The sequence below is a fragment of the Colossoma macropomum genome, unplaced genomic scaffold, assembly GCF_904425465.1.
Source record: "Colossoma macropomum unplaced genomic scaffold, Colossoma_macropomum, whole genome shotgun sequence".
NCBI lineage: Eukaryota > Metazoa > Chordata > Actinopteri > Characiformes > Serrasalmidae > Colossoma > Colossoma macropomum.
Genome location: NW_023494799.1, coordinates 1572945 through 1717123, shown reverse-complemented (window position 1 = coordinate 1717123; position 144179 = coordinate 1572945). Strand labels below are relative to the sequence as shown.

Below are 144179 nucleotides of genomic sequence, written 5' to 3'. Positions count from 1 at the left end.
TGTAATCTTTAATAGACCTTCTTATGTGGTTTATGACACGGTATGAAATGTTATTGTCATAAACATGGACCAACGTATGTGGCATAGATAAAAAACAGTAGCAGCAGAGATTGTGAAGCTTGAATTTTGTCTGTAGCCTGTCTGTTTTTGTCCGTAACCGTCAGGGCCTGTTAGACCTTCGGAGACAGTCTAATGATTTCCAAGAACTAAAACACATGTCTGTCATTTTTAGGTCATTTTTATTTAAAAGATCATATCCTACATTTTTATTGCACTTTATTTTTCTCCCTGGTGTCCATTTATGTAATTTCTGCCTCTGTATGATCCACAAACAGTCACAATTTATTTCTACATGACCATTTTCCAGCCTTTCTATGTTAATTTCCTAATGTTGGATATGGGCCTTTTAAGGGTGGTTTGTAAAGAGGAAAAATCAAAGATATGGGCCCTTTAAGGTGATTTACATAAAAGTAAGACAATGTAGGATATGGGCCTTTTAAGAGGGTTTTTTAATAGGAGAGAAATGGTTATAATAGGATATTGTTAGTGTAAATGGCTGTTAGCTTAGTGCTAACACATAACTAGAACCCGATAGTGTTGCTAGCAGAGATTAGCTTTACAGTGCTTTGATGTTATATATATATACATTTTTGGCCACCTGCTGGCCTTCATGTTGTGTGAAAAGTTTATGATGAATGCACCAATAGAAATGCTCTAATATCACTTGAAATAAAATCTCGTTACATATCCTACATTTTTATTTTACTTTATTTTTCTCCCTGATGTCAATTTATGTCATTTCTGTCTGTATGTACCACAAACAGTCACAATTAATTTATACATGACCATTTTCGACCCTTTCTTTATTCCTCAGAATTAAACAGGCTGTTTGTGTTACTGTGCCTTTAAGACTGATATATGTAAATAAGCTCTGATTGGCTGCCCTGCATTGTGCTTCCTTCAAAAAGTAGTCTAGGCTGAACCACTTATGACTTCAACATGAGTCAGTAGGGCTAAACTACTGTAGGCTGAGTAGTTATGTATATGTGTTGGTGTTTGTGACGTCACAGAAACATTTAATTCAAATCAGGCTTATTTTCCATACATGGACTGTATGGACTGGAGAGTGAACAGTACATTTTGAAACGTTAGCATATGATACATCAACCTGTTTTATTTCTGAAATGTTTTCCACAGTATGAGCCCTTTAACATACTTATCGCGCTTATTGTATTTAAACTCTATTTTGAATATTTTAGTAATATTCTTAATTTATTGTTAAGTTTTAGTTGGCAACAAAAGAGTTAAAATCTTGAAACACCCAACAGAACATTATCCAATCAAGATCGTTTGAGTTTTGTCTGTGTTTAATCTAGAACAGCCAAAATATGTTCATGCAAAGAGCTGTTAATTTAGTGCTTATCTGGATCCAGATTAGCTTTGAGTGAGATAATCTCATATCATAGCCCATATCACAGAAAACTGGATTTTCTTTGCTTTTTTTTTTAAATAAGTCTTTCTTTCAAAACATACACTTTACTCGTCAGTCTATATATGATAATGAAGCAGCGAAACCCAATACATCTCTCTGTTTTTGTGCTGCCACAACATTGAACACATTTATTCAGTCTCTCTCATTCACACAGAATTTATAAGGAGTGTTTCACAAATGTTATAAGTAGACTTGAGGGAAAATAAAGGGTAAAAAATGCAGGATACGGGCCCTTTAAGAAGGTTTGTAAAGGGAGAGAAATGTAGGATATGGTCCTTTAAGGGTTTTTAAGGGTAAAAATGTAGGATATGGGCCCTTTGAGACGGTTTGTAAAGGGAGAGAAATGTAGGATATGGGCCCTTTGAGACGGTTCGTAAAGGGAGAGAAATATAGGATATGGGCCCTTTAAGACGGTTTGTAAAGGGAGAGAAATATAGGATATGGGCCCTTTAAGGGTTTTTAAGGGTAAATAAATGTAGGATATTGTTAATGTATATGGCTGTTAGCTTAGTGCTAACATATTACTAAAACGCCATTGGGTTTCTAGCAGAAAGTAGCATTACAGTGTTTTGATGTTTATGGCCTGAACTGAAGGCTTAGCTTTAGTCATGGTTCACATCATGGGCAGTAGCATAGCGCTAAATACAGGTGTGGACAGGGTCTGATTTATACTTGTTTTCCTTTGGACATTTGTATTATTAATATCATAATATTAATAATATAATATAATATTTGCCTCCTTGGGTGGAAGCCAGCCAGCCTCAATCATTAGCCACAGGCTATAAAACGTAATAGATCACTAATGAATAAAAGGAAACAAATACGGCGTGAAAGAGTGGACAGCGACTGGGCTGGCCTACAGGATGAAAGTCCAGAGCGTGGCACTCATGTAGTGACAGATTTATGAAAATTAAACAGAATAAAATGAGGTCACTTACCAATTAACCTCATAATGTTTTCACTCTAGAACAGGCCACGACGTTCTACAACGTTCTATGAAAAATAGTTTTTCATGATTCTAATTTAACCCCAAATAAGATGCTTCTTCAACCATGGTTCTGCATGGTGAAATGTTCTTCAGATTGATGGAGAATGTGCTGTATATGGTTCTATATACAACCTTTTTGAAAATGGTTCTGTGTAGCACCAAAAAGGGTTCTTCAGTTGTCACAAGCAATGGTACACTCTTAAAAACGTGCTGCTTCAAGGGGTTCTTTAGTAAAGGGAATGATTCTATTTAGAACCATGAACACTCAAAGAACCCTTTGCACGATTAAAGGGTTCTGGTTCTTTGCTCAGCGTTTTCCAGGCGGTTAAACAGAATATTACACTCTCATTTTCCGCTCACAGTCCAGTTTACTTCTTTCGTTATCCTCTGTAAATTAGTTTAGTGAATAGTTTTAACGGCAGTAGAATAATAAAGCTGGTTGTAGAGGTGCAACCAATTCATTTTACATCAGGCCTGTTCTCTCTTTAGTGTTTTTTTTATTTATTTATTTATTTTTTTGATTTTCCAAATTAAAAGTCTGTGTGCATGTAAAATCTGTTTGAGCAGGACAATAATCTGGGTGGTCCGGGGATGGACCAGCACAATCAGAATCAGAATCAAGCTTTATTGGCCAGGTTTGCTTACGCATACAAGGAATTTGGTTTTGGTGACAGGAGCTCACAGTGCGCAGTACCAGACGGACATTTACATGTAGTGAATAAAATAAAATAAATATAAAATATTACAAAATAAAATAAAACATGCATTCCTACCATCACTCACACACACACACACACACACACACACACACACACACACACACAGTCATACCTGTAAACCTTACATTGTGCAAAGTATGAGTCTAAAGTTAAAGTGCTGAGTGCAGCAGCAGTTAAAGGGTGTATAGCGGCAGAGAAAGGGATCAGTGAGGTAACAGTGGGGTGATAAGGCAGGTAAGTGGGGTAACAGTCAGATAAGTGAGGTAATAAGGCAGGTAAGTAAGATGCTAGAATAAACATTGGTTTGAGGCGGCAGTTCCAGAAGATGGAGTTGAATTAGATACTCTATACCAGTATTTATGAAGAGCAGTTTGAATATTGTTTTTGTGTAATAATTAACTGTTTAAGAGAGTGACGGCTTGTGGGAAGAAGCTCTTTTGTAGCCTGGATGTCCTGATCCTCATCTGGCTGAAGCCCCGGCCTGAGGGGAGGAGCTGGAGCAGGTGGTGTCCGGGGTGAGAGGGGTCTGTGGAGATCTTCTCTGCACACTTCCTGGTTCTGGAGGCATGCGGTTCCAGCAGTATGGGCAGCTTAACTCCAATAGTCCTCTCTGCAGACCTGATGATGCGCTGCAGATGATGCAGTGCCATACAGTCAGCGGGGGGCCACCTCATCAAGCAATCTGGGTAGCCAAAATAGACGCTTAAATAAAAATGTCTCTCAGGCAGATCGAAGACACATTCTGTTGGCATTTTCAGTCAGAGTGGACGGTCAGATAACAGGCAGGAAGGGAAATAGAGGGCATATTCATAGTTCAGGACAGGGAAACAGGTTAATACAGAGAAAAAATAGACACCAGAAAAGCACAGGAGGCTAAATTAAAGTAAACAAGGAATCAAGGTGAGCAGATTGGCTATTTTATACACAATAAAAGTCACATTAAGTGAATTACTTATGTATATTGCATTCTACGTAGGCAGATTTGAGCCTGCACGCACCTTTTTCCAGGTAAATTCAAATCATAATAAAATCCTTTCAGTGAACTACGAATCAGAAATAGCTCATATGACATCACAGCATGATTTGTTGTGATGACTGTGATATTTAATGTTACAGTGAAGGGCAGAGATAAGACTACCAATAAGATGTAACAGTTACTGTAACGGTAATTAGGAAAGAATTTATGATAGATAAGCAGTTTGACTTATTACAAATCTGTTCAGTGCAGGCCTTTACAACCTTTTCCGCCTGGTTCCTCTGACTCATCCGCTCGGTCCTGACACAGCGAGCCTGTCTTTGCCCTCAAACAGCGACACCGAGGGTCTGAATGAAGAGGAAACAGCTGGTGTGATTTCAGCGCTACGGTTGTTCAGCTCAGCGTAACGCTAATCAACTGCCAACCTCTTTTTATTCCTTAGAAGGAAGCATTCTGTACCTTTAGGACTGATATATGTAAATGAGCTGTGTTCTGATTGGTTGCCTTGGTTTGTGGTAAGATGGAATGGAAAGGGTGACTCTACAGATTCAGGAAGTGTTTGAACTGGATTTCTGTGCTGGATCATCACAAAGACACAGACACAGATACAGACACAGAGAATTTGATGCACAGGCGAGTTTGTGGAGCCCAGACGGTTAAAATGTTCTCGAGAGAATATTTGAGAACTTCTTAAGTTTTTTTTTTTTTTTGGTGTTGCATTTAAGAACATTTGGCCTCACTCTCCAAAATCTTCCTAAGTCTGTTCTTAAGTGTGTTCCTGAGGAAGGTCCTAAGAAAAAGTCTCCGTCAGATTCATGACGTGTTCTTAAAGCGCAGAACTGTTCTCACCTGTGTGCTCTTGAGTGTGTGTAGATTCTGTTCTTACCTAAGAACAAATCCCACATAAGAGAACGTTGGAGAATCAGGATCTTCGCCAAAACTGCATAAGTGGGTTTAAAAAGAAATTTCGGTAACACTTTCTATGAATGCCACCTTTGTAAGCATCTATAAACACATTCATAACATGTTATAATGCATTCATAAGACATAAACATAGCTATAAAAATTTATAAAAATGCATTATACGTTATAGCCATGCTTATTATGCATTATGAATTGCTAACATAATACATTATAAGTACTGTTCATAACAAATTATAAGAGCTCATAAGTCGTATCTGTCCGCTCTAAGTAAAGTGAAGCGTACTGTACTAAAGCCTCCTCCAGTGTTCAGAGTGAGGCTTCAAGTTGAAGTATTTACTGAAGGATTTACTGAAACACTAAAACATTCACAGTAAAGCACATTACAGGCTTCAAATGTCAGAGTTTAAACTAGAGCTGCCATCAGTGTTTTACCCAATGTGGGAAAGGTAATGTTCACCACCGTTAGCTTGGTATTTGTCTTTACTTTACGCTCTCCAAGCTGGGACTGACTTCTCTGGCACTGACATTATAACATGTTATTAACACTATTTATAATGCATTATATTAACAATTCATAATGTATAATAAACCTGGCTATAAAGTGTAATTCAGTGTAATTTTTTTTTTAATATTTACAACCACGTTTATAATGCCTTATGAATACATTATAACATGTTATAAATGTGTTTATAGATGCTTACAAATGCGACATTCATAGAAAGTGTTACCGAAATTTCTTCTTAGGAATGGATGGTGAATGAGGACCGATGGTTCTGTGTTGATACATGAACACTCAAAGAACCATTTGCATGCTTAAAGGGTTCGTTGCATTCCGAAAGGGTTCTTTAGTTTTGATACATAATGTGTTGTACATGGTCATATGTAGAACCTAATTGAAAAAGGTTCTAGATAGCAGCAAAAAGGGTTTTTCTATTGTTACAAGCTTGACTTTGTATCAGTAGCAAAATCTTTTTTGGTGTTGAACCATTTATATACACAACACATTCTCCATCTGAAGAACCATTTCACCACGCAAAGAACGGATCGACAGTTTAGAATCTGCGCTTTCCACAGTTTCTCCGCTCCTTTCAGTGAACGACGAATCAGAAATAACCATTATGACATCACAGCATGATTTGTTGTGATGACTGTGATATTTAATGTTACAGTGAAGGGCAGAGATAAGACTACCAATAAGATGTAACAGTTACTGTAACAGTAATTAGGAAAGAATTTATGATAGATAAGCAGTTTGATTTATTACAAATCTGTTCAGTGCAGGCCTTTACAACCTTTTCCGCCTGGTTCCTCTGACTCATCCGCTCGGTCCTGACACAGCGAGCCTGTCGTTGCCCTCAAACAGCGACACCGAGGGTCTGAATGAAGAGGAAACAGCTGGTGTGATATCAGTGCTACGGTTGTTCAGCTCAGCATAACATTAACACTTTTCCACTGTTTAGCGTCGAGGTTTTAGTGAGCTGCGTGTGGTTATCACTATTTTAACCCATTTCCGTGTCAGGCCACATACAAACAGCATCTGAACAGCGTTAAAGGGCCCATATCCTGCTTTTTACCTTATTATCTTATTTCTCACACAATGTTTCTGAGCTTTTATTTCACAAAACAATCATAGATCATTTTACATGACCTTGTTCCAACCTCTTTTTATCCCTTAGAAAGAAACATTCTGTACCTTTAGGACTGATATATGTAAATGAGCTGTGTTCTGATTGGTTGCCTTGGTTTGTGGTAAGATGGAATAGAAAGGGCGACTCTACAGATTCAGGAAGTGTTTGAACTGGTTTTCTGAGCTGGATCATCACAAAGATACAGACACAGATATAGAGACAGAGAATCTGATGCACAGGTGAGTTTGTGGAGCCCAGATGGTTAAAATGTTCTCGAGAGAATATTTGAGAACTTCTAAAGTTTTGTTTTGTTTTTTTTTTTTTTAAGAACATTTGGCCTCACTCTCCAGTATCTTTCTAAGTCTGTTAGCACCAAAAAGGGGTTTTTTATTGTTACAAGCTTGACTTCATTTCAGTAGCAAAATCTTTTTTGGTGTTGAACCATTTACATACACAGCACATTCTCCATCTGAAGAACCATTTCACTGTGCAACGAACCATTGAAGCATGCAAATAGTTCTTTGAGTGTTCATGGTTCTGCCTAAAAGAAAACATCCTAAGTTCGTTCTTAAGTGTGTTCCTGAGAAAGGTCCTAAGAAAAAGTCTCCGTCAGATTCATGACGTGTTCTTAAAGCGCAGAACTGTTCTCACCTTTGTGCTCTTGAGTGTGTGTAGATTCTGTTCTTACCTAAGAACAAATCTCAAATAGGAGAACGTTGAAGAATCAGGATCTCTAAGAGAACATTGGTGAATGAGGCTTCGTCAAAACCGTGTAAACAGATTTTAAGAAGGTATTTCTTCATAAGAAGCCAAAACTTCTTAAATGCAATTCTTGAAAAAACTTAAGAAGTTCTCAGACACTGTCTTAGATCATCTTAAATATTCCCTTAATATTCTCTATATGTTTATTGTTTTCTTATGTTGTCTGTGTTGCGTTTTACAGCTTAACATTAACATCGAGATACATTTTGAATTTGGTTATTTAGTTTAATCCACTCAAGGAGCAAAATGGAGGAAAAACATCAAACCAAACATTTAAAATATTTTAGCAAACAAGATCCAGAAGTGATGGAGGAAGAAACAGTCGACAGGAAAAGCGTCGGAGTTTGATCATCGATTTAGATCAAATCTAGTCAACTCTTACAGTCTGAGACACGTGAGGCTGTCGTTTTCAAGAATAAAACCCGTTCTTACAATTATTCGTAAGAAAAAAGTTAAGAAAAAAAGTTCTTAAGAACTTAGGTTATTTGAAGAATAACAATTTTCCATAACTTTTTGTTCCCAGCTGATTGATAAGTGGCTGCTATGGTATCCCAGGTGGTTGCTAAGGTGTTGCTATGTGGTTGCTATGGTATCCCAGGTGGTTGCTAAGGTGTTGCTATGTGGTTGCTGCAGTGTCACTAGCTGGTTGCTGTGGTATCTCAGGTGGTTGCTAGGGTGTTAATAAGGGGCTACTATGGTATGCCAGGTGGTGGCTAAGATGTTGCTAGGTGGTTGCTAGGGTGTTAATAAGTGGCTGCTATGGTATCCCAGGTGGTTGCTAAGATGTTGCTATGTGGTTGCTATGGTATCCCAGGTGGTTGCTAAGGTGTTGCTATGTGGTTGCTAAGGTGTCACTAGCTGGTTGCTGTGGTATCTCAAGTGGTTGCTAGGGTGTTAATAAGGGGCTACTATGGTATGCCAGGTGGTTGCTAAGATGTTGCTAGGTGGTTGCTAAGGTGTTAATAAGTGGCTGCTATGGTATCCCAGGTGGTTGCTAAGGTGTTGCTATGTGGTTGCTGTGGTATCCCAGGTGGTTGCTAAGGTGTTGCTATGTGGTTGCTATGGTATCCCAGGTGGTTGCTAAGGTGTTGCTATGTGGTTGCTGCGGTGTCACTAGCTGGTTGCTGTGGTATCCCAGGTGGTTGCTAGGGTGTTAATAAGTGGCTGCTATGGTATGCCAGGTGGTTGCTAAGATGTTGCTAGGTGGTTGCTAGGGTGTTAATAAGTGGCTGCTATGGTATGCCAGGTGGTTGCTAAGATGTTGCTAGGTGGTTGCTAGGGTGTTGCTAGTTTGTTGCTAGACAGTTGCATCAGAGTTTGATCATAGATTTAGAAATCTTGTCAACTCTTCCAGCCTCAGACACGTGTGAGTCTGTCGTAAGGTTAAGAAAACATTTAAGAAAGCTTTCAAGAAAACCACCTGTTCTTAAAATTATTCTTAAGAAAAAAAGTTAAGAAAAAAAAGTTCTTAAGAAGTTATTAAAAGAATAACAACTTTACGTAACTTTTTTCTTAAGAATGAAATTAAAAAACGCACATTTAAGATTTTCTTTCTTAAGACACTTTTGTGAATTCAGCCCCAGATACTGTGTATAAGTTGAATCAAATCAAATATCGACTGGAATAAATATTAATATCAGAAAGTCTAAATGCACACTGGCCTCCTCCTCTCAGTGAGGGTTACAGTTCAGTTTGTTTCAAAGTGACACCAAAGTGGAAAAATCTGACCCAAGGAGAGGAAAAAAACACACTGGAGTGATTTTTAAACCTTTATTTACAAATTTCACTTTCCACATTCTTGTCGATTTATGTATTGTCAGTAATTTCAAGTCATTGTCACCCTAAACAATCTGGATTAAGAAGGTGCGAATTTTAAAGGAACATTAAATATCATACACCCGACACACCCTTTTACCCCTGACGCAGAGTCTTCATTTAAATGTACCAGCAGTCCTTAGTTTCACAGTTTTAAAGTACAGCCTTTACCAGATTCAGCTCAAGTGTCATCACATTTAAATCACTGTGTACAGTTCATATCATATCATAGTTTATCTTCATTCGTTTTTCATATTTACAGTTAAACATGCTGTCAGAAGTCCGTGTCCGGGCTCAGACCAGGCTGAACTGGGCGCAGTAAACCTTTCAGGACTTACACTGCATTAATATAAACCAACAGACAGTAACAGGCAGTGGATATCACAGAACGCACTCCAGTAAACAAGGTTGGGAATGTTCACCGACTCAGGATCCCAGACTAACTTAGTGAGGTAGAGACGCTTTGTTTTCTCCTGTTTTGAGATGTTTTATGAACATGTTCTCTTTTTTATGTACATTCTAGGGCTGACCTGAACAGCAGTTTACAGGCTTTCAATATTTGTTGGTTCCTGAAATCACCCCTAAAAACAAAAATATTTTCATAACTAGAAAAGTGCACTTCCTGAAGAAAATGCAGAGTGACTGTGCAGCTTAAGCAGTTCCCAGGTGGCTGCTAGGGTGTTAATAAGTGGTTGCTATTGTATCCCAGGTGGTTGCTACAGTGTTGTAAGGTTGTTGCTAGGGTGTTGCTGGGTTGTTGCTATGGTATCTCAGGTGGTTGCTAAGGTGTTCCTAGGTGGTTGCTAAGGTGTTGCTATGGTATCCCAGGTGGTTGCTAAGGTGTTGCTAGGTGGTTACTATGGTATTCCAGGTGGTTGCTAGGGTGTTGCTAGGGTGCTGCTAGACAATTGCTATAATATTCCAGGTGGTTGCTAGGGTGTTGCTAGGTTGTTGCTATGGTATCCCAGGTGGTTGCTAGTGTGCTGCTAGGTTGTTGCTAGGGTGTTGTTAGGTTGTTGCTATGGTATCCCAGGTGGCTGCTAAGGTGTTGCCAGGTGGTTGCTAGGGTGTTGCTAGGTTTTTACTATGGTATCCCAGATGGTTGCTAAGGTGGTTGCTATGGTATTCCAGGTGGTTGCTAAGGCGTTGCTAGGTGGTTGCTAAGGTGTTGCTAGACAGCTGCTATAATATCCCAGGTGGTTGCTAGGGTGCTGCTAGGTTCTTGCTAGGGTGTTGTTAGGGTGTTGCTAGGATATTGTTAGCCGTTGCTATGGTGGTATCCCAGGTGATTGCTAAGGTGTTGCTAGGGTTTTTTCATGAAAAGCAGCACTGAGAACAAAAAGTAGATCTGTAGCCCAGCTATACAGTGAATACCTCATAATTTGTCATAAACTCTGTACTGAATAGTGTTTCCATGCAATATTGCGAGAATTCGCTTATCTTAAATATTTTCTGTACATCATTTCTTTTTTTAAGGCTGGATAAGACAAGTTGTAGTTTAGGCTACAGTTTTTGTAATTAAGCTTTGAATTCTAAGAAACAAATACTTAAGTATTTAAATGATCAGGTCAGCCCTAGTACATTCAAAAATCAGTACTCAGTGATACCACTATTAGCAGCATAATGTCCTTCTCTACGTCCTTCCCATAAATAGCTTTCGCAATTCCACACGTTTGGCCCCCAACACACAGCATTCGTCTCCATTTGCTACAGTACATAATTTAAAATCTCCTCAAAACAGGAGTACGTTCATTTGAGCATGACTCAAAGTTCAGAAGTTCTCCGAAGTCCTTCTTTACCCATCCAGTCTGTCGCTATAAAGATTCCACTTTCTGGGCACAAACCAGGTCACTGTTGACCAGTCTCCACATGGCCAGGAGGTCCCGAGGGAGAAGTTTATGTACCACTATCATGCTCTTAAAGAAGCAGGGCTCCTTGTTCAACTTGCTGCTTTTATTCTTCACCAGCCCGAAAGTCTTAAACGCGTTATGTTTTATGGGCGTCACCTGAAGAACCTCCAAGCACATTCCGAGGAAAACGTCATCGATGGGATACAACTCCAGAGTCTCGGAGACTAAGTAGAGCTTCCGGGCTATTGGTCCGTCCATCAAAAATCCGCCCCCTCCTGCATAGGGAGGGTAGTAGGTCTTATTATACAGGGCTTGCGGAATGTAGTACTTGTTCTCCTTCTTCCGGATGGGCCTGGCCTTAAAGAGAACGTCTCCAGCAAACAGGTTTTTCACATCTGCGCTGCTGTCCAGGTATTCTAGGATGTTCTGCACACTAACAAACACGTCGTCGTCCCCTTTGAAGATGTAACGGACGTTCCCGCAGTACGTGGAGAACCATTTCAGAAAGTGGGTCTCCTTCAGGGTTAGGTTGAAGAAGCTATCCATGAAGTCCCACTGCAGGATGTCTCCGTAGATGTAATCCTCAAACTCCAGAAGCTTCTGGTGGTTGGCCCTCTCCACTTCTATGGATGAGGTGCCCAGAAGGAAGAGGGTCTTGATCTTCTTGCCATTTATCACCTGCTCCTTGCCCCACGTTTGCCTGATGACCTCCCGGCGGTCGTGCTGAGAAATGACCGATTTGATGACCATCAGCAGGTGGACGTCGCCCGAGCACTTCTCTGGGTGGTTGAGTAGCATTGGGAAGTATCGGCAGTGCCTGTAGAGCAGGAACTGCCGGAAATTGGCCTCCAAACCGGCAAACCAGTCAGTAGAAGTGAAGTTCAGGTTGGCGCTGCAGTTGGAGCTGGTGATGTCCCAGGTTTTAGCTCCTCTGTTCAGCGTGACGTGTGGTTCCTCGGTGCTGGCCTCCACTCTTCGTTGATGTTTCTTCCAGAAACTGTTTGGACGTCGGTATAATCCCATCCTTTGCACGGCTTCCTCCACCGGAGTCTCCATCCGCAGCTGCCGCTCGATCTGGAACTGATCTTCGGAGCTGAGCGTGCCTCTCTGGAATACAGTCAGCATCACCACGGCCAAGAAGAACATCAGGCCCGCCGTCTTGTACACTCGCCAGCGGTCCCTGGTGGTCATCCTTGTGGGAACGAGCAAAGGAACCGTTAAGAGGACAGGATTTGCAACAAATACTTTGTGAATAAATTACATCCATTCATAAATGATACTCAGAGCAAAAAGGGTTCTACATAGGACCATAAAAAGGCTCTGTGACTAAAAATCAGAACCCTTTTTATTGCTATATAGAACCCTGTCATATAACCTTTTAACCATGAAAAAAAACATTTATGCATTCAGGTATTTCACTGAGGGGTCACGGTTCTATATATATAACCACTGCCTTTACTGTATATACGTACACTACACACACATATATATATATATATATATATATATATATACATATATATATATATATATATATATATATATATATATATATACATATATATATACAAAACCGATAACCAAATCTCACTAAATAAACAGCTGTTTTTGTGACAAATACCAATAAACAGAATTTTTAATTATTTATATAACTTTGTTTAAAGTTAGTTATTATTATTATTATTATTATTATTATTATTATTATTATTAATTTGCTTTATTATTTATTAACAATTTCCTTTTTTATCATGTTGTAACTTTATGTTGTCCCCAAAATATTGTAAATTGTAAATAAAGTGTTTTTTAAAGTTTAGGTTTTGCTGTCTAATGTATAGCATTTCAAACTACACTGTATGAGTTATTACTGAATAAAAATATATATATTATATATATAAATATATATAATTATGAAAGGTTACCCCCATATAGGTGGGGGGGGGGCAGGTGTGTGAGCACTATGGGTTTACAAATGTGTGCTCGAAAGACACTCTTGTGCAAAAGTTTGGGCACCCTGATCATGTTGATTTTCTAGGAGTAAACAATTAACGTTATTTACTTATTTTCACCTAGAAAATCAACAAAACATGGAATTTGACCAGGGGTGTTCAAACTTTAATGTGCAACTATAATATGTTATAATATGTTCCATATGAGTTACTGAATTCATTTGAGCTCATGCTACACAGTTCAGAGATCCAACTTAGAGGCATTTCCTTCAGGTAATGTAGGATAATCATTAAAAAAAGCCTGAAAAGTCCATATAATGACAAACACAGACTCACATGCTTTAACAGAACACTTGCATTCACTACGATGAAGGACGATCCATAAATGAAATCTACAAAATATCTATGATTCCTGCTTTTTAGACGTCTTCAGAGCGTCTGGTAACAGCTGGCACGTTTAGTTTCCTGGTCAATATTAACAAAGAGCTCTTTTGAAAACAGTATATTTACTCATAAATGTGTGTAGTATTACCAGTCGGTAAGATAAGATGATATAAGATAACTTTATTGATCTCCATAGAGAAAATCAATAGTTATAGAAGCACTCAAAACCAACTCTGGTCCAGATAAGTGTATAAAGTGGCTCTAATATGATGCGAATACTCCACATGTTTAAAATAATTCATAGGAAGCTGTAAATAATTAAGGCGTTTAAGACATTTTAGACATGCAGAATGAGGAACAGAGCTGGACATGATACTAAAATGACTACGAAATGAGAAAACTATAAATTTGGGACTCTGTCATTATGTAAATACAGTATTACAGTATATAAAATAATATTGAATAGAACAATTTTGAAGTTATTATTTTATATAAAAGCACAAAAAGGATTAACATGACAAAAATCTTTAACTTTTGAATGGCAGTGCATAATTATACATAAATACGAGCACACGTTTTATTTTAGTGACAATTTGCTTAGTAAATGTGTAATAATCAAAAATAACAAGTAGTTCATTAGAACCATAAAGTTTATTCTAAACTAAACTATTCTTAACTGAGTTAATCATCATCACTCCACCACTACAACAAAGTAAATTTCATAAATGCAACTGAAAACAAACACATCATGCCTTTCGGAGCCACAGTAAAACAGGCGTATTGAGTTTTTGAATGTATTTGGACTGTAATTGGTAATAAAACGGAGGTGAACAAGCTGGTGGGGAAGTGAGGGGGTGTGTAGGGTCCCGCGAGGCTTTAGCAGCGTTAACCACCAGCTTTGCCTTCACATAGAAACCAGCCTTATCAACTGTTCATTACTGATTAATCTGTTTTAATATCCAAATTATGCAAAACTTTTATTGCCTCTCTGTTAGTTTGGCTGCAGCCTGAGCACTGAGAGAAACAGTGTTTTGAACTGAAGACATCATTTGAATCTAAATAAAATACATTACAGCAGCGCAACGTCTGAGAACTGTGACACATATCAACACACTTTTTACGTAGACTCAGTTGTATTCCACTAAAATTGGTTCTTCAAGGGTTCTTTAGCAAATGCAGTGGTTATATTTAGGACCGTGATCACTCAAAGAACCATTTAAATGCATGAATGCTTCTTTTCATGGTTTAAAAGGTAATTCTCCATGACAGAACCTGTTGAATACTGTAAAGAACCTTTTCCAAAAAGGTTCTGTATAGCTTTAAAAAGAGTTCAAATCATAGAACTTGTTTTGGAGCTATATAGAACCCTTTTTGCCAAGAGTGTCTATTAGTAATCGTACATCTGCTGTTCATAAATGGATGTCATTTATAAACCTGCTCTATATGTGGTTCTTTAAAGAACCTTTGTAAAAATTATTATTATATATTATTATATATAGCACATAAAAAGGGAAAAAAGAACATACAGAACCTTTTTTGCTAAAATATATGGTATATATTACTATAGCGTAGATAGTATACTATAGTACATCTATATGAAACCAGTGTTACTCTTAAAAATAAAAGTTCCTAGATGGTTCCTGGCCTGGCTACAGGGTTCTAGGGAGATCCTTTAATGGGTACAGAACTGTTACATGATGTAGAGGTTCTGTAAGCTTTAGAAAGGTTCTGCGCACTCACACAGGTCATGTACAAACATCATTTGTTTAAAGAGCCATCAACTGAAAGGTTCTTTAGGGAACCAAAACTGGTTCTACTATCATGCTGTCACCCTTTTTAGAACTTTCCTGCTAAAATGAAATAATGAAGGAGGTCAAATGGAGCTGGAAGAGCTGCTGTACTCACATTTTGAGCTGTGCTGTTGGATCCAAACTGTTCTATTCCACTGTGTCTCTCTCTCCCTCTCTCCCTCTCTGTGGGCAATGGGCTCAGAGTGTCTCTGTCTGACTTTTTAAGCCTCTCAAGCCCCTCCCACAGGAGAACGGGTATGTACTTAGGCCACGCCCCCAAGCCTCTTAAAGGAGCGCAGCGTCTGCTGACACATCTGAGGTGCAGTAAACTCAGCTTGCATGTAAATGACTTGCTTGTTTGTTCACGTATGTATATTTTAACTTGTGAACTTCTTCCTCTCTGCTCTAAAAGAGACTTAATCCAGAATCAGAATCACTTTATTTCACCAAGTATGTTACATATACAAGGAATCAGTCTCGGTCAGTCACACACGTAACACACTGAACAGATCAGACAAACACAGACTGTTCACGAGGATTAAACTGAGAGACAAACACAATAAAAACACAATAAATAGAATAAGGAATAATGAAGAGTCAGTGTACAAGGAGCTAAAGAGATATGCATATGCAAGTCTTACATACAATTCATATGCAGTCTTATTCAGTGTCTGTATTTCCAGCAGTTGAGTTTTGAAGAGTTTAAGCTTATATGTTTAGTGCTGAGAAAAATATTGTTAAAAAAAGTAGAAAGTAAAATATATATATATATATATATATATATATATATATATATATATATATATATATATAAGGGTTCTCGAGGATAGTCTGTATATATATATATATATATAATCTGTATATAACATATATATATATATATATATATCTAATATATATAAGGGTTCTTGAGGATAGTGTGTATATATATATATATATATATATATATATATATATATATATATATATATATATATATATACATATATAAAGCTTTCTCTTCAGTGCGTCTCTCCACAGAATATATACAAATGTATAGATATGTATATAGACCTTTAACAATATATATGTAATACTTATCCACTAATTTGCATATAATATCATACTTCTTGTATATATTATTACATATATTCCAAATCTATATTGTGTATGTAAATATACTTGTAATATTAGTGGAACCCTTGCGTCAGTGCGTCCTGTTTATCACATTCCTTGGAAACCACAATCAGTGATCAGATTAAAGTGGGTTGGGAGGGGGTGGGATTTCTGCTACAGACACACCCACGCTCAAATGACTGGCCTATTTTCTGAAGAACCTATAAGAAGTGACTGTGATGTTTTTAGGCTTTATTTTGTTGGTGCTTTGGCCTCGAATTAGGTCTCTCAGAGAACACTGATTTTACCAATCTGTAGAACGTCAATAGAGCCCTGCAGAACCAGGAACATGTAAAACGTGTAAAATATCAGTAATTGAATTTAGCGGTCTCCAAAACTGGACACAGAAATATTTCAACACACTTTGTGTTAACAGTAACACAAAACGTGTCCAGTTAGACACAGAATGTGTTGTTTATGAACAGATATGTGTTCAAGTGAGTAAAATAAACATACAGAAAAGCTGGTTAAGTTATATTGCTGATCTTTGGCTTTGACACATCAGCTGAGTTCTGTTCAGCCAGATGAACCTCCTGATCTGGAAAGGTTTGGTCTCTTTCTGTCTGAATGCGTCTTGTGTAAATAAAACCAGGCTTCGTCTCAGTCATGTGGTCTGATGACACGAACTCTGAGTCAGTGTGAGTATAATGTAGAGAACATGATCGGGGACCTGATAAGGAGTCCTGTTTTAGAATAGAAAGAAACGCTGACGAGAAACTAGATCTGTTGTTTTAGTCATTAATATTGGTTCCTTTTTCCTTCTCTGGGGTTTTATTTCATTCTTTGTTGGTTGACTGTCGGTTCAGCTGCTGAACTGTTGATCACTCCTCTCACAGAAAGTGAAGAGCTTAACAAGCTTCAGTTCCTGAGAGGTTTAGGCACCTGAGGTTTTGCTGAGAGGTACTGGATGTCTTTGGAACTGTTAGGGCCTTTGAGATCTTCAGATGGTCTGATGATTTTGTAGGCCTTAAAAAATACATGTCTGAGGTTTTTAGTTGATTATTGTTTAATAGAATCATTATGCTTGTTGTATTTAAACTCTGCAATTATTGTAGAAATTTCAGTGCTACATTTTGGAACTGAAGAGTTTAAATCCTGAAATGGCGAACAGAAAATTGTTCAATCAGGATTTCTTTCTCTGCAGTGTCTAGGCAGATACAAGCAGGGGTGTTAATGGCTGGGGGGTTTTGGGGGAACTATTTATTTATTTTTTTTTTTTTTTGAGAATGCACCAGAAACACATTGAAATTAGCTAGCATGCTCTTCTATCATGGGCATTTTAAACTGAGCTCACAGAGTTGGCCAGTCCTATATGTTGCGTGGGATCTTCCATTCTGCAAAAACCCCTGGACACAGACAAGCTAGCTTTCCCATTGGTCAGGACTTCAGGAGCTGGACTGAAGGCCTTACACTACCAACATAATAATGAAGTGACAGAGGAATCAACCAATCATGCTTTGGTTTACAATGGGACCAGTTTTGTACATAAAAAAGTCTCTCTTGTCCTTCTCAAAGTTCTAGATAAGTCACTGACTGTGAATATGAGTCTAAGCAGATTCTGTTTAGTTGTTAGGAATGGAAAACAGCGGCAGCAGCTCTATATCAGAACTCTTTACTGAAAGAGTCACTGTAACACTGATACACACAAACTCAGATATCTGATAATGTCTGTTACAAGATTCAAATAATCTAGAAAAAAGCCAATAGGGAGGTTCAGAGAAATTAGCATTGTTGTAAATGTGTTTTTTCTTGTTTTTTGACATTTAAGTCCCTAAAAGCTCAGCACTAATAACAACAGTTCACCACTGTTGGATTTACTACGAAGTTCTACTGCAGTTCTTCATGTTTCTCAGTGCTTAAGTGGTTTTTAGAGCTGTTTTGTTCTTGTACTTTTACTGTAGTCATTATTTCACAGCAGTAGCAATGCTTTTAGTGGAGGATGGGTTAGACATACATCTCATGTTCGTTCATAAATGAATTTAAGAGGCAGTTCTCTCAGATACAATAGGATAATTATTAATAAAAGTAAAAAAATATATATAAACAGAAAGCTAAAGCTAACAGACCATAAAAGAACTCATTAAAAGGCAGAAAAATGAAGAAATAAAACCTCTGAATTGTTTCTGACTCAATTAATTGGGTTTCTTTGCATTAAAAAAGGCAGGTGTATATTTCCTGACCTCTAAGTGTTTGTGGTGTTCGTGGTTTGTAAAAAATAAACACAGTGTCACTCTTTTTCTTTCTTTGACAGCTAAGTAACTTTTGGCTGCTTGAAGAAAGTGCTGAAAAGTTTGAATAAGGTGTGACTGAGCATAAAAGCATTTTGTCTCTTGACAGGAACAAAAGGCTGAACTGGACCTGTGAGTAATGCACTTATTACGATTCAGGATTCCTAAATTGTAAATGCTTTTCATTCTTTAACGCCAACTGCAATTATCAGTTATCAGAACCAGTTTAACTGCTGCTTGAGTTTTAACCAGGACCAGGAGAGCAGAGCTCATTACCACAGCTCTAAAATATCTACACTGGCTTCAGTTTAGTTACAGAACAGATTTTAAAGAGCTTTGAATCGCCTTTTTGGATGAAATGTGCTTTATGTGCATAAAAAAAAAAACAAAACCAAAAAAATCAAAAGAAAAAACAAACAGAAGTGCTTAAGAGTGAAAAACAACAAAAAATATAAAATAAAAGCAGACAGAGAAAAAGAAATGGAATAGAATAATGAAAAGTTAAAAATGATATTTGTGTATTTTAAAGCATACAAAACCATCGGTATCAATCGATACAATCACGATACGATTATGTTATCATACAGGTCTAATTAACAGAATTGTAAGCCTGTAATTTAAAGGGTTCAGGATGAAAATACTATGAAAACGCAAAACGCAAACAGGAAAAAAAGAAAACAAAAACATACAGAACACTTTGAAGGAATAATCCCATCAGTAAAGCACTTTATGAACTTTTAAAAGTCATTTGAAACCTTATTCTATTTAATTAATGGGTCTGTGGTCATTTACTGGTGGTAAATCTATATAGAGCCACATCACACTCCTGACATTTCCTAAGTGTGTCCGGCATACAAATGAATGCACTTGTGGGTGGAGCCTGAGAGGGAACATTGTAAAGGAAAATAATAACAAAGAAGAAAATGTGCATGAACCACCCTCGTCTTTACACTCGAAGCTTTATTCCATGACAGCCTCTTTCACTTAAACTACAAGGACTGTTCACTTGGTTCATGGTGTAATATAATATGCTGATGTCAACTGAAGTGCACTAAGCTACTGTTACAGTTTACATATAATTTGCAAAGTTCATCTCCCACTCAGGACCGAACTTGAATATTCTGACACATATACTGTCTAGATCTGTCTCATTCTAATACACCAAACTATCTCATACTGTCTCATTCTAATACACCAAACTATCTCACACTGTCTCATTCTAACACACTAAACTATCTCATACTGTCTCATTCTAATACACCAAACTATCTCATACTGTCTCATTCTAATACACCAAACTATCTCACACTGTCTCATTCTAACACACCAAACTATCTCATACTGTCTCATTCTAATACACCAAACTATCTCACACTGTCTTATTCTAACACACTAAACTATCTCACACTGTCTCATTCTAACACACTAAACTATCTCATACTGTCTTATTCTAATACACCAAACTATCTCACACTGTCTTATTCTAACACACTAAACTATTTCACACTGTCTCATTCTAACACACCAAACTATCTCATACTGTCTCATTCTAACACACTAAACTATCTCATACTGTCTTATTCTAATACACCAAACTATCTCACACTGTCTTATTCTAACACACTAAACTATTTCACACTGTCTCATTCTAACACACCAAACTATCTCATACTGTCTCATTCTAACACACTAAACTATCTCATACTGTCTCATTCTAATACACCAAACTATCTCACACTGTCATTCTAATACACTAAACTATTTCATACTGTCTCATTCTAACACACTAAACTCTCATACTGTCTCATTCTAACACACTAAACTATCTCATACTGTCTCATTCTAATACACTAAACTATCTCATACTGCCTTGTTCTAACATGTTATACTGTTTCATACCATCTTGTTCTAATATACTATCTCATACTGTCTCATTCTAATACACCAAACTATCTCACACTGTCTCATTCTAACACACTAAACTATCTCATACTGTCTCATTCTAATACACCAAACTATCTCACACTGTCTTATTCTAACACACTAAACTATCTCATACTGTCTTATTCTAACACACTAAACTATCTCATACTGTCTCATTCTAACACACCAAACTATCTCACACTGTCTTATTCTAACACACTAAACTATCTCATACTGTCTCATTCTAACACACTAAACTATCTCACACTGTCTTATTCTAACACACTAAACTATTTCACACTGTCTCATTCTAACACACCAAACTATCTCATACTGTCTCATTCTAACACACCAAACTATCTCACACTGTCTCATTCTAACACACTAAACTATCTCATACTGTCTCATTCTAACACACCAAACTATCTCACACTGTCTTATTCTAACACACTAAACTATCTCATACTGTCTTATTCTAACACACTAAACTATCTCATACTGTCTCATTCTAACACACTAAACTATCTCATACTGTCTTATTCTAATACACCAAACTATCTCACACTGTCTTATTCTAACACACTAAACTATTTCACACTGTCTCATTCTAACACACCAAACTATCTCATACTGTCTCATTCTAATACACCAAACTATCTCACACTGTCATATTCTAATACTCTAAACTATTTCATACTGTCTCATTCTAACACACTAAACTCTCATACTGTCTTATTCTAACACACTAAACTATCTCATACTGTCTCATTCTAATACACTAAACTATCTCATACTGCCTTGTTCTAACATATTATACTGTTTCATACCATCTTGTTCTAATATACTATCTCATACTGTCTTATTCTAATACACTAAACTATCTCACACTGTCTTATTCTAATACACTAAACTATCTCATACTGTCTCACTCTAACACACTAAACTGGCTCATACTGTCCCATTCTAACACACTAAACTATCTCATACTGTCTCATTCTAATACACTAAACTGTCTCATACGGCCTTGTTCTAACATATTATACTGTTTCATACCATCTTGTTCTAATATACTGGCTCATACTCTCATTCTAACACACTAAAATATCTCATACTGTCTCATTCTAACACACTAAACTATCTCATACTGTCTCATTCTAATACACTTAACTATCTCACACTGTCTTATTCTAATACACTAAACTATCTCATATTGCCTTGCTCTAACATACTGTTTCATACTCTCTTGTTCTAATATACCATCTCATACTGTCTCATTCTAATACACTAAACTATCTCATACTGTCTCATCCTAATACAATAAACTATCTTATATTGCCTTGTTCTAACATATTATTCTGCCTGATACTGTCTCATTCTAATACACTAAATTATCTCATACTGTCTCATTCTAATACACTAAACTGTCTCATACTGTCTCATTCTAATACACTAAATGGTCACATACTGCCTTGTTCTGACATATTCTGTCTGATACTGTCTTGTTCTAATATACTAAACTATCTTATACTGTCTCATTGTAATACACCAAACTATCTCATACTCTCATACTGTCTAATTGTAATACTGAACTATATCATACCGTCTCATTGTAATCATTGTAATACACTGAAGTATCTCATATTGTTTTATTCTAATAAACCAACCTGTCGCATACTGTCTCATTCTAACATATTATGCTGTTTCATACTGTCTCGTTCTAATACATTAAATGATCTCATACTACCACATACTATCTCATACTGTCTCATATACATTGTGTGACATCATATTTATTTTGTCCTGTATATTTATTATATTGTAATTCACACATTGTTTCAGTTAAAGGTGTGTCTGTCTTGGTCACTTACTATGTACTCTATGTTGGATATGTTGTACTTACTTTTAGATAATTTGTCAAATAGTTGTAGCAATAATAAAAAAATGAAAACCTAAGTAAAAACAGAGACATAATTAAAACAAAATCAATACAAGTCCAACTAATTTTAAAAAACAAATTGAAAAATATGCTTCGTTAAAGGTATGATGTTTTCGCAAAAGAGTGTCCAGTGTAAACAATGATGTCCTGTGTTTTGCTGCTGGGGGAACATTGCTTTGTTGCACCGTATACAGTGTATAGATGGGATGATGATCTCTATTGTAAACATTCTGGTAGTAACGTGTGAACTGATGAAGACTGATGTGCGTATGAAGATGTGTTCCGGTACCAGAGTGGGGATTAAGAGAGGAGCAAAGAGCTTTTTAATGTTAAATCTACTGAAACACGTCTCTGAGCGTAGCTTATGTAATAAGTGAAGTATGCAGGGTGTTTAATGGTGTGTAGCGGCCGTGGAGAGGTCATTATCCAGGGTTTAGTGAGATGGTCATTTCCGTGCTGCGTCATGGCTTAACCGCACCGTTTTTAATGCAGTACACTTTTGCCACATAATGGCCCACTGGCACTCATGTACTTAACCAACGAACCTACTGTTATATTTCCTGTACAGAGACTTTAAAGGGCCCATATCAAAGAAAACTGAGTTTCTCTTCCTCTTTGTGTGTGGAAACTACTATGCAAAAGTGGCCCATTTTGTATTCACTATTTTTTTGTGAGTTCAGACTTTGTCTTCAACGTGGCGGTGGTAGTTTGAGGGAAGACCGATTAAGGGATGGGGAGAACTCTGAGAACTTGGGTCCTTCTGGGCAGCTTCTGCCTTTAGCTAGAAGGCCGGACCCCCTCATAGCTGTAGCAGGACTGATGGAGGACTGAGGAACAGGGAGGAGATGGGGGGCAGTGGGGATTGTGAACCGTTCGTCACGAGAACGGAAGGTGAGGATGTGAATGTATAGGGCGTTAGATTGGAAGAGGGAGGGGTTTCAGCCAAGCTCCTCCCCCTAAACTTCAGTTATAACATAAATACATTTAATGGTGTCACAAAAACCAACATGTTTACATCTGCCTACTCAGCCTAGAGCTTTTTAGCCTGGCCCACTCATACTGAAGTTATAAGGAGCGTTTTAACCTGGACTGCTTTTTGAATGAGGTGCAGCCAATCAGAACAGAGCTAATTTACATATATCAGCCTTAAAGGCATAGTCTGTTCAGTTCTGATGGATTAAGAGAGGAAAAAAAGTGAATTAGAGCTGTTTTTGGTACATAGAACTACACATTATGAATACACTCTCAAAAAAGATGATTCCCCAAGGGTTCTTTAGCAAAAACAAATAGAATGATAATAGAACCATGAACACTAAAAGAAAAAACATCTGCATGCTTTAATGGTTCTTCGCATCATGAAATATTTCTTCAGATTGATGTAGAATGTGCTGTATAGTTTTGAAAATGGTTCTGTGTAGCACCAGAAAGGGCTGCTATTGATGTTGCATGGAACCATATACAACACATCAATCTGAAGAACCATTTCACCATGTAAAGAACCTTGTAAGCATGAAAATGGTTCTTTGCGTGTTCATGGTTCCATACAGAACCATTGGTTCACTAAAAAGCACTTGAAGAACCGTCTTTTTTAAGAGTGCACACCTCAGAAAATGTAGGATATGGGCCTTAACCATTACATTTTAATAGATAGATAGACATTTAACATTAAATTTATTTAGGCTTATTAAAATTTTTCTTCAATGATAAAATTTAATTGATTAGGCACAAAAAAAGTGTCCTATAAACCTAATCTAGATCTAGAGTGCAGTATAACCACTACAGAGACACTTTACGCCAACAAACAGAGCTCGTCCAAATTATTTCATCTTCAAAAACAACAACTTGTATACTAGATCCAATTCCTACAGGTCTACTTAGAGACGTTTTGCCAGAAATAACCAAGCCTTTTCTATCTATAATAAACTCTTCTCTCAGCCTCGGCTATGTTCCAAAATCTCTTAAATTAGGTGTAATTAAACCCTTAGTAAAGAAACCTAGTCTTGACCCCTCTGAGCTATCAAACTATAGACCTATTTCAATTTTAGAGAAAGCCGTGGTAAAACAATTATGTTCCCATCTGCATAGGAGTGATATACATGAAAAAGTTCAGTCTGGCTTCAGGCCTCACCACAGTACCGAAACAGCGTTAGTAAAAAAAGTAAATGACCTTTTATTGTCCGCTGACAAAGGAAACACATCCTTACTGGTTTTACTTGATCTTAGTGCCGCTTTTGACACAATAGACCATTCCATTCTATTAGACAGGCTTGAGAAACTAGTAGGAGTGACAGGTAAAGCTCTTTCGTGGTTCAAATCTTACCTTAGTGATCGCTTTGAGTTTGTTAATGTAAATGGTGAACCATCAGCTCTCACAAGAGTAAAGTGTGGTGTTCCACAGGGCTCTGTCTTAGGACCCATATTATTTACCTTATATATGCTACCACTAGGTACCATCATTAGAAAACATGGCATCAGTTTCCACTGCTATGCCGATGATACACAATTATATATTTCAGCTAAACCAGAGGACAAAATTGAGCTTAATAAGATAGAGGACTGTGTGAAACACATTAAAGACTGGATGTCAAGTAACTTCCTCTTACTAAACTCGGACAAAACCGAAGTCCTTCTTCTTGGCCCAAAAGCTGTTAGGGATAATCTGCCTACGTTTACTCTTAATCTCGATAGTTTCTCAGTTGCACCAGGCACATCTGTAAAAAGCCTTGGTGGGACGATTGATCCCAGTCTGGCCTTCGATGAGCATATTACCAATATTACCAGAGTAGCTTTCCTCCACCTGCGTAACATCGCTAAATTAAGAAATGCACTGTCGCTACTGGACGCAGAAACGTTAGTTCACGCCTTCATCACGTCCAGGTTAGATTACTGTAACACTCTGCTTTCTGGTTGTTCCAGCCAAAACCTTAACAAGCTTCAGTTAGTCCAGAACGCTGCAGCCAGAGTTCTCAGCAAAACCAGGAAATTCGACCACATTAGCCCAATTTTGTGTACCTTACATTGGTTGCCAGTTAAATTCCGCATTGAGTACAGAATTCTTCTACTGACGTATAAAGCTTTGAATGGCCTTGATCCTCAGTACCTCAGTGACCTTATTTCCTATTATCAACCGACACGCCCACTTAGATCACAAGGTGCTGCTCATTATTAGTACCCAGAATAAATAACGTTACGTCAGGGGGAGGAGCCTTTTCATACAAAGCCCCCCAGCTTTGGAATAGCCCACCAGTCTGTGTTCGGGACTCAGACACAGCCTCCATCTTTAAGTCTAGACTAAAAACTTACCTGTTTAGTCGAGCCTTTGGTTAACTTGTTTTCCTAACTATGTCCCTCTTACTTCCCCCCCCTTTCCCTGAGCCGAGCGGCTGCCTGTCGTAAGAGGGTCTGACCTGAGATGCGGCCGGCGCACTGCACAGTGGTGTTAAACTGTATCCACTTATACTGTTTTGTGTCTGTCCTCTTATCCGGTGTCGACCAGAGGAGGATGGGTTCCCCTTTTGAGTCTGGTTCCTCTCGAGGTTCCTCCCTCCTGTTGAGGGAGTTTTTCCATGCCACTGTCGCCAAGGCTTGCTCACTGGGGGACCCGGATTCTCTGTAAAGCTGCTTTGTGACAACATCTGCTGTAAAAGGTGCCATATAAATACATTTGACTTGACTTGACTTATTAAAATTGAAGAAAGCTTTCAAGTGGTTTGTTGCTGCTATTTGGCTTTTGTTAGAATGAGCCAGTGTGAGTGGCCAGCAAAGTTTGGGCCAGGTAATGAGTCATGCAACGATTCTTTGACCTCTAAAGGTTTTCATTCATGCATCATTAACTCCTCATGGCTTAGAGCGACTTTTAGATTTGGTTTAATATTTTCTGACTCGTAACTCATTGAAATGAAAGGAGAAACTGTGGAAAATGCAGATTCAGGACTTTCAGTCTGCACCACATCAGTGCTGGTGGGGGAGGAAATATTGTGTTGTAATTTGAATCTGATGAAGAGTCATTGTTCTGTGTTCAGTCTTGTTCTGTGGAAAGAAAAAAAATATCCCGAGCCACAAATAACAACAGTCCATTCCGCATCACACCTGCGTTCCACAGAAAAGGAGAAATTTTATTATGATTTGAATGCAGATCCGTACACAACAACAGTACAGGTTCACAGTGGGAGCAGAAGAGGATGTGAATTAATTGTTGTGTTTTACAGTCTTGTTGTGCGTAATGTTAAAACATTTTTTTTTTAATATTTTTTACTATTTTTGACATAAAAATGAACAGAAAACAGTCAGAAGTTCAGACTCTTATTAAGGCTTATTAAAATTTTTCTTCAATAATAAAATTGAATTGATTAGGCACAAAATTCAAAATGCGCAGCATTGCAGTGCAGCGTCCTATAAACCTAATCTAGATCTAGAGTGCAGTATAACCACTACAGAGACGCTGGAGTCTTTTACTTTACTCCAACAAACAGAGCTCGTCCAAATTATTTCATCTACAAAAACAACAACTTGTATACTAGATCCTATTCCTACAGGTTTACTTAAAGATGTTTTGCCAGAAATAACTAAGCCCTTTCTAATTATAATAAACTCTTCTCTCAGCCTCGGCTATGTTCCAAAATCTCTTAAATTAGGTGTAATTAAACCCCTAATTAAGAAACCTAGTCTTGACCCCTCTGAGCTATCAAACTATAGACCTATTTCAAATCTTCCCTTTTTATCAGAAATTTAGAGAAAGCCGTGGCAAAACAATTATGTTCCCATCTGCATAGGAGTGATATACATGAAAAATTTCAGTCTGGCTTCAGGCCTCACCATAGTACCGAAACAGCGTTAGTAAAAAAAGTAAATGACCTTTTATTGTCCACTGACGAAGGAAACACATCCTTACTGGTTTTACTTGATCTTAGTGCCGCTTTTGACACAGTAGACCATTCCATTCTATTAGACAGGCAGAACAGTCAGAGGTTCAGACCCGAACCCATCGAATGTAAATGTAATCCAATGTTGTTGGATCGTTGACATGACGTGCATTTTTTTGTGTCCAGGTTCATTATCGTCCCAAAAATAATTTAATAAATACACGACGTTTATCAAATTATTCAACAATAACTCTTTATGTCATTTTTGCCTCCAAAAGTCTAAAAATGTCAGGTGACGCAACCGTCCAACCACATATGTTCACAATCAAAAAAAGGTAATTTAGTTACAAAATTCTAAATAAAACAGTTCGGCACGATTTTATGTTTTATCTTTTCACGTCTGCAAATGTCAAGCGGCACAACCAAAACAAATCTCACTCTTTCTCTCTTTTGCACTCTCTTTCCTTCTCTCACACTCTCCGTCTCTCTCATGCTTTCTCTCTTTCTCTTTTACTCTTTCTCTCCTAACGCTTTCCATTAACACTCTGTCCTTTATTCTTTCTCTTTCTTTCATTCTTTCTTTTTTTGTCTCTCTCTCTCTTTCACGCTCTCACTTCATTTGTCTCTTACTTCCTTTTTCAGTCTCTCTTCCTCTTTCTCTCTATCTCTCACTCGCTTTCTCAGTCTCTCGTTCAATCTCTCAACACTTTCTATTAACGCTATCTTGTATTTTTTCTTTCCTTCTTTCTTCTTTTCCTTTCTCTCTCTCTCTCTTTCACGCCCTCACTTCATTTGTCTCTTACTCCCTTTTTCAGCCTCTCTCTCTTTCTGTCTCTCTCAGTCGATCTCTTTCGCTCATCTCTCTCTTTCAGCCTCTCTTTCACTCTCTCTCTCAGTCTGTCTTTTACGTTCTCTTGTCATCACTCTCTCTCTTTCTCTTTCACTCTTTCATGCCCTTTCTCATCGTCTCGTTTATTCTTTCTCTTTCTCTCTGTCTGTCTGTCTGTCTCTCTCTCTCTCTCTCTGTGTCTCACTCTGCTGTGTATGACAGTAAAGAGAATCTGCTATTATGGGTTTGATGGTATATCTGTGCTGTATGTGTGTCAGTGAGCGTGTGCAGTGAGGAGTCTGTGAGCTGAGGAGTCTCTGGAGGTCGGCACACGTGAATCCAGTTCATATTTAGCTCTGAAAGGCAGCGTGTAAACATGCCCGCTCCACTGACTGAGGCGAGGCAGGAAGTCTCTCGCGCTTCAGAACCGTCTGGAAAAGAAAAGCTGAAAAACAGGAATTATTCAATCTTCAGACTTCATCTGCTCCACAATCCCTTCTTCCTTTCTTCTCCCTCCATTTCCTGACGCACTCTAGCCATCCTCCTCCGGCCATGTGCATCCTGCTTTATGGGGCAATGTGCCCCTTCCCCCCGAGATCAATGAATGTTTTAGCCTGAGTGTGGACCAGAACCCCCCCCCACACACACACACCAGCACAAGGCCTTTCCCCCAAACTGACTACACAGTTCAGGACAAATCAAATTCCCCAGTTTCCCCTTTTCTTACCCCCTAAATGTAACTGATCAGCAAAGACACATTTGGTGTCTCTTCTTTAGTTTTAGCGCTGGAGCTAAGAGGCTAATGTGTTGGTTATTCTCATTCGTAAACAACAGCATCAGTTTCCAGTGCTACGCTGATGACTCACTATTGTGTTACATAACTGACTGTGTAAAAGACATAAAGACTGGACGCTGTTGGCTGGACCCCAACACAACTTTACAGGCTAAGGATACTTGTTGGTGTTTCCAAGCGAGTGCCCTAATACATTTTCCCAAGACGCCCCTGACAACAATGATACTTACAGTTCATAATTAACCGTAGTTCAAGTATGTTTATTTGATGTGCTGTAACACTGTGTCAGATTAGGAGACAGATGTGCTGTAATGTGTCAGATAAGGAGACAGATGTGCTGTAATGTGTCAGATTAGGAGACAGATGTGCTGTAATGTGTCAGATAAGGAGACAGATGTGCTGTAATGTGTCAGATTAGGAGACAGATGTGCTGTAACATGTCAGATGAGGAGACAGATGTGCTGTAACACTGTGTCAGATGAGGAGACAGATGTGTTGTAACATGTCAGATTAGGAGACAGATGTGCTGTAATGTGTCAGATAAGGAGACAGATGTGCTGTAATGTGTCAGATAAGGAGACAGATGTGCTGTAACATGTCAGATAAGGAGACAGATGTGCTGTAACAATGTGTCAGGTAAGGAGACAGATGTGCTGTAACATGTTAGATAAGGATACAGATGTGATGTAATGTGTCAGATAAGGAGGCAGATGTGCTGTAATGTATCAGATAAGGAGACAGATGTGCTGTAATGTATCAGATAAGGAGACAGATGTGCTGTAATGTTGTGTCAGGTAAGGAGACAGATGTGTTGTAACACTCAGATGAGGAGACAGATGTGCTGTAACGTGTGAGATGAGGAGACAGATGTGCTGTAACGTGTGAGATGAGGAGACAGATGTGCTGTAATGTGTCAGATAAGGAGACAGATGTGCTGTAACATGTCAGATAAGGAGACAGATGTGCTGTAACAATGTGTCAGGTAAGGAGACAGATGTGCTGTAACATGTTAGATAAGGATACAGATGTGATGTAATGTGTCAGATAAGGAGGCAGATGTGCTGTAATGTATCAGATAAGGAGACAGATGTGCTGTAATGTATCAGATAAGGAAACAGATGTGCTGTAACATCATGTCAGATAAGGAGACAGATGTGCTGTAATGTGTCAGATAAGGAGACAGATGTGCTGTAATGTGTCAGATAAGGAGACAGATGTGCTGTAACATCATGTCAGATAAGGAGACAGATGTGCTGTAATGTGTCAGATAAGGAGACAGATGTGCTGTAACATGTCAGATAAGGAGACAGATGTGATGTAATGTGTCAGATAAGGAGGCAGATGTGCTGTAATGTATCAGATAAGAAGGCAGATGTGTTGTAATGTGTCAGATAAGGAGACAGATGTGCTGTAATGTATCAGATAAGGAGGCAGATGTGCTGTAATGTGTCAGATAAGTAGACAGATGTGCTGTAATGTGTAAGATAAGGAAACAGATGTGATGTAATGTGTAAGATAAGGAAACAGATGTGATGTAATGTATCAGATAAGGAGACAGATGTGCTGTAATGTGTCAGATAAGTAGACAGATGTGCTGTAATGTGTAAGATAAGGAAACAGATGTGATGTAATGTGTCAGATAAGGAAACAGATGTGATGTATCAGATAAGAAGGCAGATGTGCTGTAATATATCAGATAAGGAGACAGATGTGCTGTAATGTATCAGATAAGGTCACAGATGTGATGTAATGTGTCAGATAAGGATACAGATGTGATGTAATGTGTCAGATAAGTATACAGATGTGATGTAATGTATCAGATAAGGAGACAGATGTGCTGTAATGTGTCAGATAAGTAGACAGATGTGCTGTAATGTGTAAGATAAGGAAACAGATGTGATGTAATGTATCAGATAAAGAGACAGATGTGCTGTAATGTATCAGATAAGGTGGCAGATGTGCTCATTCTCTGCACTAAATCACACACTCACTTTCGTGAGCTGCGAGGTCATTTGACGGGTCACTCAATGCGGAAGCAGAGGGGACTGAAAAGCTGCGGAGGTGTAAAGGTGTAAAGTTCTCCTGGTCAATGCTGAGAGACTCCGGACGTGTGTTCTGGGTCGTGGCGTCTCAGGACGGTTAAGACATTAACAGATCTTTAGACTCAGGGCTATTTTTAGCTCTTTGATGACGGACAGCCCTTTCTTCTGACTCATAGTGCTGAGTCTGTAGTTACTACTGAGCTACTACTGCTGTTTTTCTGTACTATGTAAATATAATAACACAATTCATTTCAATAATAAATAACACATCTGTTTTACACACCAACAAAAATGACAAAACCATGACAAAATGTAATTAATGTTTTTTTTTTTTTTTCCAATACAAATCAAGACTGGACAGAAAACAATACATTTTCATCATATTCAAATCATAACAAAATACTTAATACTCAAAAAATGTACAGTGCGTTATAATTACCATTTCTGATGGTTTCAGTATTAACATATTTTCAGTTACAACCACTTCCAGAGTAAACCTTAAGTACCTTTTGTGGCTTTTTATTCTGGGTTTTTTTTTTATAAAAAGAACAACTTTTAACAGCCAAAGTGAATCTAAAATAGCTTATTTTTGCAAAATAGTGAGAACAAAACTGAAAAAAACATAAACCTGTTAGTTTTGCTTTCTAACAGTGTTAAATGTTTCACATCTTATTGTCTATTAGGCTAAGACTGGATTCATACGGGTTTTTGTTTGCATTTTCCGTTCCACCTTAAATGGAGCAGCAGGTACAGTCTGGCACCTGTACAGAAACAGATGAGCTCTGGTGTCCAAGCGAGGCTAATGCTAAGCCCAACAGCCTGGCCGTTCCATTATGACCGCTGCTTCAAAAAGGTTAACTGCTTCAGATGAGGTGGACTGTTCAGCAGGAGGCGGTGGAGGATCTGCTGTGTTTTCATTTGAAATGTGACTGAGACTCTCAGATAAACGGGTAACATCAGCGTGGTTTACACTGTGCTGCATTATATTCACACATTTATGGCGTATCAGTATTATAATATTCATACTGGAGCCCTTCTTTTTTTGCAATAATGGAGAGACAGTCCTCAGTGAACGGAGGTAAACACAGATAAATGGCTAGAATCAAAAAGCTGACTGGCTAAAAGCTGATTAGCATTACTGCTACTGAGTGCTGATTGGTTAACATTACTGCTACTGAGTGCTGATTGGTTAACATTACTGCTACTGAGTGCTGATTGGTTAGCATTACTGCTACTGAGTGCTGATTGGTTAGCATTACTGCTACTGAGCACTGATTGGTTAGCATTACTGCTACTGAGCGCTGATTGGTTGATGTTACTGCTACTGAGTGCTGATTGGTTAGCATTACTGCTACTGAGCGCTGATTGGTTAGCATTACTGCTACTGAGTGCTGATTGGTTAGCATTACTGCTACTGAGTGCTGATTGGTTAACATTACTGCTACTGAGTGCTGATTGGTTAGCATTACTGCTACTGAGTGCTGATTGGTTGGTGTTACTGCTACTGAGTGCTGATTGGTTGGTGTTACTGCTACTGAGTACTGATTGGTTGGCGAGCTGATCAGCTCATTGGCTGAGTGAAGCTTTTGCACTCACTGAGAGAATGTTCTATAATTGGAGTTCAAAAGCGCCCAAAAATATGACAGCAGTGGTGAAATATTTCGTGCTATGTTGAAAGAATTTGTGTAAAATAGATGCTTCTTCACGAGTTCTTTAGTAAAAACAATGGTTCTATATAGAATCATGAACACTCAAAGAATGATTTGCATGCTTAAATGGTTCTTTGCATGGTGAAATCGTTCTTCAGATTGCTGGAGAATGTGCTGGTTCTATATAGCACCAAAAAAGGTTCTACTGTTGTTATGATGTCAGGCCTGTAACAATAGAATAACCCTTTTTTGGTGCTATATAGAACCAGCACATTCTCCAGCAATCTGAAGAACCATTTTATCATGCAAAGCATTCTTTGAGTGTTCATGGTTCTAGATAGAACCACTGTTTTTACTAAAGAACCATCTTTTTAAGTGTATCACTATTAATGGAAAGTTTAGAATCTGCACGTGAAACGTGAAATAATTAATATAAACTACATAAAAAACTTGATCAGCGATCTTCTAAGGTTTGATTGAAGCTGAATGAGCTGATCACTGCGGGGGGTTTATTTATCTCCAGTCCAGCTGAGATGCTGAGTTTGTGCTGATGGACCGATGCACATCTGAACGCTCAGCTGTGTGTAAACACCTTCACCGTCCAGCAGGACTGGAGTTCTTCAAACAACAACACACTTTCAGACAGGACAGCTGAGTCCCCGCTTAACCTGCTGCACTGGAGGACGGGAGGCCCAACGCTGGGTGACACGAACTTTCTTGATATGGCAGGTTGGTGATCATTTAAAGAGGAATTCCATCAGTTTTTAAAACATTTCTGCATAACTGAGCATTTGAGGTGTAATCAGAGAGATTCAGAGTGGTTTGGTGTGAAAGGGTTCAGATGTCTTTACAGTGGTGGTGATAGGAACCAGGGGTCGCCATGACTACAACACAAATATAGACATTTTATTTACTATCCAGAACCACCAGTGAACCTACACGAGTCTTCTGAGTTTATATGGAATGTTGATGATGGAAAATAGTGGAAAATCTGAAATAATAAGTTTTCTTTAGGGACTATTTTGCCTCACAGCGCCCTGCATGTATCCCTCCACCATGAATGGAGTTTAAGTTCTCTAAACTATCATAAAACAGTGTCTCAGTCATCAGGCAGTGAATTCATAACCATTTCATGTAGGAACTTTCTGTGAGGGAGCTTTTAGAGGTGGACGTCTGGTTCCTATCGGCACCACTGTGAACAGTTCTGACTCAGTAAGTTTATCTAGAACAGAGCGTTTCACACCAAACCACTCTGAATGACTGTTTACATCTGAACCACTTAATTATGCAGGAATTTTGAAAAAATAGATGTAATTTTCTTTTAAGTAACAAGTATTTTTTAGAGCATTTTATTTGTGTATTACCTATACAGTCTTCAGGTATACAGTTTGAAATGTGCTTATTTTATGTAGCTTCTTATCAAAAACTCAGTAAAGCATAAACTGATCCTTATCTGTACTTTAACATCACCAATTATCTCTAAATAAAGTTAAACCAATGAAAACCAACACATTTGCATATATCCACCTAATCAGCCTACAGCAGTTTAGGACCAGTATGTTTATCATTCTAAATAAAAGTTTTATAAATAAAGCTTATTTATACAGACATTATAAGAATTAATGTTGTTTTAATGATTTTTCATTGGTGAGTCGGGGGTCTCTAAGCTGTATGTCACTCAAGACCCCCATATGTCCAGAAGCCCTGCTAATCATTATGTTTTAATATGTATGAAGAGTCCAGCTTGGAGAACACAGTGTTTATGATGTGAGCGTGTTACCTGAGCTTGCGTCAGTCTGAGACCACTCAGGAAGCAGCACAGGAAGCTGACCCCCCGCTGCACACTCCTGAATTCATCCAGAGGTCAGATTCCCTCTTATCTACTTCCTGCCTCAGTTTATGAAGCGCAGGCCAAGCGATAAACGCTGTAAGCGTGGACAGAACGAGCGTTGGCACAGATTCACACCAGCTACAGCAAATATTACAGCTAGTCATAGTGAAACTTTAAAGGGACCATATCCGACATTTTTCCTGCTTTCATTTTTTTCCCTATGAGGTCCACTTATGAAGTTTTTGTGGTTTTATGTACCAAAAACATGATTAATTTTCCATCCTCTCTTTATTCCTTACAATTAAACAGGCTGTTTCTGTTACTGTGCCTTTAAGGCCCCGTCCATGTGTCCAGATATTTTTGAAAACATAGGTTTTTACTTTCTTTTTAAAAATCTTTGTCCACACAAAACTCTGAAAACGAAGCTCTCAAAAATCTCCACCCTGGAGAGCGTTTTTGAGAGACTCTGTTTTCAGTCACCTAAAATGCTGGGTTTGTCACGAAAGCGCAAAACACAGCTATACTGCTGATATGCAAATGAGCTCTGTTCTGATTGGCAGTGCCTCTTTCAAAAAGCAGTCTGGGCTAAAACACTCCTTATAACTTTCGTGTGAGTGCTGTAAACTGCTGTAAGCTGAACAGGCAGATATATGTAAATGAGACAAGGTGACATCACAAAAACAGTCTGGAAGTTATAAGGAGTGGCAGCCAATTACAATCGAGCTCATTTGCATATAACTCCTGTTTAATTGTAAGATAAGAGGTTGGAAATAATGATCATGTAAAAATGATTTGGAACTATTTTAGTACATAAAACTACGCAAATGCTTTAAGTGGATTTATTTATTCAAATTTCTCAGTTTAAAAAGAAAATAAAACACACGGCTACTGCTAATATGCAAATGAGCTCTGTTCTGATTGGCTTTGCCTCATCCAAAAAGCAGTCCAGGCTGAAACACTCCTTATAACTTTAGCGCGAATGCTGTAGACTATGGAGCCCTGCTGGTTTTTTCCGATATAAATAAAAATAATGCGTGGCCATGACTTAGTAAGGCGTGGGAATGAGATAATTAAGTCGTGGCCTCAACTTAGTAAGGCGTGGGAATGAGATAATTAAGCCATGACAGCTTTAGAAAGCATGATCTCGCAGGTCAGGTGCAATACACCTTCAGAGAGCCTCGCTGCTCAACTGAAAGATGATAAAGACCATAGTCTGCAGATTTCAGTTCACTTTTACAGTCAAACTTACTCCACAAATTAATCGGATGATTTCCATGTGCATAATGATTATTAGCACTATTTTCTATTTGTATTGCACTACAGATGGTATTGAAAATGATTTCGATAGTTTAACTGCAAAACCTTAAAATGTTCACCACAATCTTATCAACTCGCGTCAGTGTCTGTTGGGAAAAGCATGACAGATGAACCTGAGCTGAACCTGCGGAGAGGAGAGCAGAGCTGGGACAGCCGGCTGAGGCCAGGCGTCGGATTTTATCAGTAAAGCGCGCCGCCGTCTCCGGATAAAGCGAGCTAACAGAGTGTTAGGGAGACCGCCGGCGCCGAGGACCATCCACATCCCCCCTCAAACCACTTCAGCACCATCCGTCCAGTTTCAAGAGCACTGCTGAAATCAGAGCAGGGGTGGAATTCACTAAAGAGTCTAAAGAAAGAACATCTGCCAACCCCTTAAAGCCTGAGAGCCCACAAACGTGGACTAAGCCTAGTCTTAGACTGAAATGAAGCACTGAAGAGGAACCACCATTAGAAATTCTATGAATAATTTATAGTAGAGACTGAATAATTCATAGTAGATACTGAATAATTCATAGTAGATACTGAATAATTCATAGTAGAGACTGAATAATTCAGAGTAGATACTGAATAATTCATAGTAGATACTGAATAATTCATAGTAGAGACTGAATAATTCATAGTAGGTACTGAATAATTCGTAGTAGATACTGAATAATTCATAGTAGATACTGAATACTTCATAGTAGAGACAGAATAATTCGTAGTAGATACTGAATAATTCTTAGTAGTTACTGAATAATTCATAGTAGATACTGAATAATTCTTAGTAGATACTGAATAATTCAAAGCAGATACTGAATAATTCAAAGTAGATACTGAATAGATGCTGAATAATTCAAAGCAGATACTGAATAATTCAAAGTAGATACTGAATAATTCATAGTAGAGACTGAATAATTCGTAGTAGATACTGAATAATTCATAGTAGAGACTGAATAATTCGTAGTAGATACTGAATAATTCTTAGTAGTTACTGAATAATTCATAGTAGATACTGAATAATTCGTAGTAGATACTGAATAATTCATAGTAGAGACTGAATAATTCGTAGTAGATACTGAATAATTCTTAGTAGTTACTGAATAATTCATAGTAGATACTGAATAATTTTTAGTAGATACTGAATAATTCATAGTAGATACTGAATAATTCATAGTAGATACTGAATAATTCGTAGTAGATACTGAATAATTCATAGTAGAGACTGAATAATTCGTAGTAGATACTGAATAATTCTTAGTAGTTACTGAATAATTCATAGTAGATACTGAATAATTCGTAGTAGATACTGAATAATTCATAGTAGAGACTGAATAATTCGTAGTAGATACTGAATAATTCTTAGTAGTTACTGAATAATTCATAGTAGATACTGAATAATTTTTAGTAGATACTGAATAATTCATAGTAGATACTGAATAATTCATAGTAGATACTGAATAATTCGTAGTAGATACTGAATAATTCATAGTAGAGACTGAATAATTCGTAGTAGATACTGAATAATTCTTAGTAGTTACTGAATAATTCGTAGTAGATACTAAATAATTCAGAGTAGATACTGAATAGTTCATGGCAGATTAGTTGGCAGATTAGTAATCTGTAGTTTAAGCAGTATGAAGTATTTTTTAAAATTGTTAAATGTTTATATTTATTAGAATCTCTATTTCAATCTTTCAATAGTTTGTTTGTTGGGCTGCAGTTCACACTAATTCAGTGTGATGCTCCTCTTATAAACTGTGGCTGAAATGAGGAATTGAACTCGTTCTCGTCGTCTCCAGCAGCGCTGCAGGTCTCTACGGTCAGTTTTAAAGAGCAGGAAAACCACCTTCTGGTGACGTATCTTGAAGGTGGGACGATCTTCTGAAAAACCGTAGCTGCTTTGTTGGACTGCTAATGCAGAGCAGGCAGATCGCTAACCCTCCTGCTAGGAACACACCTGTGTTTATTACCTGCTGTGTCAGCAGTCAGGCTAACAGTCTGGAACTCTTTATGGCTGTGGGGGGGATTCCCAGTGGTTGTATGATGTATATGCGTGATGCATGCTGGGTATTGTAGTGAGAGAACATAAATAGTGAATTCTGTAAAACTGAATTCTGCATAACATGACAACCATCATCAAAGGCTTCCTCCATAAGTATTTCATTAATCAGGTGACGGACGATCCGACACCAGAACGTCTGAACGTGAGAGCAGCTTCTCTAAAGCTCTGCTCCGTATTTTAACACAGTTTTCTGTGCAAGTTATCTGTCCATGTAGTGACTCCGCTTTTCTCTCGCTGCCTGTTTGTTTTCATACGGATTGTCCCTCTTCCTGAGTGACCGCCGAGTTAGAGCCAAAGGCAGCAGAGCCACCTGCGCTCGGCCTCATGATCTCATGCGTAGCCTGTTTCCTCACATTGTCCCACATTTAATATCCGCAATCACACTTACGGAGCATCTCACATTACTGAGAGTTCAACTGTTAAAATATGTTGACATTAAATGAATGAATTTTGTTTTATTACAAAAAAATATTGAAAGTACATTTCGGTGAACGAAAAACTGTTTATTTTGATCTAAAGAGAATTCGATTCCAATAAAACCCAAATAAATTAAAATCAGGGTTTCCTTTTAAAACAAAAGTGGTAAGAATAATTGCTTAAAACAGCCATTCTAATGGCGCAAACTCAATAACAGTAACACAAATTTACAAATAACTGAATACATATAAATGCATAACACATAAATAACAAATAAACCAAATACACCAACTACTATAACAAATGAACTTATTTTGGAACATTACATGAAACATTATGTCACTGCAGTCGGAAGAAAACCTCGTATCTCCAAAATGGTAACTTTACAGGAGAAGGAAAAAACATACTCTACTTTTAATGTGAGTCAATGGAACCAGAATTTTTGCCAAGTCATTTTGGGCCGTTTATTTTGAAAATGTACAAACAATGTAAAGGGTAACAGGTATTTTCAAATTATGTCAAAAACTAAAAAAACAATAAAAATGGAGATACAAAGTTTTCAGTGATGTGAACGAGTGTTTTTGTGGGCTCTTCCTCCATCGGTGGAGGGACTAATCAAAATGTGGCACCCACCTGGTTGAATGTATGGTTTTCATAATCTTAAAAACATTCATGAAAACATATTGTTGAAACACTTTCGGAGACAAATTGGGGTCTAGAGTAGTGAAGCTGATGCCTGTGCATGAATTTATTTCCAAAAAAAGAAATTTAAATGTAGACTGTCCTCCAGCAAGTAGTTCTCTTTTCAAACTTTAGAGAAACTGAGTTGTAAAACGTTGAAGTCCATTCATTATATTAGCCGAACTGCCGTGTGGGCTTCATTAAAACTTAATAAGCGGAATGTGTCCTCGTTAACGAGGCCGGTGTGGTGTCGGTGTAAACGGCCCTATTTGGTAAAAGACTAAAATATCTGATTTCAGTCATTCTTTGTGTTATTTAATAATTTTTATTAACTAACACACTATCATTTTAAAGATGTGTAAAATTAAAGAAAACTGAGCAGGTATATCGCAGACATTTAAGTGGTACTATAGACCGTTGCGAAGCATAAATAGATGAACTTTAGAATTTTACTTTGCTTTGTCATTTGAGCTCAGTGGCTTTTATATTGTGTAAACAATCCTGATGAACAAATACAAATGATCCAGAATGACATGGAATACAGTCACTGTATTTACACTACAGTAAAGAGAGCTATTTTTCCTTCATTTTAGAGATGCATGTTTTTTTGGACAGAGATTTTACACTGTTGATGTATTATGTAATTATTGTTTATTGATCCCACTGATGGTAAAGCGAAGCTGGTACAGTCCACAATCTAATTCAATTTCACTCTGTGCAGGCTTTGAGACAGAACTGCAAAAACATGTAAATTAAAGCTCTGTTTTTAATCACTTTTTCCACTTTGGCACACATGAAGCCCCCCTGAGCTTTGTGCCCCCCCGGCTGGTGTTTACTGAACACACAGTCCCTGCGCAGATGTGCAGCTGGAGAGGCCAGCAGACCTCGAACTGTCACACAACAGGACACACAGTGTCTGACTGCTCTGAGAGAGAGGACACGCAGAGACATGCTGAGACACACAGAGACACACAGAGACACACAGAGACACGCTGAGGAACCTGCACTGAACTCCGTCTACACCAGCAGAGCGAAACACACGTGAACAGCCCGTGTGTTTTTTACTCATGTGTTCGTCAGAGTACCAAAAAACACTGGACTGTTTACGGCTTTATAGTGTTACTAGACTGATCTAGAGCAGCAGCACATCATGTTAATAGCTTGTTCTAGAGCAGTAACAGCGGCTTATATTGTCAGTAGCTTGTTCTAGAGCAGTAAAGGTGGCTTTTTGTGTTTTCAGCTTGTTCTAGAGCAGTAAAAGTGGCTCATTGTATTTTTAGTTTGTTCTAGAGTAGTAGAAACGGCTTATAGCGTTATTAGCTTGTTCTAGAGCAGCAGAAGTGGCTTATTATGTTTTTCTGCTATAGATCAGTAAAAGCAGCTTATAGGGTTATTAGCCTGTTCTAGAGCAGTAAAAGCGGCTTATCGTGTTATTAGTCTGTTCTAGAGCAGTAAAAGCAGCTTATCATGTTGTTAGTCAGTTCTAGAGCAGTAAAAGCAGCTTATCATGTTGTTAGTCAGTTCTAGAGCAGTAAAAGCAGCTTATCATGTTGTTAGTCAGTTCTAGAGCAGTAAAAGCGGCTTGTCATGTTGTTAGTCAGTTCTAGAGCAGTAAAAGCAGCTTATGTTGTTAGTCAGTTCTAGAGCAGTAAAAGTGGCTTATCGTGTTATTAGTCAGTTCTAGAGTAGTAAAAGCGGCTTGTCATGTTGTTAGTCAGTTCTAGAGCAGTAAAAGCAGCTTATGTTGTTAGTCAGTTCTAGAGCAGTAAAAGTGGCTTATCGTGTTATTAGTCAGTTCTAGAGTAGTAAAAGCGGCTTATCATGTTGTTAGTCAGTTCTAGAGCAGTAAAAGCAGCTTATTGTGCGATTAGTCAGTTCTAGAGCAGTAAAAGCAGCTGTTATTAGCCTGTTCTAGAGCAGTAAAAGATGTCTGTTCTAGAGGAGCAGAAACGGCTTATCATGTTGTTAGTCAGTTCTAGAGCATTACAAGTGGCTTATAGTGTTATTAGCCTGTTCTAGAGCAGCAGAAGTGGCTTGTCGTGCTATCAGCTTGTTCTAGAGCAGTGAAACCAGTTCCCTGTGTTATTAGCCTTCTTTTGAAATCCCCACCTTCAAAAAATAGAATTCTCTTCTTGACAAAAATAAATAAATAATGTCCAAAACTGTAAATAAGAAACTTCATCAGAATCTGGATGCATGAGAGTTTATTTATCTCAAATTTATCATAAAAGGTACAAAAATATCACAGTTCATGTCCAGCAAAATACTCCACACCTCACACAGGCACAGCTAAAATGTGTTAAACAGAGAAACACACTCAGCACTACCAGCAGACGGGTGAGGTCTGAGCGTTCGTCCCGCCTGGTTAAACACAGCTAAACGTCTTACTAGCGAAGCTTCAAGGCTGCATGATCGGTTTAATTCAGTTGGTCTGTATGTTTATGGTTCTGTTAATAAAACACATCACTGTATTTGCTGCGTTGTTCTCTGAGCGCTGGAGCTGCAAGAACTTCAGCAGATTATTTACAAACAACTGAGCCACAACAACGCACTGTTAGCGACATTAGCATGCTAATTTAGACTTATCAGTACTCGAGATTTTACAGCAATACATAAAATGTAAAAATGATTCTGTATGTAGTGCTATTACATAATTCTTTACAGGTCTGACCACATTAGGCTGGTTTTAGACACATGCTAAGTTCTGTCCAGACTTTCCGAACAGCATTAATATAAGATTTAGCTAGTTTACCAAAGAATAGCCGTTTACATCTTTGCATTATTTATCATAAATGATATCTGGTCTTCCTCTCTACACTGTAAAACAACCTTATGTTATAATTCACCCCTTTAAAATCCCAGGCGTATCACATCCTGAGGCTTATTATTCAGTAACTATGTTGAAAACAATAAACTGGCTGAGTAGTTCTAAATAACAGGAGTGAGAAATAAAAGCCTGGACTCACTGCTGGGGTTTAAGGAGTTAGGACTAAGTAATCTGGCTGCATAAAAAATCTGAGTAAATTAAACTTCTAATAGGAAAAAGAACAATAATCTATATTCTGTATTTCAGCAGCAGGTTATTTGCTTTTAAATCAGCACGTTTTTCCAACGTAGCAAAAAAACAGCCAAATATGTGATGCATTAATGTGAGGTGTTTAAAGCTGTGGAGGCCTTTTCTCTGGAGCAGATGTCCGCACAAGGTGGCTCTGAATAAAAACTAAACCATTTATCATCGGCTTCTTACTAGAGTTTCAAAGACTTTTAAGAGTTTGCTTAATAATGAAGTTTACAGTTAAGTTATAGGTGCATATCGTCAAAGCAGAGCTGGCTAAGGTGTGGCCTGCAAGTGAGGATGTTTAATTTGGCTCAACAGAAAGTTACCCTAATCCAGGGGTCGGCAGCATGCGGCTCTGTTACTGCCCTGTGTCTCCACAGCAGAATCAGATCAGTAGGTAAAAATAAAATAATCCTCCTTTACAGTAAAATAAAGCTCTGCTGATCGTTCAACACAGTTTAACAATAAATGGTCTTAAACTCTGGAGTTAATGTAGAACTGCTGATTCACCCTTTAACCCTGAAGATCAGCACAGACTGCTGGTCACCATAGCAACACAGACAACAGTCTCGCCCAGCTAGTAGCTAACGAAACGGAAAGAGAGAGATTTAAGATGAACAACGATAATTTGGAGATGATCTGACTCATCTGCATTTATAATCACTTCAGCTGGTTTCCTGATATGTTTAATCTGCAACGAGAAACTGACAAACAGCCTCTTGTTCGAATTTTCCCGGTCCACCTTAAATGGTGTAGCAGTTACATTCTGGCACCACAGGCACCATTTAAGGTGGAACGGGAGAATTAGAACAAGAAGCTGGTGAATGAGAAGCGACTTCAGCCTTGTGAAAAGTCGAATGTTGAGAGACATTTTACAAGAAATTGTTCTACTTTTGGGGAAAAGTTTCCTGCTGGAGATGCGAGAAAAGCTGCTATAGCTGAACTAAAGCTTAAAGCAGAGCAAAGTGAGTCTGCATTTTCGTTTATATTATATTTTTAGTCTATACTAGTACATCAGCACATACTGAGACATATTTACAGCCAAGATGGTAAAGCGGACACATGTTGTGGCTCCCAAGCTGGTTTGATTTTTGTTGAAAGGACAAAATGGCTCTTAACATTTGCGTTGCGACCCCTGGGTTAACCCCACCCACATCACTCAATGATAACTCCTCAAACTCTTCTTTTCCTTCTAAAAAGTTAACAGGTTTAACAAGCAAATAATCACCTTTGCAAAAACGTAATTTTAAAACAACCTCTAAAAAGTGTTCTGTGGTGAGGAGCCGATGGTGATTGGTTTAGTCTTTATTCGGAACTCTCCTGTGAGGACTCTGCTACCAAGAAACAAATAAAACCCTTTAAAAACCTTCAAAACTCACAGTAATGCATCACGTTTTTGGCTTGTTTCTCAATTAACTCAGTTTGTGTATCGCTGTGGTTGGACGAAAACCTTGTAACTCCATTTTTGACGTTTTGTACTTTTTAACAGGATTTGAAAATGCCAGCTGCCAAAACAGACCACCAGAAATGCTCCAAAAGTGCTTGGAAAAAAAAATCTAGTTCCATTAACTTCCATTCAAAACTAAGAATGTTTTTTTCTTCTCCTGTAAAGTTAACATTTTGGAGATACGAGGTTTTCTTCCAACAGCAGCGATATGGTTTTGTCTTTTTGTCCCTGAGCCCACCACAAACACTGCCACCACCGATTTTGTGATCCTTCTGCTCATCACAGCTCGCTTCCACACTTCCACACTTCCACGTTACTTCATGGTATGATGGGAAGATACTGTCGTGTACGAAAGCTTAAACGCTCCTGGATAAATTACATGTTATTGTTGATTTTCGAAGTGTAAATAAGTCAAAACAGTTTAGCACATTTTAATACACATTATACAACAGTGAGTTTCGGCCACGCGAGCTGATTGGTTGAGAGGGGTTCTAACTGTGCTGTTATTTCACCATAACATCACAGGTTTATTCACAAACACTGTATCACTCCGCTGAGACGCCGTTGCTAAGCAGCGACTTTGACAGCTGTAGGAGACGCTCAAGACATTTGAACGTTTTTACTTCTTACTTTGCCACAAACAGAAAATGGACACTTTTAAGATCACATTTGACCGACAGCCGATTTGGTCAGACTCTGAAGATGAGACGACACTAAATTCCCAAACTGTCATCACCACTGAGCAGCTTTTCAGTCGGCAGCTGTGACAGAAGAACAGCTGAACAACCTGGAATCAGCCAGAAATGAACCCAATACCATTCGCCAAACGTGTAGTCTGATCTTCAGAGTCTGACCAAATCAGACTGAGCCATAAAACTGACACAATAAAAAAACAAAAAAGCTCAGTGGTGATGACAGTTTGGGAATTTAGTGTAAGGAGCTGGAGAACGAACTGCCGGCTGTGCAGCGAGTGGGCGGAGCTGCTTGTTAAGGAACCATAATTTGGTGAAGGAACTGCAAACATTAAAACATATTAAACGCCGCGTTCACGGCCCAGTTTATTAATTTATTACTTTATTTATTTAACTGCTGTATAAAAGCAATAGAACACTCGAGGAGTGTGTTATCGCCAATAACATCACGGCTGTGATTTGGTCTGCACATTTTAATACATGATTACTGCTTATTTGCTGTTTAACATGCTGGAAAAAACATTAAATATAAAATATGCCAAATGTTTTGCACACTATTCCATACGTTTTCCCCCCCAAAGTGTTAGACACATAAATAAACACTTCATTGAGTATTAAAATGTGTTAAAGTGCGTTAACTTTTTTACACTTGAGGGGTGTTCAAACTTTTGCACACGACTGTATGTAGCATTACTAGGATTTAGACTCTGTAACAACCTCGATATTCAGAGGATGCAGCGACGATCAAAGAAAAACACACAGAATAAAATGTTCAAACGTTGGAGCGTTTGTGTTTATGACAGGGTGATTTTTAAAAATGCTGTTCATTTTTCCCAGAGATGATAAACGGCTTAGACACCGAGTTCCCTTTGCGAGTGTGACGCCGGCTCCAGAACGTCACGTAACCTCAGACGTCTAAGCTTTGATCCTGCACATGCTTGTTCTTTATAAAACAACCATTAACGATCGATCCTGCAAACCTCGTTTTAGTGTTTTGCCTGCTAGCAGACCTGATTCAGCTCAGTGTCTCATTTCTGAGCCCTTCATGATCCGAGTCAGGTGAAAAGACACAGGGGCAGGGTATCGGGGCCCTGAGGCTGAAACACAAAACCGAGAGATAGCTCAAAACCAGCCAGGCAGAACAGGAAAACAAAGAATCTCATTTTCAAAGGACATTTTCCTCCAGACCTACTTCATTCCAACAAGCACAACGAAGCCACGACAACAATAAACAAATGAACAAAAAAAAACAAGAATGGCAAGAAAAGGTACCATAAACAACAAAAACAATGTAAACGAGCAATGTAGTCCTACAGTAACGGATTCTGCATCAGAAATGGAAGTGTAACAGAAGCGTTTGTCTTTAATAAAGTGCAGTGGCGACGGCCGAGAGAGCAGATGAAGGGAGCAGCGTTCTCCTGAGGAGAGCTGGACGGACGGGCAGGCCGTGGAGAATAAAAGTGCTTGTTGTGATTATTGCTGGAACGTGCTGGGTTACGGAGCAGGGCGAAAGAGCACAGCGGCCACAATAGGGCGCTTTGTTGGCTCTGCGCGCCCCCGGCCGTGCGGCGCTGACCCTGATAAGACGGCTGGATGGCATTACAGGAAGCTGGACGCTCCTCAGAAGAATTGCATTCGCTTCACCTGCCCAGAGGGTCCCTTTTCACTTCCTGCTGGACTGGCTGCCTACAGAAAAGGACACAGAGCTGGAGTTAGAAGGGCTTCCCCAGATCCTCCATCAGAGCCTTAATGCAGCTGAATTACTTTAATTACTCAATTAACCCTGATTAAAACAATGAAATAATGATTGGTCCATATCTACTGTTTGGGAGAAAGAAGAAAAAGAAAAGATGAATGAATTAATGAAATTAATATTTATATTGAAATTAAGAGCCCATTCATTTAAATGTTTACTTTTTAATGACCTCCAAGGCTAAATATTTATGAAATGTAAGACAATAAGATTTTTTAAAGGACTGCAAGAAGAAAAGCAGAGTTTCAGCAACATGTTTTCATGTTTCACAAAGTTTTATAAACTTTTCCCACTGTCACTGAGCAGAGCAGCGACATGACAAAGAACCTGATTGACCCTCTTGTGTGTATCCGAGGTGCTGATTGGCTCGCAGATTGAACCTTAGAGAACTCAGAGTTTGACTTTGGAGACAGAACATTTTTGCACACAACTTACAAAAAATGAAAACAAAACAAAACAAAACAACAGAGTCTAAAAATGAGTCTGTTTTTGTGTCGGTTGAGTAACAGAAGCTGCCTCTTCAGCTAACTGACTGACTGGAGCACTGGATGCTTATTTCTCCTCAGTACTAACTCCTTATTTGTCACAGAAATATATTTTCAGTGTTTTTAGATCGAGGTAACATCAGCTAGAACAGTTAGCCTATTTAGCACCAGAGCTAGTTGTGCTATCTGCCTTCTCAGTCACATCCTTGAAAACATGCTCATTTCAAGGCATTTGTGTGTTGTAGTAGTAAAGTCTAACACACTATGTTCACAAATATGAGCAAAACTTTCACAGTTTAAAATTCTGTCAGAAGATAAAATTGGCATTTCACTGAATTGTTGGTCTGTATATTTTCTCTGTAATCATGGGATGAAAAGTAATGAATACCTGAACAGTGATTTCAGTATTTGGATACTGGCACCTGTAGCGGTTTAGCGAGTAGCTGAGCACTCAAACACATCTCTAAACCAAATATACATTTTATATTTCAATGAATATTCAAATTTCAATGTTTTTTCCGCAGCCCTAGTGTAATTTACGTAATCAGTGACAAAATCAGTCACGTTAATACGATGTGTTACACAAATAATCAAAAAATAATAAATATCAAATGCGAAATATTTGATTATTGTGCTATTAAGAAAGATTAGTAGCTAGTCAGAGGTGGGAACAAGTCACTAAGTTGCAAGTAACAAGTAAGTCTCAAGTCCTGAGTCAAGATAGTCAAGTCTCGATTCAAGTCCCGAGTCAAGATAGTCAAGTCTCGATTCAAGTCCCGAGTCAGGGCGAGTCTCAAGTCGAGTCCCAAGTCAATAGTCCTAATCTTCGAGTCCTAAACAAGTCAGTCTTTATCGATTTTCTCAAGTCAAGTCTAAAGTCATCAAATTCGTGACTCGAGTCAGACTCGAGTCCGAATCATATGCATTTTTCACGTTGTTCTGGCTGCATAATACCATTCACCTTGAATCTTTTTCTCATTTTTTATGTAAAGAAATGAGTAAATGAAGTAAAGAGCTGTAAGTAACTGGTGACCAGCAAATAAACAACCTTATTCCAAGAGAATACTTTTATTCTCTGTGTCAGCTGAAATTAATCAGTTGATATGATACTGTTCGATGTGATCACGTGGTGCATCATCTGCGTTTTGATTGGCTGTTTCACAAAGTTTAGACACTTGCATCTAATGAGGCTGAGTTCCAAGTGACCTTGCGGGACACTTTACATTATACAACTCAAGTGAAATTTTAGTTTCATACAGGTTTCCTGTGTATGCGTAAAGCCTAAAAGGTTAAAAAAGGTCAGCTTATGAAAGTGTTTGAGGTCATTCATGTGGATGATGCTTCTGAGAGAATCAGATTCCAGGAAATGATTTAGGGGTTAAAATGCGGCCAGACTTCCTCTAACCTGTTAAATCGATATCATACCTCATCACACTGGGCCATTAAATCCACTCAGCAGCTCTGATACAAAGCATTATATGTGGCGTCTCTATAGTGGCCGAATCAGAGGAAACAAAGGTGAGCAGACAGGAGACTGGAGAATGTAAAAGCGGCACCATATAAGGTGGAACGGGACAATTCGAAAGAGAAGCGACTTCATCTTCGCAACCGTTCAGTGTTTGACAGTTTCTCGTTGCAGATTTAACTTGCCAGGAAACCAACTGCGCTGCTTATATATGCGAATAACGCATCGCTGCTATGTGACCTGCAGTCTGTATGGCGGTTCTCAGTCGTTGCGAAACAGGGCTTTTGCGCTATGCTGCACACGTCCCGTCTCAGGGATATTTTACTGACAAAGCGACTCATCTGCATTCGCAGAAGAGTGGCAGCAGCATCTCATGTGCTCCAAAGGCAGTGAATGAGAGCCTTCTAGTTCACTTGCCACATCACTTGTCAAAATTCAAGTCAAATTTATTTGTATAGCGCTTTTTACAACTGATGTTGTCACAAAGCAGCTTCACAGAAATCCATTTAGGACAAAGTTTCAACATGAAATGTAAATCCTCCGGGTGAGCAAGCCAGGGGCGACAGTGGCCAGGAAAAACTCCCTCAGAGCTGAGGAAGAAACCTTGGGAGGAACCAAGGCTCACATGGGGGGGACCCATCCTCCTCTGGTCAAACTACCTACAAAATTATTATTCTACTAATATTAATAGTAGTAGTAGTAACAGTTAGGAGTCCACTTCAGTGTCGGGTGGGCAGCTAGTCCAAGGCAGGTGGCGGTGACTGGGGCATGGGCAACTGGTCTGAAGAAAAAACGTAGGGAGATGGAGTTAGTTTAGTTCTGTATGGGTGTATGTATAATAATATGTAAAACATTTCCAGAGTGTGGCTAACGACTCCGGCAGATCTGACTATAACAGCTTAACTAAAAGGAGCGAACCAAAAGGGCACACAGACACGGGAGCACCCTGAAACAATTTGGCATCCCTCCGCTCCACCGTCCACAAACCTGAGTGTTCGCGTGCGAGCGGCGGGACGACAGCACCAGTCTCAGTTTACTATAATTCACTGCGTCCATCGATAATTGTTTCATAATCGCATCGCAGCTCTCTGAATCGTAATCGAATCGTGAGGTGCCTAGAGATTCCCACCCCTATATCATATATATCAGGGGGTCTCAAACTTTTCCACCCCAAGGTCCTCCTGTGTATAACTGTAAAGCATAGCACCCCCCAGGAAAACTTCAATTCAATCAGCTTTTTGAATACAATTTTCTTTTTCTTTTCTTAAATGTTTACACTGAAAATCTGAGAATTACGGCCTGAAAAAGATCAGATCGTCATTCTGGATGTCAGCAGATTTGCAAAATTTGCAGTTATGTTTAAAAAAACCATATGGCTGTAGTGATATTAAAACAGGGGGAAAAAAGAAAGCAAGAATAGAAATGTACGAGGTACGAGGTGGAGCTGCAGTCCATCATATTTTCACTGAAAATACTCCACTGACCTCCCCAAAAGAGGAACCGATGGGTTTCTTTAGTTTTGAGGGTTTAGCGCCTCATCTGAAACAGTCACACCACACTAACCGCGCTCGACTCAGCTGGGCTTCTGGATCAGCGCCGTCACAATCAGCAACAATGATCAATTGGTCTTACTTGATCTCTGCTTCTTTGTCATTGGTTTTCCAGTTTAAGCTCAACCACTCGCACAGGTCGCTGATGCTCGGCCAAATATATGCTCCGCTGTGATCCATACGTCAAATCATATGGATCACACATCTCATTACTATTATTTTTATTTTATGGTTTGTCTCTCGTTTTTAACAGCAGCTCGTGCTGAGAGTCGTAAAAAGTCAGACGTTAAAACAGACAGACTGTGCTGACAGGACAGCGCTAGAAGTGCTGCTAGAAGTAGAAAGCGAGCTCTCGGACCGAGACCTGCGGTTTTTGCCAGAACGCAGTTCAGCTGTCTGCTGCAGACTCGAGTACAGGTGGAGTGTTTACACGTATCAAAATGGAGTAAACTAAAGGTGTGAAGTCCACACTAAACAGGAAGGGTGTGAAAGCGCCCTGAGAAACTTCTCCATCTCTGGCTAACTGTCTGCATCGTGCCCGCGGCTGCATGGTCACAAATTAACCATTTTAATTGTACGTGTTAACATTTACATTGGTTATAATTAGATTTTTAGATGTTTAATTATTAAGGTAATTTTTTTCCACTTACGTTTTTATGATTTACAGTGATGTTACCTAGCTAGAGGAGACTTCATGGCCTGCTGGTGGCCCGCGGCCCACAGGTTGAGAAACGCTGATATTAATATCATATACACAGTCAATGAACATATATATCATATATATATCACATCTACTGTCAGTGTATATATCACATATACAGTTAATGAGTGTATATACCATTTATACAGTCAATGAGTGTATATATCATATCTATTGTCAATCAGTGTATATATCATACATGTCATATATACAGGTTCACAGCCCACAGGTTGAGAAACCTGATATACATCATATATACAGTTACTGAGTGTATATACCATATATATAATCAATGAGTGAATATATCATATATATCATATATACAGTCAATGAGTGTGTATTGTATATATCAATTATACAATCAATTAGTGTATATATCATATATGTCTCGTTTCTTGTTACAGTGGAGGTTCTCGAGGGGAACTGGAGCTCCATCAAGCTGCTGCTTTTGTTAGTTTGCTGCTCATTGATTTATCCATAGTTCTCCAGCGTATTCTGTAAGAATATCATACAATGAGCTGCAACTGGGCTTCTATGGCAACTACTATGGAAAAATCGCATTAATCGCATCATTAAAAATGACAGTTTCCAAAATTTCGGTTTAAAGCACATTGAAACCAGAAGTGGTTTAAACACCTGAAGGATCTGAGTACTGATAAGCTCTGACATCACGATAGAGAGATTAAATGACCTTTGGCTTTATTCCCAATATTGCTCTGCGACTGATTTTGGGTCAAATGTTTAGGTGTGATATTGTTTTCCTCTAAATAAAGCTGACTAGGCTTTAAGTGATCAGTTACTGCAAAACTGGGAAAGAAAACATGATCATTTGGGCTAAAATACTAAAAATGATAAACTCTTTGACAGACAGCAAATCAAAATGAACAAATAAATAAAACATTAGGAGACCGTCTCAGACAGCTGTTCTCTGGTTACTGAGGATGCAGATATAGGATGTATAAATGGCTTTCAGGCTGCAGTAATGGCTGTTAAACATGCTCTCTGGACACTAAAGAGAACAGCAGGCCTTCCAGTAAGGCACTGACCGTAAAGGCTCGAGGCAGCGCTCTTCAAATGCAATAAAGAAACCAAGACTGATTCCACCTCAACTCTCTTAATGGAAGGTTAGACTCAGATCACTGTGGCCTGGAGATAAAGCTGCGTTAAAGGAAAAGTTCTCTGAGCTATCAAACACAGTTTCCCTCTCTAACCTCGAATGTAGCCCATCAGCCAAGACATGTGTGGAGTCTGAATAGGGGTGGGCGATATGGCAAAATATAATATCACAATACTTCAAGAAATGTTCATGATACACAACGTGCCACGATATTGATTTTCCTGAGATTTGATAATCCTACAATGATTTTTATGAACACCTCTCTGCACTAAATCCAATAATTATATCCTCTTATTTAATGAAACATGCTGTTGGTGTTCTAGAAGCACTGAAGAGCTCCACGATGTGACATGACGTAATTTGCACAGCGCTTCCAGTGAGTTGCAGGAAGCTTTATGTTCTGCAACCCACAGGCAGTTTAGGTTTATGTAGCTTTCAAGCAACTAAAATTTCATGTTAAGGCAGCATTAGATTTGGTTAGGAGGCTAATGTAGCTAACAAATGAAGCCTTTAGGATGGGAAAATGCAGGCCTGCGCCACCTGCTGGTTGTGTTCAGAACATTTTGAATTGCCAACAGTTTCACTGCAGAAAATTTTTGATAACTCTGATCTTATATATATATATATATATATATATATATATATATATATATATATATATAAGATCAGAGTTATCAAAAATTTCCAATGTTCTATCCCCTGTGTACCCTGCATCTCATTTATCTACCTCAGACTCACTAATCACAAATAAGAAATTGTGTACAGCTGTAAATATCATAGCTTTTATTTCATAACCTATACAATCTGGTGTATATTAATTTGTATATTTAGAGTCTATATACATATAAATGTGTGTGTGTGTGTGTGTGTGTGTGTAATGTGATGTGACAATACGTGTGATTTGATTAGAAATCAGTTGAAGCTGGAAATTTGATGAACCCGTGATTTTGTGACTGTATGACTGAATGAAATCATGAGAAACAAGTTTCGCTTTTAGCACTTTAAACAACGAAAACAATGAAAAGTAAATTTGTTTTATTTGTCGTTTCTTTTATAAATGTGTATGTTCACTCTACTTAATTTGTCTCCTTAATTTTATAAACTTTGTCTTTTGTTTATTTTTTATTTAATTTTTATTTTTCTTGCTCTCTGCTGCATTTTGTGTGATTTCAACAGACAAACAAACAAACTAACAAATAAATAAATAGCCATCCAAAAATCACAGGGCCTAAAATCTAATGAAGTTTAAACTGAGGATTCAGAAAAAGCTTTTCTGATGCCAATCAGTGAGAACAGTCGGACTGAGGGTTCGACAATAACTCCACTTACATGCGCACAGTAGCCCGAGTTAGTTCTTAGTCTGGACTGAACCAAGACCAGTTGTCTGAGGTCCAGTTTGAAATCATTTTATAGTACTGAATAAAAGCATGAGCATAACTAAACCTTTAAGGCAGCTGCTACTGTTGTTATCTATGCTAATGTACTTTAGTCCATGTTTATAGTTAACAGTGACTCACAGAGTGTCAGAAACCACATAATCAAGTCTATTAGAGATACTGAACAACTCGAACGATGCCAATCCAAAACTAAAAAAGCAAACATCTTATATTTGAAATACGGCGAACATTAAACATTCCTTTAAAGCTGCACAATGTTCAATAGCTGAAGCTTAAGTGCCTGTATTTATTAGTGAAACTGCACCGCAGACAGAAACAGGTAATGAGAGAAAAACACAGGTGTTCAGCAATGCTGAGCAGTTTTTGTGCACTAATGTTTGCTGTAGGTGGAAATATTTGAGTCGTCCAGCAGTTTCGACATGTTCTGAAACCCAAATCCTGCTTATGGAGTCAAATTTCTGGGAAACTGACACTTTCCACTGAACAATACCGCATACTTTATCCTGCCGGGATCTCTAACGTTCACATTGTCCACGTATTCCTGCTTCAATAGAGGAGAATGTAAACAAGTGAGTGGTCTAATTATTAGGTGCATCAGGAACAAAGCACAACCAGAGATTAGCCACGCAAAAATGAGGAAAAATGAAGAAACCAGGGGTCGTATTACAGAAACATCCTAGTTCTGAAATCTTATCTGTTTAGGACTGAATTTAGTTCAGTAGCTATTCCAGAATAACAGTTCTTAAATTCAGAATCTCATCAATCTCATCATGAACTCCAGATAAGAAAACAGCATCACACAAACATCCTAACTGGACTAAACCTCCTAAATCCTGTCCTAACTTTAGGATGAACCCCAACAGGGTCCTCACTTCTGTTTAAGGTCCGTTTCTATGGTTTTTAGGCAGCTGTGTCAGCAGCATAGTTCACTACCAGCATAATGAGCTCCATTTATTTCTACTGTAAAACGCTGCTTTCACTGTGAGATGATTTTCTTTTCTAACTCTGCGTTTTAAAGATCTCAGACGCTGCAGACTCGATCTCCACCGCCCCTCTGATCACCTTCGTGTGTTAATGTTGATGATGAAATATTACAGTGATGGTGGTGAATAATGAGGAGGCGGAGCTGAACGTGTGTCTGTTTATTAGGAGGAGTAACGTTAGCGCGCTCGGCTAAAGCGTTTGGGAAATGGAGACCGAAACTGGGGAGTGGCGACGCTCTGATAAACAGCAGGGGGCGCTCTCACAGTATTCACAACTTACAGTTTATCACACTTCTGTTTGATCTTTTTTACATCAGTAAAGACAGCTTAACTCACATTTTTAACATTATTTTGATTGCGTGTTTACGTTTCAGCTGTGTGTGTATGACCGGTTGCTACACAACAGACATAAAAGTTGATCTTTAATTTGATCGAGTAGGTTAAGAATTCCTAACTGGAGAGAAGCTGCTGTAAGACAGAATTAAGATCAGATTTGCTCCTGTAATGTCTTATTTTGACCTGTCAGATCTGAAGAGAGAAAGTTACTGTAATACAGCCCCAGGCTCTGCATTTGCTTGATAACCATTCAACTTTGGTACATGGATCATGGAACATATTGCACTAGCAACCTGATTGACAGACAAACCAATTATAAATAAACAGCTATCAAGTAGAGTTTATTACTATTGCTTTCACAGTGATGCATACAGACATTAAGTGTGGGGGTGGGCGATATGACAGAAATATTATAACCACGATACTTCAAGACATTTTCATGATACACTATGTGCATCATGGTATTTCATTTTTAGTTTTAAAATTTAATAGATTTAGATTTTAATAAGTTAGAACAGACCAAGCAGCACCTTTAGTGCCACATATAAATAATAATAATAATAATAATAATAATAACAATAATCTTATATTATCATCTGATGCATTCATGCAACGTGAAAAAGAGCGTAGAAAATGATGAATCAGCTTCTGTGCGTGAAATCAAGCGCCAGTCGATCTCATTTACATATTATTTACATAAAGCTTGTGCTAATTTATGCAGATGTGTGGGTAGGAAGCCAATAAAACGACAGCGCTAAGCGGCTTGTGAGCTAATCGCTGTGCTGGTAGACAGAGCTTGAAATGGAGTGCACTGCGCCTCCTACTGACCAAACTTTATACTGTTAAAATTACGACCATTGAAAAAAATAAAATGTGAAATAAACAAAACATGAGAGGTTTTAAGATGGCTGAATGATTTGATCGTGTCAAGTGATTATTTTCCTAAAATAAAAGATTTAAATGCTGTATTACTGCAGTGTATGACGCTGCCTGTGTTTTGTACTGTTTATTTGCTGGGCGGAGTCAGTAGTAAGAAATAAAAGCACAGTGTAATTTGCCTTTTATAGGAACATAAAATATCTGCAGCATGTGTTTATAGAGATAAAAAATAAGTACATCCACTTTTGAACTGGACAGATTATTAGTATTATTGTTATTTTCTATTTTTATTCTTTTTATTGGTGTTATAGATTATATAGAATAGTTTTGGTTAAATCAATAGAGCCAAGTTTACAAGAGCTGTACAAATGTCTGGTCTATTTATAGCCCTGTTTACATGCAGATCAGCGTAGTTTCACCTTACAACATGAAACACCCCCTTCATTATGCAAGTTTTAAGTACAGGTTTTCCACCATTTCTTGTTCTTTTTTTCTCCTGAAAACCTAATGACGTTTATTTCTTCTTTTGTGCTTGTTCGGGTGTCATAAAGACGTCATAGCATGTGACACTACAGAAAAAAACCTCTGTGTGAGATTCAAAGGAGTGATTTGAGTGTTTATGTTCAAATCTATCCTGGATAGTCTCGTCAATATCAGCCTGGACTGCTTGCTGTAGTCATGCTAAGCTCGGGTCAACTAAGACCTGAACTGGACTGTGGCAATTAAACTGTGCAGTTTAAATCATTATACTGTAGTTAGACTATCAGTCTCGGTCAGACTAACATCAAACCACAGCTCTTCATTCAGTGAATTCTCTTCTATTTGACAGACAGATGGTCATTAATGTAAATTAAATCATTGAGATTTAGAAAGAGAGCACTGAGAAATGTCAATGTAAAGGTGAATTTCAATATTCCTGAATAATTCCTGAAGCGTGTGAGATGTAAACAGAGAGATTCAGAGTGGTTTGGTATGAAATGGTTCAGATGTCTTTACAGTGGTGGTGATAGGAACCAGGCGTCGCCATGACTACAACACAAATATAGACATTTTATTTACTATCCAGAACCACCAGTGAACCTACACGAGTCTTCTGAGTTTATATGGAATGTTGATGATGGAAAATAGTGGAAAATCTGGAATAATAAGTTTTATTTGGGGACTTAGAAACGCTCTGCTTTCTGGTTGTTCCAGCCAAAACCTTAACAAGCTTCAGTTAGTCCAGAACGCTGCAGCCAGAGTTCTCACCAAAACCAGGAAATTCGACCACATTAGCCCAATTTTGTGTACCTTACATTGGTTGCCAGTTAAATTCCGCATTGAGTACAAGATTCTTCTACTGACATATAAAGCTCTGAATGGCCTTGATCCTCAGTACCTCAGTGACCTTATTTCCTATTATCAACCGACACACCCACTTAGATCACAAGGTGCTGCTCATTATTAGTACCCAGAATAAATAAAGTTACGTCAGGGGGAGGAGCCTTTTCATACAAAGCCCCCCAGCTTTGGAATAGCCCACCAGTCTGTGTTCGGGACTCAGACACAGCCTCCATCTTTGAGTCTAGGCTAAAAACTTACCTGTTTAGTCGAGCCTTTGGTTAATTTGTTTTTCTAACTATGTCCCTCTCATCCTAAAACTTTATTTCTGGACTACCATAAAACAGTGTCTCAGTCATCAGGCAGTGAATTCATAACCATTTCATGTAGGAACTTTCTGTGAGGGAGCTTTTAGAGGTGGACGTCTGGTTCCTATCACCACCACTGTGAACAATTCTGACTCGGTAAGTTTCTCTAGAATGGAGCGTTTCACACCAAACCACTCTGAATGACTCTGCTTACATCTTAACCATTTAATTTCCCTTTAATCAGAAAATGTAAAACATTTTAGGCAACAGTTTGCATGGATCTTTTTGTGTTAGTTTAAAAACAGTAAGATAAAAAAGCTTGTTCAACTAACTGGATTAAATGTAAACAAGGCAGCAGAAATTCCTTTAACACAACATTATTCTGTTAAATTCAATCCATTCAAATATCTTTCTTCTCTTTTCAGAAATGAATAAACATGATTAGAAAATTGCATCAGTTTGATTTAAATGGCTAAAATTACCTAAGAAATCTAGTCATTACGCTCAATCAGTTTACACTACATTATTATTTTATTTAAATGTAATTGCATAAATAAAGGCACTGTTACATTATATTTACATTAAATATAAATTTTGTATTGACAGGTTTGAGTCTGCTCTGAAAACCAACAAAAAAAGTGCACAGCTAACTTTTCAGCATATTCAAATTGTAATAAAATATCTCCCGTTTCAGATCGGCGCTGTAGCAGAGTATGGATCAGTATTCAAATCATAATAAAATATTTCCTGTCCTCACAAACACAAATATGGTATGAAAATGAAAGTTACTGCCCACAGCATTTCCCTTGTTTCACTGAGCTACGAGTGAGAATGCTAAAACAATCTTAAAGCATGAGTGTAAAATTTGCAATATCTGGCAACATCTGTGACTTTCAGAGGCTGACTGTTATAATAACGTGCATAACTATAACTCCTACATTAAGCTGAAGCCGGTTTGCATGTCCAGAACCAATCCCTTCGCCACGAATCACTGCACATTTATAACTCTGCAAACATCAACAGATGAACCATTCATGCTTTTTATACAAAGTAAACACGAGCTGGACAAAGAACGCACATGTGTGAATACGTAATATGTAAATATGCTAAAACTATTTCCACACACAGACAGACAGACACACAGACAGAGACAATGTGATCCACCAATACAAACACACAAAACACACTAATATAAGACGATTCCTGGCCAGGTTCTAGAACTGTACCTGTAATTACACAGTGACACAGTATGTAAAGTAGACAAGGTAAGACACTACAGGGGAACAGGGTGAATATTTGAACAACTGATATCACTGCGAATCTTTGCCAATTGATTGCTGATCTTTATTGTATTCTTAGCATTTTTGTGCTGGATTTGAAAAAAATACATACAGATATGCAAATGAGACACTGTGCTTAAATATGCATATAAATGTATTCATGCAATTTACTTCTTTTTTGTACCGCACAGTATTTTTAGTATATTTTTATTTTATTATTTATCTTTACTTTCTACTCATGCATCTGTAAATAGTGTACGTCAATACTTTGCTCCTGTTCACTTTGCTCTTTACTGTGCTTTGTATTGCTGCAATAGAAGAACTTCCCTCTGGGATTAATGAACTGATCTATCAATCTATCTAAAAAAACAAAAATCTTTGGTGATATTAGAATTGAAATGTTTACTTCATAGTGAAGAGGATTTTACAGAACAGCTCACTGATTTATTTTATTAAGTAAAAAAAACACTCTGCCTCTAACTTGACACATCATTTTGTGTTGCTTTTAAAACACAAGTAAGCGTGTTGTTATTTAACACATCGCTTTTTAGAGTGCGTTGCTGTTCTAAAACGCTTTCCAGGTCATTCTGTAGTACAAAATCTAGCATTAATCCAGCCCGCGGCAATATATGAGGAAATCCTTCTGTGACAGAATAGGGCTGCTGTCTTTAGAACAAGAGAGTTACACATTTATGGACATCATTATTAGATTCTTCAGGGAACTAGTTTTTTTAGCGATATATGGAAGGCAGAGTTGTGTGGAGTGTGGGCGGAGTTAAGCCGTCATAAGAGCGCGCGGTACTCACTGTGTGCGCTGTGTGCGGCGCTGTTGGGTCTGCTGCTCTGCTGGGGCTCGCTGTGGGAGAATTTGGGGCCGAGTGGGGGCAGCCTGGGTCGCCCTGCATCACTGCCGGGAGAGCGAGGAATCTTGGGTCGGCCCGCTAAGCCGGGGATGAGGTCACTGCAGGGGAGGAGAGGGGTGATTACTTTCTCACACCCGTTGCGTGATATGTATGACATGCTTCGTGTACAATGTATGTCTGGGGTCCAAGCCAAGCTACGTTTCTGCAGCCCTTGAGGAAATCGTCCATTTTAACATCTATAAGACTTAAGCTATGTTACACCAATATGATGTTACTGTGAGACAAACTAAGCTACAAAGTCAGTCGTTATGGCATGCTATGGTTATTCCACTCAAAAAAAAAGTCATGGCACGACACAACGTCAGAAAAAAAAGGTCTGACATCAGCATGTGTTTAAAATTTTTAGTAACATTTACTGCAGGGTGCCGTTCATAAGGCTAGAAGACTCCTACATAAGCTTGTCGTAACAACTGACATAACCCTACATAAATGTTTATCAATGCTTACTGCAATAGTTGACATTCGCAACGCAAAGTCAGCTAAAGTAGCCTTCGTGACAGACGACGCCTGTTGGAATAAACACATAACCCTGCATAGATGTTTATGTCAGTTGTCGTAAGCTTGACATAACTCTACAAAACAGCTTAAAGGCTTATTTAAACAGGTGTCATTTGCTATAAAGGTTATATTTGCTCATTTTGATCAAAGTTAGCTAGAATAGCCTTTTATGGTGATTCCCATTGGAATAAGCATTTATAAATGTAGGGTTACGTCAGTTGTCATGAGAAGCTCATGTAAGTGTCTTGTAGCCTTATGAACAGAACCCTAAAGTAAAGTGTTACTAAAAGTGTTTATTTATGTTTGTGTTAGCTTCCGTGATGAGCTTATGCAGGTGTCGTAGTGTTATGAACACCGCACTATAGTAAAGTGTTACTGAATAAACTTTACCTCCCAAGACCAAAGACTCTTTTTTAAACACTGTTTTTTGAACACCAAATTTTAAACAGCTGCCGTTTTCCAAACTGTGACTTTAGAGATACTGTTTTCAAAATTTTGAAGCAATTTCAGAGCTCGCTTTGATTTATCAAAAGTTTGTGTTGTGACGGGTAACAGAGATACATATCATATTCTGTAGTAACCTGAGACCAGGCTTTTACTGTAAATGTGAGAATGTTCGTTTGTGGGTGTATTTAGTAAAACAGAGTGATCAGCAGACAGGCAGGCAAGCTTAGCACACAAACGTGCCTAGCAGGAGAGCAGGAATGCTTCCAGCAATCCATCACATTATGCAACAGTTCATTTGGAGCTAAGTGTTAGCTGACGGACTCAATAAGCACAGACGGAAGCAGCTGAATCAAACTCATCTGTGGCGAAAACTGTGGCTGAAACGTTGCCTCAGGAGAATCATCTACAATATCACTGAGCACAAAAGCCCACACAGTCCGCTGTACGGGACACGATCCGTCTGACCCGAGTTCACATCCATGTTAGGAGGACGGACGGGATGAAATGAAAACTTCATCAGTGTTCAAAATGATTATCACGGTGTTCTTAAATTATACTGAAACATATCTAATGATAAGCCTTGCTTCCCTGCCTCGCAATACACTGAGCGCTTCTCATACTCATATTAACAGATCATCATCACTGATGTTACTGATGATAGTTTTCCCTGTGATACACTTAAATACACTTATTTACCAGTAGTGACTGGATTTCACTGGTAACAGTGAATGCATTTACAAGCACTCAATAATCAAATCATAATTGGATTTCTGCAGTTATCTGATTATTCATATGGTCATGTAAACACCATACTCTGATCTAGAAATCTGATTAAGAAATCTGATTAAGAAATCTGATAAAGAGGCTGGATTTTAGCTCCATAATCAGATATCTCAGTGCATGTAACTCTTACTCTGATTTCTTTCAGATTTCTCAGTCTGAGTATGTGCGGAACAGACGGCGGTACCGGACAACAAGCGAGCAGCGTTATCGCGAGACACAGCAAAACACTTTTAGAGCGACACTGAAACCAACTACATTCTCGACGGAATGAAGCATTTACATATTCTTCGTCTTCTAGATGACGTATGTTCATTTTTTCAGATAAAGTGGCACAGTGTTGTAAAAAAAAAGCCACGGTATGAAGTTTGAGTTTCACGTTACGCTTGTCATGTATTATTCTGTTAGTTTATTGGCTGGTTGCATAGCAGAAATCTGATTACTGTCTGACTCATGTAGACCTGGAGTTTCTCCATTATCTGATAACTCAAGTGCATATAAACGCGTTGATCGGATTATTGACAAAATCTGATTTTCTGCAGTTATCGAATTATTAAGTGCATGTAAACACACTCAGTGACTGATGATCATAGATCTGTTTCTCAGTGTTACTCTGACAGGCCTCTAACAGTAGTAATCTATATACTTCTGTCCAATGAAAGGCTGTTCTTTTTCGATTTCTCTCTTTTTTAATAATTTGCATTAATGGTAAAATCTTGTTCTCTGTCCATTTTGGTCTTGTGTTACTGTTTTCCTATCCAGTGTGGACCCGAAGACGATGGGTCCCCCTTTTGAATCTTGGTTGTTTCTTCTTGCTCTTAGGGAGTTTTTTTCTTGCGATTGTCACCATTGGTGACGCTCATGGGGGTTCAGATCCAGATGTTTCTGTAAAGCTGCTTTGTCACAACGCCTGTTGTGGAAAGTACTATATAACTGAACTTTGACTTGACTTGACGTATCAGGCCTTCAAACTGGTTCCGACTCCGGGTGAACATATGGACAGGGTTTCTCCAGAATGTCGTCTTCTGTTTGGGTCTTCAGGCTTCTGAATAGCTGGTTTATGATTCCTCTGATTGTCTTCGTTCATCTTGTAGCTGGTCATCTTCCTCTTTTACCTTCAGCTGTTCCAAGCGTAATGGTGATTTCCAACTAACTGTTTTTTCTCAGAATGAGTCCAGAATAAGAGCTTCAGTTTGGATTTCTGGGCTCTGAGTGAGCCGCGAGGCTTGATTTGGTCTGCAATCCATTTGTATCATAAACAATGTCTCAGTCATCAGGCAGTGAATTCTTAACTATTTCATGTAGTAACTTTCTGAGAGGGAGCTTTTAGAGGTGGACGTCTGGTTCCTATCACCACCACAGTGATCAATTCTGACTCAGCAAGTTTATCTAGAATGGAACGTTTCACACCAAACCACTCTAAACCACTCTGTTTAACTTAACTATTTAATTATGCAGAAAGTTCCGAGGTACTTTCGAATATTTTCACCAGTACCAAAGTTCAAAGGCCTATAAATCTATAAAAAGTAGAGCTGTTAGTGCATTAATGTCTGTCATCCACAGGTGTTTCTGTCCATCCTTCTACTGTGAGAAGACGACTCAGCGCTGTGGGTCTGAAAGGATGTGTAGCTGATCAAGAAGAACCTCACTGAGAAAAGGAGACGGACACATCAAACAAAGAAGCTGAACGATGGACTGACCACCCCAGAGTCCAGACCTCAACACCACTGAATGTGTTTGATTACTTCAGAAAATGATCAACCAGCTTCTAAGACTGAACTTTGGAGGTGTGTCTGCAGATTCTTTGAGGAGCTGAAAGTGAGTCTCCTAAAAAGAATGGCAGCTGGAATAAAGGTGAAGAGTGACTCACTGAACACTCAGTGAGAGTAGATTTGGCTGTTTTGTGTAATTTCCTGTTAAATATGTTTTCTGTTTTTTTCCTGAAGTTTTGTACTCGGTGATTGTTGTGACCAGAAATTAAATAAATGATCTCTCTGACTTCTGAGCAGCGCTGTACCTGTTTAAAATTAAAATAATTTCATGCAGTTAATTATTGTGGGTTATATCTCTGAAAATCCATGTCCAATTCCTGGTACGGAGTGCTGCACTGTTTGAGGAGGGAGAGTTTATTACAGCAGGAGGATTCAGGTTTTCCTCGGCTCAATCGGCTCTTTGTTCTGCGCTGGTTGAGAGGCATGTCACAGACGCACCGGAGCAACTGCTGAGTCAAAGCTCCAACACTACAGCCTGCCATCGTTAACCCTTTAAGCTCGAGACAACAAAGGCAACTTTCTGCTATTTAATCTGCTCTTCTCCTTTTTTCCATTGTGATTTCTCACTGTGGATGTTGCATTTATTTTGAGATGTGCAGAGCATGATGTAACAAAGTTGAACATTCACAGATTTTTATTTATATTATACATTTATATGCATATATATGCACTGTTTTAAAGCATTACTTTATTCCTTGTAATGCAGCAGGCTCCTGAAATGTAAAACAAACAACTGTAAATGCAGATTGTGTTCAGCTCTTAAAATGTGCATATATTAATACTGCACTGAGTGCACTGAAATAGCAAGTAAACAGTAACACACACACACACACACACACACATTTTCTAAACTGCTTATCCTTCTGTGTTGCAGGGTAAACAGTAATAATAATAAACAATAACTAACATTTCATTTGTGGTTGGTGCTATGTAGGGACGCACAACATGACAATATTTTATTGTTATTGTGATAAATTGTCACAATATGCTTTCATGAGCACATTGTGAACATCAGTAGATGAAGAACACTGACTAACCACGTGTCGTTACACAGTGAGCATTATTAGGCCTGTTTAATTGGATTTAGTGCAGCGCAGTTAGTAAAACAACGAATAAAAATCATTGTAGTTGAATTTTATTCATTGTAGATGAAAATTATTACTATTACAGTATTTTTATATGTGGCTCTGCAGGTTCTATTTTGCCTGTTTCAACATATTACATTTCAGAAAAACTAAATATTGTGATGCATGTTGTGTATTATGAAAATGTCATGAAGTATCGTGATAATATGTTTTCATATTACGCTATTAACAGAAAACAGTGGATAAACAACAAAAACAGACATTTTTCTGATGGCCTTAAAGGATTAAGCTCTATCTGTCCACACTACAATTCTTCACGTTCTCAACTACAGAACTTACACATTAGTTTCATAGTAGATACTGAATAATTTATAACAGTTACTTAAAAGTTCATAGTGGTTACACAATAATTCACAGTAGAATAATTACCTGCCATGCATTGTTTTATTGTGGCAGCAAAAACTCCCTCAAAGATCAGAACTGCACATAAAAATCAACAAAAAAAGTTTCTGACACTGGGGTGTGTGTGTGTGAGTGTAGAGGGTCACTGACCTTTGTGAGTGGCCGTTGGTGTTGTGTGTGTCGGGCGGCCCCAAAGACTCCTGTGACGAACGCCAGCACTCAGAGTCTACAGAGGAGAAAACACACACACACACTTCTCACTGCACTGACATCATTAACACACACACTGCAGCGTGAGGAGCTGCCTTCATGAGGGAGTGTGAATCGAGTGCTCTGTCGCAGGACAGTTACAGTGCGGTCAACGAGGTCAGCTCAGAGAGTAACGGAGCTAAATACCTGAGTAAAGGAGCTCAGTAGTGAATGAAACAACAGCATCTACTGTCACTGGCCACTTTATCAGAAACGCCTACCACACAGGTATAGGTTTAAAAACAGACTGCAGCTCCTCTGTTACTGCATAGCTGATCAGCCTCCTCTACACCACTCATCAGTGTAAATGGACCACCGCTGAACAGGCACTACTGGGGTGGGGGGTCCATTCTCAGCACAGCAGTGACTCTGATGGGGTAGTGTTTTTTTATACACTGTACTCCACTCTCTGACCACTCTGTTACTTAAAAGAGGTCATTATTGTTAAAGCAGATCATTCATTTTTAAATGCAGAGGGTCTTTAAGGATGCTGAAAAAGGTGATGCATTTGAACTGACATGATTCAAATGTGTACATCATTTCCATTTACAACCCCATTTCCAAAAAAGTTGGGACACTGTGCAGAATGTAAATAAAAATAGATACTGGCTTTTGAACTGTGCACTGATAACAGTGTCCATGATTTCCAAAAAGAATCTGAAATGTTGATTCGTTGGACCACAGGACACTTTTCCACTTCCCCTCAGTCTATTTTAAATGAGCTCAGGCCCAGAGAAGGTGGCAGTGTTTCTGGATCCTGTTTGTATTTGGTTTTGTCTTTGAGGTTTTGAGTTACAACTTGCATTTGTGGATGCAGCGACAAACTGTTTTCACAGACAGTGGTTTTCAGAAATGTTTCTGAGCCCATGCAGTGATTTCCACTACAGAATCATGTCTGTTTTTAATGTAGTGCTGTCTGAGGGCCCAAAGATCACAGCCAGTAAATACTGGTTTTTGGCCGTGTCCCTTACATACAGAGATTTCTCCAGATTCTCTGAGTCTTTTAATGTTATTATGTACCGTAGATGATGAAAAGCAAAAGTTCTTTGCTATTTTACATTGAGAAACGTTATTCTTGAATTGTTGCACTATTTGATCGTGCAGTCTTTCACAGAGTGGTGAACCCTCCTCATCTTTACTTCTGAAAGACTCCGCCTCTCTGAGATGCTCTTTGTACCCAGTCATGTTACTGAGCTGTTGCCAATCAACCACCAGGTGTTTTTTTTCAGCATTACTGAACTTTACCAGTCGTTTGTTGCCCCCATCCCAACTTTTTTGGAACGTGTTGTTGGCAACAAATTCAAAATGGGCAAATATTCTTCAATAAACAATAACATGTCTCAGTTTCAACATTTGATATGATGTCTTTGTACTATTTTAATGAAATATAGGGTTTAAAGGATTTGTACATCATTGCATTTTGTTTTTAATTACATTTTGCACAGCGTTCCTTTTTTTGGAAATGGGTTTGTAGATAAAGTATGTAAAATAAACACAACCATTTCAAAAAGTCAATAAACAATAGCACAAACTGGAACAAAATGAAAGAACAAAAACATTCGCCTGGAACTAATGTGCACATCTGAAGTGAATTCAACGCATGACTTCTTATCAGTGCAGAAACTCTCAGAGCTGAGCAGTGTGTGCAGATGGGCTTAAAGCTGACCGAACCATGAAGGGTTAACCACATTTAGCGAATCCCTGTTGGAGTGGGGGCAGCTCAGCGCCAATTATCTGAGAATGTAATTCACTAGTGCTCCTTTTAGAACCAAATTAGCACCAGTGCAGTCCAGTGTTTTCCTGCCCTTGGGGAGAACACCACTTAACGAGCCACTGGGGTGGACTAGGCTGTGGTCATTACACTGAAAAAAGAGCTGTGAATGTACCTCATTTAAATGTGTACACTGGCTCCACATGAATGAAATGCATCATATGATTACAGCTGTGTCTTCCATTGTACCTACCTTTGGAAATAAATGTGTATTTTATTCATGTGGGAATTACGTAGACATTTGGAAGTAAATTCAGAGTTCACTGGACACAGTAATGGTACAAACACAGCTGGAAAACCAAGGATAGATTAGAAATGTTCTGAATTTACTTGATTCTTTTACGGCCACTTAAACAGGAATTCCACCTTTTTTCCCCACCAAAATTCCTGCATAATTAACTGGTTAAGATGTAAACAAACCCATTCAGAGTGGTTTGGTGTGAAACGCTCCATTCTAGAGAAACTTACCGAGTAAGAATTGTTCACAGTGGTGGTGATAGGAACCAGACGTCCACCTCTAAAAGCTCCCTCACAGAAAGTTACTACATGAAATGGTTATGAATTCACTGCCTGATGACTGAGACGTTTTTTCACGATAATCCAATCATGGTGGACATGTACATACAGGGTGTTGTGAGGCAAAACAGTCCACAAAGAAAACATATTATTTCAGATTTTCCACTAATTACGTGTAGGTTCACTGGTAAAACAAATAAAAACAGAAAAATATCTAAAACTGAGAATTAGAACCTCACGCTCACCCAGTAAACACACAGAATTTAGAGAACTGTAAAGGAGGTAAAACTTCGCTTTCAGCAGTAACTGTGTTGCTGTCATATATTTCATTCTTGTTTAAATGATGCAGACATTTGAAAGTAAAGTAAGTTCGACGCTGGTTTTCAGTACACGGCGCTCTGACCATGCCCTGCCCACGGGCGATGGACAGCACATCAAAGTGAATCAGATCGTGAAAGGCATCTGGACCGGAAGCTTCTGTACAGACACAGACCAGTCTAAAGTAGAAGGAAATTAAATCGCCTCAGCGAAAAATGAGGACTTTTATCAAAAACCAAGCAGTGACCTCATCGCCCTTTTACATTACACAGAGAGAGCTTCAGGAAAATAATGAAAAGCAGGCCTGGTTTTTATGATAAAGGGTTCCAGCACTTATATATCCTCTAAAACTCCTCTTGGATGGCCTTTTATGATTATACAGACTGACATTTGTGTCAAATGTGACCCAGAAAGACAAAATCTAATCTGTTCTGTGGAGTGATGAGCTTGGTTAGGAGAAGTTATTAGTCTGCTGGTAATCACCCCCCTTCGGATTATGATTTAAGATTTAAGTAATGAAAATCTGACAATAAGAGCTTATTTGTCTCATCTGCTCAGTCTGTTCAAACCGAGGGTCATATTCTCTATTCGCCAATCGGAAAGAAGCATAGTAAAGTAGAGTGTGGGGAAGGGGGGGTTCAAAACTTGGGGAGTTTAAAATTTGCATAATCATTTTTTTTTTGTTTTCAGTTGTCATAGTTCAAAAACAGCACAGGGGTGTATTTTGTATTTGATTCTAGTGAAGCTGGGGAGAAGTGGAATGCATTCACACTAAACCGTTTGCTGTTTAATTATTGATCTATTCTTAAAAGTGTAAACGTTTACGTGAGAGGCGGTGGGTGGAGTATTTACCCAGTGTGCCGTGGGTGAAGTGTGTTTATCCAGTGTGCGGTGGGAGGAGTGTTTATCTAGTGTGCTGTGGGTGGAGTATTTACCCAGTGTGCCGTGGGTGAATTGTGTTTATCCAGTGTGCGGTGGGTGGAGTGTTTCTTTAGTGTGCGGTGGGTGGAGTGTTTACCCAGTGTGCGGTTAGTGAAGTGTGTTTATCCAGTGTGCGGTGGTTGAAGTGTGTTTACCCAGTGTGCGGTGGGTGAAGTGTGTTTATCTAGTGTGAGGTGGGTGGAGTCTGTTTACCCAGTGTGCGGTTAGTGAAGTGTGTTTATCCAGTGTGCGGTGGGTGAAGTGTGTTTATCTAGTGTGAGGTGGGTGGAGTCTGTTTACCCAGTGTGCGGTTAGTGAAGTGTGTTTATCCAGTGTGCGGTGGTTGAAGTGTGTTTACCCAGTGTGCGGTGGGTGAAGTGTGTTTACCCAGTGTGAGGTGGGTGGAGTCTGTTTACCCAGTATGCAGTGGGTGGAGTGTTCATCCAGTGTGCGGTGGGTGGAGTGTTCATCCAGTGTGCGGTGGGTGGAGTGTTTCTTTAGTGTGCGGTGGGTGGAGTGTTTACCCAGTGTGCGGTGGGTGAAGTGTGTTTATCTAGTGTGAGGTGGGTGAAGTGTGTTTATCTAGTGTGAGGTGGTTGAAGTGCGTTTACCCAGTGTGAGGTGGGTGAAGTGCGTTTACCCAGTGTGAGGTGGGTGAAGTGTGTTTACCCAGTGTGAGGTGGGTGAAGTGTTTATCCAATGTGCAGTGGGTGGAGTGTTTACCCAGAGTGCGATGGATGGAGTGTTTACCCAGTGCACGGTGGGTGGAGTCGCTGGTGCTCGGGCGGCTGCCTGTGCGTGTTGGGGGGCGGGAGGGGAACGGGGAGTGAAACGGGCTGAAGGGGTCAGTCACATCACGAACCGCTCGAGAATCCCTGAGTGACACATAGATAAACAAAACTGCAGAGTTAGAACAGCATCTTACAATTAAACACTGAGGTTAACGACGACAACAACAGTAATAACAACAATTTAAATATTCATAATGTACTAAAATGCAGCTCAATGTGCTTCAAAGTGTATAAATAAGCACAAATAAAATATTGTTATAAAAACATTTAAAAAACAGGAAACTATTATAAAATTAATTTGAAAATTAAAATTAATTTAACAAAGAACAAATGAAAAACACTTAAAATAAGGGATTAGATATAAATATATATATAAAAAACAATGAATGTAACACAGCACTCATGTCTCTGAATAAGTTGGATCTCTAACCTGCCTAAATGAATAACTAAAAAATAAATAACATATTAACATATTAACATTTAAATATATTCTGATACACACACACACACACACACACACACACACAGTTGTACTGAAAATTATTCGTTTTGATGAAAATCTACCAACCAAGGCTTTGTGGTAAACAGTCAAAGAAGGTTCATGACTACATGATCAAGTGATTTTCAGAACATAAAGTTTACTGCGAACAGTTCAAGTGAAAAATCATTCTCTCCACAAATGTCCATGTGCAAAATTATTCAACCCCCAAAGTCAGTATTTTGCGGCGCCTCTTTACACTTTATAACCTCCAATAAACGCTTCAAATAGGAGCTCGAAAGCTTCTGACATCTCTCTATTGGAGTCTTTGCCCATTCCTCATGTCCAAAAGCCTCCAGCTCATTAATGTTCCTGTGGTTTCCCACCAAAGATTTTTCATGGGATTTAATTCCTGGGACTAAGACGGACACTCAAGGACATTCCAGGACCAAAACCTAAACCAAGCTTCAGTTGACTTGGACGTATGCATGGGTGGGATTTATGCATCACAGCTGAAGCAAATTAATTGTTATTGTAGAGTTTCCAAAGGCTTTATTGTGTTGTTGCACAGTTGATTTGAAAAAAAAAAAAAATTATTTTACTGACAAATATAACATTATACATTTTACTGTCAATTTGAAGAGGTGACTCAATTACACAGGCAGTTTGTCTAGGTCATACAGCCTGCTGATCCACTGATCCACTCGTACCAGCGCAACACACTAACACACCACCACCACGTCAGTGTCACTGCAGTGCTGAGAATGACCCACCACCCAAATAGTACCTGCTCTGTGAGGGTCCAGGGGGGTCCTGACTGCTGAAGAACAGGGTAAAAGGGGGCTAACAAAGTATCAGAGAAACAGATGGACTACAGTCTGTAACTGTAGAACTACAAAGTGCACCTATATAGTAAGTGGAGCTGATAAAATGGACAATGAGTGTAGAAAGTGGTCATAATGTATATATATATATATATATATATCGAGAGAGAGAGAGAGAGAGACAGGAAGACAGAGTTAGAGAGAAAGAGTGAAATCCTGTTTGCTCTAATATGGTGTTTGGTTTGTGGGTTGGTCTGTTGACTTGGTTCCGCTGCAGGAGAACAATGTGATGGACGCGTTTGGTGGAACCGCTCTGAAGTTGAGGGGCAGAGCCAGATAATGAATGAGTTCTGTGTTTTATCAGAGTCAACACTGAAATCGACCCTGATGCTGAGCACATACTGTAGTACCTGACCAGTGGCCTCATATAAACAGTGAGATGATTGGCAGACAGAGCGCAATGCAACGTATTGGTTTACTACAAGTGCAGTATTAAAACTCATCTGTTCAGGTGAGGAAACAGTCAGCTTACTGAGTCTCTTTTGGTGATGGGGATATATGGTCTAGAGCAGTACACCATGATACTGACATACTGAGCTTTTCAGTTTCAGTGATATTTTTGATCGATTTTGAGTATTATTTCCAAGATACTGTCCATAAAATAGCAGTGTTTATTATTATTATTATTATGTAATATACTGTAATTTACTGTACTAAATCAAAAAATGACCATGACCACAAACAGTTGGGTGAAGGTTTCATTTCTAAGGCCAGTCTTACTATCAGGTGTAAAAGTAAATCTTAGATGTCATGCTAATCATCATGGTCATTTGGTTACTGATGTCTGTTTTTCAATCCAAACTTCTTTTTTTTAACAAAAAGACAATTCAAAGCATTCTAAAGGATAAAAAAGTACAGTACATACAGACACATGCAAAAGTTGGGTCAAGAATTATATCCTTTCATGTCCCTGTATTTTGATATTTTATATTCTTCTTCCTTTTTTATATTATCTTATATTTTTCTATTGCATATACTGTTTTTCATGGCAATGAACAGTCGTATAAGCATTTGACTGCACACTATACTGTGTGTGCCTGTGTATGTGACCAATTACGCTTCATTTGATTTAAAAATAATAATAATAATAAAAATAATCATTATTTACAGAGCACTTTCCTTGCTGGTGGCAGCTCAAAGTGCTTTACAGAGAGCTCATTTTCACTAGAAAATCAACAAAATATGTAATTTAACTGAGGGGGTGTGACTGTATGCATGGTATGCCCACATGTTTTCACTGCTCAAACTTTAGGTCTCTAGTTTATTGTCTGTTTCTTCTTAACGAGGACTCAATAAGGAAGTTAAACCAAGTGTTAAACTAACAACTCATGGAATAACAGCACTGAGTATTAAAGGGAGCTGCTGTAAATACCATTTACTGATTTATGCCGGTCATTACAGACTAATGTAAATGACAGAAAGGCTTTCTGATCTCTGAACAGAGTTAGTTTTGTGTACAGTAGTGATGCAGTAGAACTCTTACATGGTGTTTCGGTGTGAGCTGGGAGTGACGGGTCTTTGGAGCGGTTCATCTGTGCTCTGAGCTGATGGAACATTCCACTTCCTCTTCTCCTTCACCATGTTCGTCATGATCTGAAACCCAGACAAACACACATTCAGCACACGTTAGCCAAAACCTACCATTCATTTGGGGTAATGCTAACAAGATTATAACAATAGGTCCTTTCACAGAGCCCCAACCCATCATCTACCAAACCTACAGCAGTCAACTTTATCACCAGTCAGGATTACAGAGACTAAAGGAATAGCTTAGCAAACTCAAATTTACATAGGAACACACAGTACTAGGCTAAAGTCTGAGAGCACACAGAATCGATTTCATTTCCAGTTAAAACAGCCACTAAATACACAGGAATGTTCAACAGCTGGTGAAATGTCATTCATTTTTCAGGACATATTTGTGATTAGATATTACATAATTCACTTGTAAAGAAAGGAGAAAGTCAAAGTAAAATAAGTGAGTTTCCAAAAGTTAAGAAAAAAAAATGATTAAAAGCTACAGAGAAAATTGGGCCCCTAACAACCACCTAGGAGGCCTGGTCGACACCAAAACTGCCCCCATCAGATAAACAGCACTTAAAGCTTTCATCTCTGAGAGAGAGGAGAAAATCAAGCTGCTTCAGATCTGAAAACATCCACAGGTGTTTCTGTCCATCCTTCCACTGTGAGAAGACGAAGCTTCGTAGCTGTTCAAAAAGAACCTCACTGAGAAAAGGAGACGGACACATCAGACAAAGAAGCTGAACGATGGACTGACCACCCCAGAGTCCAGACCTCAACACCACTAAGAACCTCTAAGACTGAACTTTGGAGGTGTGTCTGCAGATTCTTTGAGGAGCTGAAAGTGAGGCTCCTGAAAGGAATGGTAGCTGGAACAAAGGGAAAGAGTGACTCACACACACTCACTCACACAGCCGAGAGTAGATTTAGTTGCTGAGGCTTCTGTGTCTGTTTTGTTTTAAATATGTTTTCAGCTTTTTTTCCTGATGCTGAAAAAATGAATTACTTGGGCTAGAGGGGTATAAAGCCCCCCAGCATTGGGCTGTGGAGCAGTGGAACTGTGTTCTCTGGAGTGATGGAGCTCCATCTAATACGTTTGGGATGAGTTGGAGTGATCCATAACTGACCATCCAACATCAGTACCTGACCTCACTAACGCTCAATCAAATCCTTACAGCAATGTTCCAACATCTACAGCCTTCCCAGAAGAGTAGAGGCTTTTACTGCAGCAAAGTGGGAGAAACTTCAAGTGCTTAACCATGCTTTAGTTTCTACTAAGAGAGAGAGAGAGAGAGAGAGAGAGAGAGAGAGAGAGAGAGAGAGAGGTGGTCTGAGGACTTACTCCCAGGTATTCTGTGGTCAGCAAGTTCTCCCCCGAGAGTTCTTTGGGCTGAGGCTGAAGAACTTCCTCTTTATCCAAATCAGCCTCCATTACATCCTCCTAAAATTAATAATTAAACATAATAATCAATATGCAGCTCAAGACTCACTATCAGTGAAACAGTTCAATACCACAATTTCTCATGTTTCCTAACCACAAGGAAATTAGTGGCTTGTGGAGTCATATACTGTGGCTTTCCTCTCTGAATCATTTTACAGTACAAAAACCAACTTAGTGCACACGTTTAATACGTCATGCCTGAGATGTATAAAAGACAAAAAGAACGACTTTAAAGGAACATAAAGCGCTAGTTCAGCAAAAAATCTAATTTACCTGGTTCCTATCACCACCACTGTAAAGAAACTGAACTGAATTATGAAGAAATGTTGAAAAATGAGTGGGATTCTCTAATAGACTTGATTATGTGATCATGTGGACACTGTATGGCTCACTATTATCTATAAACATGGACTAAAGCAGTAGCAGCCATCTAACAGGCTGAATTCTGTCCGTACTTTAGTTAATTCAACAGTTTCGCGAATAACAGCAGGCAGGTGAGATGATTTAGGCAGGAAGTTTGCAGTGGGGGTTCAGGCTTCCATCACATTAGCCTCATAGCTCCAGTGCTAAAACTAAAGAAGCAAACTTCAGACATCAAAACTGTAGATCTGTTTCTTTTTAAACTGAACTCATTTGTACCTAGAACTAGGACGTGGGCCCTTAACAGGGAATTACACAAGTTTTCCAAATGTTCTGCATAATTCAGTGTATGAGATGTAAACAGAGTGATTCAGAGTGGTTTGGTGTGAAATGGTTCAGATGTCTTTACAGTGGTGGTGATGGGAACCAGGGGTCGCCATGACTACAACACAAATATAGACATTTTATTTACTATCCAGAACCACCAGTGAACCTACACGAGTCTTCTGAGTTTATATGGAATGTTGATGATGGAAAATAGTGGAAAATCTGGAATAATAAGTTTTCTTAGGGGACTATTTTGCCTCACAACCCCCTGCATTTTATGTATCCCTCCACCATGAATGGGTTTTAAGGCCAAACTCTTCTCAAAACTATCATTAAACAGTGTCTCAGTCATCTGGCAGTGAATTCATGACCATTTCATGTAATATCTTCTGTGAGGGAGCTTTTAGAGGTGGACGTCTGGTTCCTATCACCACCACTGTGAACAGTTCTGACTCGGTAAGTTTCTCTAGAACAGAGCGTTTCACACCAAACCACTCTGAACCACTCTGTTCGCATCTTAATCATTTAATTATGCAGAAATGTTTGGAGGAATTTCCCTTTAATGAATGAGGACATTATGGTGTAAATGCAGTGTGAATGCAGTGTGTTTAGGAAGATAACAGCAAAATTCATTTTCTCTATTAAGATCTTGACTGGACAACACTGGGAATGCAGCCAATGCCGAATGGGTACAGTGCTACATTATAGAACACGTATACTTAGCTTTCACATCAGCAGAACCTTCCAATCTTACCTCATCGTCGTCGTCGTCGTCCTCTTCATCGTCTGACTCTGGTTCGTCCTGGGGCTCGTCCTCTGTGGGAGTGGAATTCAGTTCGTAATCAGTTGAGTATTGTGACGCACAACAGTTCACACTGACTTCAGAAAAAGAGCAAGTTAAACACTCAGAAGCTTAAAAGTACCCTGCAAAGAAAACATCACAAACACACCTTCATTCATCTTATTTGAGCAGCGATTTAGCTTAATACACCACACAGGGAGAGAACCAGGTAATCGCTCAGCAGCTCTGACAAAAAAGAAGAAAATGGATTTCTTTTCTCTCCCCGTCTTTCAGGCTCCAGCTGTACACAGAGCATCGGTTTAACCTTAACCTGAGCATGACGAGCAAATCTGCTGCTGCGTGAAGAAGACTAACAGGCAGCTCTCTTCTCCTTTCCTCTAAAAAAAACACGGTTCTTCAAGGGTTCTTTAGTAAGGAAAATGTCTCTATATAGAACCATGAACACTCAAAAAGCCCTTTGCATGATTAAGTAGTTCTTTGCATGGTAAAAGCGTTCTTCAGATTGATGGAGAATGTGCTGTAGATGGTTCTACATTTTTGGAAATGGCTCTATATAGCACCAAAAAGGGTTCTTTGTAACTGTGGTGTGATATAGAACCATATACAACACATTCTCCATCAATCTGAAGAACGATTTCACCATGAAAAGAACCATTTAAGCATGCAAAGCGTTCTTTGAGTGTTCATGGCTCTACTGTCTATACCAAAGAACCTTTAAAGAACAATCTTTTTTAAGAGTGCAGGGCTAAAATGCAGTGATGGATGATCAATGATAAATTAGGGCCGATATGGAAATTTTCTGAATGATACCGATACTGATAAGTGGCTAATAATTTAAATCAGATACAGTTTTACATTTACATTTTCAATTTATACTCCAGCAGATGTAAATAAACAGTGCTTTACTGACTGATATGACTGCCAGTTCTTCATTGTTATACTTCCTAAACTTAGATAAAGAGCACAGTCTCAAATAAATATAAATATTGCAGTGCTGGGGCAGAACTGCTCATCATCCCCAGTGGCTTTGCTTTCTCTTTATTACTTCTTTTTTCTTTCATCGGTATTCTTCATTGTATTCATGTTATTCTCATTTTAAAGGTGAGGTGTGTATTTAACATTTCTTTGTTGTTTTAATCATGATGGTGCTTCGTGTTCAGATTCTCCAGTTCATTCTGTATTATGTTATATAGTTCATCAGGGATGGACTTATATTGGGTTTTTCAGTATCTACAATTCCACCATGCCAAGAGATTAAAAGCTCCAATCTCGGTGATGCTGAATTTTTCTGCATAATTAAATAGTTAAGATGTAAACAGAGTCAGAGTGCTTTGAGAAACTTACCGAGTCAGAATTGTTCACAGTGGTGGTGATAGGAACCAGACGTCCACCTCTAAAAGCTCCCTCACAGAAAGTTCCTACATGAAATGGTTATGAATTCACTGCCTGATGACTGAGACACTGTTTTATGATAGTTTTTGAGTTACTCCATTCATGGTGGAGGGATACATGCAGGGCGCTGTGAGGCAAAATAGTCCCCAAAGAAAACTGATTATTTCAGATTTTCCACTATTTTCCATCATCAACATTCCATATAAACTCAGAAGACTCGTGTAGGTTCACTGGTGGTTCTAGATAGTAAATAAAATGTCTATATTTGTGTTGTAGTCATGGCGACCCCTGGTTCCTATCACCACCACTGTAAAGACATCTGAACCATTTCACACCAAACCTCTCTGAATCAGGTTTATTTACCAACCACTCAATAATGAAGTGATGAAATTTGAAAATTTCATGAAATTCTCTATAATTATCAGCAGTATTTTCACAGATACAGAGACAGTGATATATCAGTCGGGTTCTATTATAAAGATGTACTGATGTTCTGGTGTGTGTCTCAGCGATATTACCAATTTTAAAATTATGATACATCTTCATGATACACAATATATAGCTTATCATATATTTAATTTAAATGTATAATGTATAATGTGTATCATTATATTTTTTATTACACAATATAATTTATATATGAACTGTATATAGTTCTAATATCTGAAACGGACACAATGTATCAGCAAAACAGTAGAGCTACATTTCAAATTAAATATTTTTGTCGCAATGTAATAAGTAACAGGAGGGAAAATGAGCAGGTACTAAAAAACCATATTGGATAACAGTATAAAAGGCTCCAATTAGATCCTCGTTACTAAGTAGTTTTAAATTGACATTATGACATCACTGTGGTTTAAAGGCTCTGTATAATTCATTTCAATGTCTTTAGAAAATCCAGTCATATTGCCCCCCGCCAACTGAAAGCTATCCAGCGACACAACTCAGTCATCCACCCCCATACCTGAGTTGAGCTGTTTGATAATGAACTCGATCTGTCTGTTCAGTTCAGGATTCTCCTCTTTAGTGTAGCAGTGCAGGATCTCCTCCATACTCTAAAACACAAAACAGCATTGCAGAGACTTCCTTCATTGAAGCAAACAGGTACGTGAGGTCATACGGTACAGTGAATTCACCTTCGTGGAAGAGTGGAGTAAAATAGACAGGAAGTATCTCAAGAGAAACTGATGTAAGCCTTTAAGCTCTATGTTGATTGACGCTGTGATTAAAGCAAGTGTAACCATGCGATTATACACATACTGACCAGACACTTCATTAAATCCTCCTTGTTTCTACACTCACTGTCCATTTTATCAGCTCCACTGACCATACAGTTTCACTCTGTAATTCTACAGTTACAGACCATAGTCCATCTGTTTCTCTGATACTTTGTTACCCTGTTCTTCAGTGGTCAGGACTCCCACAGAGCAGGCAGTATTTGGGTGGCAGGTCTCTCTCAGCACTGCAGTAACACTGACATGGTGGTGGTGTGTTAGTGTGTGTTGCACTGGTCTGAGTGGATCAGACACAGCAGTGCTGCTGGAGTTTTTAAACACCTCAGTGTCACTGCTGGACTGAGAATAGTCCACCAACCAAAAATATCCAGCTGGCAGCGTCCTGTGACCACTGATGAAGGACTAGAGGATGACCAACACAAACTGTGCAGCAGAAGATGAGCTATCATCTCTGACTTTACATCTACAAGGTGGACTGACAAGGTAGGAGTGTCTAATAGAGTGGACAGTGAGTGGACACAGTGTAGAGTCACTGCAGTGCTGAGAATGATCCACCACCCAAATAGTACCTGCTCTGTGGAGGTCCTGTGAGGGCTCTGACCACTGAAAAACAGGATAACAAAGTATGCAGAGAAACAGATGGACTACAGTCTGTAACTGTGGAACTACAGAGTGAAACTATACGGTCAATGGAGATGATAAAGTGGACAGTGAGTGTAGAAACAAGGAGGCGGACTTGATCAAGTGGTTGCTCGGTGATGCAAAGAAAGCAAGACATTTGAGAATATTTAACCTAATACTTAACCTCCCTCCCGGAGCTATTGTTAAATCTATTCTTCAAAGTATTTCAGTAAAAAGGGGCGTGGTGACGGAGGCAGTGAAGCCCTCAGGTGGAGAGAGAGAAAGAGTGTGTGGGTGTGTGTAATTGCTGGTTTAAAGGTTAAACACTCACCATCTCTTTGGCCTCCAGCCGAATTGTTGGAACACTCAGAATACTGTACAGAGCTCCATTCACGTACGGCCGGATCTACACACACACACACACACACACACACACACACACACACACACAAAAACACACCACTTACCATCATAACACACTGAAATTAAACATATATACAGTGCTGTGCAAAAATGGTAGGCACCTGAGAAAAGTACACTTTATGTCTGTTTATTTGAGTAATAAGAGTCGGGCGCTGAGTCGTCTTCTCACAGTGGAAGGATGGACAGAAACACCTGTGGATGTTTTCAGATCTGAAGCAGCTTGATTTTCTCCTCTCTCTCAGAGATGCAAGCTTTAAGTGCTGTTTATCTGATGGGGGCAGTTTTGGGGTCGACCAGCTCTTCCAGGTGGTTGTTAGGAGACACATTTTCTCTGTAGCTTTTAATCAGTTTTAAACTCCAGTTTTGGAGACTCATGTTTTTCACTTTGACTTTTTCTGTCCTTATTCAAGTAGACTATCTCATATCTAACCTCCTCACATATATCTCCTGAAAAAAGGCAATAACTTGTATTTAATGGCTGTTTTGACTAGAAATTAAATAAATAAAGGGCGGCCTCTAACTTTTTGCCTAGTATTGTACATATTGTCACTGTCCAAAGAAAAGGAGAGGGAAAAAACATTTGTTACTTTCAATGTAAGTTAAGGTAAAGAGATTTTATTCCAAGCAATTTTGGAGAATAATGTTGGTCCAATCATCATGAAATGTTCACACAATGTAAAGGACATCTACCGTGCTTGAATAACAAGGAAAAGTAAAAATTGGAAAAAAAAAAAAAAATGGAGACGCATGTTTTTCTTTCAAAAGCAATGACATGTAAATTGTTGTATACTTTAAAAACTTTTATCTACAGATAAGAATGCCTGTTTTGTTTGTAGTCTTTAAAAATAAAAAGGAAGCAGGGATTTACTCTGCAGTGGTTTGAATGAAGCGTGCCTCCACGGCTTGTTTACCCGCCAAAGTGTTAGACCTGCTGATCAGCGTCAATTTCTGAAACATTTCTTTCCTCAGTGTTATTACATCAGGCTGCACCCATTCTCCATCAGGCTGTTTGCTTTAATAAAGTCTTCTCAGACATCTGCCACTGGAAACTCGTGGGTGGGATGTCATTGTCCATGCTTGGATGACTGCAATTCACTACGCAAGGATGTCTTGCGTAGTGTACTGTACCACGAGCCCTTCGAGCTTCGAGTACAGCTCGGCTTGACCCGCCATCCTTCAAGGCGCGTGGAAGGCAAGCAACTAGACTGTTCTCTGTGCTGGCACCCAGGTGGTGGAACGAACTCCCACTGGCTGTCCGTACAGCAGAGTCTCTCGCTGTCTTCAAACGCAGACTGAAGACACACCTGTTTATTCAGCACTTAAATGAGCACTAAATTAAGTATTGATTGTAATGTATTGTACAGCACTTATGTATTTTATCGTATTGCACTGTTCTGTGTTTAACTCTGTCCCTTTTTCACTAGGTGTCAATGACCTTCTGATTCTAGCAGTATCTGAGCTCAGGACTGACTTTCTCTCTAACCTATCGGTAGCTAGCGAAGATTCTTTCTCTGGATAGACAAAGCACTTTTTGTAAGTCGCTCTGGATAAGAGCGTCTGCTAAATGATGTAAATGTAAATGTAAATGTCAATACTTAAAGAGGGAGTGACCTGGACTGAGTGACAGAACAGTCCTAAGTCAATAAGACATTTACAGAGTTTACAGAGGCCCACTTGTGGAAAAAGTCTGACGCAAAACTGACTGAGCGAGTTTCGAAAAGCTTCAGCAAACTGTGGCTGTTTTATTGATTCAAGGTTCTTTAACCTGTGGCAGCTCTTCTCAAAACCGGTTCTGACAGACGGTTCACATTTTTCTCAGTCCATTTTAAATGAGCTCAGGCCCAGAGAAGGTGGCAGTGTTTCTGGATCCTGTTTATATTTGGTTTCTTTTTTGTACGTTAGAGTTTAACTTGCATTTGTGGATGCAGTGATGAACTGTTTTCACAGACAGTGGTTTTCAGAAGTGTTTCTGAGCCCATGCAGTGATTTCCTCTACAGAATCATGTCTGTTTTTAATGCAGTGCCGCATGAAGGCCCAAAGAACACAGCCAGCAAATACTGGTTTTTGGCCTTGTCCCTTACATACAGAGATTTCTCCAGATTCCCTGAACTTTTTCAAATGATATTATGTACCGTAGATGATGAAAAGCAAAAGTTCTTTGCTATTTTATGTTGAGAAACGTTATTCCTGAATTGTTGCTCTATTTGATGGTGCAGTCTTTCACAGAGTGGTGAGCCCCTCCTCATCTTTACTTGTGAAAGACTCAGCCTCTGAGAGACTTTTTCCACAAGTGGGCCTCTGTAAACTCTGTCTTATTGACTTAGAATTGTTTTATCACTCAGTCCAGGTCACTCCCTCTATAAGTATTGACATCCTTGCGTAGTGAATTGCAGTCATCCAAGCATGGACCATGAGATCCCACCCACGAGTTTCCAGTGGTAGACGTCTTCAGAAATTGATGCTGATCAGCAGATCTAACACTATGATGGTTATCAGTGTGTGTGTGTGTGTGTGTGTGTGTGTGTGTGTGTGTGTGTGTGTGTGTGTGTGTATATATATATATATATATATATATATACACACACACACACACACACAGAGAGAAAGAGAGAGAAATTTATTTACTTATATGTCTTATTATTTTTATGGGATGTCCCTTTACTTTTTAATAAGAACCATTTAACAACCAAAGTAAATCTGAAATACATTTATATTCAATATGTTACCATTTTTATGCAAAAACGGTGCTACATGTTGTTTCATGTCTTAATTTCTACAAGGCTGAATTTGCCTTATAATTTAGCAGCTTTTTCCGCTCCACCTTAAACAGAGCATCACTTACATTCTTCTTCACCATTTGTCCACGCTAGGCTAATGCTAACCTCAAAAGTGTCCACTGCCTCAAAAACAAAGTGGGCTACTTCAGGTGAAGCAGATTGTTCAGTGGGAGGTGATGGAGAATCTGCTGTGTTTTCATTTACGTTTGAAACACGACTGAAGCATTACAACGTCACTGTGGTTTGCACTGTTTGTATGTCTCATTATCTGCACTTATTTGTGGCAAACCGTTATAACGGTTATGACAAAACTCTAAAAAAATATATATTATACTAAATACATTAAAATATACTAATATATCAATACATTAAAATAAGTGTATATCACCCATTATAAGCTTTTAGACATGTTTAGTTTTCAAGAGAGATAAAATTACCTCATGGTTCTCGTGTCCCAGGAGTTCCGTCAGAACCTTCAGAACATGCTTGGCTCTTTCTGTGCACTTTCTCTTTCCTGGAACATGAACAGCTCCAGAGTTAGTACTGTTATTCACAGATCTCTGCTGACATACACAGTTATTGGCTTTTATTCCAGACATTTAACACTGCAAGAAATATCAGTCCTGTAATTATACAGCCACACTCTGCAATTCAGCATTAATGTGAAATCATAACTCACTATTCTTCTGTATTGTGACATAATAGGACATTCAGGGAGGGTCTCTGAGCTATCTGAGCACTTTCTTCCAATAATGTGAATATAATTATTGTTAATTTTATGTTTTATTTTACATTTCAATGGAAGATTATGCAGAAACAATGTTTTGTCTTTTAACTGATATACGATGAATCATGCTTAATATTTTATTAATCCATTATCCAGAGCACTCTTATGTCACCTATCACAGTTGGTATGGAAATACAAATATGCAAATTTGTAATGTACTGCAAGGCACTGTTGATAAAGCTTCAAAGACCAGTGTAATACCTCTTTCTTCAGTTGTCTGTTTATAGTCAGCACTCTTAAGTGAGCAGAGAGAGTAATGACACGTTCCTCTCATCCAGCGAAAACATCTTTTACAACCACTTCCTTCTGGAAGGAGCTACAGATCCATAAACCTAAGACAACCAGCTTTAAGAACAGCTTTATTTCTTCTGCAATAAGGTCACTAAACTCTTCTGAGTAGTGAATATTATCATATTCTCTCTGTAAAAGTTCCAGCCTTTGTAAGAATACATAGTTGAAATTACTGTGTAATTTTCCATGATTCTCATATACCAAATATTGAATGTTCTTCACTGTATTTATATTATATTGTGTGTTTATGCATATTGTGCCACAACAGAATTGAATTAAATCTTGCTGCATCAGATACATTTACCACCGACATGAATGAATGAATCAAATGACCAGGAACAGGAACTAATAAAAAAAAATGTCACTTTTGATTTCAGGTTGACTCAAATCGAGATGCTAACACAGCTAAATAGTGGAGTTATTGATGTGTTGCTGCAACTCTGTTTTAATTGCATTTTGTGTAGCTGTCAGGTTGCACAGAAATCACATTGTAGGCAACTCACAACATATAGCTAGTTGTTATGTTTCAGAGTGTAATTAGAACAAGTGAGCAGGACCTTGAGTGCGGAGGCAGAGGTTCATGAGCAGAGCCACAGCGTACTCCAGCGTGTAATCAGATAAAGAGTCCGAATCCTGCAGCTCGTCCACCAGCCAGCCTATCAACCCCTGTCTGATCAGAACAGACTGATGGACACGCCTGGACACAGTCAAACACAAACAAACACAAACTACAATCAGAGTTCAGAAAGGCAAGAATGACACTATATATTTTTATATAGAAGTGGACACATGTGGTAATTTGGTTTAAATAACTTTAAATAACACTTTAAATAACAATAACACTAAGCCACTTAAGTTACTTTAAAATGTATATCGCTGTTATCGGAAGAAAACCTCGTATCTGTTACCTTTTACATTGTATGTAAATTTCATGATGAATGGACCAAAGAAAAACAGCCTAAAATGACTTGGAAAGATGTCTGGTTCCATAGACTTACATTAAAAGTAAAGTAGGTTTTTTCCTTCTCCTGTAAAGTTACCATTTTGGAGATACGAGGTTTTCTTCTGACAACAGCGAAATATTATTCACAGATTATCCCTTGTTTAATATAAATTTATCGTACAAAACAGAGGGTTAATTTTTCCTTACATAGGTCCCTCCTGTCTCTATATTTTGTGTATATTTAATATATTTCAGTTTCAGTATTTTCTTGTATTTTTATTTTTACTCGTTTACTCGCTGTAGAGTGACTAGCTGAGCCTCACCACAAGCATTTCAATGCATAAATGTCCTGACATGTTGTGCAAATGGCAAATAAACTTGAAACTTGGCAGCGTGTGTTATTAAATGCTTGAGAATCAGCAGCAATGGAGAGTCAGTCAGAAGTATAAGTTAACTGAACAGGTGATTATAGTACAGGTGAGCCCCAGGTGTTTCCGATGAGCTACCTGAGGCTGAGCTTCTGCAGTGCCCCCAGCACGTTCTCTCTGGCCACCGAGTCTTTCTCCTCGGTCCGCAGACAGTCCACCAGCAGCTTCAGCAGAGACGGGAACTGAGACAGATACATTCGACCTGCGGAGAACAACACAAGGTCAAGTCCTGACTTTTTGAATGTTTTCATCCAATAAAAATGGACAACAGTCTGGGCAAAATTCAACTTTCAAGATGGAAGATGTTTTTAGCAATGAACTTTTGCCCATCTATAGATAACAGTGTATCATGCAGTGTCTCAAACCACATCTAGTTCAGGCCTGGAAAGCATTTAAAGCAACGAGGGTAATGTGGCTAATAAGAAATGGAAGCTTGAGTACAAATTAGCAATTTTGTCCACATAGACACTAACAAACATGCACAAACTACATAATGAAGCCGGTTGAAGTTACGTATTACGTAATAACTCCACACTGATTTGAGGCAAGTCAGGGATGATTTAGCCATGCAGTTAGCATGATGGTACTTGGTAGAGGATAAGCTTGAGTTAGCTACTTTAGCCTCTGTAGAAGAAATACTAAAAAAGCAAAGTTCAGACGCCTTTTACTAGTAATTTTACCTAATTTTACGCCTTTTGCTTTATTTCAATAGGCTGTTTACGCTTGTGTTGTATTCTGCCTGTAGATTATTATACAAACAAACAGACCCTAATTGGACTTGAAAGGGCACATATGAGGAGTTTTGTGTTGATAAAAAAGACAATTAAAAAAAAAAATGCTGAGATGTTACAATTTTAAGATTTTCTCAGTTCAAGCCAATAAACAATAAACAGACAAATACTTATAAGTAATAACTTATATATAAGTAATAACTAATACTAATTAATAGTTATAGTAATAGTAATTACAGACTGTAGTCCATCTGTTTCTCTGCATACTTTGTTTACCCTGTTCTTCAGTGGTCAGGACCCCCATGGACCCTCACAGAGCAGGTACTATTTGGGTGGTGGATCATTCTAAGCACTGCAGTAACACTGACGTGGTGGTGGTGTGTTAGTGTGTGTTGCGCTGGTCTGAGTGGATCAGACACAGCAGTGCTGCTGGAGTTTTTAAACACCTCAGTGTCACTGCTGGACTGAGAATAGTCCACCAACCTAAAATATCCAGCCAACAGTGTCCTGTGGGCAGCGTCCTGTGGGCAGCGTCCTGTGGGCAGCGTCCTGTGGGCAGCGTCCTGTGGCCACTGATGAAGGACTAGAGGATGACCAACACAAACTGTGCAGCAGCAGATGAGCCATCGTCTCTGACTTTACATCTACAAGGTGGATTGACAAGGTAGGAGTTTCTAATGGAGTGGACAGTGAGTGGACACTGAGGTGTTTAAAAACTCCAGCAGCACTTCTGTGTCTGATCCACTCGTACCAGCAAAACACACACTAACACACCACCACCACGTCAGTGTTACTGCAGTGCTGAGAATGACCCACCACCAAAATAGTACCTGCTCTGTGAGGGTCCATGGGGGTCCTGACCACTGAAGAACAGGGTAAAAGGGGGCTAACAAAGTATCAGAGAAACAGATGGACTACAGTCTGTAACTGTAGAACTACAAAGTGCACCTATATAGTAAGTGGAGCTGATAAAATGGACAATGAGTGTAGAAACAAGGAGGCGGTCATAATGTTATGCTTGATGTACACACACACACACACACACACACACACACACACACACACACACACACACACACACAGTGGAGTTGAATAGGATGAAGGTGATCTTCTCCATATCACTCCTACCTTCAGACAGCGAAGCAAAAGCGTTGGTGAGTCGAGCCGTGTACTGCCGGACGATTTCATTCTTAGATTTGATGAGATGGAGCGCCGTCTTCTGCACAGTAAACAAAACACAGTCAGAGCCACTCAAACAGCCTTTCATCCATTTCACCACTTCATTCTGCCTCTTTCTTCTCGCACTGCTTCAGTTGAAGCTTCTTGCTCTTACAGCAGATGAGAGTTTCAGGTTCTTTGAGCTGGAACAAAGAGGGACATGCTGGGCTAAAAGAGTAGACTAAAAACATGTTGGCCAACAGTGCCTTCTTCTGCAGGGCTTAAGTTCCTTAACCATCCTAGACCTTCAAACGTGTTTACACCACAAAACTCTTTGTCTTAAATGTTTACAGTCATAGCTTATAGAAACAAGTGGAGAATTTTCTTGGAAAGTTCCAGATTCTAAACTTTCAATCCACACCACATTTGGCTTTGTAAGTAGAAGAGATAGAATTTGAATTCTTTACATATTTTGTCATTTAAATTTGGGAAAAGTAAAAGGTTTGGACTCTAAATTGAATGTAAATATAATTTAACTACAGTAAGACGTCAAGACTTTTAAGAGTTAACCAAGAAAAGCTTGAATTGCACAATGAATCATTTTCTTAATGAAATGGAATCACTTAAAATGTATGACCTTTAAAATGACCTATAAATTAAAAATGAATCTGTGCTTTTGTGTCCTCATATATATTTCAGGTATTACGTGTATGACCACAGGAGAAAAGAAACTGAGAATCGAGGTCAGAAACTTCATAAATGACTGTCTGGAGGCCATAAACATGACTACGCAGGTGTCATTCTTGCTGCAGAAAATTAACCTGAGATCTAACAAGGCCTTCAGGTGTGGAAGATCCTGAAATCTGATCGTTTTGTGTAGATTCTCCGTGGGTCCTAGGATGAACTCAAAGCTGCTGAGTTCCTTCCAGCTTCCTGCTTCCAGAGCCAAGAAGCTGACACCTAATACACCTAAGCTCAGGTGGGCGGCTGTTTGGCCAAGAAGACAATACACACATGTTATGTATCGACTCTGGCCACTTTATTGAGCTCACCTCTTTGTTTCTATACTCACTGTCCATTTTATCAGCTCCACTGACCATATAGTTTCACTGTGTAGTTCGACAGTTACAGACTGTAGTCCATCTGTTTCTCTGCATACTTTGTTACCCTGTTCTTCAATGGTCAGGACCCCCAGAGGACCCCCACAGAGCAGGTATTATTTGGGTGGTGGGTCATTCTCAGCACTGCAGTGACACTGACGTGGTGGTGGTGTGTTAGTGTGTGTTGCGCTAGTGTGAGTGGATCAGACACAGCAGTGTTGCTGGAGTTTTTAAACACTGTGCCCACTCACTGTGACACTCCTACCTCGTACCAGCGCAACACACACTAACACACCACCATGTCAGTGTCACTGCAGTGCTGAGAATGACCCACCACCATTGAGAATGACCTGACCATTGAAGAACAGGGTAACAAAGTATCAGAGAAACAGATGGACTACAGTCTGTAACTGTAGAACTACAAAGTGCTTCTATATGGTCAGTGGAGCTGATAAAATGGACTTTAGGCTCTGTTGGTTCTGTAAATAACAGACATTTTTCACCTGTTTGGTGTTGCAGCAGTTTAGCAGATCGTTGCTGATGTAAGCCTGCAAAACCGTGTCCCTCTGCTCGCCCTGAAGAGAACGAGTCAGCCTCTAGAACCAAAGAGAAAGAACAGCAAAAACAGGCCGTTAACCCAAATAATGATCCATTTTTTTTTGTTATTCCATCTAACGGTGCTTAGTGAAATTACTTGAAAACAGCAATCTGCCAAAAATGGAATCCAGACAAATCTGACCAGAAGCGCAATAACTCTAATATTTAATTAACAATCTCTGTTAATTAAAGTGATGTGACCTGTACAAGATGTCTTCGCTTTAATTGTACATATTTCATGTTGTCATATATGTAGTGCAGTAATTAACCCAGATCAAATAAATTAACAAAGTTCACTTATTACACGCTGTAATATTTTATTAGTGCATAAAGAGCACTTGTATAAATGGCTTAGCAGTGGTGATTTTGTCTACCCAGCGCAGAGCCTGAAGCAGTAGGGCCTTCAATCTGTCCGAGCCGGTCATTAGGTCATTTTTTAGCTTCTCGTAGTCCAGCGAGGGCAGCAGGGGCACATCCTTGGGCCTCCTGAGGACAGAGGGAGAACCAGTGAAGTGAAAAAACAAGGAAACCCACTAAAATCAATTCTAGTCATGGAGCTCCATCTTTGGGATGAGTTGGAGTAACGAAGCTCCACTGAACATCTTTGGGATGAGCTGGAGTAACGAAGCTCCACTGAACATCTTTGGGATGAGCTGAAGTAACGAAGCTCCACTGAACATCTTCGGGATGAGTTGGAGTAACGAAGCTCCACTGAACATCTTCGGGATGAGTTGGAATAATGAAGCTACAGTGAAAACCTTTGGAATGAGCTGAAATGATGTAGCTACACTGAACATCTTTGGGTTGAGTTGGAGTAATGAAGCTAAACTGAACATCCTCGGGATGAGTTGGGGAAAATTAAGTTTCATTCATAATTTTTGAGATGAGCTTGAGCGACGAAGCTTCACCAAACACCCTTTTGATCAGTTGAAGTGATGGAGCTCAGATAAACACATTTGGGATGAGTTAGGGTGATGACACTTTACTGAAAACCTTTTGGATGTGCTGGGGCGATGGAGCTCCATTCACTACTTTTGGGATGAGTTGGAGTGATCCAGAACTGACCATACAACATCAGTACCTGACCTCACTAATGTTCAATCAAATCCTCACAGCAATGTCCAACATCTAGTGTAAAGCCTTCCCAAAAGAGTAGAGGCTATTACTGCAGCACAAACTCACTATTAACACCCTTCATTTCAGAAGAAACGCTGAGGGAGCAGAGCTGGGTTTACCAGTTTACACTTACGTTTGTGCTTAAAGCCTTTACCAAATCCTTAATTTACACTAGTTTGTTTCAAACGATCACTAATGTGTACGTTGTTTTAACATGACGATAACGTGTTCAGAACATATCTATAAATGTGCTCCCATGGAAACGTGACGGCAGGTTGTGCCGTCTTTATCTATGAAGAAATATCCAGTACAGAAGAGACTGATACAAGTTGAACTGAATAAAACTGAATATTTAAAGCCATTTACTGTTTATTCTCTATGACAACCAAATATGCAGAATTTTTAAAATACGGTATCTGGCCAACCGACACAACAGCAGCAGCAGTTTAGACATTTCAGCAGCTGCTGGCCTCATTGAAATGGACTTGTGATATCTGGCTTTACGTTTGGAGTTAAAACCAGGGCGATGATTAGAGCAGTAAGTAACATTACAGTATATAGCGGTTAGTGTTTTCAGCTCAGCTTAGCTTAACCAAACAAGTCATGCTTTTGGTCTTCTTTGTGGTTTCTATGTGGTTTTCGTTGGTTTCCTCAACACTTACACCTGCTTGGGGGGTTTAAATATTTAGTAGATGTAAAAACTCGCTGTAGTGGTGCAACCTGATCTGCTTTAGTAATGCATAAACCTGAACTCAATAAACTCTTTTATTGTTTTATGTTTTAAGTTAGGTACACCTGGTACAACCAAACCCAGGTGGATACTTTGGGACATGTAGCGTACAAGAAAACTTGATTTTCTTGGTTTCTCATTTAATTAATTGAATTAATTTAATGAACGTTAAAATGCAATGTAAGGCACTGTGTTTACGAAGCTATTATGTGTTTTATAATCACTGACAACATTAAAGCTCACCCGGGGGTTTTCTTTGCTTGTAATGTAAGAAAGTAAACTGTGAACAAGGTCAAACATACAGCAGGAATCATCCACAGATAGAGCCTCAGGCCTCGAGAGCAACTGTATTGTTATAGTCAGTCATCGTGAGTAGCAGACAGTGTATGTGCTGTAAACTGAGAACTCTTCACTCATCAGTTTTGCTGTTTATGTGCTGCTGCAGTTACGAAGAGCTTTAGTTGGCGGACTGTTTTCATTTGAACCTATATGACCTAGTTAAATAAGAGAGCAGAATAATAAATAAAATATGCCAATAAAACTTAAATAAATAAATAAATTCTGGTTCACTACATGTCCAAATGTACCCAGACATCCGGCCTTGGTTGCACTAGCTGTACGTAACTTCAAACATTTGTTAAATGTAATGTAAATGTTTACTTGTAATGTTTGGTACTTACTGTGCTGCAATAGACGCTCGTAACATGGAGGAGGCCTAGACATACAAACACACAGACAGACAGACAGACAGACGCTGTATTATGGGAACGGCCAGATGTTATTTAATATTTCTATTATATATACATACATATATATATATATACAATTTAACTTCCAATTTACTCGCATAATGCCTTTAGACTTTGTACTTACAAATACTAACAAAAAAGTGTGTATTCATAAACATAAATAGACAGGTTAAAAAAAAATTGACGGGGAAAAATTATTCAGACAGTGAAATATACATATAAGTAAAGCTTAAAAATAAAAACGTTGTCATGCAAACTGCACCTGCTGTCATTAAATAATATAACAATATAAAACTATATAATCTCCTGACTTGAATTCCAATTCCAAAAGGATTTTGAATCAGACGGATCCTCGTAACCTTGCGGAATTGAAGATGGTTTGCGGAGAGTAACAGGCCAAAATTAAAACACAATGCTGCAAAAAACTATTACTTCTTCGACGCTGTAATCATCAACAATGGCTTTGCAACAAAATATCAATGCTATCAGTTAGTATTAATTAATATTTTTTCCTCTACCAATTTTGTTGTTTAAACTACTTGTTCATGCTTGTGAATGTACATTTATATTGGTAAGTACAAAGCTCAAAACACATTATGTGTGTTGCCAAACTATCACTTTAAAATGAACCTATCAAAGCTAAACAGGTATACAGTCTACCCACAGATACTGGATCTGATCAGACCAGCACCTGGTATTCTACGTATGTACTATGCACTATCAGTGAAGACTCATCTACACTACAATAAAGATGTACTGGAAAGTGAAATCATCTTACATTAAGTCAGTAGTTTTAATATTTCTCATTACGAGACTGTGACCTCTTTCTAGTCGTTTCTGCTCATTCTAGTCAACGTATCTTACTCCATGAAAAACGCTGATAAAATTAGATAACTGTAGATTAGATTATATAAAAAGTGTAGAAATATGAAGAATAATTGCATAATATTCTTACAGCAGTCATAATGAGAAATATCAGACATCTTGACAAGAAACTCCACTCTTAAAAAAGATCAAGGGTTCTTAAGTAACAGGAATTCTATTTAGAACCATGAGTTCAATACAGAATCATCTCATGCTTAAATAGTTTTTGCATGGTGGAAATTGTTCTTCAGATTGATTGAGAATGTGTTTATGGTTCTGTATAGCAACAAAACGGTTCTGCTATTGTTACAAAGTCAAGCTTGTATCAATACACTGGGGGCAGTTGTGGGCTGGAGGAACCAGTCCTGTGACCGGAAGGTCACCAGTTCGATGCCCTGAGCCGACAGTATGTGACTGAAGTGCACTTAAACAAGGTACCTAACCCCCGTCTGCTCCCTGGGCGCTGTGGATAGGGACGCCCACCGCTACGGGCAAGTGTGCTCACTGCCCCCTAGCGTGTGTGCGTGTATGTGTGTTCACTAGTGTGTATGTGGGTGTTTTACTGCACAGATGGGTTAAATGTAAAGGTGAATTTCCCTGTTGTGGGACTAATAAAGGGTAAAAATTAAATATACGTAAACTTTTTGGTGCTATATAGAACCATTTTCAAAAAGTTTCTATACAGGACCATAGAAAACACATTCTCCATCAATCTGAAGAACCATTTCACCACGCAAAGAACCATTTAAGCATACAAGTGGTTCTATACAGAACTCCCTTTACTAAAGAACCCTTAAAAACCATCTTTAAGCACAGATGATTGTGTAATTTGCTTGATGTAACTAAACTGAATGTTGTGGGTGAACTCACTAATACTTACCCAGTCCATCCTACACTGTATAAACGTTTAGCTAATGTTAGCATGTTAGCACACTAGACTGCGCTTATATGGTTAGGTCGCATGCAGAGTCGCGGCTTTAGACGTACATTGACATGCAGTGAGTGACCTTAGCAGCCTGTAGATGGAGCAGGAGGCTCCTTGGAGGAAAGGCGTGGTGGAGGGATTAATGGTGTTAATGAGTGAGGTTCCCTGAGGGGCTCTGCTTTCTGACTCCCACAAGCATTCCATTCTAAACACACCCACCGAACCACATTCCCACACTGATAAAACAGCTCAGACGCAACGTAGTTCAGAGCTCGGACGCGGGGGTTTTTACAGAAACTAAAAAGGCTTCACTGAGTCAAAGAATCAGCATAATTTATTAGTTTCATCTGAGCTCAGGCTGGACATTTCGCTTACATAGTTTATTCTCCAAAAATGGACCTGGGCAAGCTCCACCCACAAACGCTGACAAAATATCTCATTAAACCTAATGAGAAACTGTAGAACAGACTCAGTTTATATCACAATACCTACATTTAGAGTCAGTTATTCATTCAGCCTAATGAGAAACTGTAGAACAGACTCAGTTTATATCACAATACCTACATTTAGAGTCAGTTATTCATTCAGCCTAATGAGTATCTTTAGTCAAAGTGTATGTTTTAATTTAGAGTTTCTAAATTAAATGCTGCACTACCAAGCTGGACTTCATTGTTGCAACTTTCCAGTCAAAACTGCCATTTTTACAATCAGGAAAAAAAAACGAAACATACATTCCAACAACAACATAAGCCTCAACTAAATCTAATCTCAGCTGTGTGAGTCAGTGAGTCACTCTCTCCCTTTATTCCAGCTTCCATTCTTTTCAGGAGACTCACTTTCAGCTCCTCAAAGAATCTGCAGACACACCTCCAAAGTTCAGTCTTAAAACACATTCAGTGATGTTTAGGTCTGGACTCTGGGGCGGTCAGTCCATTGTTCAGCTTCTTTGTTTGATGTGTCCGTCTCCTTTTCTCAGTGAGGTTCTTTTTGAACAGGTACACATCCTTTCAGACCCACAGCGCTGAGTCGTCTTCTCACAGTGGAAGGATTTCTCCTTCCTTATACAAGTGGATTATCTTATATCTAACCTCATGAAAAAGGATAATCTGTACTTAATGGCAGTTTTAACTGGAAATGAAGGGCAGCCTTTGACTTTTACACTGTACTGTCTATAAAAACAACATCTGAATCGAATAAACTGCTCTAGATATAGGTACTGTGAACCTGTGAAAAATGATGGTTCTTCAAGGGTCCTTCAGCAAAGAAAACGGTTATTTATACAACCATGAACACTCAAAGAACGTTTTGCATGATTCTTTGCATCATGAAAGGCTTCTTCAGACTGATGGCCAATGTGCTTTATATGGTTCTATATAGAACCTTTTTGAAAAGGGTTCTATATTGCACCAATAAGGGTTCTTCTTACAGGCTTGACATCATAATAATAAAATAACCCTTTTTGGTGCTATATAGAACCATTTTCCTTACTAAAAAGCCCTTCAAGAACCATCAATTTTAAGAGTGTAGTTTATAAGTACATATGAAAGCACTATTTGTGAGGGAGCCTAAATAGGGGGGCTGAAATTGTTTTATTGAAGAAGTTTCATTGTTTTGTTTTATTATTATTATTATTTTTCTTTGATCAGAGTACATAAAAAAAGGTCAGGGTAATTAGCCTCACTGTTTGCGTTTCATGTTAGCGTGTCCTATTGAGAAAAGCCACAGGGAGGCATCTTTACCTACTGTAACACAATGATTCTCCTAATCCAGCCCTGATATTTAATGTTTATTTTGGTTATATATTGCAGGCATGAGCAGCGTATCAGACACGCTAATCCAAGAACGCAAACACGCTCAAGTGGTGCAAATCTAGAGTGTTTACCGTCAATATTTAACCTCCCTGTGGATCCCTGTGAAGTGTTTTCCTTAGAATAAAGGAGGTTTGCACATACGGCTTGTATCCTGAATCCTTCTGGAAGACTCCCTCAGTGGTGAGCATGAGGTCACACGTGTAGCAGAAACTACTTAATGGTTCAACCCACAAACAGAATCGGTGCACCAACTTCACCTCTACGCTGATTTGATGTTGGTTACGCTGCCCGTCAAATCTTTGTTTCTCAATATATTTTCCCTAAAATAGCATGTTTTCTTTATATATTTGAAATAACTTAATACAGTTTTAACACATTTACACCTGTCACTATTGATTAGATTAGTAATCGAGTGATGCACTGATTATTTTGTTTAATGTTGACAATTAAAACTGCTTAAGGACGAGCAATAAAAACAGACTTAACTGAAAAATAATAAACCATCAAGAGCCTTTAAAAATATTCCAGAATAATGTACTGGAAAAGATAAATTGCAAACCTTTTGAAAAGATGCTTCTTACTGTAAGAGAGAGCAGAAGGAGAATTTAAAATATGCTTGCTGTGGAAACTGCCAAAAAGTCCATCTGAATCCATAAATAACAGAGTTTAATGGAGTCGCCATGATGGCTCTTAACATATTAGCCAAACAGAAAGTAGTTTATTTCTGTACATATTCAATTTTCTATGCAAAAAGCTGCAAAACTGCCCAAAAGCGCAACACTGATGATAAAGCCAAAGGCCATGTCCATATATCTCGATTAAATAAACTATTAAAAAAGGTAGATCAGTTAAATTAATTTTGGAATGAAATAAATGTTTCACAATTTTATATTTCGAAACATCATAAATAGGGCAAAACCTTTGCATAAAGTTGCAAAATAGGGCAAATGTAGACAATTTTAGCACAACTACCTTTATTCTGACACGTTTTTAAGAATAAAAAGCAAAGAGTGAGCATCATTAAGAAGACTTCAAGTGACCTTTAAGATACAGTGCAGCAGCCCTTTCACAAATATTATGAATATAGTAATTTTGGATGGGTCAGTTTACCGGGTCAGATGGTGAGACCTCAGGAAGTTCCAGCAAAGTTTATACGTGTGTCCAAGTACAAAGGCTAGTTTAAACATGGTTTTAACAGGTGTAAATAACTTTAAGATATAATATTTTATTATTAATGTGTATTTGTGCCACATGACATTTTCATTTTGCTTATGAATCACTGTATAAGCAAACATTAACACATTGAATAGATTCTAACATATAAAAATGTCAAGTCCTTTTAGTAAGAATGTATTAAATGCTCATTTTGAAAGTCTTGTTTGTGCTTGACCCATAAAGCACCTTTAGATCAAAAGAGTCTGTTTCTGACAACAGTTTGGAAAAGAAAACTGTCAAATCATTATTTGCTAAATTTGCTCTTCATACGAAGGAAGACGCTCTGACAATCATGAAGTTGAGTGTAGAAGATAAATACACACAGAGCATCAGCACAGAGGTGCTTTATGATAAACTAAACCTGCACAGGGGCTTTTTTCTTAGTTAATAAGGAACCGTGCAAATTAAAATTTGAGAAGAGTGTCGCCTTCTGATGGGCAGTGTAGCTCATTCTTAATTTGGAGTTAGTTTAATATGAAAGTTTGTGAATTACAGAGCTAATTTTCAGAAAAATGAATGAAACGAACAGGAGACTTTAGTCTAAAAAGTCGGTCTGAGTGGATATCACCAGCCCACCGAGGCACAGAATGGGAGTAAAGGAGTTAAATAATGCATGTCCTGTTAGATTCAACAAACTATTGGCATCCTGACTGGACAAAGAGAAGCATTCATCTCACAAAACGAGGGAAAACTAACGAGGGAACCGGAGAAACCAATGGAGTTTTGGTACACATACAAAAGGACAGATGTAAAGGAGCATTAGCAGGGGCTGGGGTGAGGTGGGGGTGAGGTGAGGGGTGCAAGCAAGACGAAAAGAGAGATGAAGATACGCCAGAGACTTACATATCCATCATCATAAGGAGTCATAGAGTAATATCCCTTCACACACAAACAGGCAGACAAACACAAACACAGAAGAAGAAGACGTGGTTGAGGATCAGCTGAAGATCACAGTGATGAATAGTCTGATCTGGGGCTGATTTCACCGTAGTGAATTAGGGGGCGCTCACACGACGCCTGAATAAACGCAAGGAGCGCGGCGTCTCGTGTTTAAAAAGATGCAGGATGAGCTTCTCGGGTTAACATATCTGATCAACGAGCAGGTAAACAAACAAGAAAAACTGAGATGAAGCTGATATACAGCACTGTGCAAAATAACAATGAAAACATTTTGTGAATTGTATAAAAATGGTTTAAAAATGTATTAAAATTTAAGTCATAGTTTAGCTTTTTAATGTCGAAGGTTGTACAAATAAATTAGATAACAAAATAACTGATGATCGAAAAAAGACAGGACAGTTGAAAGTTTATGTATGGCTGAAAGGCTCAATTAATAAATAAATACAAATAACATTAATACAATAAGGAATGATTTTATCATCATTTCCTGCTCTTTTTTTGAAAACAAGCCCAATATTAACTGTAGTTCACATCCAGTACCTGCTTTATCTTATCAATACTTTATCATGTCATACCAGATGCTGCTCGAGATGTAATAAATCCATATGAAGGCTGGAGGCGTCCAGGAGAAATCTGGAACCAAGCTTTGTAGCTCTACTGTTCTCAAAATTAAAAATTCTTGATACTTTGTTCTGCATTTATGTTTATTTGTGCTTATTTTATTGATATATTATGTTTTTACTGCCAAAAAATACTCACTGTTGAGATAAATGGCTGTAAACAATGTGTGTAGGTCCCCAATACGTTTGCACAGCACTGCATGTAAAATTGACCAGAAAATATAGATAATATTTCCAATATAACAAAACACACAGATAAACAAGTGTACAATTTATAGTGTTCAAAAACAGCCAAAACAAGCTTTTTGAAACTGTGTATAACAGCTGTGGACAACGACACAAAAGTTGATTTATAAAGATGCAAAGGGTTCTGCGCAGACTAGAAGAGAGCTTTTCGGTCACGGTGTGGTTCTCCATAGACAACAATGAAAACACACGCATCAGAGAGTCTGAGAAGGTGTCGTGTGAATGCCCCCTGTTCAACAAATAGTGTGTGATTATAAAGCTCACAGGACAAATCAGCATTACATCACAACAGCAGAGAACTCAAACAGGACTTGTACTAATCCTGAGACTTATTTAACCAAGATACTGGAAAAACAGCTTTTCAAAACTCATCTTCTCAGGTTGATCACGACTTTGAGTGGTTAATTATCGTCATATAATCATAAACATTAACCAGACATACATGTAATTGCAGGGTTTCATGTAGAAGCATTTGGTTTATAAAGGTTTTCCCATTGCACGTTTAAAACAACGACTGACCCAAACATTCATTTCTTGGCTAGTTTATGTCGCCTCATGTCGACCTCTCTACAAAGAAATAATTCCAAATATTGCCCAAGTTTACATTCTGCTGCTCTTTTTGGTGATGTAGTAACGCTTGGTGACTTCATCTTGGCCTAACAGTTAAATTATTGTTAGCTTCATCTGCAAGGTTTAATGCTGCTTATAGCAGCTCACTTGGCTTTAGAAAGCTGGAAAACTGGAAAAATGTCAGTAAAATCCATTACACACTGAGGTACATTGGATATTATAGCCTCAAACACAACAAGACTGTCTGTCACGTTTGTATTTATTATTGTAAGTTATCCACTGGAAATACAGTCAATTTTTCCGTTTGCACACATTCTGATTTGGTCTACATTTCTTGTTCTAAAATCTGACTGGCTGAGTCACGTTATTTCAAATCATAGTGCTGTTCATGGAACATCCTTTGGCTGTTATGTTAGGCAGCCTACTGTCAATAAACTACATTGCTTGCTGGAAGAATTGTTTAATGAGACTATTATAATTAATAATAACGTATTGCACAAAACACTTTTTGAATTTAGCCCTTATGTTTTCCCCTTTACCTTGAGTGATCTGCATAAAATCTCTGCATAAGAAAAATAATCGTTAATTGAGCTTTGGCAAATTTGGCAGGGTAAATTTTAAAAATACAGCTTTAAATTATACCTTAAGAATTTAACTTGAGATTAATACTTAAGATGTTTTATACAACTGGCCATTAATGCATAGTTTTAATAACTACAAATGACAGTTTAGTTGGGAAGAACAGAACTTAAGTTATTTATTATGCATTGTGTGTGTTATCATATTGTAGTTTGTTGCTATTTAACGAAATCAGTAATCCACTAAAGGCTGCGTACAGTGATTTTACTCTGCTTCACATGTGCCTAACAACACACCTTAACTCTATAGAACCAAGCATCTCGCTGGTGATCAGTTCTGAGAATTTAGGTTCTTTATACCATTTTAATCTTCTGCCAGAGGAGATATGGCAGTCAGGTTCACACTGTACACAGTGAAGTCTATCAGCGTTTAGAATCAGAGCTTTTTTAGAGCTACTGTGTTTCCTTTTTACTGTGTAAACGATGCATAAGGCTTCCTTTGTAGTTGGATGTACTGTGATATAAGTGAGTGCGTGAGTCCATCCAGAGTGCTTTTAGATCAGCAGGAGCTTGTTACTGATTTATTGTAAATTCTTGTAAATCAAGCCTAAAAAACGAAATGAAGCAGAGCGAATGAAGAGAAAACATTCTAGATTTGTTTGTGTTTCATCATGATTGTCCAGTCTATGTACTCCATCCTTTAGAATGTAATAAACCTAGAATTTTAAGGGATTAACCATGGAGAAATCTCTTCAACACAGCCTACAGTGGATTAGTGCTTAATAATAACCTTAATAAAAATAATAACAACAATTATTATTGCAGTGTACTCTAACAGAGCCTTTTACAGTGTTTGCAGGAACCATGCCTGATTGTTATATGGTTTATATATTTGACTACACTCTTCCAGCTAGGGCTGCACAATACATTATTATGATACTGGCTTTGTAATGCAGCAGTATGTAAATGAACCCTCTAACCAATCACAGTGTTTTTTACTGGGTGCTGTGAGCATCCTGACCATCCTGATGAGTTTCTATGGGTATTTTGAAGAATCAAGGTACCAACATAATCCAACAAATTATTTTAGTCAAAATAAGAGAGGCCAGTCTTTAACCACTTCGCATTATTCATCCACTAATGTGTTTCTAAACAAAAAGCCACAGCCACCTCAATACGTAGCAACCGTATTTTGTTTATACCGTACAGCCCCAACAACATGTTTTATAAAAAAGTAAACATCCTGTAATTTACAGACTCCAGTCCTGTCTGATAACTATAATACCCTTTTCTTTTACCGCATTCAATGTGGGTGTAAACGAAGTTCAAATAGATTTTGTAACCGAGGTGATGACGCAGTGCTAACAGAAGCATCAAAGCAGCAACAAAAACCCGTGTTATCAGGCCTAATTACCGATCCTTAATCAAACAGTGCTCGCGTTGTTAAGCTTCTGATGAAGAGTGTTGTGTGTATGTGTTATGACTCACTGTTCCAGGTCTGGTGAAGTCGATGCTCTGAGCTGCGCTCTGTCTCATCTGCCCGCTGAACAGGCGCACACAGACGCCCTGGAGGTACTCTGGGGAAATCTGCCAAACACGTCAAATCCCGTTAGCTCACCGCTAACGCTGGGCATTCAATAATAACTTGTACACTGTATATTTAAATATATCACAATATTTCCAACAGTCTGATTCATTAAACAGCCTGTGGTTAGTTGTAATAACGGCATGATTCTTTCTCATAAACTGTATCACTGTATACTTTACCACATACACAAACAGACAAAGGACACATTCGATAAATTCTATAAGATAATATTTGGTCAGAATCTGCAGAATTCAGCTAATTTTCTGTATAATTAACTTAACATGTCAGCAAAGTTTTTCAGAGTGGTTTGGTGAGAAATGCTCAGTTCTGGAGAAACTTAGTCAGAAGTGTTCACAGTGGTGGTGATAGGAACCAGACGTCCACCTCTAAAAGCTCCCTCACAGAAAGGCATTACATGCAGTGCCTGATGCATGAGTGATATTGGTGAAGTTTTGGCCTAAAATATATTTATCTACAACACATTCTCCACATGCTGGAGAGGTACGTACAGGGATACAGGGCACTATAAGGCCAAATGGTCCTGAAAGAGACCCTCTGCCTTTTGATGATGTATGTTTTGAACTCTAGAAGAGCCGAATTGCAGATATTAAAGCAGATTTTATATGATCGAACTCCTTGGCTTTGTTTGTTATTTTGCAGAACTGTTGTACAAAAGCATTAAAGGACTGGAGGTCATGTGCTGTGGCAAATAAGATAATCTACTGAGAGAACCTCACCTTCAGCTCACACCTGCAACCAAATCACTCCCTCTCATGTTCTAATGCTTATTCACAGACTAAGTAGACCCTGAGAAGTATTTAATGGTTTATTCCATAGTTCAAGTAATTTGGGAACAAGAAAAAGTTATTAAATGATAAATTTACAATTATTTCCAGTTATCTGATCACCAATTTTGAAATCCAGGGCATTCTGGATATTAATTTTACTATTCATTCTTGATGTTCTCCAGCTTTCTCAGTCATTTAGATTCTTCTACAGCTCTATTTATCATTCAGCACTCATCTAACATTCCTACATCTTCCTCCTACTAATGACAATACTGTACATATTGCACTTCTGCACATCTTACACATCTGGAAACTCCACACCTGGACACTTTATTTCAGTACCAATATCTGCACATATTTATTCAGTATTGTCATTATATACTGTTACCTGCACCTTATTATTGCACTGCCTTTTTATCTCAGGACAGATCTTATTGCATATTTTTGTATATTCCTATTTGTATGTATGACTGTATATAGCTTTTTTTGTATGTATTCTTCTTTATATATTGTATCACCCTTATTATTATAACTGTCCTGTGTTGCGTGACTCATACTGGCTGCTAAATGTCCTACAGGATCAATAATCATTCATTCAATCATTCATTCATTCATCCATTTTCACAGGACAAGCATATTAGAATGAATTTTAATTTTTATCCATTTTCTACATTTATTTGCAGCCAAATTGGTTTCATTTGAAAACATTGATTCTGAACTTGTAAACAGAAGTGTGTGTGTCGTGTTTGAGGAAAGGTAAAGAAAATAAGAAACAAACGATGGAGAAGACAATATATTTCTTGCCATTTTCCCGCTGACTGTGGCTTCGAGCGAGTCGACCAGCTCAGCAGTCACTCCGATGAGGTTGTGGTAGTCGGCCTGCATCTTACTGAACCTCTTAATGTAGCAGGAAGCTTTCTTCTCTGCTTCAGCCAGCTGTGCCTGCATCTGCTTAAGGTTCTCTGCATGAAAACACAGGCAGGTTAGCTATTCATTCACCTGCTGCAAAAGTGATATTCAGCAAATAAAACCAAAAAGCCAATAAAATAAGTATATCTATAAAGTAATCCGATAAAATCTAACAAAATAATAAAGCAATATATTGTCTCTGTCACACAAAAACCTGTTTAGTCCATTTTTTCCATTTCACACCATTTAAAAACATAAAATGTATTTCCTAAAATTACACACTTAAAAAAGTTCTTCACGGCTTCTGTAGTAAACAAAAAGTTCTGTATAGAACCACTTTCTTCTTTATTACAGAACACTTGAAGAACCATCTGCTTTAAGTGCGACTACATTTTCTAAAATATTTTAAGAGAACTATTTTTAAACAGAATGTAAGAATTTAATCATTTAAATAATCGTTTAAATAAATTTAAATATGACACTGGGTGAAGGGGTGGAGTTAGAGTGACTCTCTGGCTAGCTCTAATCGAAACACTGGCACATACACACTTAAAAAATGGTTCTTCAAGGGTTCCTTAGTAAAGAAAATGGCTTTATACAGAACCATGAACACTCAAAGAACCCTTTGCATGGTGAAAGAGTTCCTCAGACTGATGGAGAATGTGTTTTATATGGTTCTGTATAGAATATTTTAGAAAAGGGTTTTATATAGCGCCAAAAAAAAAGTTCTATAGTTCTACAGGCTTGACATCGTGACAAAAGGGGAACCCTTTTTGGTGCTATATAGAACCATATACAGCACATTCTCTATCAATCTGAAGAATGATTTATTGATGTAACGAAGTGCTCAATCATGCAAAGGGTTCTTTGAGTGTTCATGGTTCCATATAGAGCCATTTTCTTTACTAAAGAACCCTTGAAGAACCATATTTTTTAGAAATGTAAGATGTGAGAGAGCTTCAGATCTACTTTCTGCCACAGGAGCAGGCAAAAAAAATACACGTTTTTCTGCTTTTAAACTGCTGTTAGCAGGACAGCATGTTTGAAACCAAGAGAAAGGAGCAGATTCTGCACACAAAATAAAGGGATATAAAATCATAATGTACTCAAATCACCATAATCACTGCAAAAAATGGTCTTGTCAAGTGAAAACATCTTAAATCTAGTCAACATTTCTTATTTTGAGATTGATGTGCACTTATAAGATTATTTAGCTGATTTCTAGACATTATTTGTAACTAAAAGTATCTCACTACACTGGTGGATAATTTTGTAGGTTTCAAGCTCATTTCTTATAACAAGCAAAACTATCTGCTAATATAGTGAGATAATTATACTCAACAAAATTACTTAAAATAAGTAAATAATGTCTAGAAATAAGGTAAACAATCCTAAACTAAGCTTACAACCATCCCAACAGGAGAAATATTAGATTTATAGGTTATATTTAAGATAATTTTACTTGACAAGATACCATTTTTGCAGTGATATGCTTATTTTATGTTTGTGGTGCAAAAAAACAACAGAAATAAGTGTTTAGAGCATGTACCACTTCACACCTACAGCAAATTAAGTGACTTCACAGTAGAATATTAGAACAGTTAACAGGGAGACAAATCAATAGGGAGGTCAATAAAACAGATTATTAAAAGCTATTTAGAAAAGTATGCCAAAAAAAGAGAAACATTTCAGTCCAGAATGGTGCATTAGTTACATACTGGAGTCAAAGTAGAAGTAAATATACTATAGCATTAACTGTCAGGAGAGTATTTCTTATCTAAATTATTAGGCTGTATTACATATGGAAAAAACAAAAATGAGATCAGACTACTGGCTGATCCTGAACAAGTAACGTACTGGGATTGGATTGGGAAGAAAAAACAGATTGGGACCAAAATTGATTTATTTAACCGCTTATTCCCTTCTTTGCGTTTTCCGATAAGGCCACTATTTGGGAGATACGAGGTTTTGTGACAATAAGCAAATCTCAACACAGTAAGTTCCACATTATTTTCTCTTGGTTGGTGAATAATGTGAAACTGCTTTGTGTTCATTTCCAAGCATGAACGTCACACGAGTGAATAAAGAGAGATTATCACCTTTGCTGCTCTTTGCGCTGCCTCTCTGTTGAGCCAATGCTAAGGAAACAGTGGTGCTGTAATTTAACTATTTACTGGGTAATCATCTTCAAGTAGTTCATTCACCCAACATAATCATAACCCTATTTACTCTGGCAGAGAATTACCATAAAACACACACACGCCCACTCGGCCGCAACATCCCGACAGAGCACGTTTCAAACTAGATTTAGACACACATGCTGCACTGCTTTGGGCTGAATAAGAGACACGGTGTTCACAAACAATATATAACCAGGAAATCTAGTATGCAAACTTCCATTTAAAGTGGCGTATTGTTTCATGTCACATATATCTTTGAGGGGAATTCCACCAAATGCTCAAAATTTCATTCAGAGTGGTTCATTGCAGAGAAACCCAGAGGCAGAACTGTTCACAGTGACGCTGATAGGAACCAGACGTCTCAAGCAAAGATTTTTGCCTAAAGCGCATTTTTACAATCTATTCATGGTGGAGGGATACATGCAGGGTGTTGTGAGGCAAAATAGCCCCCAAGGAAAACGGATTATTTTCTAATGTAAAATTTATTTACTAATTTAAAACTATTTAAAACTTGTAAAACGAAAACTCGTGTAGATTCACTGGTGGTTTTGGATAGTAAATAAAATGTCTATATTTGTGTTGTAGTCATGACGACCCCTGGTTCCTATCAGCACCACCACGTCACTCTTAAGAGAAATAATTACGAGAACTTGTTATTCTTCAAAGAACTTAAGAATTCTCTTATTTTCTTTTCTCAACTTTTTTCTTAAGAGTAATTCTAAGAACAAAGGGTTTTCTTGAAAATATTATGTTCCCAAATGTCTTCTTAACCGACAGACTCACACTCGACTCAGGCTGTAAGAATTGATGAGGTGAACGTCTAAATTTATCACAGTCGCCGACTCGGCTGTTCCTCATCCTCGTCCGTCACCCCACAGTTATCATATTTGATAATTGTACATATCATAGCTTTTTATTTAATGACTATATTATTGTGCATAACTGTACATTGGAAATGGTGTAATAGTGGTGTATATTAATGTGCATATTGTGTATGTGTATATATTTAGAGTCTTATGTGTATATATCTATCTCCCTCCCTTGCATCTAGTTCTTGTTTGCTAATTTTTTTAAACGCTTCGTTTGATATTTTTTCCTTCATTTTGCTCCTCTGAATTAACTAAATAACTAAACTAAATAACGGAAATAACAGTTCAAATACCATAAACATATCTTGCTGCATTTATGGTACGGGGTAAAATGCAATGTAGCCAACATAAGAAAATAATGAAGATTTACTTTAGAAAATCTTAAGAAAATAATTAAGATTATCATAAGATATTTGAGAACTTCCGATGCCTTTTTTTGAGAATTGCATTCAAGAACATTCTTATGGACTTCTTAGTGTCCGTCTTAGTGGCCTTTGCAAGTTTTTTTCTTGAGAAAGTTGTTGTGAAACCGGCCCCTGAGTCTCCACAATCTTGTGACATCATGTCACACCAAACCACTCTGAATCACTCTGTTTACATCTCACACACTGAATTATTCAGAAGTTTAAAATATTTTTGAATTCTCCCTTAATATGTAGGGGTGTAACGATTCACAGCTTTTCAGGATTCAACCAATTTTCAAATCTGAACAAGATTTGTTTAAATTTCCTAAGTAGGAGGAGAAACTTCAACAGAACTCCTAAGAGCAGACCTGCATTGAGAACAGCGGTGGCAGTAAATCAGAATTATCAGAGTAATTAATACTGAAAGGTGTATGTGAGGAGCACATGATGCCTGACTCACGCCATCACGACCATCTGGAGGTGGAGCTGCTTTTATTTAATTCCCGAAGCAGGAGACGTTTTGAATTACTCTGCGGCAGAACAAACTCGCAGCTCAATGACAAAGCTATTAACAGACTATAAGATAAGATAAACTTTATCTGGGTGGCTGTATAATTTAATAGGATCTAATCATATGATGTAGTGCAATAATTGACATTTTTATTTGTGTATTTTATTTAATATTTATCTTGCTGACGTACTAAAAACAGTCGTAATTCATTTCTACATTGTCATTTCTAACCTTTCCATATGCGTTAGATTTCAAAAGGGTGCTTTTGTTGCTGCTCCTTTATGACTGATATATGTAAATCAGCTCTGTTCTGATTGGCTGCTCTGTATTGTATTTAAAAAAGCAGTCCAGGGGTCGTATCACAGAAACTTCCTATCTTTTTCTGATAATGTAAGATCTGACAGGTCAAGATAAGATTTTCACAAATTTGTATTGCAGAAGCGAATCTGATCTTAATTTAGGAAATTTATAGTTTCTTATTTCAAGTTAGGAAATCTTAACCTACTCGATCGAAGTCAACAGTTAACAGTCATGTCTGTTACCTAGCAGCCAACCATACACACACAGCTGAAACGTAAACACGTCATCAAAATAATGTTAAACATGTAAGTTAAGCTGCTGTTACTGTAAAAAATGTCAAAATAAACTAAAGTGTGATAAACTGTAAGTAGTGAATACTGTGAGAGCGCCCCCTGCTGTTTATCAGAGCGTCACCGCTCCCCAGTTTCGGTCTCCGTTTCCCAAACGCTTTAGCCGAGCGCGCTAACGTTACTCCTCCTAATAAACAGACACACGTTCAGCTCCGTCTCCTCATTATTCACCACCATCACTGTAATATTTCATCATCAACATTAACACACGAAGGTGATCAGAGGGGCGGTGGAGATCGAGTCTGCAGCGTCTGAGATCTTTAAAACGCAGAGTTAGAAAAGAAAATCATCTCACAGTGAAAGCAGCGTTTTACAGTAGAAATAAATGGAGCTCATTATGCTGGTAGTGAACTATGCTGCTGACTCAGCTGCCTAAAAACCATAGAAACGGACCTTAAACAGAAGTGAGGACCCTGTTGGGGTTCATCCTAAAGTTAGGACAGGATTTAGGAGGTTCAGTCTAGTTAGGATGTTTGTGTGATGCTGTTTTCTTATCTGGAGTTAATGATGAGATCCATACTGAAGTCGTCATGGAGAACAAACACATCAGATTTCAGAGTAACACAGTAATACACGCCCCGGGATTAAAAACAATCAATGACATATTTAATAACACAAGTACTATATTTGCTTTTCTGGCATGTTTTCAACCTTTTGTTTCACAGTAATATGCTTGACGATAAAGCTACTAGGCAGAGATAACCTAAACTCACACAAAGATAACAATGATAAGGGGGATAAAAGGATACGTATAAAGTGAGCAGCCGTGGCGCGGCTGAAGCTTTCAGAATCGAAGCCAGGAGCTTTTCAAGCTTTTTCCTTAAATCTGGAACCCAGGAGTCCTAAAATCAAACAAATAAACAAAACAAAAATACATTAAAATCCCCAAAAAAGAACTATAGTGACTTCCAAATGTTCTCTATGGAAAAAATATTATTATGTTCAATGCACTGCATCAAAAAAGCAGTATTTAAAGAAACACTCCAACATTAACAATTAACAAGCAACAATTTCCCTCTAATTACACTGCAAAAAAATCTTTTAAATCTAATCAATACATTTATAGACTTCTGGAAGAATATTACATAATTATTCAATCTTTTCCTAGACATTTGTGCTTGTTTTAGAGATCAGGCTGTAAAAAAGCTGAATTATTCCTTTAATAGAGGAACTACACAGGTGTGCATTAGGAGGAAACTCAGCGTACCTGAAAGAGTTCCTGAAAGGACGGATGCGCAGCAGGATTGGGCACAAAAGGCAGGGCGTAAAACGGCAGAAACTCCGTGGTCTGGCTCAGTGCTGCCCCCCGCGTCTCCAGGTAGTGCTTGAAGTGGCTGATTCGTTCATCAAACTCAGCTTTATCCTGTATAAAAACATCACACATTCAAATTCAAGCCACAAGATAGTTGCAGCTGCTGTTTTTAGCAATGTTAATGTACAGTCCATGTTTATAGACAACAGTGAGTCATACAGTGTCTGAAACCACATAATGCACGATGAAAACTGGAGAAGTAAACTTCATACACTAAATGTGTCTCGGCTGACGAATATATTTGGATATTTTGGGGGTCACGACTGATAAACTGATCTTCCACTGAAAATTCGCTTTAAAAAAAAGTTGTATTATGAATTTAATTTGACTCAAAGTAGTTTAAAAATGACAGTTCTTCAGTGTTCTTTGCATCGTTAAAGGGTTCTTCAGATTGTGAAGAATGTGGGGTAGAGGGTTATATATAGAACCTTTTTTGAAAAAGTTCTGTATAGCACCAAAAAGGGTTCTGCTTTTGTTACGATGTCAAGCCTATAACAACAGAAGAACCCTGTTCGGTGCTATATAGAATCCTTTTTAAAAACAGAACCATTTCCTTTACTAAAGAACCCTTCAAGAACCATCTTTTTAAGTGTGTACTGAGAGAATACCTCTTCATACCTGTTGTATACCTCCAGTGAAATTACATGTTCTTTTATTTTTCCAAGTGAAAATAAGTTAACACATCCTTCACAGTGAACTTAAATATGGCATTTTTCTGCATTTTTTGTGCACAATTTAATATTAACATATTAGCATAAAACATAAAATAAAAGTGGTTATCACTTTATTTCTATAGCCCCCAACAGATTATCTACAGATGCTCAATTTATTAACAAACTCTCTCAAATCAGTGGATTCCCAGCAGTGTTAGGGTTGAGGTTAAGTTAAGCTTTGGGTCAAGGTTTATGGCAAATTTAATATATAGTCAGTAGAATGTAAATTAAATGCATAATACTCGTACACAGCATTTACAGTTGACCATCCAAATGAAGTGTTACCATAAAATGTGCCATAACTTTTGCACAGGCCATATTTTATGTTTTATTTTTCCCCCAATATGTTCAATTCAGCAAATAAGCATATAATAATAAAATAAGCAGTGATTGTGTATTAAAATGTACAGTGCATCTCTGTAGAGGATGCATAACTTATTTACACTCAGAAAATCAACAACAGCATGGAATTTCACCTGGGGTGCACAAACTTTTGCATGCAGCTGTAATATAATATTCCTGTTTCAGAGACAAACCAGAATAATAAATAACAGTAATGTTCCAGCTCAGGCTGAGCGGCGGAGCAGCCTGGAGAGGAGGGCTGGTGGACGGTTTGTGGTTCAGTGGTGACATCTGCTGGTTGGAGAAGGTGGAGCATCTGATCGGCTGGGCCATGTTTAAATATATATGCAAATGACCGCACACATCACCTGAACTCTAAATTAAAGGGCAGATATTATTGAAAATTACATTTTTGTTGCTGTGTTGTCTTCAAAACAACATACAATCCACTTCCCAGTTCATACAGTCCACATATGGAAACTAAGCTGCAACACCAGCCTGTTTCGAATTCACTGTTTCTGTGATGTCACAACATATTTAGACATATCTGCCTATTCCACCTACAGCAGTACAGCCCCACCCACTTCCACTTAAGTTATAAGAAGTGTTACAGCTCGACTGCTTTTTGAATGAGGCCCAGCCAATCAGAACAGAGCTCATTTACATATATCGGTCTTAAAGGCACAGTAACAAAAAACAGCCTGTTTATTTCTAAAGAGAACCTTTATGAAAAGGGTTCTGTATATCAGGGTTCTTCTATGGTAACAAGCCTGACATCGTAACAATAGAAGGACCCTTTATGGTGCTATATAGAACCCTTATCAAAAAGGTTCTATATAGAACCATCTACAGCACATTCTCCATAAATCTGATGAACGCTTTCACGATACAAAGAACCTTTTAATCATGCAAAGGGTTCTTTGAGTTTTCATGGTTCTATGTAGAACCATTTTCATTACTAAAGAACCCTTGAAGAATCATAACTTTAAATTGTTACATTAAATTCAGTCACATGGGATTACAAAACAATAGAAAATCCAAATTTAGTTGTGAATACAAGTATGAAAATGACATGTAATCAAAAAGCCAAATGGGTACCTTTGGATAATTATGCAAAGTACAGCTACAAACAAATCAAGTACTGTGTCATTTTTCCTTTCATATGAAAGTTAGAAGGGTTAAAGGAATAACGTCTATTATAATTACCGTAATAGAATAATAACACCTAAAAGTACATAATACAAGTCCCGCAGATCTTCTTCTCACCTGTCTTCTGAGAGAGTTCTTCAGTGGGTAAATAACAAAGTGAATGTGCAAATAGAATTCCAGTTTCTGGACGGCCGGGTCGCTATCCCGAATATCTGCGGGAACGTGTTCTGACCACAGCTCGAAAAACACCTTCATATCTCCATCCTCAAACGAGCTGATGAGATCCTTCTGGAGATTAAATATATTTCAGACAATCAATCGTCATGCAAAAGAGAAGCTCGTAAGTTATAGTCTCTATGAAAACATACTGTATTGTTATATGTTGTTGGAATACTTTAAGGTCACCTATTGCTGATGCATCTCCACTGAGGCTGAGCAAAATAACAATATATATTGCTATTGTGACAAATTATGTCACAATATAAAACAACATGCTTTTCTGAACATATGTATATCGTCAGTACTTGTAGACACTGACCAACTGCATGTTTTATTATAAAGAAAGAAAAATTTGTCCTGTTCAACTGGATCAACACATTATGCTAAATATTGAACAAAAATCATCGTGTTCACAGTTTTTGATAGTATTTTATAAAACTTAGCACTACTGGTTCTTTTTCTTTGTGATCAGACGTCTAAAAAAATAAATATTGTAACATTGTGTATCATAAAAATTCTTGAAGTATCATGATACTAGATTTTTGTCATATCGCCCACCTCTAATCTCTATGGAAACGCACTGACCAATAAAATGGGAGCTCTGGAGCAGCTGCACATTAGCCTAAGGTCTCCATGCTCAAAGCCAAGCGTGAGCCAGAGGGGTATAAAGCCCTCCAGCACTGGGCTGTGGCAGAGTGGAACTGTGTTCTCTGCAGTGATGGAGCTCCATCCAATACCTCATTAAATGAATCTTACCTGAATGATTAAGGATTTAGAGTCGGCCGGTGGGCTGCTGGGAGTTTTTGGGACAGGTTTTCCTTTGCTCTTGCATTCCTTCTCAAAGATCTTCGCCGTCTCCTCAAACTCACAGAACTTCAGGTACTGACAATTATAAACATCACCATTAGATTCCAACTTTTCAAAACTTCTGCACAATTGAATGATTAAGATGTAAACAGAGTCGTTCAGAGTGGTTTGGTGTGAAACGCTCTGTTTTAGATAAACTTACCGAGTCAGAACTGTTCACAGTGGTGGTGACAGGAACCAGACGTCCACCTCTAAAAGCTCCCTCACAGAAAGTTCCTACATGAAATGGTTATGAATTCACTGCCTGATGACTGAGACACTGTTTTATGATAGTTTTGAGAACTTAAACTCCATTCATGGTGGAGGGATACATGCAGGGCGCTGTGAGGCAAAATAGTCCCCAAAGAAAACTTATTATTTCAGATTTTCCACTATTTTCCATCATCAACATTCCATATAAACTCAGAAGACTCGTGTTGGTTCACTGGTGGTTCTGGATAGTAAATAAAATGTCTATATCTGTGTTGTAGTCATGGCGACCCCTGGTTCCTATCACCACCACTGTAAAGACATCTGAACCATTTCACACCAAACCACTCTGAATCACTCTGTTTACATCTCACACACTGAATTAGGCAGAAATTTTGAAAAATTGGTGGAATTTCTCTTATGGAAAATAGTGTTTATGTTGTTGTGAATATCACCACAGAAAAATCCCCGGAACCGAAAGCTCACAGTGTACGTTTGCGTCCAGCTGGACCCAACTGACCACTGCAGGTGTCAATTCAACACTGTAAACCTGAGTTCTCAGTCCTGCACGTTTTAGGAATATACAGTTTTTTGAGTGGTTCAAAACCAAAAGTAAATAACCATGAATAAAGTAAATATCCAGTATTAAACATTTTTAATTCTACATGTGCTACAGACCTGTACTTCATCTGAACATTGCCGTCTTTACCATCTTCTACCTCATTTAACACATCAGTAAATGATCATGCTCAGTTAAAGGGCCCATATCATGGAAAACTGAATTTTCCTCTCACTACTGAAATAAAATGTATGTAGTTAGTAGTATGTAAACATCCATACAGTCCATTTATGGAAGCTAAGCTGCAAAAAAATACCCCATTTTAGTTTTCCTGTTTTTGTGAGGTCTCAAAAAACAATGCATTTACGTATACCTGCCTATTCAGCAGTTTAGCTCCGCCCACTCATACTGAAGTCGTAAGGAGCGTTTCAGCCTGCACTGCTTTTTGAATCAAGCATGATATCGGGCAGCCAATCAGACTAGAGCTCATTTAAATATGTCAGTCTCAAAGGCACAGTAACAAAAACAGCCTGTTTAATTCTAAGATTAAGGGAGGCTGGAAAATCGTAACGTAAAAATGAATTATGACCGGTTTTGGTTCACACAACCGCAAATATAATAGATGCACCTCAGGGGAAAAAAAATACAGGAAAAATGTAATATATGTGCCTTTAAGTGTGTCGGAGCAGAAGCAACAGTCCACTTGTTCAGGATTTGTGTTGGAGAAATGCGCAGAACAAAAAACTTGCATCTCCGTTTTGCTCACTTTTCATATTTTGACATAATTTGAAAACACATGCACTTTATATTGTGTGAAAATGATGATGGATGGACCAATAGAAAAGCTCCAATATTGCTCAGACCATAATATCTTTACAATAACTTACATTGAAAGTTAAAAGCATTTTTTACTTTCTGTAAAGTTACCAGTTTCAATCAATTCCTCACTACCATGAACACCAACCTCTTTTATCATCAGAAGGAGATCTGCTTCGCTTGCCAAGACGTCCCCCATCTCTCGAGCCCTCCCGGAATTCATGTATCCCCGTTCTGCTACAGAGGAGGAAACGAATGATTCTTTCGTTAAACCAGCTGTGCAGCTTCAGCAAACCTGATTCAATTCACAAAGGCATAAAAATAAACTGATACGCTGAATTAGCTGCATTAGAGTTTAATAACGAGATTAATAACCTTTAAGATTTCTTTAAAAGCACTGCTGTATTCTTTATCTTCATACTTTGTAATATATAGATTTTTATACAACAGTTAGTTCCGGCCACGCGAGCTGATTGGTTGAGAAGGTTCTAACTGTGCTGTTATTTCACCATAACATCACGTTTTTTTCACAAACACTGTATCACTCCACTGAGACGCCGTTGCCAAGCAACGACTCTGACAGCTGTTTTTACTTCTTACTTTGCCACAAACAGAAAATGGACACTTTTAAGATCACGTTTGACCGACAGCCGATTTGGTCAGACTCTGAAGATGAGACGACACTAAATTCCCAAACTGTCATCACCACTGAGCAGCTTTTCAGTCGGCAGCTGTGACAGAAGAACAGCTAAACAACCTGGAATCAGCCAGAAATGAAATGACAGTGACGGTTCTTCAAGGGTTCTTTAGTAAAGGGAATGGTTCTATATAGAGCCCTTTGAATGCTTAAATTGTTCTTTGCGAGGTGAAATGGTTCTTCCGACAGATGGGTTCTGCTATTGTTACAATGTCAAGCTTGTTATAATAGAGGAACCCTTTTTGGTGCTATATAGAACCATAAACAACACACTCTCCATCAATCTAAACAACCATCTTACCATGCAAAGAACCATTTAAGCACACAAATGGTTCTAGATAGAACTCATGGTTCTAAATAGAACTACTATCTTTACTGAAGAACCATCTTTTTTTAAGAGTGTGCTTTCATTTCTATTTGAGGCATTATTTCACTGCAGTATGAATACTTCTACTTTAGTATGGGGTTAGACTGCAGCACATACCTGTGTACACAGCAGGTTTTATCACACTACTCTGACCTGTGGGGTTCAGATTCCCCACTTTCTTGGAAAATGGGCACATTTAACTCTTGAATACATCAATCTTTAAACACCTAAGTGAAAACAATCCAATGATCCACCGCAGCTGTTTAATAAAGCATTTCCAACATTGCAAATGCTTTTTTTTTGCAAGTTCTTCTACGTACACACTTAAAAAAAGGTGAAAGCGTTCATTAGTAAAACCATGAACACTCAAAGAACCCTTTGCATGCTTAAATGGACCTTTGCATGGTGTAATGGTTCTTCAGAGGGACAGAGAATGTGTTGAATATGGTTCTATATAGACCTTTTTTGAAAATGGTTCTATATTAGCACCAAAAAGTGTTCTTCCATTGTATACAAGCTTGACATTGTGACAACAGAACCCTTTTCAAAAATATACAACACATTCTCCATCAACCTGAAAAATGGTTTCACAATGCAGAGAATCATTTAAGCATGAAATGGTTCTATGTAGAACTCATGGTTCCAAATAGAACCCTTAAAGAAACATCTTTTTTAAGAGGGTACAGTACATATCAGTGCATACAGCAGATTTTATTACATTACTCAAACCTGCGAGGTTTCCCACTTTCTTGGAAAATGGGCACATTTAACTCCTGAATACATCAATCCAAGTAAATACGATCCAATAGGCCGATGCAGCCGTATAATAATAATTAATTAAAACGTTAACACAGTTTTTCTATGTACATACTTAAAAAAAGGTGATTTTTCAATGGTTCCTTAGTTTAAAAAGGGTTCTGTTTAGAACTATGAACACTCAAAGAACCCTTTGCATGCTTAAATGGACCTTTGCATGGTGTAATGGTTCTTCAGAGGGACAGAGAATGTGTTGAATATGGTTCTATATAGAACCTTTTTGAAAATGGTGTTCTACCATTGTATACAAACTTGACATTGTGACAATAGAACCCTTTTCGGTGCTATCTACCATCATTTTCAAAAATATACAACACATTCTCCATCAACCTGAAAAACGATTTCACAATGCAGAGAATCATTTGAGCATGAAAGGGTTATAGACCTCATAGTCCAAAATAGAACCATTAGCTTTACTAAAGAACCCTTATAGAAACATTTCCTATTGTAAACACAGCAAATGCAGTTTTTCTACGTACTGATCTCGATAACGAGTCTAATATTCAGATTTTACTGATTTTATTCGTCTCAGAAAACAAAAACAGCACAGCCAGCTCTACCAAACTAAGCGAAGCTGAAGTCAGCTTCCTTTTCGCCAGCTTTTTGATTCGAATTTTCCAATTCCACCTTAAAATGGTGCAGGAGTTACATTCGGGCGCCTGAGGGCTGCCGCTGTTACTGCGGCATTTAAGGTGGAACGGGAAAATTCGACTAGTAAGCCAACTTTAGCCTCGTCCAAACTGGAGCCACGGCGAGAAAAACAGACGTAACGGTTTACTAATAATTCTCTAACGCTGTTTATTAGCTGCATATAGTGTAGAGTAAAGATAAGCGTTATGCGAGACGTTTAAGAAAAACCTTAGTCTTAATAAAAGCATAAAAAAACATCAGCCTGCTTTATTGTTGGCTGCACTGTTAGCCACCTCTGCTCGTCAGCAAACTAACACGATGCGACACTTACCTCAGTCATAAACCCTCTTTAGTGCGATAAAGATGTCGCTACACATTTCTTTCGGTTTTATAAGGTGGTTAAAATATAAACCGGCCCGGTAAAAAGAGCCGAGAAACGACTGCAGCTCCGTGAGGGGGTTAGTTTATCGTAGCTTAGCTTAGCTCAAGAGCCTAGCGCGGCGGGTCACCATAGCAACTGCTTTAGAGACGCTCAACACCTGGCAACAGCAGCCGGATAGTGGACGCAAGTGTCGTCAGCTTTTGTAGTTTTTACCAGAAGCCATTTGTAGTCCAATCCGTTGTGCAACGAAGGCGTATTTATTTTGTTTCACGTTAAATCGCGTTAAACACGATGCTCGAAAATATGCCCCATCTGCGCGTCTGTGGGTCTGAGCGCGAGTTAGTAAAGATACAACATGAAAAAATATTGTAAATAATATTATATTTCGGCGCCACCGGAAGTGAATGCGTAGCCGTAAAACGTCAACAGTGAAACGCGTGTTCCTTTTCAGAGCTGAGTTAAATGAATTAAATTTGCGCTCGGATTTTTATTTTTGCGAACTTTATTAATTTTCTCTCGACATTTAATCATATTTACCCTCCTGAAACGACAGCGGAGAGGTTTAGTGAAGTAAGAGGACTTTATTTTATTCTCAGCTAGACAAGCAGCACTGAAAGGCCGGCTAAGCTAAAGTTGCTAACTGAGTTTTTAATTAATTTAACGATTTTAAAAATGTTCTGAATAAAGGAGACGCTCGGGGATAAACGACAGAGTAAATAAAGATGTGAGGACTGAGAAGATAAATTTGCTATCTTGTTAAAAGTTTAGGATTTCATAATTTCAAAATAGTAGTTGGTGGTCAGATACTGTTCTGTTTAACATGAGTGGCTTTTTAAAACATTTTTTTTGGATAATAAATCATTTGTTATGCTTCAGAAACGTATAAACGTTTGATTTGTGATGTTTATTGATCATATCTGCTCCACGTGTTTTGCTTTTGTCAGATTAGCTGCTGTGAGACTTGAGTGACTTCCCTGGACAGACAGGCAAAGCTCTGCAGGAATGGCTGGAATTCTGTTTGAGGATATTTTTGATGTGAAAGATATCGATCCAGATGGGAAGAAGTTTGACAGAGGTGAGATCGAACTGCAGTACATCTTTTAAACAACATGAACTGATTTTTAAACCCCACCTTTGTTAAATCAGTGTTTATTAGTACCTGATCTTCTACCATTTCTTTGGCTAAAACTGCAGCTTTGTACTGTTTTGTGTTTGCTGCAATCTGCTGGATTTGGCTGCTGGGCTGTTTTGTTGTATTTATTAACTGTGTTTTGTGCTGCGATTGTGTTTATATTTTAGTCTTTCTTTTAGATTACTGCCCTGATTGCTTTGTAGTGCTTTGAGATTGAGAAGAATCTCATATATAAGTCTCATTATTATTATTATTATTATTATTATTATTATTAGGAACATCTCAGATTGGTGATTGACCCCCTCTGACTTTGTATTGCTTTTGTAACTGGGATCCTTCATTATGAGACATGAATCTACGTTGTGGCCTGTTCTAATATAGTGCAGAGGCCAAAGTTGCAATAATTAACATACATTTAAACTAATATCGCCTGTTTTCAGACTCCTGCTTTTCTCTCTTCTCCTCCAGTGTCTCGACTTCACTGTGAGAGCGAGTCTTTCAAAATGGATCTCATCCTGGATGTGAATACTCAGATCTATCCTGTTGATCTCGGTGAGGGAGACGTGCTTCAGATGGTCAAGAGTGACACCAACATTTGGCCTCATTCTCCAGTATCTTCTTAAGTCTGTTCTTAAGTGTGTTCCTGAGGAAGGTCCTAAGAAAAAGTCTCCGTCAGATTCATGACGTGTTCTTAAAGCGCAGAACTGTTCTCTCCTTTGTGCTCTTGAGTGTGTGTAGATTCTGTTCTTACCTAAGAAAAAATCCCACATAAGAAAAAACTTGTGAATGTCAGAATCTTCATAAAAACTGCGTAAGGGGGTTTAAGAAGAAATTTCTTCTTGGGAACGGTTGGAGAATGAGGACAATTGTGTTCATAACCTTTTACTCAGTAACTCATTCTCTGTACACTACACAGCGCTTACTATGTAGAGATCTAGATAGTGTACAATGGAACGTTTGAAACAACTATCATTCAATTTGGTGTAATCTAGTCCCTTTTAATCTGATTGATAAGTCTCTAATACTTGAATATGTGTTCAAAACGGGTTTACAGTCAGTCCATTTGATCAGAAATGAACACTTATTCCTGGTATTTTGGTTGCCATAGCAACTGAATACTTCTAGTATGTCAGTAGTTGCTCAATGCAAGAGGTCTTCACAAATTTAACAGTGCAATAATTAGTTATTTATGTGTAACAGACCTTCAGTTGTGTATTAAAACAGGTCATAATAAATAAAGCCTAATGCAGAGCGAATACATTGTTTAGAAGTGTCTAATAATTTGGTCTTTACTAAAAATAGCAAATCCCTAAATATATAGAAATATGTGTTCTTTACAGTAACTGATGCCTATTTTTCTTTCACTTCAGGAGATAAGTTCAGGTTGGTAATAGCCAGCACACTGTATGAGGACGGCACTCCAGATGATGGAGAGTACAACCCTCAGGACGACCGACCGTCCAGGTAGAGTCAGCGCTGTTTCATTTTCACAGCATGCATCACTATATTTAGGTTTGCAAATAAGTCGAGACACAAACCACAAATTTATAAAAGGCTACTTTGAACTGGCAGTCAAATGCAGAAGTTTGGGCGCTCCTGGGAAAATGAAGTTGTGTTGACGTTCTGAGTGTAAATAAGTGAACACGTCCTCTACAGAGACACACTTCTGCACACTTTGATGCACAATTATTGTTAATTTGCTAAATTTAACAAAAATAAAATGTAAAATGTGGCCTGTGCAAAAGTTGTGGCACATTTAATAATTAAAATAATTAAATAAATAATTTTTAATGTTTTATTTTTTTATCACATTATGTTTAATTCAGCAAATAAGCAGAAATTGTGCACCTAAACTCGAGGAATATATTTAAGTGTGCTCTCTGTAGAGGATGTGTTCACTTATTTTCACTTCAACAAAACATGTAAATTGACCAGGTGGTGTCGAAATTCGTATGCAAAAATACACTAAAGGCTTTTACACACAGTGCATTCATTATTTATTTGTGCGACTTACTTAGAGGACAGTAGATTCATTCGATCATGTGTTTAACTGATGAGATCTTGTGCACCAAATGCAATTTTTTTGGGCAGCAAAAATGTGACATTGTAATTTATTATGATAACAACAACATATCATCATATTTTCCCACCTCTCGTTTACAGGGAGCTGAAATCTAAAGAATCTTTGTTCTCCTTTTCAGGGCGGATCAGTTTGACTATGTGATGTACGGAAAGGCGTATAAGATCGAAGGTGACGAGACGTCGACTGAAGCAGCTACACGACTGTGAGTTTCATCGTCAGCTTGTTTCTAATGAGGGATTCTGTTTTGATTTTTGATATTTGAGTATCTGCAAGAGTTAACGAATGGACATCCGGTTAATCATAGGGAAGAAAACAGGGTCCTCACTTCTGTTTAAGGTCCGTTTCTATGGTTTTTAGGCAGCTGTGTCAGCAGCATAGTTCACTCCCAGCATAATGAGCTCCATTTATTTCTACTGTAAAACGCTGCTTTCACTGTGAGATGATTTTCTTTTCTAACTCTGCGTTTTAAAGATCTCAGACGCTGCAGACTCGATCTCCACCGCCCCTCTGATCACCTTCGTGTGTTAATGTTGATGATGAAATATTACAGTGATGGTGGTGAATAATGAGGAGACGGAGCTGAACGTGTGTCTGTTTATTAGGAGGAGTAACGTTAGCGCGCTCGGCTAAAGCGTTTGGGAAATGGAGACTGAAACTGGGGAGCAGCGACTCTGATAAACAGCAGGGGGCGCTCTCACAGTATTCACAACTCACAGTTTATCACACTTTAGTTCTGTTTGACCTTTTTACATCAGTAACAGCAGCTGACCGTTCTCAGACGTACCTGTTAGCTGTAGGTTTAGTTGGTAACACTGGACGCTGATGAGGACTCGGCGTCTTACTCGAGATCTTTTCTCCTCAGTGGATGATCGTCAACACGTTCGCCAGAAAAATCTATTTTTTAGACTGAACTAAAGTCAGATACACATTTAAAAAGATGGTTCTTCAAGGGTTCTGTTTAGAACCATAAGTTTATATAGAAAAGTTTTGTGCTTAAATGGTTCTTCAGATTGATGGAGACTGTGTTGTATATGGTTCTATATAGAATCTTTTTGAAAATGGTTCTACTATATAGCAAAAAAAGGGTTCTTCCGTTGTTAAAGCTTGACATCATAACAACAGCAGAACCCTTTCTGTGCTATATAGAACCATTTTCAAAAATATACAACACATTCCCTGTCAATCTGAAGAACCAATTTTTAAGAGTGGTGTATTGCTACAATATCAAGCTTGTAACAATAGAAGAACCTTTTTTGATGCTATATAGAACCATTTTCAAAAAGGTTCCATATATAACTATATATGACACGTTCTCCGTCAGTCTGAATAACTATTTCACCATGCAAAGAACCATATAAACATGCAAATGGTCCTTTCAGTGTTCATTGCTCTATATAGAACCACTGTCTTTCTTAAAGAGCCCTTGAAGAACCATATTTTTTAAGAGTGTAGAACCATTTTATGCTTAAATGGTTCTTTGTATGGTGTAATGGTTCTTGAGATTGATGGTGTTGTACATGGTTCTATATAGCACCAAGAAGGGTTTTTCTGTCGTTACGATGTCAAGCTTGCTACAACAGAAGAACTCTTTGTGGTTCTATATAGAACCCTTTTCAGAAGGGTCCTATATAGAACCATATACAGTACAGTCTCCATCAATCTGAAGAACGCTTTCATGATGCAAAGAACCCTTTAATTATGCAAAAGGTTCTTAGTGTTGGCTGTATATAGAACCACTGTCTTTATTAAAGAACCCTTGAAGAACCATCTTTTTTAAGAGTGTAGAACCATTTCATGCTTAAATCGTTCTTTGTGTGGTGGCATGGTTCTTGAGGTAGATGGAGAATGTGTTGTATGTGGTTCTATATAGAACCTTTTTTGAAAATGGTTCTATATAGCACCAAGAACGGTTCTTCTGTTGCGATGTCAACCTTGTTACAATAGAATAACCCTTTTTGGTGCTGTATAGAACCCTTTTTTAAAAAAGGTGCTGTATAGAACAATATACAGCACATTCTCCATCTCCATTTGAAGAGAACCCTTTCATGATGCAAAGAACCTTTAATCATGCAAAAGGTTCTTTGAGTGTTCATGGTTCTGTATAGAACCATTTTCTTTACTAAAGAACCCTTGAAGAACCATCATTTATAAGTGTGCAGTATCTCCAAAATAGTAACTTTACAGGAGGAATTAAAACGTTCTCAACTTTATTAACGTTAATGTAAGAATTTTGTTTTTGTTTTTATATTTTTTTATGTTTGTTTTTTTTTATTATTATTTCTTTTGTTCCATTTATCATGAAATGTTCACACAAAGTAAAGAGGGAAAAAATTAATTACTAATTTAAAAAAAGACGTTTTGTGATGATTTGAAACTCTTCTGATTTTCCTCCACAGATCTGCCTATATATCCTATGGTGGTCTCCTCATGCGACTACAGGGGGACGCCAACAACCTGCACGGGTTCGAGGTGGACTCCAGGGTCTACCTACTCATGAAGAAACTTGCGTTCTAAGAGAAGCTGCCTCATTCTGCCCTGAGGAACGACATCGCCCTCCGGTGGAAGAACCGCCGCTCACCTCTTAGAATTAAGAGCTGGAAAAATGTGTTTTCTCTTCTGTTTATTTTTTAAGTTTGGAAAAATTAGAGCATAAATGCTAATTATGTAAATAAAACTGTTTTTATAAGTTTGAGTCTTTAACTTGTACTTATTGGGCTGCATGTTCTCTTTTAAACCAGTTAAAGGGGAATTCCACCAATTTTTCAAAATTTCTGCTCGGTTTAGTTGTTGATGTGAAAAGGTTGATTTGTAGAGACTCAGATGTCTTTACAGTGGTTGTGATAGGAACCAGGGGTTGCCATGACAACAACACAAATATAGACATTTTATTTACTATCCAGAACCACCAGTGAACCTACACGAGTCTTCTGAGCGTATATGGAATGTTGATGATGGGAAATAGTGGAAAATCTGAAATAAGTTTTCTTCGGGGACTATTTTGTTAAACAGTGTCTCAGACATCAGGCAGTGATTCATAACCATTTCATGTAGTAACTTTCTGTGAGGGAGCTTTTAGAGGTGGGCGTCTGGTTCCTATCACCACCACTGTGAACAATTCTGACTAAGTTTCTCTAGAACTGGAAATTGAATTTGGAAAACTTGGTGGAGTTCCCCTTTGGGGGCAGTCGTGGTCTGGAGGTTAGGGAACCAGCCTTGTGACCGGAAGGTCACCGGTTTGGTCCCCTGAGCCGACAGTACGTGACTGAAGTGCCCTTGAGCAAGACACCTAACCCCCAACTGCTCCCCAGGTCCTGTGGATAGGGCTGCCCACCACTCCGGGCAAGTGTGCTCACTGCCCCCTAGTGTGTGCTCACTACTGTGTATGTGGTGTTTCACTGCACAGATGGGTGAAATTTCCCTGCTGTGGGACTAATAAGGGTCACTTAATCTTACAGGAATACCTTTGTTTTGTTAACACAGTATTATGTTAATCAGTTGTAATGACGATTTAATGAGATCAGAAATGTTACTTTTTAATGCTAATCTGCTGGTTTATTGTTTCTCAGCCGCTGCTGACTGAAAGTATGTGAAAGTTTCCTGCAGCTCAGATGGAAATTGAATTTAAGGCGAGTCTGAAAGTAGCAGGGTGTGCAGCTTCGCCTACAATGTCAGTGCTGTGGCCTAATGGGTGTCACAGGACAGGGCGGTCATCCGTGATTCAGACCCTTGTTAGGAAGAGGAAGGGTTTAAATATTTAACCCCTGAATGAGGAGATATCTGTGCGTTAGTGCTGCAGATACAGATACAGACACAGTTTCTATATTTAATTTTTTATGATGTAAACAGCTACAGTACAGCTCGCCTGTAGAAATGAGTAGCACAGCCGCTCATCAGTGTGGAAACAGCAGAACATCAGAACACAGGGCTGTAAAGCAGGAGTACCTTAGTGCTTTAAGTTCCCTGTGTTTTGAGCATCAGTGCTGATTCTGTTTGGCTTGGCTTGGTCTATATTGTTTAAATATGTTTAGGGTCTTACAGGGCCTACATTCATATCCTACACTGTGTTTTATGTCTTTTCTTTGAGGGCCACTTATAATATTTGTGCACTTTTATGTATCAAAAAACACTCATCATTCATGTTCACATGACCATTTTCCACCCCCTCTTTATCCCTTATAATTAACAGGCTGTCTTATGTTAATGTGCCTCTAAAGGGACACTCCAGCCAAAATTAAAAATGCATTCAGTGCTATTGTCCAGTTTAAAGACTCAGCCACTGCTGATGATGTATTATGAAGGTGGGAGGAACGTTCGAAAAACTTTACATTTTGGGGTGAATTTGAAATTTTTAAAATGTTTGAGACCTACACGAGTCTTCTGAGTTTATATGGAATGTTGATGATGGAAAATCTGGAATAATGAGTTTTCTTTGGGGACTATTTTGCCTCACAGCGCCCTGCATGTATCCCTCCACCATGAATGGAGTTTAAGTTCTCTAAACTATCATAAAACAGTGTCTCAGTCATCAGGCAGTGAATTCATAACCATTTCTTGTAGGAACTTTCTGTGAGGGAGCTTTTAGAGGTGGACGTCTGGTTCCTATCACCACCACTGTGAACAGTTCTGACTCTGTAAGTTTCTCCAGAACAGAGCGTTTCACACCAAACCACTCTGAATGACTCAATGAATCAATTATTCAGAAAATTTGAGAAATTGGTGGAGTTCCCCTTTAAATAATAAGCCTGAAGTCATCAGTGTTCCTGAGCATCAGTGCTTGTTCTGTGGAGTTTAGAGAAACGGCGGTGGAGTCTAAGTGTAAATGAGAGAGAGAGAGAGAGAGAGAGAGAGAGAGAGAGAGAGAGAGAGAGAGAGAGAGAGAGAGAGACGTGTCGGCAACCGGAAGTGCTTCCCACTACCTGCGGCTCTGCTTCTGCTGCTGCAGTTCCTGCAGGAGTTTTATTCCTTTTCTCTCCTCTTTTCCTTTCTCTTCTTCTCCTTTTTTGAGTACATATGCTCTCTAGAGAGGAGCAGCTGCTGCTGTCCGTCAGTGAGTCCTACTGTCCAGTGAGGCGGCTGCGCGGTTAAAGCTTTAAAGACACTCGGTCAGTCAGTCGGGCTGCTGGAGCTGCTGGACAGGGTCAGTACAACACTGTCCACTCCGCTGCTGTGTGTCCCTGTGGGCAGCAGGGCTGGAGTGTGTGTGAGATGTCCTGCTCACCTGCATTACCTTTATTTCCATGATGGACGCCTCCTCGTTCTGAGCACAAATGGATCCTCAGCGCAGGAGGAGACTCACTTTCTTCACCATCGGGCTCGTTTTCTTAATGAGTGGCATCGAATACGGTGAGTTTAACACGCTCTCCATCTCTGATTCAGTCTGTGTGGAGAGTCCAGTTCATACTGTTAACGCTGAATGTGCAGTAGAGCTGGGAAAAACAGACTGGCCGGCTGGAGCTGGAGCTGGTCAAGCTTGTAGAGCAGTTTAGGGTATCTTTGAGTTTGTGACCAAGCTGGTCGACCAGTATGACCGAAGTAATAGATCAGCTTGACCAAGCTAATGAACCTGTGTGGCCAGGCGATCAACCAATATGTCCAAGCTGGTTGACCAGTATAACTAAGCTTGTGAACCAGTTTGACCAAGCTGGTTGACCAGTATAACCAAGCTTGTCAACCAGCATGACCAAGCTGGTTGACCAGTATAACCAAGCTTGTCAACCAGCATGACCAAGCTGGTTGACCAGTATAACCAAGCTTGTCAACCAGCATGACCAAACTGGTTGACCAATATAACTAAGCTTGTGAACCAGTGTGACCAAGCTGGTTGACCAGTATAACCAAGCTTGTCAACCAGCATGACCAAGCTGGTTGACCAGTATAACCAAGCTTGTGAACCAGTGTGTCCAAGCTGGCTGACCAGTATAACCAAGCTGGTTGACCAGTATAACCAAGCTTGTGAACCAGTGTGACCAAGCTGGTTGACCAGTATGACCAAGCTTGTCAACCAACATGACCAAGCTGGTTGACCAGTATAACCAAGCTTGTCAACCAGCATGACCAAGCTGGTTGACCAGTATAACCAAGCTTGTGAACCAGCGTGACCAAGCTGGTTGACCAGTATAACCAAGCTTGTGAACCAGTGTGACCAAGCTGGTTGATCAGCATGACCAAGCTAATTGACCAGTATGACAAAGCTAATCAATCACCATGACCAAACTGGTTGACCATTATGACCAAGCTGGTTGACACTAAACCATCAAACTCAACTGAAAATATACCGTCTACTTGTAAAATGTAAGTATAGTGTAATAAATCATAAGCTGTGGAATCTGAAACTTTAAGGAAGCTGAAATCGATGCAGTAACTCTAATCATGTGTTTGTCTGTGAGTGAGACTGCAGTGCAGAGTCCACTCCTAAAATCATTAAGCTGAAGTGGACAGTGGCCGGTCATGAGCTTTATCTTGCTAGAATTCTGACATAAATGGAGACAGATGTATATATTAACCCACAGACGGCTGGTAAATTCCTCATAAATTGAATTATTGAAAATATTCTGCTGTCTGTGGTGCTGTTCATTCACTCTGCTCAGCATGAAGCAATAAGAATGAAACAGCCTCACAAACCACTACAGTTTATAAACCCTTCAGCAAAAACCCCCCAGTCATTTGAGTGTGGGTGTGTCCATGACATAAGCCCCGCCTTCTTTACTCTCATAGGCTGCACTCAGATGCCTGGTGTTCATCACTGACGGTGGACGGAAAATGAGAGACACTCATTTAATTTAGTCTTTCTCCATATAGTCGATCAAAGTCTTTAAAGGGCCCAAATCACAGAAAACCAAATTTCTCTCTCTTTATTCCTTTAAATAAGAGTTTGATCATTAAACATTCACTTTCCTGTGCATATATGGAAGTTAAGCTTTCGTGACTGATTCAGAACCAACTCATTTACATATACCCGCCTATTCAGCCTATAGCAGTTTAGCTCCGCCTATTCAGGCTGAAGTTATAGAGTGTTTCAACCTGGACTGCTTTTTGAAAGAGGCTCATTTGCATATATCAGTCTTAAAGGCACAGTAAGAAAACAGGGATAAAAGCAATAAAACTGTTCATGTAAAATGAATTCTGGCTGTTTTTACTATATAATGCTAAACAAATATTATAAGTGGATCTGAGAGAATAAAATAATCCAATAAAAATGTAGGATGGGCCTTTCAGATGCATTTAACCCATCCGTGCAGTGAAACACCACATACACACTGGTGAACACACACACTAGGGGGCAGTGAGCACACTTAGCCAGAGTGGTGGGCAGCCCTATCCACAGCGCCCGGGGAGCAGTTGGGGGTTAGGTGTCTTGCTCAAGGGCACTTCAGTTCTGTCGGCTCAAGGGATCAAACCTTCCGGTCACAAGGCTGTTCCTCAGTGAGATGATGAGCGAAAGGTTGTCCAGCAGCTCAGTGTCGGCACTGTGGTTCGAATTTACTGTCACCTCAAGCAAAGAACCCATTTCTGTGTAATTAAAACATCCCAGAACATCACAGAGTCTCCAGCCTGAACCACACCTGCACGCAGTCTTCATTGAAGGCTTCCTGAGGTCTGTGATGAACACGACACAGAGCATCCCTCATACACAGGCAGAAACCTGATTCATCTGACCAGATAACACGTTTCCAGTCATGAACAGTCCAGTGTTTGTGTCTCTTCGCCCACTGAAACCGGGCAACTCTGTGAGCAGAAGTGAGCAAAGGCCTCCTGCGTGCCATTCTGCTCCATATATTCATGGTATGCAGTTCCCTGTGGAGTGTTCTCTCAGAAATTGGTTGTGAAGAACCTGCGTTGACTTGTGAAACACGCCAGCGGTTCCTGTCCGTCAGTTTCGTCTTTTGACCACAATTCTGGTGAGAATTTCCTGTAGATTGGGATTTCCTTTTTGCCAGTTGTTAACATCGGCTTTGCGAACCATTTTCGACACATCGAACGTGATATTCACTGCATTGTACCACCTCTTCTCAATCTATAAATCCCATTGTACACTCCGTAGGTGTTTATAGCCTGGTCTACCTCGTGCAGCGCCATCTGCTGGAGGCCAAAGTTACTACCATCTTGAAAACGCAAGGTGACTAATTTTTTGTCCAGGGAGCTTATCTCTGCTCACGCAGAAACTGTTCTTCATGCGTTGCAAGGCCTTTTTAAAAACATCATCTCCACTCATTAGCTACATTAGCCTTGTACCTCCACTGCAAAAGTAAAGAAGCAGATTTTGCACACCAAACTCGTCTTGGCTGACCATACGGGGGGGACCTGGGTACATCTGGTTATTGTTTGAAATGCATTAGATGGCTCATTAGATGATCTTCTTCTTTCCTCCTCAGCGGTGATTCTGCCCACTATATGGCGCTACCTGCAGAATCTGGGAGCTCCGTCGTATTTCCTGGGCCTCAGTCTGTCCGCCTTCAGCTTCAGCGGCCTGCTCTGTGGACCGCTGTTCGGCCTCATCTCCGACAGGACGCGCACCACCAAAAAGATCATACTGTTCGCTAACTGCTTCGAAATAGTCGGTAAGTACGCACTGGAGTCACACACCAACCAGCCACTTTATTAAGTCCACCTCCTTGTACCTGCACTCACTGTCCACTTTATCAGCTCCGCTGACCGTATAGTTTCACCCTGTAGTTCTACAGTTACAGACTGTAGTCCATCTGTTTCTCTGCATACTTTATCCTGTTCTTCAGTGGTCAGGACCCCCACAGAGCAGGTACTATTTTGGTGGTGGGTCATCCTCAGCACTGCAGTAACACTGACGTGGTGGTGGTGTGTTAGTGTGTGTTGTGCTGGTGCAAGTGGATCAGACACAGCAGTACTGCTAGAGTTTTTAAACACTGTGTCCACTCACTGTCCACTCTATTAGACACTCCTACCTTGTCAGTCCACCTTGTAGATGTAAAGTCAGAGACGATAGCTCATCTGCTGCTGCACAGTTTGTGTTGGTCATCCTCTAGTCCTTCATCAGTGGTCACAGGACGCTGCCCACAGGACACTGTTGGCTGGATATTTTTGGTTCTCAGTCCAGCGAGGTGTTTAAAATGATCTTAATATATGCTTACAACAATCTCAACAGGAGAAATATTAGATTTATTGACTATATTTAAGACAGTTTTACTTGACATGATACTAATTTTTGCAGTGTTTTTTTTTTGCTGTGTTCCTAATTTACTCCCTGTTTCTCTTTGTTTCAGGTAATTTCATGTATTTTATAGGATACTCTAAATGGCTTTTGCTGAGCAGTCGTTTGGTTGCAGGTGAGGCTCATGCTCATCAATTTCATTGTTTTGCTTTTGGTAGAATTTAAAAAAGATCAAAAACAGCTAAAACCTGTTAATTATTAGTAAAAGTGTGTTTTGTGATGGTAAAAATATGTAAATTACAGCTTTTGTTAGAAATGCTTTACTGTAATTTACTATAATTGAGCAGCCGGTTATTCTGACACACAGTGTTTTGGAATAACAATAAGAGTAATAACCATTAAAATTAGTGCAAATGTCTGTTAAATAAAAGTCATCACTGTTTTTGTGACTTTACATTCTATTATATTCTATTTATATATTAATAACAGCAGCATTAAAATACAGTATATGTACAGTATATGGTTACATACCTGCATGAATAAAACAGATATTGACCATTCAATTTTACAGAACTTTAGTAAAAGTGGTAACAGTGTTCTGTCGTGGCAGGGATTGGGACCGGCGCTGGCTCATCTATCTTCGGTTTCCTGACCAGAAACACGGCCCCTGAGGATCGCTCCACCATATTCGCTATTGTCATGGCCTGCCGCCAAGCTGGCCTGTTGATCGGTCAGTGCAGTAGACTGTTAAACTAACTGTTAAACACATTGTTAGCTATAAAAATGGACACTACTGTTGTTCTCTTTCTGCTGTAGTCCATGTTTATAGATATCAGTGAGTCATACAGTGTCAGAAACCACGTAATCAAGTCTGTTAGAAACACTGAACAGCTCCACCTGCTTTGAGGCGAGTATGTGATGATTTAGGCCCACAGTTAGCACCATGCTGGTTAGTGAGATATTAGCTTCTTAGCTATATTAGCCTCATAGCTCCAGTGCTAAAACTAGAGAAGCAAACTTCAGACAGGCCATATGGAAAAAAATATATATTCCAAATATATTTACCACATATATTTTTGCAGTGTATGAATATGCATTTACTTGTGTTTGTTATGTTGTGTTGTGTTGAGTTGTGTGTAATGAAGGTTCCAGATGTAACTAAACGTACTGACTTCTGTGATCTGCACTGTACTTTACATTAACCATGTACGTCTGCAGTCAGACTCTCACACACAATGTATTTCACATAAACAAGATATCAGATCATAACTGCATTTTCACAGAGTATCAATACCCACAACACTCGCTTCTGTCCTGTTAAAGGATCATTTGATCAGATTTAAAATGAAGATACTGGAACACAAATTCATCTCTAAAGGTATCAGACAGTGAAGAGCATCAGACAGGATTCTGGATATTTTCATACATTTTCAGATGGATTTGATAAACATTTACATACATTTATTATTTGTACGATACAGTCCTATGTGTACTATTTACCCATACATTTTAAAATAGATGTGTTTTAAAATATATTTGGTTAATATGACGATATACTCAGAAATACATTTTAGTGTTTGGAATGTATTTCAGCATCAATTGCAATGTATTTCAAATGTATTTCAAATGCATAAAAATACATGTCCATATATTTTTTTTCCATATGGGACCAAACATGTCTTGTCTGATCTGAGTGAATAAATTTGAGTGAATAAACTGATGAACTAAGTCATCTTATATCTCTTTGTGTACACTGTGCTGTTAGAAATTAATTCCCAGTCTCTCTCGTTCTCTGTTTGCCTGTTATCTCTATGTGTGTACAGTACTGATGCTTTATGTCTTTGTGCTCTGCTGCAGGTCCTGCCTTTAACATCTTCCTCAGGCTCTGTGACTTCCAGCTCGGACCGTTCGTGGTCAACAAGTACACAGCACCCGGGGTAACTCAGAGACGCCACTGAGTGAACATACAGACAAGCCAGACGACACTTTTTTTTGTTATTTTCTTTATTTTTACTGTTGATGCACATTTTAGAATAATGCAAAGTGATGCACTAAATGATGCACTCGTCTAAATAGGTGCAGCAGTGACCGGAGCCCCTAAAGTCTTTATTAGGCCCCTCATAGAAATACGAACACAACTGTTCAGCCACAGCTGACAGAAAGATCCACTTTCCCACCAACATACCTCACCAGTTATCTTCATCCACACTACACAGAGAGAACTGATGTCTATTTATCTCCCTCTTATTCAGAATACAGCTCGTCTCCATGGTAACCACATTTACCCAGACTCTTCACAACTTGCAGTGTTATATATTCATTATTTTTAGCACTACAATATAGTCATTATTGAGCTGATTCAATTTAAATGATATATCAAACTATGGATTTTATCAAATATGTATTGTATCAAAAAGCCATTCGTTAGAGAGCATCAACCAAATTACAGCAAATTACGTTGTCATTGTTTTTATTTGTTGAATGTAATTTTCATGTTGGGGTGCTCATTAACGTCCTGCACTCTTACAGTGGTGGTGATGGGAACCAGGGGTCGCCATGACTACAACACAAATATAGACATTTTATTTACTATCCAGAACCACCAGTGAACCTACACGAGTCTTCTGAGTTTATATGGAATGTTGATGATGGAAAATAGTGGAAAATCTGAAATAATAAGTTTTCTTCGGGGACTATTTTGCCTCACAGCGCCCTGCATGTATCCCTCCACCATGAATGGAGTTTAAGTTCTCTAAACTATCATAAAACAGTGTCTCAGTCATCAGGCAGTGAATTCATAACCATTTCATGTAGGAACTTTCTGTGAGGGAGCTTTTAGAGGTGGACGTCTGGTTCCTATCATCACCACTGTGAACAGTTCTGACTCTGGAAGTTTATCTAGAAAAGAGCGTCTCACACCAAACCACTCTGAACCACTCTGAACCGCTCTGATTACATCTTTACTTAATTATGCAAGAGTTTTAGAAAAATCTTGTCATTTCTTCTTTGGCATAAGCTAAAAAATTATGAACATTTTTAAATTAAAATTTTTGCCTGCTGTATGTTTATTATTATACTGCATGCATATTCCTGATGATATTTTATGTTTGTCTGATGTATTTCTCAGATTTTTATGTGCTTGCTCTGGCTGCTCCTGCAACTGGTGGTCCTGCTGATGTTCTGGGACGTCCCGTTGCAGACCAGCAGGGGGCCGGCAAAGGAGGAGGAGGAGGAAGAAGAGGAAGATGATGAAGGCCGTCCATTGGTCCAGCCCCATGACCTCACTGGCTCGTATGGCACGCTCTCCACCCCCCCACCCAGAGTGCAGCCCGTCGCTAACGGCAACCTGCCCCAAAACTCGCCGCCCCCCTCACCCCCACCGGAACAGAGCCAGTCCAGCCCGTTCAGACACTTCAGCGTACGCCGCGGTGAGAGACGCCTCACTGTGCATGCCAGTTATTTGTGGGTCATTGACATGACGTGCATGTATTTGTGTCCAAGTCCATTATTTTACCAAAAAATAATTTAATAAGTACATTACATTTCAAATTATTCAACAATGTTTCTTTTGTGTGAAACAATTTTCAGTGCATCCATATAAAATTCATTTTAGTTTCTTTTTGCCTCCAAAAGTCTAAAAATGTCAGGTGGTGCAACCGCCCAACCACATATGTTGACTAAGTAAACTATCAAAAAAGGCACTTTTGTTATAAAATTCAAAATAAAATAGTTTGGCATGGTTTAAAATTTTAAAATAGAAGTCATGGTGTAACTTTAAAAGTGCCCAACTCACTGAGAAACTTTTGTCTATAAGTTCTTATTTTTTCAAATGTCAGCCAGCACATCCAAAAACAAAGGACTTTTATTTTGACATGCTTTTACAAAAGAGGAGCCAGGGCATTGCATCATAAAGAAGGCCCCAAGTGACCTTCATGGTGTAACACCAAGGTCACAGATTTAGTAAAAGTGTGATGTTTGAGTCGTGGTTAGAACGGTTCTGTTTACCATGTCAGGTGTTCTGGCCTCAGGAGAACCATGAAAATGTGTAAATTATTATTATGATGCTTATTTGTTTGACAAAATGTAACTAGAAACTCAAGTTGAAGATCAAAGGTTTCTACGGGTGTCTAAGTAGATCCTGTTTAATTTGAAATTAGTCTAAAAAGTCAGGTAACGCAACCAGTCAGTCAGGTGGAGCAACCAGACCAGCACAGTTTAATAACTGAATCAGGCCATTAAAGCTTTGGTAACACTCAATATATTAAAGATAGAAAATACACAGAGATATAAATGCAAATATATATGCAGATATAAAAATGTATATCGTCACTTTTAATAAGATTTTCAAATAACGTCATTTTGAAAACTTTGTCATTGGGCCTTATACTTGTTTATTTTTTTGTTTGTTTACATATTCGTCCTCTGTCCTAACTGTAGAGTTCCTCAGAGAGGAGGTGGTGGTGCTGCTTACAGCGCAGTTCATTACACTGTTCAACCAGACGGCACTAGAGGTGAACATGAACATGAACCTGCACATTCACATCAGTATATCTGTCTACACTGGTGCAACAAAAGTATTTGGACACTTTAAACATGGGTAAACTTGACATTGACATACACTTGACGTAAATGACATTCTTTAGGTTAGGAGAGAGAGGGGGGCACCAAATAACATGGTTTGAAATGTAACAAGAGTTAAATATGTAGTTAAACAGGTTCCAGGAGTCGGTGCTTTTTGTCTTCTTCTTGTGTTCCCATGGCAACAACATTTAAAGTTGAGCCCCGCCCATTCAGTCTACAGCAGTTTAGCCCCACCATTCAGTCTACAGCAGTTTAGCTCCACCATTCAGTCTACAGCAGTTTAGCTCCACCATTCAGTCTACAGCAGTTTAGCTCCACCATTCAGTCTATAGCAGTTTAGCTCCACCATTCAGTCTACAGCAGTTTAGCCCCACCATTCAGTCTACAGCAGTTTAGCTCCACCATTCAGCTACAGCAGTTTAGCTCCACCATTCAGCTACAGCAGTTTAGCCCCACCCATTCAGCCTGCAGCAGTTTAGCCCCGCCCATTCAGCCTATAGCAGTTTAGCCCTGCCCATTCAGCCTACAGTACTTCAGCCCCGCCCATTCAGCCTACTGCAGTTTAGCCCCGGCCCACTTACGCTGAAGCTATGAGCAGTGTTTGAGCTTGGACTGCTGTTTAAATGAGGCACAATACAGGGAAGCCAATCAGAACAAAGCTCATTTACATATACTTAAAGGCACAGTAGCAAAAAAAGCTTAATTCTGGGGGGAATAAAGAAAGGCTGGAAAATTGTCATGTAGAAATTAATCAGGACAGTTTTGTTTACATAAAGAGAACTAAAGGACACAATAAATTTCCTGTTGTGTATTTTATTCATTCATTTATTTATTTTTATTGTATCGATATTTCTTGTTTCCCGTCTAACAGACGATGGTGACTCCGCTGACTCAGAAGTACTTTAACTTTGGAGAGCTGGAGAACAGTATAATGTACTGTGTCTGTGGAGTGGAGGTGATCGCGGGCTTCGTGTTTGTGCGCTGGCTGAGCCGCAGAGTGGCCGAGAGGGTGGTGCTGGCCGTCGGTTTGATCCTCTGCAACATCTCCTGCGTGTGGTGCCTCATCTTCCTCGCAAACCCTCAGGGTGAGTTAGTTCTGTGTTTGTGGATTGCGAACGGGTGTGTAAGTGTATCAGGGTCTCCGTTACTCGTAAATGTTTATATTTGACTAAAAGGAACTCCAAAAGACCAGCAAATGAAAATCACACTGGACACAATCGGGGTTACCAGCTAGGCTTATAATAACTTGTTCTTTAATTGTTAATTCATTATTTTGACCTACTAAATCAAAATCTCCAGAAAATAAGTAATTATTTTAACCTAATGAGTTTTTGAACTAGAATAAGATGATAAAAATGATTTGGCTGCGTCCCAAACTGTGCACTACTATACTTTACATACCACACTAATGAATGCACTTCTAATGGTGGTGCACAATCTTTTACACACTATTTAGTGCAGCCTTTTTCCCCTACCTGGCAGAAATAAGCTTCCATATCATCACATGGCTGCACTGCAGTGCTCAAATGTTAATTACAAAGTTGCCCTCGTGTTAATTTGCATGGACGTTTTTAGCAGATAAGCAGCTAAATTAGCCACAGGTATTATTTTTATTAATTTGTTGTGATTTTATTGGTTGAGTAGTCATTCAAAAAATAGCAGACTAGTTGTCGTTGCCTTTTCATCATTGAAAAGTACTTTGTTAGCGGCTTGCTGCATGGGGTTAGTGCCCGATGCTGCTGTTTGGGGGTTTTACAAGCAAAAACACACAAACTGTCCAGATAAATGATTTTAAACAGTTTGCCTAAGACTTCAACACAGTCCTGCGTTTCCTTTCTGACTGTCGTCCTGTTCCTCTGCTTTAGGTGGATTCCCGTGGCAATTAGGAGAGTTCATCATCGGGGTGTTCCTCCAGGTTTTGGGTTTGCCGTTTGTAGCCGTGGCCCAAGTGTCCCTCTTCTCCAAAATCACAGCAGAGAAGACCCAGGGTACGACTGCACAGCGTGAACAAAACACCAGTACTGAGATTGTAGTCCTACATGTTCTGATTGGAATACAGCTTCTGTGTTTTTTTTTGAGTTTAGTTTTCCCCCCCTTGGGGTCAACTTATGATGTTTGCCTATTTATATGACCATTTTTCAACCTCTCTTCATTCCTTACCCTACGTTCACACCGGCAGCGACGCGATTCGACAAGGCGGTCGGAGGTGCTTCATTTTCAGTGAGAGCTGCAATTTCCGCCAAAGTAGGTGGCGCAGTTGTTGGTGGAGCAAAGTGGGCGGAGTCAGTGACTCACTCAAAGTTGAGTGGAGCTGAACTTTATGCAAATTTAGGGGTGAAGTGACATGGAGATTACCAATAGGAACTGAGCATTGAGCAGCGTAGTACGCACTTCATCTCTGCTGCTGTGAAACTGTTCCTACTACAGGTGGGATAATGGCGGCGGTGCTTTCGCCGCAGATAGACAGTAACAGAGACCAAACACTGTTTTCCTCACAGACTGACTGCACAGATAGGGGGATAAAAAAAAAAATAAGCACACAAACGATTTCTCACCAGGATTTGTATTTTAGCGGGAACACGTTATTTGTGTTTGGCATCAGTAAAACCATGGCAACCAATGGTCAGTTCGAGTTCAGAAACTCCCAAGGCGATGAGCGATTTGGGTGACAAGAGACAGAAAGTTGCTGCCGGTGTGAACGGAGGGTTTCCGAGCCTTTAAGAGTGATGTATGTAAATGAGCACTTCTCTGATTGGCTGCCCTGTATTGTTCCTCATTCAGAAAGAACTGAGAGCAGAAACACTCCTTATAACTGAAGTGTGAACTGCTGTAGGGAGAATAGTAGGGATGCACCGATATGGGAATTCTAGGCCGATACTGGAATCCGATATTTTACATGTCCGTATCGTTAAATCTTGGGCGCGGTGCTGTGGGACACACTTTAGCTGCCCTACTGTTGCGCTGCCAACGTCGCCTAAACGCTGTGTCGCACTTTCGGCACACATTAAATGCGTAATCAAATATCGGTTTGCAAGTTCAGCCAAATCTAAGCACCGGCCCAATACCAATGATTTTTAAAGCAAACATTGGCCGTCACAATATGATTTCAGTATGATTGTGTATTCCTAGTGAACAGCTGGATGTGTATGTATGGCTATATAAATGTGTTGTGACATCACAGATACAGTGAATTTGAAACAGGCTGTTTGTGCAGTTAATTTCAATATATGGACGATGTGTACTGGGAAGTGAACGGCACATTTTGAAACCTTAAGTGTTTACCTACTACAATCCTGGGCAAAAAAAATGGTTCAAGCCCAAAATATGATGTTGTTACTGATGGTTCTGGCTGGTCAGAGTCCAGATTTAAACCCTATAGTGAATATTTGGTCTCACATTAAACCCAAACCAGCTCAGCAGTGTTTTTCAGCTGTTTGAAGCCGTCAGTGCTGAGTGGATCAATACTGACTCTTCTTTCTGTAGAAGACTGTCTGAACATTCACACACTAAACAACAACACTTACAGAAATCAAAAGAAAGAAAATATCCCACCTTGAGTTACTTTGTCTGTTTGTTGTTAAGACTATTAAAAGCTTAATGTTTTGCCATTTCTAGCTTGACCCATTTTTTTGCCCAGGAGTGGACATTAGTTCAAAAAGCCAAGGGAAATTCTGTTTTCGATGATATGGCCCTTTTAAAAACACTTAAGGGGACGTGGTTAAAGATTAGCCTTCATTACTTGAGGATTGCATGAACATCCTCATTCATTAAAACACTCTCAGAAGTTTATCTGGATTGGTCAGGATGCTCACAGCACACAGTAAGCAGCACTGTGATTGGTTATGGTGAATTTGCATATTGCAGCCTTCTGTGATATCAGAACGAGCTCAGCTGAAAACGCCCCAAAACTGATGAGAACTATTCCTATCCAGTCATTTTATTCAGTTTTCACTGATTTTGTTGACTAAGCTTAAACTCGTGTGCGCTCAGGTTTCAGTCACGGCGTTCGACGGTCTGTCGGCGGCTTGGCCACCATCCTGGGTCCACTCTGGGCAGGAGGTTTGACTTCTAGCCTCTACGTCATGCTCGGGGTGATGATGGCTCTGCTGGCACTGCTGACTGTAAGTGTATCTGTAAGAGGGAAACACTGTACTGTGTAAAAGTCAGAGTCCCTTCATCTATTAAAAACGACCATTAAGTACAAGTTATTCATTTTTCAGCATCAGGAAAAAAGCAGAAAAGATATATTTAACAGAAAATTCCACAGAAGCCTCAACAGCTAAATCTAATCTCAGCTGTCTGAGTGTTCAGTGAGTCACTCTTCACCTTTATTCCAGCTTCCATTCTGTTCAGGAGACTCACTTTCAGTTCCTCAAAGAATCTGCAGACACACCTCCAAAGTTCAGTCTTAGAAGCTGGTTTAGCATATCCTGCAGTTTGTGCACCCCGGTTAAATTTCATGTTGTTGTTGGTTTTTTTGAGTGTAAATAAGTTACACATCCTCTACAGAGACACACGTCCGCACATTTTAATGCACAATTACTGTTTATTTGCTGAATTTAACTTATTGGAAAAATAACATAAGAAGTAAAAATATAAAATATAAAAATTTGTAAAAATATAAAATTTGGTCTGTGCAAAAATTGATGTATGTTTTTTCCAATATGTTAAATCCATAATAAATAAATAGCAATAAATAGAAATAGTTTGTTCCCTGTAGGACGTGTTGACTTCTTTTCACTTAGACCGGGGTGTTCAAACTTTTGCATGTGTATATACAGTTTATGATGTATATCTAAATTAGATCTAACAGATATAAGTCTTGGACCTCAAAAGAGTGTGTGTGTGTGTGTGTGTGTGTGTGTGAGTGAGTGTGTGAGTGAGTGTGTGAGTGAGTGTGTGAGTGAGTGTGTGTGTGTGAATTAAAAGCACACTTAAATTCATTGGAACATGATTACAGGTCTTTAGACTGTGAACCTGCACTGACCTCTGCTGGCCGTTTTGTGAATTTCTCCCAGATTATGATGGCCTTCTCCTACGAGCGGCTGGTGGAGCGCCCCACGGTGGAACACGCAGACGACTCAGAGGAATGAGACGCATTCACACAGGTACTGACCACCGCTGACACAGGTGGACGTGGATACACTGTACTGGGGTAGTTTATCTGTGTCACCTGTAAAGGTCTGACCTGTAGAACTCTTAAAACCTTTATAAACAGTAGTCAGTTTGAGTGACCACTCCAAACTAATCAAAATATATATGTTCATTAATTAGACAGAGGTTACACCTCTTTTAATAATCTGCACATGAAAAAAAAAAGGACTACAGATTAATTAATAGCCAGTTAACATTAGTTTGTTTACATGCAGTCAGATCTGCCCTGGTCAGACATCTACTGAGATTATAAAGACATGTTTTAGCATTAGAGCCCAAACAGTGTATCGGTTGGTTAATACTGTCAGTCAATATTGACAAATTATGTTTTTTTTTTTGCAATCTATGAAAAACACACCACTAATGCGCTGATGATGACTGACTTTCTTGCCATTTAAACCATCATCTCCAAATAATGGAGCTAAACCTGGTCTAAGTTCTGTGTATTACAGCAACACAGACTGATAACACAAAGAACAACATCATGGTTACATTTCACATGACAGCTTTTTCTCGACTGCTTTAATGCTTCGTTCAGGACGTCCTACAAGCACAACAAACAAACTACAACTCGTGCAAAATGCAGCAGCGAGAACATTAACAGGATCATATCAGAGCAGCTTAGCTTCACTGGTATTTTTACTTGTTATTGTTTGCTATCCGGTGTCGACCAGAGGAGGATGGGTTCCCCTTTTGAGTCTTGGTTCCTCTCAGTGTTTCTTTCTCTTGCTCTGAGGGAGTTTTTCCTTGCCGCTGTCGCCACTGGCGACGCTCATGGGGGCTCGGACTCAGATTTTTCTGTAAAGCTGCTTTGTGACAACGCCTGCTGTAAAAAGCGCTGTATAAATAAACTTTGACTGACTTGACTTGACCTGACACTGCGCTGGCTGCATGTTTCCTGTAGAATCTATTAGAAAATTTTACTGCTGGTTTTTAAATCTCTTAACGTTTTTAGCACCTTAATACGTCTCTGAGTGCTTCTAGTGCTGCTTCTCCATATTCCATGTATGAAGCTTAAACAGAACGGAGAGGTTCTGTTTTTATGCACCAAATATCTGGAACACGGTACCGATAAACATCTGTCAGGCTCTTTCTATCAATGTTGTTACGACCCGGTCGAGGGTCCGGCCGTAAGAGAGAATGAGAGTGGGCTCTCCCCCCAGACCTGCTGCCAGACCAGACACCGAACACCATTTAAATCAGAAAATGACGGGTTTATTTTCTTCAAAAGCTCAAACAAGCTGGGTTGATGGCTTCAGGGACGAGCATTCGCCAAAATAACGAACAAAACAACTAATGATTTCAAACTTAACTGAAAACAAAAGAAACAAAAGACATACAGGTGCCCTAACTCCCCACCTTAAACAGGAGAAACGGTAACCAAAGCATGGCACCCGCCCCCAACTTCCCCCAAGCTCTCAAAGCGCAAACAGTCGCAGTTTTAACAACAGCAGCAAAGCGAGGCAGACAGAAGTGAAGAGTGCCGGGCTGGTCTGGACAGGTGTTCTTCCAGGTCAAGTCAGAGGGGAGAGAGCCCTGAACGTCTCCCAAGACGGTGGCTCGGCGACCTCTTATACCTCCGTGCGCCCCCGTCTGGCCAATCCTGTACCTGCACATAAGGGGACACACAACAGGGAAAGCAGAATGCCAGCACAAGGCACACAAAGGGTATATTATGACCAGGGGTCGTAACACCCCCACCCTTAAGAATAAACATGTTAGGTTCATAACACAAAGTATGCAGTGCCACAAATTTATACAGTTACTAAGGTCACTCTATAAGTAATACTACAATCTGAATTCTAAAGATAAAATTTTAATTAGGCTAATCAAACTTTAATAGAGCAGGAAAAAGACAGATCAATTCAAATTTCACAGGCAGACTAAACAAGTACAAAACTAAATACCACTACATATCCTAAATATACCAAATGAACACAGTTCAGGAGCAACCAGAACTAGTCTCTCCGAGGGCAAACAAGGAACGCACATACTAACGAAGTCTTCCTGACCCTACAAAGGCTGAAAAAACACACACAAATGTCAAATGACCAAATCAGACCTTAACATGGAGGACACTTTGGAAATAATGTCATCTGACCGAATCAGACCTACCCATTATAAAAGCAGATCCTACTGCAAGTATCGGACTAACTGACCGAATCAGGTCTCCTCTACAAAAAACCCTACTGACAAGTGTCAGATTTACTGACCGAATCAGGCCTGTTGTATAAAAGGCCCTAAACTCACACCACATCACCACTATGATGTAGGCGTTCAAAGCCCTGGCAGAATTCCTGAACCGAAAGCAGCAAAATAAATGATGTGACTTTGAAGTGCAGCGGAGCCACATCCAACCAAGCAGCAACAAAGGTCGAAACACTGAATTCCTAACGAGTATAGGTAAAGGACCTCCTAAAACCTATACGGACTGGGATACCGAATGCACAAATGGCTGAAAGCGATATAAAGTGAAATTGCTCAAAGTACTTGATTTCGTTTCTAAAGGCAAGTCAAAGCTACAGTTATGACTAAAACCAACATATGAATGAGGCCTCCATCAATCCAACCAGAGTCAAAATTAGGAGACCAAAATCACAATACTTTCTAAAATACTTATGAATGCAACTCATGAATTCTGGGATGCTTATAGATATAGAAGCACCCTATTGTTGTTCATATTTCTAAGTGCAAAATTATAAGACATTATGTGTGTAAATTTGAAGTGAACAAATGAACTGGAGGGTTATTGATTAACAAAAACGTGTTGTTAGTATTGACTGTCAGATCCTGAAATTTTTTCTGACGATTGTCTTATAAATAATTGCGATTTTTGATTGTCTTTCCCTGTTTATTGTTTGCAGTTATTGAAATACGATCCTAAATTGTTCTTCCTTGCAAGCTGTGTTTACTTGGTAGCTAAAACTGACTGCACTGTTTAATCAATACTGTGCGCACAACTGTGGAACTTCGAATATAAAGCTTTTTTTTGCTTTAATAAGCCTCTTAATATCCAGTGGTGGACAAAGTACACAAATCATGTACCTGAGTTAAAGTAGAGACACCCAAAGTAAAATATTACTCCAGTAAAAGTAGAAGTTCCTCCCTCAGAAGTAAAGTACTAAAAGGTTAATTATGGCTTTGATGTCCTGTTATCATATTTATAACAAGACTCGCTTCATCAACTCATTTTAGGTGAAAATACTCCAGTGTCTCTCTTGGTAAACCAGTCTTTTAATAGAGTCATTAATTAGTGACGCTGATGTCTATTAAAATTATCATAAGCACAAAACACTGAAGGCAAACAGTTTCCATCAGGTAGAACTGAGTGGCTCTGAAATCACTTCATACAAACAAGCAAAGTTTCAGTTTAAGATTTATTTGAACTTAGTTACAAGTTTCAGTTTAATAAAAACTTTAAACTCAGATTCACAAATGAGTTTCCTTTACTAAACTGCATCTGTAGGTCTCTGTTCATAAACATAAACTAGCCAAAACTAATTTACTATAAAATGAAATGTGTTTGTATAAATTGAGAAAAAAGACACGTCAGTCACAACTGCATATGAGTACATATTTCTATATTGTGGTCTGTTTACACAAAGTTAGGTTAGTTCATCATTTATGTTGAATAGACTCTCCCAGAATTTTACTCTGCTGCACTGATGTTGAACTGTGTGCTGCACTGGGTCGGTATGACCAACAGGTCAAAACAAAGTGACCGCTGTGCCCTGATTGGTGTTTTTGCTTTGTGCTTCTTTCGTTTTGACATGTAATGTTTTTATACACACAGAAACCAAAAGGAGCGACAGATTTCTCATAATGTAGTGGAGTAAAAAGTGAGATATTTGACTTTGAAATGTAGTGGAGTGAAAGTAAAAAGTCACCCAAAATGGAAAAACTTCAGTAAAGTACAGATACGAAAAAACTACTTAAGTACAGTAATGAATTACATTTACTTAGTTACTGTCCACCACTGTTAATATCTCAGTGATGCATTTACTGCTTTCTTTTGTTTACTTTTTTAGCCTCGACCCAGAGCACACAGTTCTGTAAATGCGTGTGAAATCTAACTAGACTGTGCAAAATGATTCCACTCAGCTTAGACAGTTTGATCCTCTCTAATAATTACGATTTGACGATTATGTAATAATTGTGACAGGACTGGTTGTTGTAATAAAAAAACACTTGTTTTCTGTCACAGTTACTGACTTCTGTCACTTTACTTTACTTGGAATATTGTCATATTCTGCATTATATCACAATTACCGTCAAATTTTGAATATATTTCTTTTCCATCATTAAAAATTTGTGAAATTTAAACTGTTTTCTTTGTTGTTTTCTCTGTTCTCAGACTGGGCTGTCGTCCGTGAGCTGCCGATGAAGAACGCGGCGGTAAAAAAGCACCTCACACACTTTGAGAAGCTAACGTTTTGTGAAATTAATGCACATTTCTGCTTTATTTCCTGTGGAAATTTTAGTAGACGCGTTTTTTGCTGAATGAAGCTCACAGCGCGCTGGACCGTCCACTCTGCAACACGACACACCCGTTCAGTTATTAACTTGATCTAAACGCACTGAATCTGGAGTGGAAGCTGTAACGTCCTGAGCTGAGCTGGTATTTGATGGTGGAGATATTTATTTAAAGGTCTGGTTTGATTTGTAGCTTTATTTTTTGGTGTATTTTGTTTTACAGTAGTTTTATTCACTGTGCAGAATGTAACGGGAAGATCTGTTGTTATTTAAAACGTGATAATACTAACCATAACTACTAATACCACTATTTCAATATATGTGCAGAGATAACACGTTTCACCAAAGATATAACTGTGTAGTTTCATCAATAACAGTAAACAGTCTAGTCAGTAGCTTCAGTTCTGCTGACGGACTCTAGAGGGCGCTGCTGTACCGCATGTAAAATTATGGGCTTACTGTAGAGTCAGGTATAAACAATTATTATTTATAAAATTATCTAAGCGTTTAAATAATAACACCTCACTGTTGTTGTTGTTGTTATTATTATTATTATTATTATTATTATCTGATCCTTTAACTGATTTTTTTGTCTGATTTTTGATGTGGATTGTAATTTATTTTTTATATTATGGATTTTAATTTGTATATATTTTACTTTATATATATATATATATATATATATATATATAGATAGATAGATAGATAGATAGATATAAAGTAAAATCTATAATATATTTTTTAAAATATGTTTAAGAAACTGTACCTCAGTTCTGTTTGCAGTTCTACTGTTGGTGAACATGATTATTTTTATTGCTGTCATTTAAAGCTATTTATTTATTTTTAAATGTTGTTATGAAATATACACATTGCGTTTACTGTAGGATACACTAACACTGACTTTATATTCAGAGACATGTGATCCTTGTTTGTTTTGCATTTAAAATAACATAACTGTTACTGATCTACACAATTTTTATAATAAAACTATTTTAACAGATTACAGCTTTTGAATTAGTCTGATTGTACGTATTTTAACAGTATAAGATGCTTAAATATAAAATACCACAAGGTTTTTTAAAGAATAGAAATATAAGAATTTAAATAAGAGCACAAATAAGAAATAATATGAATAGAGAAAAATGACATGATTTAAAATGTAAATATTAATAATTGTTCTTTATATATATAACAGTGTCATTATAATAATGAAAGATGTTTATCATTATAATGTTTTGTAGCTCATCATCAGGGCAATATCAGCTTTAATACATTTACTACAATTGATATAGAATTATTGCAATTATTTTGGTACTTCTGTTTAAATAATCAGGATTAATAAACAATAAATAAATATTTAAAGAAATATTAGCCAATAAAAACTACTAAGATGATTACATGATAATGAAACTAGTAACAGACATAATATTTTAATGAACTTTTATTAGTGTTAATAACATTTTAAAATAAAAAAATGAAATGTGTGTATATATTGTGTTTTTGTTATTTTATGTTTTTTCTGTTATATTTTTCTTTTATTTGTATTCCTAAAAAAATAGCAAAATGTAGTTTTCAATTTTAGACAGAAAAAATATACGGCATGTGTTTCATTTAAACTTGGAAATGAACAACAAAACATTTTAGAATTTTTTTAAATTTAACACAAAGAAAAATTATGGTAATTAAATTTAAGAAGAAATATTCCATATATATCGTACATGCTAAGGCCTTTTTACAGTAACAGCAGACATAAACAGATTCTAAGAAATTCTGAAATTCATGATAAAATTTCAAACATTCTATGTTTTACTCAGATTATTATGCTGATAATAGAAATTGTAATAAAAATCTTTCCAGTAAATTAGAAAAGAAAATAGAAAATATGCAAAATAGAAACATCACTTTTGGTCTCACACTTTTGGACCCACTGTGTATACATATACATACACACACACACACACACACACACATATATATATATATATATCTGTGTGGGTATAGAGAGAGAGAGAGACGGTGGGAAAAATACAGTGAATACAGAGGTTGATTTTTAGTTCTGATAACTTTTCTCAACATAACTTGTTGACGTAGGGCAGTAATGCACCTCCAGATATAGTAACTATATTAGTGAATGGGTGTTTTTAGGAATGAGAGTCATTTTCTGAAACTTTTTTCAGTTTGATGAAATTTGAGAGATTTTTTTATTTTTCCAGCTGTATCCACGGTGACAGGCAGGGGGCGCTGTGCCTCCACGTTCCTCTACGGGCCCGGCGAGAGAAAGCGCTTTTGTTTTTGAGCTGTGATTTGATGCGGAAGGACGTGCGACGGGGACGTTTGTGAAAATCGGAGCAGAAAGTGACGTTTTTTCGGAGGGCGGGGCTTCGGTGGCCTTTCGGTGAACTCTGGGAATCTGGGCTGGGGGGAGGGGGGTGAGCGAGGGAATGGAAGTGTGGCACGGAGCCAACGTTGGGGGCATTTTGGGTACGCTTTAGTGGACCAGCCTGTGGCCTGCAGGATCTCTCTGACCGAACATTGACCCTCCGATCGGGGTCAGGAGTTTAGGAAGCGTCACGTGGCGCGGCTGGAGTGATCGTCGTCGGACGAATTCATCGCCCAAAAAAATCAGGTTACGAGACAAATGACAATTTTTTTTTCCGCTGAGCTGATGCTACCCTAGTGGACGCGTGAACTTCAGATGAACTCTGGGATTGCTTTTCGGGAGGGGGGGGTTTATTTATTTATTTATTTAATTATTTTGGGCAGCGAGAGCCAAAAATCCAGCGTGCAGCATTACGTTTTTTTTGCTAGCTCATCCGAGCAGTGACCGCCAGTTGACCCCATGATGGCGACCGCTGTGAGGATTGGGTGACGGCGGTGTTTGTTTGCCCGCGGCGGGCGGGGAGGTTATCGCAGTGACACTGAGTGGCAGCCGCTACCATCTTACTCTGCGGCCAAAAACAGAACCAACACAGCGCCAACCTCGCAGGACTGAAGCGCAGAAGCAGCGCAGCTTCTTACAGCATCTTCTTACAGCGGCGTAGCATTGGAGTCGTCCTGGCAGAATTTGTGCTAAAGCTTCCGTTTCTAAATAGAACCGTTCTCTTTACTAAATTTAAGATTGTAGTTTTGCCCAAAGCAGTTTGTTCTGAAATGTTCAGTACACTTTATTTGAAGGCTGCCTACATAAGGACTTCATAACACACACATAAGCACTGAATAGTGTATTTCAGAAAGCAGTAGTTGAGCATTTATGAACACGTCCATATTTGCAAGATGACAAGATGTTTTATGAAATAAGACGTTGTACTGACGATCAATCGGTCTTTATTTTCAAAACATTGACGGTGACCCTCATTTTCGCCCTTAAACTGAACTTCTGGACACTGAAACACCAGTGGAACATTGGAAGGCTATCCAGAACCACCAGTGAACCTACACGAGTCTTCTGAGTTTATATGGAATGTTGATGATGGAAAATCTGGTTCCTATCACCACCACTGTGAACAATTCTGACTCTGTAAGTTTCTCTAGAACGGAGCGTTTCACACCAAACCACTCTGAACGACTCTGTTTACATCTTAACTGTTTAATTATGCAGAAATGTTGAAGCATGAGTGTAAAGCCTTCTTGGAGCTGGATTAGTATTATCTGAGGACGTCCAGTATTACAATAAGTGTGTGATGTGATTGACCGATTCGTACGGGATAAAGGATCTCCGTAATTTCCCCAAAAAGACAGAAAATGCACTGCCTTGAAGAGGAGCTTTCGAGATATTTCATCATTATCATTTGAATTTTCTTGTTCCACCTTAAATTTAAGGTGAAATGGGA

At 38.6% G+C, this 144179-nt stretch overlaps 4 protein-coding genes across 6 annotated transcripts; 2 read left to right on the top strand and 2 right to left on the bottom strand.

The window, feature by feature from the left end:
- Positions 1–10455: 10455 nt before the first annotated feature.
- Positions 10456–15465, bottom strand: b3gnt7 (UDP-GlcNAc:betaGal beta-1,3-N-acetylglucosaminyltransferase 7). Its single transcript, XM_036587325.1, has 2 exons — positions 15390–15465; positions 10456–12346 (listed from the first exon to the last, which is right to left on the bottom strand). Coding segments are annotated over exons 1-2 (1230 nt in total). The 5' UTR covers positions 15392–15465; the 3' UTR covers positions 10456–11118.
- A 29117-nt stretch (positions 15466–44582) lies between these two features.
- On the bottom strand, positions 44583–113925 carry LOC118819093 (lisH domain-containing protein ARMC9). Its single transcript, XM_036586728.1, has 26 exons — positions 113752–113925; positions 111059–111147; positions 109236–109361; positions 108378–108548; positions 105952–106107; positions 105494–105586; positions 102230–102254; positions 100026–100183; positions 98334–98432; positions 94775–94810; positions 89048–89082; positions 86896–87007; positions 86428–86520; positions 84795–84885; positions 83014–83137; positions 82122–82261; positions 80924–81000; positions 77617–77691; positions 76394–76484; positions 73990–74051; positions 72450–72548; positions 71070–71179; positions 68157–68308; positions 63809–63884; positions 58558–58712; positions 44583–45864 (listed from the first exon to the last, which is right to left on the bottom strand). Exons 2-26 carry the CDS (start codon positions 111131–111133, stop codon positions 45842–45844), a joined length of 2454 nt encoding a protein of 817 aa, XP_036442621.1. The 5' UTR covers positions 111134–111147; positions 113752–113925; the 3' UTR covers positions 44583–45841.
- On the top strand, positions 113491–119703 carry polr2h (RNA polymerase II, I and III subunit H). Of its 3 annotated transcripts, none has more exons than XM_036586731.1 (6): positions 113491–113504; positions 114747–114877; positions 115403–115486; positions 116305–116398; positions 117136–117219; positions 119414–119703. In XM_036586731.1, exons 2-6 carry the CDS (start codon positions 114805–114807, stop codon positions 119529–119531), a joined length of 453 nt encoding a protein of 150 aa, XP_036442624.1. In that variant the 5' UTR covers positions 113491–113504; positions 114747–114804; the 3' UTR covers positions 119532–119703. The 3 variants fall into 3 exon arrangements, with proteins under 3 accessions (XP_036442624.1, XP_036442622.1, XP_036442623.1); XM_036586729.1 differs by lacking the exon at positions 113491–113504 and adding an exon at positions 114211–114372; XM_036586730.1 differs by lacking the exon at positions 113491–113504 and adding an exon at positions 114387–114526.
- A 2225-nt stretch (positions 119704–121928) lies between these two features.
- Positions 121929–140896, top strand: mfsd8l1 (major facilitator superfamily domain containing 8-like 1). The gene is made up of 12 exons (XM_036587402.1): positions 121929–122360; positions 125390–125575; positions 126254–126316; positions 126752–126871; positions 127999–128078; positions 129269–129569; positions 130579–130652; positions 131594–131807; positions 132588–132710; positions 134713–134843; positions 135741–135830; positions 140231–140896. The coding sequence occupies exons 1-11, from the start codon at positions 122285–122287 to the stop codon at positions 135813–135815; spliced, it is 1443 nt and encodes a 480-aa protein (XP_036443295.1). The 5' UTR covers positions 121929–122284; the 3' UTR covers positions 135816–135830; positions 140231–140896.
- The last annotated feature ends 3283 nt before the right edge of the window (positions 140897–144179 follow it).

Coding starts and splice junctions, on each gene's coding strand:
- LOC118819093 (XM_036586728.1), bottom strand. CDS start 111,133: ATGAATTCCGGGAGGGCTCGAGAGATGGGGGACGTCTTGGCAAGCGAA. Junction 105,587..105,951: donor CCTTTCAGGAACTCTTTCAG/GTACGCTGAGTT, acceptor GTTTGATTTTAG/GACTCCTGGGTTCCAGATTT. Junction 84,886..86,427: donor ACTGCTGCAACACCAAACAG/GTGAAAAATGTC, acceptor TTTACTGTGCAG/AAGACGGCGCTCCATCTCAT.
- mfsd8l1 (XM_036587402.1), top strand. CDS start 122,285: ATGGATCCTCAGCGCAGGAGGAGACTCACTTTCTTCACCATCGGGCTC. Junction 122,361..125,389: donor AATGAGTGGCATCGAATACG/GTGAGTTTAACA, acceptor TTTCCTCCTCAG/CGGTGATTCTGCCCACTATA. Junction 134,844..135,740: donor CTCTGCTGGCACTGCTGACT/GTAAGTGTATCT, acceptor AATTTCTCCCAG/ATTATGATGGCCTTCTCCTA.
- polr2h (XM_036586731.1), top strand. CDS start 114,805: ATGGCTGGAATTCTGTTTGAGGATATTTTTGATGTGAAAGATATCGAT. Junction 115,487..116,304: donor GATCTATCCTGTTGATCTCG/GTGAGGGAGACG, acceptor CTTTCACTTCAG/GAGATAAGTTCAGGTTGGTA. Junction 117,220..119,413: donor ACTGAAGCAGCTACACGACT/GTGAGTTTCATC, acceptor TTTCCTCCACAG/ATCTGCCTATATATCCTATG.